The following is a 138,547-nucleotide window of genomic DNA, read 5'->3' on the forward strand; positions in this document are numbered from 1 at the left end:
CTAAGACCGGGACTGGAGACCTGGGAGGAACTAGCGTGCAATTCAGAGACACTATTGTTTAAAAAAATAAAACAAAGAACAATAATTTTTTTTAGGTAAGCAGTTGTGCTTGAAGTGTTCAAACTTGGCAATGATGGAGTGGGGACGGGTCCCCATGCGGTGTCCCAGTCGATGAATCCAGTGGAAGGTGATCTGCTTCACAGTGTCCTTGGGAGTTTCAGGGCGGTGCGGAAAAAGTCTTTCACCATATTTTCTGGGGACTCAGTGTTGTTCTCTGGGATCCCAGAAAAGATGAGGTTGTCCCGCATGCTTCTGGATTGTATATGCAGGATAGTCTCTGTCATTATTTAATTTAATTTTTTACAAATTCCATCTCCGCTGTGAGACGCTTCGCAGAGGTTTTTAGATCCGCGTTGTCTGTCTATGGTAATGTCTCGGAGAAGTGGACCAAGCATGTCCAGCTTCTTGTTAATCTCATCCAAGACACTCACCTCTACAGCACCTGGTATGAGATCCTCTGTGTCCGCTGTTGAGTCGTTCTTCTTCCTTTTCACAGGATTATTGCGGTCCTGGTTGCTTCCATCACGTATTTGTTATTAAAAAAATTGGTATAATCCTCGAGGCCACGTATTTGTTATTAAAAAAATTGGTATAATCCTCGAGGTCCTCCACTTTGGTTTTGCGTAGTCTTCCCTATTTTATATTTATATACAGTATATAAATATTATTTGCAATATGCTTTGTTACTTTGTCTGAGGTGGAGCTGCCGGTGTGTTAGTTAGTGTAGCAGGGCTCCGCCATGTTGGGTCTCCACTCACTACTCACTTCCACTTCCGTCTTCTCGCAAGATCACAGCATGCTCCCCCGCCCGTATTTTGATCATTATTTATGTATTCTTGTCATTCTGGTTATTATATACTGCAAGATGTAGGAATAGGCATGTTATCTATGTCAGGATTAGGAGGAGCAGGCTACCACATTAGATCAACCACTTACTCTTGAAGAACTCAGGAAAGCTCTCTCTCTTCATCAGAATGGTTACAGAGGTCAAGTCAAGCTCCACCATGCCTCCGCACATGAATACTGCTCTCATTTGGTTTTGCTCAAACCCAATAAGGACCCAACCCTCTCCTCCAGTTACAGACCAATAAGCCTTATTAATTGCGACCTTAAGAATATAAGTGAAACACTAACCAACAGAATTTAAAAACTTATTCCATTTATAATTCACCCAGACCAAACAGGCTTGGTCAAAGGCAGACACTCATCCAGCAATATGCGTTGTTTATTCAGTCTGATCAGCATATCTCAAAGAAACAACTTAAATACTATTATTGCCTCTTTAGCTGCCGAAAAAGCATTTGACAGAGTTAACTGGACATATCTATTTTCAATCCCCAACAAATTTGGCTTTGGAGAGTCATTCATTCAATGGTTCAAAATACTCCACTACTCTCCATCTGCTTCTGTCATCACCAATGGTTACACTTTACAGCGTTTCACTCTACAACGTGGCACAAGACAAGGATGTCCACTCTCCCCTTTACTATTCGCCATCTTTATTGAACCCCTCGAGGTGGCCATCCATTGAAACAGTAATATCGTAGGCATACAAACAGGAAATAAAAACGTCTGCTATCATCTGCACACAAACTTTTTGTGTGCAGACGATATCTTGTTGTACATACGGAACCCAATATCATCAGGTGTTCAATCTTATATCTAAATTCTCAGCTATCTCAGACTATTCAATGAATTGGACTAAAACCACAGACTAACCACTCAGTTGGGGTACTGCAATGCTGTTACCCAGAAACTTGAAAATGAAGCAGTGAAAATGAATATACTTCCAAAAATAAACTATGTATTTTCAATGACCCCAGTGCAACCAACAGTACATTGGTTTAATACTCTAGACTCAATAGTCAATACATTTTATTGGAAATACAAGAAACTAAGAATTTAACTAGCAACACAACGGAAAAACAAGAATGTGGAGGCCTAGCAGCCCCAAACTTTAGATACTACTATCTAGCAAACCATCTTCAATTTATAATTAAATGGTTACAACCAGAGCAATTGGCCCATGGATGGCGAGACACTGAACAAACAGAATGTCAGGAGTAATCATTATCTGATCTCATTCCTTGCTGAATCAATAAGGAAACATAATTGCTTTTGTAGTATAATAAATATAATATAATATGAATAAATTTAAGGTTATCTTTAAGGGAATCAATGAATAAGTAAACATGTCTTTGTGTTGAGCATGCCACAATTAGAAGCAGATGTGGAAGGCAGAAAGGCTGCTCATTCCATCAATCACCTATAGACAAGCGATGTAGAGGTTTGGGGAATCAAATCAACCTCATGAAATATATGTTTATATGAAAACAAGATACAGCATGTTTAGATATAATATGAGTAAGATATGAGTTATTTAGACATAATATGAACAATGTATTCAGACAATTTAAATAAGAGCAAATGCATGTCTTGACAGAGAGGCCTCTGTAAAGCCAGAGAATGGGGGCTTTCTTTGAGTGACCTGTTATCTCTCTCCAAGGGAGAGATGGGTACTGAGTAATTATCTCCATATGGTGTTTAAGCTCAGAAAAATAGGAAGGCAGGGAGGAGTCAGTGCTTTGAGAAGAATATATAACGTTGTAAACCAAAGACCTTTTCAGTGTACTCTGCAGACCTCACTCAGACTGGTTATTTCCTAATAAAGAGTCTTAATCTATATCCAACTTATCTCAAGTGCTGCCTATTTGTTTAAAGAACCTAAGAGTGGGGTTTTCTCTATGACATATTTGGCGCTGCGAGTAGGGTTGAGAAATAGCGTTTGAAGCGCTGCTGAACCCGGGGCAGAGGTCCGCATTGGGGCCACACAAACTGAAGGCCGCCGCCTCAACTTAAAAGGTAAGCGATGTTCTTACTGATTAGATAGGATCTTTGTGTGGTTCATGTAGATCGGCTTTGAGGCTAGTAAGGTAGTAAGTAGCACTCTCCAAACAAATAAGACAAAAAGTATAAATTTAGCAGCAGAGGCTGTTGGGTTACAGAAAAAAAGAAAAGCATGTGCATGTATAGTTAATTGTTTTCTTTTGAGATACTGCCTCTAATAGAGAGGTTCTGCTTGGTCAAAGGAGAGTCTATGTTTTATGTTCTTTTGACATACCGCCTCTAATAGAGAGGGTCTGCTTGGTCAAAGGAAAGTCTATGTTTTATGTTCTTTTGAGATACCGCCTCTTATATAGAGGGTCTGCTTGGTCAAAGGAAAAGTCTAAGAAAAAGCTTGGTAACGCCTGAACGGGTAGAGTATAAATTTAGTTTGGCTGGTAAAAAAGAGAGTAAAAGGAGGAAAAAAGGAGGGGGTTTCTCTCTCTTTGTCTGTGTGTGTGAGAGTCTCTGCGTGTGTGAGAGTCTCTGCGTGTGTGAGAATCTCTGTGAGTGTGTAAGTGTGTGTGTGACAGCTGCATCAGTTAGTAAGCAAGGCAATGTGCTGATGTTTTTCAAAGCTGTGTGTGAAATTGTGTTTGACAAAGCTAGTTGTGGAATTAAAGAGTGTAAAATTGCTGTTTATGATAACTGTGAAGTAAAGTTCATGTTTAGTAGAAAGAAATATTGTGATTAAAATTGATAACAATTTGGGTCAATAACAGAGATCCATTTTTTAAGGGACAAGAGAGACTGATAAGTCTGATCCCTTAGCTCCCGTTAAAAAAGTATGAACTCTTGCCGGCAGGAATATGTGCATTGAAAGGACTTGGATTTGAGTCTCGATGCTTATGATTCTGCCTCCAAGGGACATTATGTGTGGAAACAGTCCCCAATAGAATATCTCCAAATAAGACCCTTAAAAGTAACTGTTCATGATATATTGTCTAAATACTAGGGATCCTGATAGAATATTGTTGTTTGTGTACACAATTTGTTTGAATGCTGGAAATTGAATTGTGTCAGTGTTTGTGTTGGTGAGTGCAATCCCCTAGGGAATACTGCTGCAGAGGTCTGTAAGAAACTCGGGAGTTGAGTACATAGTGGGCCTGTAGGGTAATTCCCTGAGGAGCCTGGTGGGGAAGCAGAGGTCAGAAGCAGAGAAGGAGAAAGGGAGACTAAAGAGAAAAACAGAACACTAGAATGATTAAAAGGTATAAGGAATAAAGAGTTAACTTTACGGAAGAGTAAAAATACATAAGGGTATATTAGGAGGAATATTTGTGGAGTGGTAAGGATAACATTTGTGTATGACATTGTGTTGATCAAGAATTACTAGTTAAAGGTTCCTGAATAACTCTCAAAGTGTGGGTTGATCTGATAAATTCCTGTGAAGAAACTCAAGTGCTCGCTGTTTTGGACACAATCAAATGTAAAATTCAATAAACTAAACGTAAATCAATTCATGTAAAACTACATTTAATATACAGGGAATTAAAAACAAACAACAAAAATAAACAAATAAATAAATAAAAGATAAATAAATAGGCAAAAAAAAATAATAATTAGAATTTTTAAGGATTATTAAATAGATAAAACTAGGTGCGATAAAAGAAAATAGGTTGTGTGCAAATTTTAAAACAGCAAGGATGACAATGGCACCAGTACAAATTCTAGGGAAATGGCTCCCACAAAGTAAGGAGAAATAAAACAAACGTCTCAAAAATGGGCAAAATGTACTAAAAAGCAAATGACTATATGGGCGAAGGAGGGAACATCTGACACAGCATTGTGTGAGGAAATGGAAACTTTAATAAAAAACTATAAAACAGGAGACAGAAGACAGTTAGCCGTGGGTGATCTAAAAGATCTTTTGGCCAGAGTTCTGGGGACGACAAAGATGGAAACTGTACTGGCAAATGGTCATCTAGACTGGATGAACAGGACAGTGGAGAATGACTGTGTTGGTTTTTATCTCGACAGACACGCCACATGGGGTGCACTGAGGAAGGAATTCCCAACTCGGATAGACCCAGGGGCGCTACAGGGGCAGGCACTGGGGGAGACAGAGAACACTGCCTCCTACATCCAAGGGGAAGTGAAAAGGTGGCAGCTGGAAACCAAGAGAGATCCGGAGACCGACACATTAATATCTGCCATTTTCAGGAGATCTATGGACGAGGTGTTACCAGGACCAGTCAGGAACAAACTAGATGACGTGGTAGCATTAAACTCATCCAAGAACCATAATGAGTTTTGCGACCATGTCATCCACGTTGTGGATAAATATCACCTGAATGAACAAAAACTGGCAGAGCAAAGCAAGGAAATACAGAGAAAACTGTCTCAGGAACTGGAGGAACTGACAAAGAAAGAGGATCAGCAGGCCGAGGTTCCAAATCCCCACACACTGTTGACTAATGTCCCCCCAGACGCTAAGTACTTCACAGTAATTGATTTGTGTGGAGCTTTTTTCAGTGTTTCACTGGTGCAGGAGAGCCAGCATATATTTGCACTCACATACAAAGGAAAACAGTACACGTATACACACATGCCTCAAGGTTTTAAACATTCACCACATATTTTTAATCAGGTTTTGAAAGCTGACTTAGAGGAACTGATGTTGGAGGGGACGCTGATTCAAGTAGTACTCGTCGGAGACCCTGTCCATCTCCACGTCCTCCGCTAAATGGGCCCATTTAGGATGGAGATGGAGATGGAGGTCGTGATCCTCATCGGAGTAGTTGGAGACCCCATCCATCTCCTCGTCCTCCGCTAAATGGGCTAAAGGGACCCCCAGGGTCGACATCCTCCCCCTCTGAAACATCGCTGGAGGACGCAGACAAGAGAGGTGGTGGGGTCTGCGGTCGGGAGGGTTGACCCGGTCTGGAGGGCTGGTCAGGATGGCGGTGATGGAACCTCCTGATGAGGGTGTGGTCCAGAATGTGCCTCGCAGGGACCCAGGACCTCTCCTCCGGGCCGTAACCATCCCAATCCACCAGGTACTGCAGGCCTCTCCCACGCCGGAGGGAACGTAGGAGACGGCGGACAGAGAAGGCAGGACCCCGTCAATGAAGCGTGGAGGAGGCGGGGGAGGCACCAAGGGGACCAGAGCACTCTCCCGGACTGGCTTGACCTTGGACATGTGGAAGGTGGGATGAACGCGCATGGACCTGGGGAGCTTGAGCCGCACTGCCACCGGTTTCACGACCTTCTCGATCTTGAATGGGCCGATGAACCGAGGAGCCAGCTTCTTAGAGTCCACCTTCAGGGGGAGGTCCCGGGTGTAGAGCCAGACCTTCTGGCCCGGCTGGTACTCCGGGGCCTGGGAGCGGCGACGGTTGGCGGCAGAGGCGTTGCGGCCAGCGGCTCGGAGGAGGGCGGCCCAGGCCCGGGTCCAGGTCCTGCGGCAGCGGCGAATGAAGGCCTGGACGGACGGGCAGGAAGCCTCCTTCTCAAGGGCCGGGAACAGAGGCAGTTGGAAGCCGTAGGCGCACTGGAAGGGGGAGAGGAACCCTCGGACGTCCTGACCCAGGGAGGGCGACCAGAAGCGACGCTGGACGACCTCCTTTGTCTGCTTGATCCCCGGGTGGCAGGTGAGTCGGGAGTTGTGGGCCCACTGGAGAACCTCGGACCGGAGGTCAGGCAGGATGAACAGTTGGTCGGGCGGACATGCGCTGGGTCCAGGTTGGTCCTGGGCGGCGGCTCTGACCCTCTCTTCCACCTCCCAGGTGAGTGTGGCAACTAAACGGGAGGACGGTAGAATGGTGTCAGGGTCAGCAGCGTCTTCCTCCTCCCCCTGGAACTGCCGGGACAGGGCGTCAGGTTTGATATTGCGTGACCCCGGTGTCGCCACTCCTCCAGGGCCAATTTGACGGCCAGAAGCTCCCTATTCCCGATGTCGTAGTTCCTCTCGGCCGGGGTTAAACGCCTGGAGAAGAAGGCGCAGGGATGAAGCTTCTGGTCGGAGGCGGTTCTCTGGGACAGAACAGCTCGGACTCCCACGTCGGAGGCGTCCACTTCAACCACGAACTGCTGTTCGGGGTCAGGCAGTACCAGAATGGGGGCTGAAGTGAACCGTGCCTTCAGGGCCAGGAAGGCATCGTTGGCGGCGGTGGACCACCGAAACGGCACCTTGGAGGAAGTTAGGGCTTTGAGGGGAGCAGCCACCGTGCTGTAGCCTCGGATGAACCTCCGATAGAAGTTGGCAAAACCGAGGAAGCGCTGGAGTTGTTTGCGGGTGTCCGGGGCGGGCCAGGTGGTGACGGCGGAGACCTTAGTGGAGTCCATCTGGATGGTCCCCCTCCCTACGACGTACCCCAGGAAGGAGACGGACAGGACGTGAAACTCACACTTCTCCGCCTTCACAAAGAGTGAGTTCTCCAGGAGGTGCTGCAGGACCGTCTGGACGTGGTGGACGTGCTCAGCTTGGGATCGGGAGAAGATCAGGATGTCGTCGAGGTACACGAAGACGAATTTGTTGAGCATGTCCCTGAGCACATCATTGACCAGGGCCTGGAAGACGGCGTTGGTGAGACCAAAGGGCATCACCAGATATTCGTAGTGACTGTAGGGAGTGTTGAAAGCGGTCTTCCATTCGTCCCCCTCTCGAACCCGGACCAGATGGATGCGTAGGTCGAGATTGGTGAACACCGTGGCCCCCTCCAGGAGTTCGAAGGCTGATGAGATGAGGGGCAGGGGATAGCGGTTCTTGACCGTAATGTCGTTGAGACCGCGATAGTCTCAACGCCGCGATTGAGGGGACGGTAGCTCAGGAGGTAGAGCTGGTCGTCTTGTAATCTAAAGGTTGCTGGTTCGATCCCAGGCTCCTCCTGCTAGCATGCTGTAGTGTCCTTGAGCAAGACACTTAACCCCTCATTGCTCCTGATGGCTGCGTCCGTCGCTGTTTGAATAATTGTAAGTCGCTTTGGATAAAAGCGTCTGCTAAATGACTAAATGTAAATGTAAATGTAAATGTAGTCAATATAGGGGCGAAGCGACTTGTCCTTCTTCTCCACGAAGAAGAAGCCCGCCCCCGCCGGGGATGAGGAGGGACGGATGATGCCTGCCGCCAGGGCATCGTTAATATTTGTGTCCATGGCCTCTCTCTCCGGGGCGGACAAGGAGTACAGGCGGCCTCTGGGGGGGATGGAGCCGGGCTGGAGGTCGATGGCAATATCGTACGGCCTGTGCGGGGGAAGGGATGTCGCCTTGGCCTTGCTGAAGACCTCCCTGAAGTCGAGGTACTCGGCGGGGACCCCCAACATGTCGGGTGCGGAGCTGGAGCTGTTGGGTGGCTGAGGTGCGGCGGCTTGCTTCAGGCAGACCTGATGGCACGCAGGACTCCATCCCAGAATAGCCCCTGTGGTCCAGTCAAGGTGTGGGTTGTGACGCCGGAGCCAGGGGAAGCCCAGGAGGAGAGGGTGACGAGGTGAGTGCAGGATGCAGAACTGTATCGTCTCGTGTTGGTTGGCGGACAGGAGCATGCGGATGGGCACTGTCTGATGGGTGACTGTCCCCAGGAGGCGGCCATTCAGGGCAGTGGCAGGTACCAGAGAAGACAGGAGAACTCGACCAACACCCAGCTGCCGTGCTAGGTTATCGTCGATGATGTTAACATCGGAACCACAGTCAATAAGTATGGCGAGGGAATGTGAGCCTTGGGGCAGGAGCAGCCGAGCCTGGCAGAGGGGGTGTAGGTTGGAGGGGGATTTGGAGGTGTGGCTCACCAGGACCTCCTCCCTCACTGGCGAGCCCGGCCCTTTTACCGGACACCCGGAAATGTAGTGTCCAGCTTGACCGCAGCAGAGGCAAAGGTTCCCCACCCGGCGTCTCTCCTTCTCTACTGGGGTGAGGCTGGACCGGCCAACCCGCATGGGAGGGGCCTCACTCGTGGGTTGACGGGCCGGAAGAGCTGGCGGCCCGGAGGAACCTGGAAGACGGGTTGCTGGGCGGCGCTCCACTTGCCTCTGACGCCTCTCCTGTGGCGGGCCTGGATGCGTCGGTCGATACGGGAAGCAAGCTCAATGATGCCATCGAGAGAGGTGGGCAGGTCTTGGGAAACTAGCTTATCCTTCACGTACTCTGCTAATCCCATCAGGAACGCGTCAATCTGGGCTGCCAGGTTCCACTCGCTCAGTCGGTGCGAAAGTCGATCGCGTAATCGACCACGGAGCGGGACCCTTGACTGAGACCCAGGAGACCACCAGCAGCATGGGGACCTCGTGATGTCACCCCGAACACCTTGCAGAGCTCGGCAGCGAAGGCGTGGAAGGAGGAGCAGGCTGGTGTGCGTCGTTCCCACTCGGCCGTTCCCCATAGCCGAGCGCGGCCCGTCAGGTAATTTACGGTGAACGCCACCCTGGCTTCCTCGGAGGCGAAGGTGTGGGGCTGCAGAGCGAAGAGGATGGAACAGTTCGTAATGAACGGACTACAGCCATCTGCGTCTCCGGCGTAGCGTTCTGGAACCCCCACCCAGGGCTCCAGTGAGTACCCAGGCTGGGCCGGTGCAGGTGGGTCCGGGGAAGCAGGCGGTGGGATGAACTGACCAAGAGCGATGGCGAGCTGCTGGACCTGGGCAGCTAGCGTGGCGAGCCCTTGCTCCTGGCTAGCCGCTGCTAGCCGAACGTCCGCTGAGGTGGAGGCTTGGACAGCCTCCTGGTGTTGGAGCTGTGACTCCACCCTTCCTGCCACAACCACAACACAGAGGCAGCGAGCCTCAATTAAGAAGTTATTTTATTACAATTCATCCATTAAAATAACTCCACCAATTGCACTTGATAAGGAGGCCTAGAGCCAATGACAACCACACAGCAGTCTGGGTCTAAATTGCAGGGAATTAATGCACACGGTTTACGACACAGCACAGTCATACAGTTGCTGCAAGTCGGGATCTGCACGCTGCACGTCCCTCCATTGACTAGCGGGTGCAGCAGGGGGCACAGGCTCTTCAGCGTGGGGCGGCTGTGATGCAGATTCACCTCCCTGGGGTTGTGGGTCCGGACCAGTCTCGACTGCAGACACCATGGCTTCCCCCGGCAGGCGGGACGGAGCGTCTGCATTCCCGTTCTTGTTGCCCGGGCGGTATCTTACAACATAGCGGTAGTTGGAGAGCCACCCACCTCTGCTCGGTAGCCCCGAGGGTCGCCGTTGCCAGGTGCACCAAGGGGTTGTTGTCGGTGACCACCTCAATCTCTGCCCCCCAGAAATAGTCTTTGAACTTCTCGGTGACTGCCCACTTGAGCCCCAGCAGATCCAGCTTAAATGAGCTGTAGTTCTGGTCATTCCGTTCAGCTGGGTGCAAATGGCGGCTTGCGTAGGCAATCACTCTTTCTTTTCCGTCCTGGGTTTGAGATAGCACAGCTCCCAGACCCTCTAGACTGGCGTCGACATACACCCGGAAGGGCAGGTTGAAGTCAGCGTATGCCAGGATCGGGGCATCCAGTAAGGCAATTTTCAGCCTTTCAAATGCCGTCTGGCAGCCCACCGTCCACTCGACCGTGGCAGACTTGACTCCAGCCCTCTAGGAGGCGATGGAGGGGGCTGGCTATTTTAGAAAATCCTGATATAAATCTCCGGTAATAGCCTGCGAAGCCCAGGAAGGAGCGCACTTGCTTCACAGTGCGGGGGACAGGCCACTCTGCTACTGCCGGCGTCTTCACGTTGACTGACTACATGGCCCAGGTAGCGGACCTCCCGCCGGAAGAGGTGACACTTCTGGGGTTGAAGCTTGAGTCCGTGGGCTTGCAGGCGCTTGAAGACCTGCTCCAGATGGTCCAGGTGGCTGTCAAAATCAGATGAAACCACTATGACATCATACAGGTAAACTAATAGAAAGCGTTGCATCAGGCACTGGAATGTGGCTGGGGCATTGCACAGGCCGAAGGGCATCCTCTCAAACTGGTACAAGCCGAGGGGCATGGTGAACACGGTTTTCTCTTGGTCCCGAGGATCCACTTCGACCTGCCAATACCCACCCGCTAGATCCAAGGTGGAATACCAGGCCACTTTTTTCAGGGTGGTGTGGGACTCCTAGATTCGTGGCAGGGGGTAGGCGTCCTTATGCGTCAGGGTGTTAAATTTCCGATAATCGACGCAAAAGCGCCAGGAGCCATCCTTCTTACGCACAAGCAAGATCGGGGCGGCCCAGGGGCTCGAAGTCTCCTTCACCACCCCATTCTCCAGCATGCCTTGCAAGAGTGCACGCAGCTCGGGGTACATTAGTGGTGGAACGGGCTGGTATCGCTCACGCACTGGTGGTGCAGTGCCCGTGGGGATCTGGTGCAGGACTGCACTGGTCTGCCCGAAGTCATCTTCATGGGCTGCGAAGACAGGGGCCCATTTCTGTAACAAGGCAGTTAGCTGCTTTTGCTGGGAGGAAGACAAGTCTTCCCCTTGCAACGCCAAGGCTGGATGACCGCCCGTCTCCTCAGCCTTAACCAGCTGTACAGCCACTTCCACCACCGCTGGCTCCGGGCTGGTTAGCATCATCTCATGCTGGCCTTGCACCTCTTCGGCTGCTACCTGGACCACAGCTGCCAAGGGTCGGCCCTGTGGGAGCTGGACTGGATAGGGGTCTGGGTTGCACAGTCGGAAGTTGACTCTTCCTTGTCCCATCCAGCCAAGGGTTCTGGCCCCTCGCCACTCGTGATCTGCTTCGTTCAGATCCTCCACCATCACTAAGCAGTCGGGGTGACCATTGCCTTATGCGACCTTGGTCCACAGCAGCAGATCCATCTCGGGGGGGAGGATGACTGGTGGCTGCGGTTCCTTGGTGACTCCTTGGAAATGGAATCCTGGTCCCGGCACCAAGGTCCATCTTCAGGCGGCGAATGCCTGGGCCCATGCTGCCCCTGCGGTTGGGCTGTTGGTCGACCGGAATGCCGTCTCCCCGGGGTGGTTTCCCTGGAACACCTGCTGCCAACAGTCAGAAATGATGTTCATTCCCAGTATCCCACAGTCAGCCCCCATAATGGAGTCCTTCACAATCACTACCCCCTTATCCACTAGCTGAACCGCACCGACACTTGGCCCTTGGCTCACCCTGAGGCTGCCCTCAGGGTGAGCCAAGGGTGAGCCTCCGCATTGTGGATTTTTCCTGCCCCAAAGTACTTTTGGAAAAAGGAGTAGCTAAACAGTGTGACTTGAGACCCAGTATCTAAAATACAGGGGATCTTCTTACTTTGTACCCTTGGGCTCTCCAGACTGGTCAAGGTCTGGAGGTGGTGGGGGCGGTGTCCTGGACCCGACGCTCTCTTACGGGCAGGTCTACCTGGCGATCTTGAAGCTGTAGATTCCGGAGGTCTTGTGCCAGGGTCTTGCCAAGAGCGGACAGCTGCTTTTTTAGATCTTGCTGTAATTCCAACTTAAAGGTCTCCTTCCACTACTGCCAGGAGGAGTCGACTGCAGGGGCCGCGGCAGCCGGTCTTGGTGCATCCACCCGGCATGCTTGTAGCTCCATTTGGTTCCTCTCCTGCTCGAGTACCTTGACTTCGGTGTACGTGGCTGTAAACAACATATCTGTTCTGCGTCGCAGCTGACGCTGGAGCTCCTGTTGAATGGGGCTGGGCCACAGGCCCATTGCAAACTGTGCACGAAGCATCTCGCCATCTCCATCCGCTGGACCTGGGTCAGCTGCCTGCCACTGATGGTGTAATCCTCGGAGCCGGAGTGTGAAAGCTCCCACCCCCTCATCAGTCCCTTGTCGGCACTGGAAAAATTGCGCCCGGAGCTGTGCCACCGATGTGGCTCCCCCATATAGGCCTTTCAGCAGGGTGAAGATTCTCTCGTCGGTGACTTTGTTGGCGGGTGCAGCCAGTTGTACTTCCTGCTTTGCTTCACCCTCTAAAGCACTCAGGACAAAATCCACCCTCTGTTGGCCATGTAGCCCCTGTGCCCGGAGAAAGGCCTCCATCTGTGTCTTCCATCTTTCAAAGGCAGTGGCTCCTCCTTATCCGCTGAACTTGGGGATCCAGGGCCCCCCCATGAACCATGGCATCATCACTGCGTGGCCTCCTGGTCTAGGCTCTGGCTCGAGTCCATCACCTGGCCTAGCGCCCTGCATGTTGTGGGTGTTACCGGGATCCTGCCGACAACGCCAAAAAGTGGGTGTCGCGAGTGGGTGTGTTTTGTCTTTGTTCAGTTGTAAAATGTTCTGTGACATCCATGTATTAGTATAATTAATACACTAAGTGAGGAGAGCCCAAGCATAGATCCAAAGGTGTTAGGAGCGACTGACCCATGTTCAACTGCTGTTCACATCGAACCCTTCTCCAGTTCGGCCTTCAAAGTTCTCATTTGAATATTTGCTATTACCACCAAGATCTGCGCCCGCAGCGCGGCTGGAGCTATTATAAATCCCTTTCAGAGAGAGAGATATAATATTCTGTTATGTATGGGAAGTAGGTCATCAGGAGATAGGGATAGGTACAGTTGTGAATCATCTGCATAATTATGGTAATTTATTTAATGTTTCTTTACAATATGTGCAAGTGGGAGCATACAGAGGTTAAACAATAATGGGCCCAGAATCCAACCTTGGGGAATTCCACATATAATGTCCACTTTGTTCGACACAAAATCTCCAATGGTCACAAAGAACTGCCTGTCCTGTAGGTAGATTTTGAACCAGTTTAGAAACAGGCCATCGGCTATCGTCCAGTCTTCTTATGTCTAAGGAGACGAAGTGAGACATGGTAGCAGTCATATTACTGGAGAACTGGAGGGTAGGTTCATTTCTGGAAGTTGAAGCACAAATATTCTGTCTGATAGCTATAATTTTGTTACTAAAGAATGTAGCGAACTCCTCACATTTTTCAGTGGAGAGCATCTTTGATGGGGTTGTAGATGGTGGATTAATAAGGCAATTACCAGTGGAGAAGAGCATTTTACTATTGTTGATACATTCATTAATGATTTTATAGAAGAAAGAATGTCTGGCCTGTTTAATTTCTATGTTGTATTGATTGAGTCTATCCTTGAAAATTTCATGGTGAATCTGAAGTTTTGTCTTTCTCCACTTTTGTTCTGCCTGGCGACACTCAGAGAGAGTAAGCTGCTCCAGGGGGCTTTTAGTTTTTCTGTGTTTTAGTTTTAACAGATGCAATGTTATCAATTATATTTTGTATTTTGGAGTTGAAGTTGTTCACAGGATCCTCAGTTGATGATGTCATGAACAGCAGTAACTCATTTACAATTCTCTTGAAGGTTTCAGTGGTATTATTGTTAATGATAAGTTTTTTAATTGTTCGGGTACCCCTCTGTTGTAAAGGAAAAGCAGACACATCAAAAAATATGCAACAGTGATCTGAAATAGAAACATCCATGACACAGGGTACAGTGATATTAAGTAATTTTGATATAACCAAGTCCAGAGTATGCCCCTTATTGTGGGTGGGTCCAGAAAAACACTGAATGAGGTCAATGCTTCCAATAGGCTAATGAAGTGTAGAGGATCTGGGATCTGTTCGATTGTAAAACATGAATATTAAAATCACCTGAGATAATTATACAATCATAATCGGTTGAGACCTTGTACAGTAGCTCAGAGAATTCATCAAGAAAGCCACAATAAGATTTTGGTGGCCAATAGAAAGTAATTATTAAAATCGGAGCACTGCAGTAGATAGATATAGCAAGGTGTTCAGAAGACGTAAATTCCCAGAGGCGGATTTACTTGCAGCTATAACTTTCAGAGAAGACAGCAACTATTCCACCGCCTCTCTCATCAGCTCTAGTGGTTTGTATGAATTTGAAATTAGGAGGTGTTGCCTCAATGAGTGTGACTGTGCCATTTCTATCCAGCCAGGTCTCAGTCAGTAAAGTGAGATCCAGGTTCTGTGTACTTATAAGGTCATTCACTAGAAATGTCTTATTCCTTAGTGACCTGACATTTAATAAAGCCATTTTATTGTTCTAGGTGCATGTCTTTGTGGGGGACTGATAGTTGAAGTCAGTTATAAATTCTCTAGATTCCAGTATGTTACAGGGAAGTTACATGATTTGGGTTTATGGTTTATAAATACAGGAATTTGTAAAGCAGAGTGTCAGTCATTAATGTTAGTAGAGTGGATCCGACTCACCAAACATCAGTAGTGATGAGAGATTTCAACGTAAGTTCCATGTTCATGGCGAGGAGACGACAAATATGAAACTAATTTTTAAAACACAACTAAGGGACTGTCGTGTTCCGTATTGGATCACTGCGAAATGGAGAGTGAGCGATCTCTGGTCCACTGCGTGTCCCGGTTCCCGTGTCTCCAAACAAAACAAATAAAGACAGTGTGTTTTAATTTAAGATGAATTGGTTTTCTTCCGTTTACTTGTAAATAATAAATCCAGCACTTCTGTAATGGGGACACTTTTTCAGACACTCTCTCAGGCTCTGCAGATCCATTGATACCCGGCCCTTTGCTCTGCGTGTGTCTCTGGTGATGGAAGCTGATGGCCCATCAGTCTGAAAAATAGGATATGACACATAGCTCTGATTCAGTGATTACTGAAAGAAAAATAAACGCCGCTGTCATATTAGTGCTATATTACTGATCATGATTTATGGCTGCAGGCCATATTTAATTGTCTCGGGGGCTGTAGTTTTCCCATGACTGCTTTAGTGTAACCATCTGCCCACATTGGGCTCATGACTACTAGTTAGCATGGTGGCACTAGTTAGCATAGTGCTAATTAATCGCTCATAGCCAGACCTCTGTGTCAAACTTACTGAGGTGTGGAGAAATTAAAGCAGAATAGTTGGTTAGAAAAGGGCGGAGACACGCTGTTGTCATGCTTCAAACCAATCAAATGGAGCTAGGGGTGGAGTCTGTCGCCAGGGGGTGGCGCCTTGCGCCAGGGGCGGAGCATGTTGCTAGGGGTCGGGGCCTGTCGCTTGCGTTTACCTCCAATTTGCGCCATGCTACTTATCGTGGAACAAAGTGACGAGATGACAATGACAAGAGCTGTGAAGGCTTCATAGACTCCATTTGATGTGGAGAGCTTGTACTTCTGGCAAAACAGAAGCAAGTCTTACATCCCTAACCCTAACCCTTTTTTTGGTTAGTGTAGCTAATCTTTAAATAGGAGAATAGTTTCTACCCGGACAGAAAAACAAACCAGAGGTGCCATTTCAAACTCCAGGGCTAATCTAATGGCTGCCGCAAGCTCTTCTTATCCTGCATTTTTCAACAAATTTCTCCACACCTCTGTCAGTTTGACACAGAGGTCTGACTACCTGAGGTTAAGTGCAAGGAGTTAGCATTGTGCTAGGAGTTAGCAGAGTGCTACTAGTTAGCATTGTGATACATAATGCAGCGTTAACTTTGTTGATAGATGTGTAGGTATGTCATTTTTAATAATATTTTCATTGCATAATACTTCATGTATTTACCTTCTCATATATTATAATGGTGTAAAAGCAACACATTCACAGCTCCAGTGCTACTGCTCTCAAACCATGAGACATCTAACATGTTAATTTACTTCCTGTTTGGCAGTGTTGCGGCATCCAGGGGAAAGCCGACCTCTGGAGCACACACTAATCCTTTAAGTAGTGCACATTCTACATGCCCCTCACAGCTGCTCCGCTCGATTTAATTCCAACACCGCCTCCCTCTGCAGCGCACATTGCTAATAAACACACACACTCGCCATGATGTCAGGTTCTAAAAATGACTTGTACGGATGACTCGTGTGATTCATTCCCGAAACAATATATAAATATATCCCCGAGACGGTAAATTACGCTTATAAATCCCTTTCAGAGAGAGAGATATAATATTCTGTTATCTGTGGAAACACATTCTGATCTGTTCAACATGACAACCTGCTTAGCAATAGCGTCATTTAGCGAGATATTAGAGCAGCATTTATCTTTAGTAATGCGCTCATAATATAATAATACAATAATATGATGAATACATTTGTAGTTTGGAGATACGAATCGTGGTGACACATTTATATACACATTTTGCATTTATATTCTGTATTCTATTTATTTTACTTTAATTATTTTATTTATTTGTATTACTATTTTATTAGCTCTTCACCAATCCTCCACATGACAAATTGCTCGTATAAATAAATGTACGTGCAATAACACTGTACAAACTGCAATAACTTAGTAAATACATAGCACTAAAATATATTTAAAATTGTTAGTGTTAGTTATTTTAAAAGTTAGTGATGCAAGACTCGCAAACTATTCGTTTGTGGGGAACAAATCTTTGAAATGACTCAGGAGTCTGAAGTCACTCCGACAAAATAGTAACTCTTCGACTCACAAACTGCAAATAATAACTGAGGATTGAAGTCCAAGGCAAAAAGGTTTTTATCAAATTTGATTGTTTTACACCCACAAATATAAATCATTTTGAGAGAATAAAATGATTCTTGTGAGAATTCCATTCACAACTCAGAACCTCTGAACCGACTCTTTTTTACTGAGTGACTTATCAGGAAGCGAATCTCATGAAACAGTTGAATCAAGAGTTAGAGTATCTTTGTAACTATAGTTCTATGAAGGAGGCATAGCCCCTTAGGGGCTCCTATTGGTATTTCTCCAATCGCATATGTGGAAAAACTGAAATTTATTTATACACTCCACTTCAGCCAATAAGGATGGAGCAGCATAGTCAATGTAAACCATGGCAGTCCCCCCCCCCCCCCCGCGTCCTCTGAATTCAATCCAGCAAGACTGATGGGGGTCCAGTGGGGTATAAAACCCTAAGGGACTACGCCTCCTTCATAGAACTGTAGTTAAAAAGCTACAGCGATACCCCTTGCACCCCTTGATCCCACTGCACCAAAAACCCGGCAGCACCCGCAAACATGTCATTAGCCGGAAAGGTAACACCCGGCTTTCAGTCCAGGATCAAATGACCCTGCAATAGACACAGGTTTTTATCAGCTGCACCTCAAATTGGCTCTGATGTAAACAGGACACCTGGGTCGACCCGCTAATTTTGGCCCCTTTACCAACACGATGCGACGTTGGCGTGTAAATAGACAGGAATATCCGTTGTGGCGGACAAATGGGCGTGGTCAAGCACCGGCTGCAGACAACAGCACAGTTCCCTTTCCCACGGCTGCCAAGCTGCCTTGAATTGGCACTGATTGGTTCGACTCGAGTCAGCGAGATTTCTTAATGTTTTGTCTGTCTTGCAGAGGGGATCAGCACATGGGCTCGTCAGCAGTCCAGCAGCGGAACACCATTCCTCTGGCACCTGAGATTATCATTAGCAACCTCGTTATTATAACAATCATCATTCTGTAATTTATACTTGTGGCCAGCGTACCTTATTGTTGTTGTTGTCAGACACCTGGGAGCGGCATATGAAGGATGTGGGCGCTGTGCTTGAGTCCCTGAGGCAGGCTGGGCTCACCGCCAAACCCAAAGAAGTGTGCTTTGGAACGGCGGGAGGTACGGTATCTGGGGTACCACTTGGGTGAAAGCTTCGTCCAACCCCAACTTGATAAAACTGCCATGGTCGCAAACACGCCGAGACCCATGACCAAGAAGGAGGTGAGGCAGTTCTTGGGGCTGGCTGGCTACTATAGAAGCTTGTCCACAACTTTTCGGAGCTAACCAGCTCCTTGACTGACTTAACTCGAAGGGGTGCTCCAGATCCGGTCCAGTGGTCAGAGAAGTGCCAGCTGGCATTTGCGAGTCTAAGGTCAGCTCTCTGCAGGAAGCCAGTGCTGTTTAACCCTAACTTCTCTCTCCCTTTCTGTCTGCAGACCGATGCGTCGAACAGAGGGCTGGGTGCAGTTTTGTCCCAGGAGGTGGAGGGGACCGAGTGTCCGGTGCTGTACCTCAGCCGCAAGCTCCCAGAGCAGGAGTCGAGGTACAGCACAGTGGAGAAGGAGTGTTTAGCCTTCTTCTTCTTTCGTATATCATCAGATGGCCAGTGTTTAGCCATCAAGTGGGCAGTCGGTTCCCTCCACTACTACCTCCTGGGACAAGCTTTCACCTTCTGTTCGGACCACGCCCCGCTGCAGTGGCTCCACTGCATGAATGACACAAACACCTGGATCACCCGGTGGTACCGGGCTCTCCAGCCCTTTAACTTCTGGGTGGCCCGCTCTGGGGGGGGCGGGGCGTGGCTGTCGGCCGGACGGCTTTCCGGCCTCAGTCGGGCGGTGGGGGTATGTGGTGGACAAAGGGGCGTGGTCAAGCACCGGCTGCGGACGACAGCACAGTTCTCTTTCCCGCGGCCGCCAAGCTGCCTCAAATCCCTGCTGATTGGTCTGACTGTCTCAGAGCCACTCCAGCATCGCCCCAAGCCAGTCTCCCAACCGGAGAAGCATGTCCGCTCCCCATCGCCAAAGGATAGGTGCACAGAGAAGCAACGCCGAAGATAATGACTTTTTTCACGCATGCAGGACCATGAAATGTTTTGAGTGTGGGGACTGCGCTGTGGGGACTGCGCTGTGGGGACGCATCGATCGTACTGAGCTCACAGAACAGAGAGAACCCCCACGCTGGATGTAGGGAGCTACACTAACACCTTGTTTCCCAGTGCAAATTGCCTGAGCTGAGCCCCTCTGTCATATAATTTGCTCCTGAGCCTGGAGCCAATTCTCCCATGACAAACACCCCAGGACATGTAGCTTTGCTTGCGGTCTGGGGGTGGTACATGGTGGTCCGAATTGACGCCCAACAGTTTGTAAAGTTCCCGAAGTGTACGTGACATAAAAGAAGTGCCCTGGTCGGTCAGGATTTCCTTTGTAACCCCGACTTGGGAGATGACCTGAAACAGCACTGGCGCCACACTTTTTCCCATAATACTGCGCAGGGGCACCGCCTCGGGGTACTGGGTTGCCGCCCATTGCATATCCATTTGAGTTCTAAAGTTTTCGGTAACGCTTTATAAGTAGGTCTGTCTTAAGTTCCCATCACATAGCATGTAATTTCCCAGAACTCGCGGTGTAGTTTCCTCATATGAATCATATATGTACAGTAGGAGCCACTTGAAGAGGGCTGTCACAGCCAGAAGTCTCTCGGCTGACAGCCAAATGGCAACCGGCTCCCAGTAATTTCCAGCCAGTTCTCAGTCAATTACCAGGCAGCTCCCAACCAGCTGGGCTTTCCCCCCCTTCTCGTGTGTTTAATTTCAACTGTAAACACGCCCATTCATTCAATTGCAGTGTGCCACAATGAGATGGCGCTAACTTCACAAAAACACATTTACATTTCAGAGAGATTTCGGTGGACCTGAGATATTTGAACCCTGACCAGAGGTCATCTTTCAAAGTTTATTTTTTTCATTTTTCATTCTTTTTTTTGAGATATGAATGTGAACAGGTCTTTATGCTTTATTCTAATCTACATGTTGCACAGCTTTTTAATTTCAAAATAGAAGCTGTTCTTTTATTTAAATGTTTTTAATTACAAAGATTTTTTTTGTTTTTGTTTTTTTTAACCTGTGCTGTCAGCATGCTGGGCATACAACACAGAGTATTTGTATGCCATTGCATCCAGGGCAAAGTTAGTCTGCAAGTGGAGTTCAAGTTCTCAACCTGCAATGCAACTCTTTATTAGCTCTTAAATCATCAAGAACTGCTGCAATAACTCTGGCTTGTGGAAGACCTGTAGAATGACAAGAGCACAGTTTTTAGTTATGGAGAACCACCACCAACTCCCCTCTTTGGAGAACAATTTATCTTGTTTGGGTCTATGAACAACTGATCACTACTCCAAGAGGGGGAGAATCACCACGGGTGAAACAAATAAACATAGAAGCAAACAACATTTACACAAAAACATAAACATTGGATGACAACATGTATCGAAAAACAATGAATTAGATCCAGGAAAACTGGAACTACAACTGGTCACGTGGCCTCTTCCTGTCATAATTATGGCAGTAAATGAGGGAGGAAAGGAGAGGAATGCAACCAGGAAGGTGCTGGGGTGCACTCGAAGCAGGTGTGGTGGTGTGTGCGTGTGTGATTGGACTGCCTGTATGTGTCTGTGTGTGTGTGTGTGTGTGTAAGATGTCCACTGGTCTATTGTGTGGTGTATGTGTTGAGTATGAGTTTTGGCACTGGGAGAGATAGGCAAGTCGCGACAGGATCAATCCAGGGGCGCAGCAGACCGGGGAGCAACCACGCAGACCCCCTCCCCCCGGACCTAACCCTGCCCCAGTGTGCCTACCTCCCCGTACATGGTGGCAGCCAACCTACAGCGATCAGCCAAGGGCGCAGAGCGATCCCCCATGCGCCTCCACCATGTTGGGCAGCTCTGCGCCCCCATCAGGCCCCTGGTCAGCCCCCAGCCACCGAGCATGCGGACTACAGAATAGAGGGCGGAAGATGGCACCCCCACCCACAGCTCAACCCCCCAGCAATGAACGCCCTGTGCACCAAGAGCACCAGAGGACAGGTACCCCGGCGTGTCGGTCCAGGTGTGATGACAGGAGACCGCCCCCCACAAAGGAGGCCACATGGTGAGCCCTGCGCCTAGCACAGCCAGCCAGGTTCAGGACCCAGGTTGACAGGACCAGACAGGAACGCATAACCAGCCCCAGCATGACGGGCCACCCCCCCCAAGGGACGCAGAAGGACTCACAAGCTAATCCACCCTGCCCGCAGGGCGGGCAACGGCCACGGGGCGGGGCGGCGCGCTGGCCCGCCAACCACGGGGTGGAGACCCAAACCAGCAACCCACACCCCCCCGCCCCCAACCTGAGCCCCAGAACCCACAACCACTCCCTGAACCAACACACGGACACCAGCTGCAGGTACTCAGGAGCACGTCCCCCAGCACTACCGGAGACAGGCCAGCTCAACTCAGGTAAAGGAGCGGGTGCCACCACCCAGACCACCCAACTCCCCCGTGGACCCCCCTGGCGTTCACCCAACCGCAGAGCCCCGGCAGACCAGGAGGACCCCCACTTACCCCAAAACACCACGACATTGCACCGACTTAGGAAGACTCAAGTATTAAATCATGGAGTTATGTCAGTGATAAAAGTAGCCGATATTTCATGAAATGAATCAACATTGTTTTGGGATATTGCTAATTAATAACTGCAACCATTGGGATGTGGTGAGATTATCTCTCTTTTTCCAATTGAGTAATATTGTTTTCTTGGCAATTGTTAAGGGGATCAAAATGGGTTGGTGGTGCTTCAGTGGTGGGTCGACTGAGGAGAGGTCACCAAGAAGACATATAGACGGGGAGACTGGAATGCTGTGACCCAGAAGGGTTGATAGCCTCTTGGTGATGTTGGTCCAGAATGCTAGGAGAGGTGGGCAGAGCCAGAAGCTGGTATCAAGGAAACAGTGAGAGCAAAATGTATTTTTATCCACAAAACCCATTTTGAACATTTTGTGTTACGTGATATGGGCTCTGTGCAAGATCTTATATTGGATGAGTTGCATTTTGGAGTTGTGGGTCATAGAAAAGGTGTTGTTCCAAATAAGCTTCCACAGGTTGATATCGGTGGGGACAGCAAGGTCTCTTTCCCATTTCATTGTAGGTAAAGATAAAGTGTCATCTGCTTTTAATAAAAGTTTGTATATTCTGGAGAAGCGATTTTTCAAGTGACCGATATGAGTGAGATGTTTAATCATTTGAGATGGTTGTAGGATGTTGTTCATCATTTGATTTTAACTTTTAGATACTGCTGTAAATGAAGGATTATTGAAGGATATTATACCTTTGGGATAAGATTGGGAAGGATATAAGCTTGTATTCAAGCTCACCATTGTTTTCAAAAGTGTGTTCCAGATGAGTAATTCCTTGTCTTTTCCAAGACCTAAACATTATTGGTCTGTTTTAAACCAGGAAATCTGGGTTGTACCAGATTGGTGTGAATTTGTTTGGAAATAGAGTGTGACCACTGAATTTGAGGAATTTCCACCGGGCTGACAGAGTTGTTGCGATAAATGGGTTTTTAAAGCAATTATGTTTCCTTATCGATTCAGTAAGGAATGGGAGATCGGATAATGATAACTCCTGACATTCAATTTGTTCAATGTCTCGCCATCCATGGGCCAGTCGTTGCTCTGGTTGTAACCATTTAATTATAAATTGAAGATGGTTTGCTAGTAAGTAGTATCTAAAGTTTGGGGCTCCTAGGCCTCCACAGTCTTTGTTTTTCTGTAGTGTTGCGAGTTTAATTCTCGGTTTGTTGTATTTCCAATAAAATTTGTTGACTATTGAGTCGAGAGTATTAAACCAATGTACTGTTGGTTGCACTGGGGTCATTGAAAATACATCAATTATTTTTGGAAGTATATTCATTTTCACTGCTGCTATCCTGCCAATTAATGAGATGATTAGGGTGTTCCATCAAATGAAGTCTTCTACAATGGATTTGAGCAATGGAGTGAAATAAAGGGTAAACAAATCTGACAGAATGGTGGAGATATCAATACCAAGGTATCTAATATTGCCCGTTGTGATGGTTAAGGGAAGTTTTTGGGTTACAGCATTGCATTTCCCCCCACTGAGTGGTAAGTCTGTGGTTTTAGTCCAATTCATTGAATAGTCTGAGATAGTTGAGAATTTAGATATTAGATTGAACACCTCTGGTAGGGATGATATTGGGTTCCGTACGTACAACAAGATATCGTCAGCACACAAAAAGTTTGTGTAGCAGACAAACAAACATAGAGAAGAGCGCTTTCCTGAGTTGTTCAAGAGTAGCGGTTGATCTAAGGTGGTAGCCTGCTCCGTCGAAAGTTTAGGAAGGTCAATATCATTAAGGAATGAGTGAATGTTTGATATATTCAATTCATTATCCGAGGTACTGTATATAGGTTATTATAAAAGTCTCTAAATATGTTATTGATGTCTTGTATGTTATTCTACCCTGTGAATCTTTGATGGCTGTAATAAGTGATTTTTCTCTATCATGTTTCAATTGATTGGCAAAAAATTTACCTGATTTGTCATTAAATTCAAAATAATTTGCTCTTGTTTGTTTCATAGGGAATTGTCTCTTTTGGAATTGTGTCTTTTGATGGATGATAGTTTCAAGTTGAGATGTAATTGTCCTGATCTAATTTCGGATTTGCTCAGAAGATGAGTGGGCTTGTTGGGAATGCAACTCCTTCAGTCGCTGTTTGAGTTTATTTTGGCATTCTTGTCCTTTCCTTTTCTTGTGAGTGGAGAATGAAATAATACTACCTCTTGGAACTGCCTTAGCTGTTTCCTAAAGTATGGATGGTGATATTTCTGGGGAGACATTCAGTTCGATGAAGGAAGTCCATTTACTTGAAAAGAGATGATTAAATTTTTTTCTGTCAAAAGTGAGGTGCTAAACCGCCACCTCCCGGGAACGTTCCGGTTCATTTCATTTATCAGGTTGAAACCAATCGGCCCGTGATGGGATATTACAATAGGGTGGATTTCTGGATTAGTGATTTTGGACAGTGCAGAGTTACTTGTTAAGAAAAGGTCGACTCTAGATAAACTTTGGTGGGGTGGTGAGAAATATGTGTATTATCTAGAATGTGGGTTATTTGATCGCCAACAATCCCCAAGAGCAAGATCACTTATGTATTGTTTTATAGTGTCCTACAAACGCCAGGATTTGGAAATATTTCTAGTTTGAGAATGGTCTAAATTTGGATCCAGTACTGTGTTTAAGTCTCCTCCCAATATGATTATTGATTCAAAAAATTCTAAAAGTTTTGAAAATATATTGTGAAAGAAATTTGGGTCATTAGCATTGGGGCCATAAATATTAGCTATGGTTATTTTGATGTTACCTAAAATCCCATTAATCATTATGAAACGCCCTTCTGGGTCTGATATTGTGGTTTTATTTTGATATAGGATACTTTTATTGATCAATATAGATACACCTCTTTTTTTTGAGTTGTATGATGCGGGAAACATCTGATTAACCCATTTAGCTTTTTAGCTAATTGGGTTATTTAGCCATTTAGGGTGTGATGGCACAGTGCATGCAGAGCAATAGCTATACCACCGTTCCCATGCTTTCCCATAGATAAGTCTGGGGTGTCCTCCTTTATATTCCTTTTCACTGCCATAGTATTATAGGAAGTTTGTAGGGATACATAACTAAACAAACAACTGACGAGTAGACAAAGAAAAACACAGAGCATTGCCGGATTACACATACATAAAGTGACAGTATAGAGTGAGAGTGATAGGAGAAGTTAGGAGAGAGGGTTTAGGGAGGTGAGATGATGAGAAAAGTATGGAGGGGGAATTAGGAAGGGGAGATGAGAGTAAGCGATATTTTAAATCCTGACATAGATAGCATGCCTATTCCTACATCTTGCAGTATATAATAACTGGAATTACAAGAATACATACATTATGATCAGAATAACCAGGGTGTGGTGGAGGAGTCTCGGTATAACTGACTGTCTATATATAATTTGTCAGCAATCATCGATACATGTTTACCCTTCTGCCGGTTCTCCTTCAGGACAGGATACAGCACCTTTCTTCGGTTGTTGATCTCCCGAGGGAATTGATCGTTCATATCCAGCGTGGTTCCTTTCAGCTCCCATCCTTTGCTTTTAACCAGCTCCTTGTGCTTGAAGCGTTCCAAATTAGCAATGATGGAGTGGGGGTGGTTCCCCAAGCGGTGTCCCAGTCGATGAACACAGTGAAAGGTGATCTGCTTCATGGTGTCCATCGGGAGTTTAGGGGTGGTGAGGGGGAAGTCTTTCACCATATTTTCTGGGGACTCGGTTGTTCTCTGGGATCCCAGAAAAGATGAGGTTGTCCCTTCTGGATTGTATATCCAGGATGGTCTCTTTCATTATTTTATTTTATTTTTTTACAACTTCGATTTCCGTTGTGAGACACTTCACAGAGGTTTTTAGATCCACGTTGTCTTTTTGCATCTCGTCGACCGTGCGGTGCAGGAAATCAAGACTGGCTTTGATGTCGGTAATATCTTGGAGAAGTGGACCGAGCATGTCCAGCTTTTTGTTAATCTCATCCAAGACACTCACCTCTACAGCAGAGATCGTCTGTGTCCGTTGCTGAGTCGGTCTTCTTCCTTTTCGTGGGATTATTGTGGTCCTGGGTGTCTTCCATCATGTATGCGTTATAAAAAAAACAATATAATCCTCGAGATCCTCCACTTTGCTTTCATGCAGTGTTCCCTTTTAATACATATATATATATATATATATATATATATATATATATATATATATATATATATATATATATATAATATTATTTGCAATTCGCTTTGTTATTTTGTCTGGAGGTGGAGCTGCCGGTGTGTTAGTTAGTGTAGCAGGGTGCCGCCATGTTGGGTCTTCCACTCACTACTCACTTCCGTCTTCTCGTGAGATCACAGTATGCTCCTGTCCCCTCCAAATTCTCAGTTTTTTTATTATTGAATTGAATTACAAAGTTTAATAGCTTTGTCATGAGAGCACTCAAACTAAGCCTATATAATTATAGTTTCAAGTATATTGACAAATACTTGATAACAATTCAAGCATCATTACCAATCATGAGATTCTTAGTCTCAGAGCCAACTCAACTTTACAAAATAAGTAAAATAGGGGCATAGTAGTGATTAAAATAAAACAGTATTTAAAAACAGAATTTAAAGAGTATTTGAACAGTATTTAAAAACTGTATTAAAAAAATCTAGAAAGCAAAGGAGGAGTGTAGTATAAATACGATTAAATTAGATTAAACTAATTGTCATTGCACAGAGTACAAGTACTAAGGCAACAGAATGTATTTCTCTACATTTTACCCATCTGAGTAACTGACGTATCTAGGGTTGGGTAGGGTTGATGTAACAGTAAAAACAATTTACCTAAAAGAAAGACAAGATAAAATACAGAGAATAATGACAGTGAGTCAACATGATAGTCGACATCTTAAATTGTCGTGGGCCACAACAATACAGTGTAACACTGAATGGTAAGATAGACACATTGTTGTAAGGCAAACACGGCAATGTACTACTAAGAGGTAAGACAAAACTGGTATGCAATGCATGTCATGATACATCAAAATGGCTAGTATGTAAATGGCAGTTTTCCTTCTTTTTAAAGTGGCCAAGTGTGTGGATTAATAGGTTCCAGTCTTTGGCCTTTTGATTTCAAAATAAAGGTCTTTGAACCATCAAATTTTATTTTACTTGAAATAATTGTGAAATATTGCAAAACAATTCTACATTTGTGCCTCTCTCTTGGATAAGCAGTCCCCATCAGCCGCCCCAACCTACATTGAATAGATTGATTTTCCAAATTCCAAAAAACAATAGCACAATAAAAAATTAAAAAACAATAAATGAATGTCAGTAGAATAAAATCAACACCAGGGTCATAGTAATTTGTACAAACTTTAAAGAGACTAAACAGTGTATGGATCCTTTGGAAGACTCAAGATTGCTTTACTGATGAGACAGTTAAAACTCCATGGTTTACTTCACAGATTAGTTGCCAACAATTAAATAAATCGCCAACTATTAATTAAGAATTGTTAAGAAGTCCTATATGACGGTAAACTGAATATTTGATTCCCCCTACAGAGAGGGAGAATACAGAGAGGGGGCCATTGGTCGGGTGGGATTTTTCACCTCTCAGTGCAATAGGGTTGATTGCTCCATTGGAATGTGGAAGTTTTCGTCAACGGGTCAGCGTTTGCATATGTATGGGTTAGGTGTGAGGGCTTCCAGACCTTTTGGGTGACACAGTGATCGGCCATTGGTTGTATGGTTGTATATATATATATATATATATATATATATATATATATACACAACCATACAACCCAATATCATCCCTACCAGAGGTGTTCAATCTTATGTCTAAATTCTCAGCTATCTCAGACTATTTAATAATTTGGACTAAAACCACAGACTTACCACTTCATTGGGGAGGACTGTAATGTTGCAACCCAGAAACTTCACTTAACCATCACAACGAGCAATATTAGATACCTGGGTTTTGATATCTCCCCCAATCTATCAGATTCGTTTACCCTTAACTTCACTCCATTGCTCAAATCCATTGAAGAAGACCTCATTCGATGGAACAACCTACCCATCTCATTGATTGGCAGGATAGCAGCAGTGAAAATGAATATACTTCCAAAAATAAACGATATATTTTCAATGACCCCGGTGCAACCAACGGTATATTGGTTTAATACTCTCGACTCAATAGTCAACAAATTTTATTGGAAATACAAGAAACCGAGAATTAAACTCGCAACACTACCGAAAACTTTAGATACTACTATCTAGCAAACCATCTTCAATTTATAATTAAATGGTTACAACCAGAGCAACAATTGGCCCATGGATGGCTAGACATTGAACAATCTGAACGTCAGGAGTTATCATAATCTGATCTCCCATTCCTTACTGAATCTATAAGGAAACATAATTGCTTTAAAAACTGTCAGCCTGGTGGAAATTCCGCAAACTCAGTGCAGAGGCCTCATTTCACCGGTCACCATCCAAAGCATGTGTGTGTGGTGTGTTGTGTGATAATTAGATTACCCTTCTTCTGGTTAAAAACAGACCAATAATCTTTAGGTCTTGGAAAAGACAAGGAATTACTCATCTGGAACACATTTTTGAAAACAATCGCTTATATCCTTCCCAACTTTAGCTTAAAGGTATACTATCGGTGGCCACGGCTTCCTTCAATTCCTTCAATTACAGCAGTCTCAAATCAAATTGACGAACAACATCCTACAACCACCTGAAATGATTGAACATCCCACTCATATCGGTCACTTGAAAAATCCCTTTTCCAGAATATACAAACTTTTATTTAAAAAAGACGACAACTTATCTTTACCTACAATGAAATGGGAAAGAGACCTTGCTGTTCCCACCGATATCAACCTGTGGAAGCTTATTTGCAACAACACGCTGGGTGCTCGCTGCTGTGTGTGTGGGCGCTTGGCACTCACGCCTGGCAGGGCGGGGCGTCTGGTCGGCTGCAGTGGGGCGGGACTCCCCCCTTGTGTGGGGCGTGGGTGGGCCTGGGGGTCCTGCTGGCCCGCCCTCTGGGCGGGCGGCCTGGGCGGGGTGTCAGTCTGTCACCGTGGGGCCATGATCCGGGCCCGCGGTCTATGCCTTGCGCCCATGGCCCGGGTTCTGTGCCGGCGGCTGCGTCTTGTGCCTACGCCCGGGGGTTGGTTGTATGTGTGCGCCCCTGGGGTGCGGGGTCTCCTCGTACTCCTCGGGGCTGGGCGTGGGAGTTGCTCCACGGCCCTCTTGCTTCTATGGGAACCCGGGGGTCTTCCGCTGCCGCAGGGCAGGGAACCCAGGGATCTCCTGCAGCCAAGAGTTGTCTGCGGGGCTGTAGAGTTCGGGGGGGCTTCGGGGCCCCTTGCGCTGCTTGGAGGCGCCGCGACATAATACTGACCTTCTACACCAGTACCAATGGGGATTAGTCATGTACACTCACCGGTGGACATCTTACACACACACGCACGCATGCATGTACGCACGCACACCTGCTTGGAGTGCACCCCAGCAACCTCCTGGTTGCATTCCTCTCCTTTCCTCCCTCATTTACTGCCATAACTATGACAGGAAGAGGCCACGTGACCAGTTGTAGTTCCAGTTTTCCTGGACCTAATTCAGTTTTTCAATACATGTTGTCGTCCAATGTTCATGTTTTTGTGTAAATTGTTTTTATGTTTATTTGTTACACCGTGGTGATTCTCCCCCTCTTGGAGTAGTGATCAGTTGTTTATAGACCCGAACATGATAAATAATTCTCCAAAGAGCGGGGTTGGTGGTGGCAAACCAAAAACTGTGCTCTTGTCATTCTACAGGTCATCCACAGGACATAGTTATTGCAGCAGTTCTTGATGATTTAAGAATTAATAAAGAGTTGCATTGCAGGTTGAGAACCTAAACTCCACTTGCAGACTAACTAAATCCTGAATGCAAGGGCATACAAATACTCTGTGTTGTATGCCCAGCATGCTGACAGCACAGGTTAGAAAAAAAGGTGCTGGTTCCACTGGGCAGTCCTAGGCAGGGTGGCCTTGATGTCCCTGCAAACCTTGCAACAGCGCCGGATATGGAGCTGCACCGACAGCACTGCCACTTCCTCCTCCTGGGCCAGGAACAACAGGGGCTGGTTGCCTCGGGAGGACTTGAAGGGAGAAAGACCAGTAGCAGAGGATGAGTGGGAGTTGTACACGTACTCTACCCAAGCTAACTGGGAACTCCTATCTGAGGTGTTGGAGGAGACAACACAACGGAGAGCCGCCTCGAGTTCCTGGTTATCACGTTCAGACTGCCCGTTGGTTTGCAGGTAGAAGCAGGAGGAGAGGCTGTCCATGGCTCCCAAGGCCTGACAGAACAGCTTCCAGACCTGGGAAATGAACTGGGGGCCACGGTCAGAGACCATATCCATGGGAGACATCCCCCACAACACAAGTGGAGGGCAGAATGGTGTCGGGACTGGGTGGAGCCTCTCCGGAGTCAAACTGGCGGGAGAGGGTGTCAGGCTTGATGTTCTTGGACCCCAGGCGATACGTGATGGTAAAATTAATTGTCCAAAGAGCAGGCCCCAATCGGGTCGTTTGGCAGACTCAATATAGGCAAGGTTTTTATGGTCCGTCCAAACTATGAATGGCTGTTCAGCTCCCTCAGGCCAGTGCCTCCACTCCTCCAGCGCGAGCTTAATAGAAAGTAGCTCCCTGTTACCTACATCATAGTTGTTGCCCGCCGGGGAGAGACGATGTGATAAGGCACAGGGATGAAGTTTGTAGTCAGGATCAGAGTGCTGGGAGAAGACAGTCCCCACTCCTATGTCGGAAGCACCAACCTCAGGAGGTAGAGCTGGTAGTCTAGTAATCTAAAGGTTGCTAGTTCGATCCCAGGCTCCTCCTGCTAGGATGCTGTAGTGTCCTTGAGCAAGACACTTAACCCCTAATTGCTCCTGATGGCTGCGTCCTTCGGTGTTTGAATAATTGTAAGTCGCTTTGGATAAAAGCGTCTGCTAAATGTAATGTTATATAATGTAACCAGGACGGAAGCTGAAAGGAAGTGTTCCTTGAGCCGGCAGAAGGCTTCTTCAGCAACAGGGGTCCAGGCGAAGGGAACCGTGTGGGAGGTGAGCCTGGTGAGAGAGGCTAGACCTCGGCTGTATTCCCTAATCAAACGGCGGTAGAAATTGGCAAAGCCCAGGAATTGCTGCGGCTTCTTCCAGGTGGAGGGAGCCGGCCATTCAGCGACCACGTGGATCTTCTCTGGGTCCATCCTCGCCTGCCCACACTCAATGAGGGAGCCCAAGTAGCACGGAGTTCACAAGGAACTCGTACTTCTCCGCTTTCACAAAATGTCTATTTTCCAGGAGCCCCTGGAGCAACCAGCGGACATGGAGCTTGTGTTTTGCCAAATCATGGGAGAAGATCAGAATGTCGTCTAAGTAGACGAAAACAAGGTGGTTCATGAAGTCCCTCAGTATGTCATTGACGAGGGCCTGGAAGGATCAGCTGTGCCACAACGGTGTCCTTGGAGAGGCCGAAAGGCATCACTAGAGACTCAAAGTGGCCTAGTGCGGTGTTGAATGGTGTCTGCCACTTGTCCCCCTCCCGGATGTGGACCAGGTGGTAGGCGTTTCGCAGGTCCAGCTTGCTGAAGTCTGTGGCACCATGCAGGGGTTCAAAAGCAGAACTCGTAAGAGGCAGAGGATATTTGTTTTTAACTGTAATGTTATTAAGTCCGCAATAATAAATACACGGTCGTAGGGACTGTCCTTCTTCTGAACAAAGAAGAATCCTGCTCCCACAGGGGAAGAAGAAGGTCGGATGATACCTGTAGAGAGTAACTCAGTGATGTACCTCTCCTTGGTTTCACGCTAAGGACGGGAACAGGTTGTAGAGATGGCTGGAGGGCAGGGAGGCACCAGGCAGTAGATCAATCGCACAGTCCTACGGGCGAATGTATTCTTGGTGGTTCCCAGACAATATGAGCAGCAGGGGTTCTGTTTGGTGTGTTACCTGCACCAGAGTGCTACCATCCAGAGCATCAACATTCATGGGAGACTAAATGTGAGTCGAGAAAACTTTGTTCGGCATCGGAATACACCAAAGCTAACGATGGAAGGGCTATTAGATTGTGGCACAGGGTGGCTTGGACTTGCAACCTAGGGGGTGTGGTCTTAGGTTTGTTAGTGTCGTTCACCAGTCTCCCCACAGCTACCGCTGAGCGTTGTCTTTTGGCCGAATAGGACAGGAAGCCAGGAAATTACCTGACTTTCCACAATATAGGCATTTCCCTGCACCCCTCACACCTTTGCAGGCGTGAGGAGGGCTCTACCTACTTGCATCGGCTCCTCCTGTGGAGCCATGAGGGTGTGAGGAGAGCTGGAGACAGTCTGGGTACCAGAAGTGACTCTCGTGAGAGTTGGGGACTGAGCAGGAGTGCTGGAGGTGGAGGTGGAGCAGGAGTTGTTGTTCTTTTTGCGGTTTCTCTCCCGTATGTGGTGGTCCAGCTGGAAAGAAAGAGAGATCAGATCGTCCAGAGAGGTTAATGCATCCCGCAGTGATAATTCATACTTCAGGTTTTCGTTCAAACCGTGCAAAAATACGCCACAAAGGGCCTGCTCATTCCATCTGGTCTCCGTCGCCAGAACCCGGAAATCTACCGAGTGGTCAGCGACGCTTTGTGGACCCTGTTGGAGGTTGAGCAGTCTCTTTGCAGCGTCCCCTGCATGGACCGGATGATCAAACACCTTCTGGAATGCATCAAGGAACTCAGAAAAAGGTACAGAATGTTTGTTATTCCTGCTTAGGGTTGCTTGTGCCCAATCTAAAGCTCTCCCCCGTAACAGTCCCGCAACATAGGATAACTTGGAATAGTCTGAAGCATAGGTGGTTGGTTGTTGGTCCAAAACCAGCGTACACTGGAGGAGAAAACCCTGGTATCGTCCCAGATCCCCTGCCTAGGGTTCAGGTGTGGGCACATGGAGCTCTCGGATGGAGGAAGGCGGCTGATGAGAGGGATCTTGGGGGGGGGGCATAGAAGAAGGGGTTATCTTAGTTGACAGTCTTTAGCATTTCCCCAAGTTGTACTACCTGAGCACCCAAGGCATGTTGCGTGTCGATGAGTCCTCAAATGAGCTTGCGGTGCCGGTGGAGGACATTGTCGTGGGTGGAGATAGTCTGATAAATGGGGGTAGTGGCTGCTGGGTCCATGTTGGGGTCTGATTTTTCTGTCATGAATGACACGGATAGGACCCAAACGCAGCACACACCACGGGCAGAGTATAAAAGGTGTATTTATAAAGGGAGGAATAATAATGATCTGGGAATGGGATAAAGGTAACGTGGGTTGTTCGAGGGTCCGGGCAGGCAGGCTGAGGGCACAGGGCTCGGACTATGGACAGGCTATTAGTGAACCATAGGCAGGTAGGCAGGCACGAGGGAGATTTTCTGGAGATGAGGAGAGGACAGGGTCAGACAAGACAAGGAGCAACAATATACTAGCATTCGTGGCGAGCGGTCTCGAGAATATCATGCTATGTGTCGGAACGATCAGACGAGGTCTGGATGAGGAGCCAGGGTTCTTATGGAGAGTGGTGATGAGTGTGACGAGGATCAGCTGTGCCAGCCAGACCTCAGGTATAGACATGGATATACCAGATACAAAAGGGAAAGGGAGGAAAGGCACATAGGGAGACCAGGGGATTGAAGGGCACAGCTGGGGCTGTGACAACAATACGACAAATTTGAGGCGAGAAATAGTAAATCCAGTTGCTGAATCTTCACTCATATTAGATCTACAAGATATAATTTAAAAGTTTGTTACAAATTTCGTAAGGCACAGGCTCGGATCCGGACACCGCACAGGGACTTTTTGTTTCATTCAATTAACGTTGTAAAATGAAATAATTGTTTTGTACATTTTTATTTGTCATTTAAAAAAAAAAAATTCCACTGAGTGTACATGGAGCGATGCGACTCGACCGGGCGGGCTCCCAGGGACCGTGGACTTAGGTCTGGATCAATCACCAGCACTTACATCACTGAAGGTTCCATTTGTGCCATATAGTCCCTGCCCTGGGGTAGGAGAACAACCAAGAACAACGATTGTTTCTACAGTAGTTCCTGCAGTGTGGACACTTTAGTGTGGACACAATAAAAGGGACGGTTCCTGCAAAATGTTCTTAGATCTATGAAAAAGTTCTTGCCGTGCGAAAACGCATGATATGGGGAGTTTTACAGTAGATTAAGTATTGTGATTAAATTTGTTGCAATAATTCATAATTATTATATGTAAAATACTTTTTTATTTTTTTTATATCTAATTTAAGGTGTGAAGTGCGGTTTCCTGGTCCGTCTGAACGGCTTTTAGAAATAAATGTTAATTGTCTGAGCTGCGCAGTGCCAGCTGAATAGATCCACAGTGAAGTGCTCTTCGTCTAGAAGGTATTGGAGGCAGATGATCCGCTGTGGCGACGCCTAACAGGAGCAGCCGAAAGAAAAAGAAGAAGAAGAAGAAGTGCTCTTCGTCCACATGGAGGAGCGGGGTTCAGGCACGGAATTGCGCAAAGCACATACCAGTCAACATTTGGATTTACTGACAGGTAACTGAAGTAACTGACAAGGTGTCCATGTTACACACGGTTACACACAGTGTTTTCATTAGTTTCATACAATTAAATACATCTACAATTAAAAAAAAACACTGATTTATTCATTCTTTAAAATCATTCGTTCTTTAAAGTCAGAGATTTAGATGTACTATGTACCTCTTAGATCACGTGTCAAACTCAAGGCCCATGGGCCGAATCAGGCCCCCCACGTCATTTTATGTGGCCCACAAGAGCATAAAAGGCATATGATTGTCTTAAAATAAAAGGCTATGCTGCTTAACAGCATACAGTGACCAACAACTACTTCTCCCACAATGCATGTCAATTTTTTGACCCACAAAATGACAGCATCCTGCTACTAGATTGCAGTATTTCCATATTGGCGTTTCACTAAAGCAGTTTTCTAACATGTGATGGAGTTGAAAAAGATGTATAAATAATCCCTAAATGTCCAACAAGAGAAAATTTGATGCAGAGGGAAGGCAATTTAATGAAAGATGGGAAAGCGAATACATGTTTGCGCTTCAAGGAGAAAAAACGATATGTCTTCTGTATTACAAGGCAGTGTCGGTGATGAACGAATACAATTTACGTCTGCATTTTGACACCAAACACTGAGCCAAGTAGGCTAAATTTACCTTCCAAGAAAAACATCAAGTTGTCCAAGAATTAAAAGGCAGACTGCAATCGCAACAGAATATGTTTACAAAAGCTACAGCCAAAAATGATGCAGCAGTGAAAGCTAGCTTTATTGTGGCTGAAGAAATCGCCCGAGCTTCCAACTGTTTTGCAGACGGTGCATTTTTGAAGCAGTGCATGCTAAAGGCCCCGACCAGATACAGACTTTTCAAATGTAAAAGTTTGTCAAGAAACACCATCGCAGACCGAGTTAAGGAACTAGCAGGCGATCTGACAACACAGCCGGCCAAAGAGACACGCAGTTACCATGCTTTTTCATTAGCTGTTGATGAAAGCACAGACAACCCGGATACAACTCATCTATCCAATTTTATAAGAGGCGTGAAGGCAGACTTCACTGTCAGTGAGGAGCTCTTGGATGTAGTTGCCATGCATGGGATGACGACGGGGAGGGACATTTTTAATGCGGTGGAGAGGTCCGTAAGTAAAACTAAATGATCCAGGGAAAAGTTGGTGGAGCTAACTACCGATGGCGCACCTGCAATGTGTGCATCACCTCATCAACTTCACCCAGAACTTGACCAATATAGCTGTGAACTGAGACAATCCTATTTTGAGTTAATTACGTCTGTCACACATGTTCTTTGAATGGAGTAATGTGGTTTTTTTTTACCTGATAAATTAAAGGGATTTATGTTATGATAACACAGAGCAATTTGCTTACATATCATTTTACATTTATGTAAATGCATGTACAATATTTGAATAAATAATAATCAAATGCAGAGACTGACTAAGGAGTAGTTACATTTATACAGTGTGACCAGCCCTTTGAGGGCAACCATAATGCTGATGTGGGCTGGGCTGAAAATGAGTTTGACACCCCTGTAGATGTACAGAAATATGTTCAGTTCCAAAACATGTATATTTTTCATTAAACAAATGCAAGATTATCCCGTATAGGCGAGTTGCTTTACGCTTTGAGCCACTGCTCCTCCCGGTGGATAGATAAAGCATTGCAACTGCTTTTGCGTAGATTACGTCATCGAGGGTGATATCATTACAGGCAAGATCTGAGCAGGGACCCGACAGGGACCCAGCAGGGACACTGTACGGCAATTATTTTGCTATTCTTTTACAATTGTTGAATGTCTATTGTTTTCTTTTCTTCTGTCTTTTATTTGTATTTTATGTGTTTCTACATTATTTGCTTTTACATTATTTGTGTACTTGGTATTTTAGGCCTGTTCAGAACTTTGGTCGACCACTATTGTTTTAAATGTGCTATATAAATAACCTTTGACTTAATTGTTTTATAACAATGATCGTTTTAAGAAAGTGGCACTTTTCAGACAAAATTTGTGTTTTCTGGGCACACCCCGCTGCCTGGAGATGATGTTTTCACGGGAAGTGAAATTTTCTGCTTTGGTGTTTATTTGTGCTTGTTTCTTAAAAAAAATAAATTATGGAGGTGATGTCAGTTTTTATTCTTCGCATGCTTTTGAGCCTGCGTCTTCGCCACAACATTTTTTTTTACTATGCGATGAATACCCGGAATAGTCCAGGTTCATTTATAACCTTATTTTATCAAAACGGTTTCTCATTCTCACATGGGATCACACAATATCAAAGGATTATCTTGCTGTGCATGTGCGCATCAAAAGAACTGTAAGATAGCCGTTTGTGCTCTTGTTTTGAGTTTAACAATGGGTGAGTAATTCCAAAACTCTGTTTCGAAAATAGTTGAGAGATTTAAAAAAAACTTGAGGAACATACGCAGGATTGGGGGAAAATATCATGCATTTTGAATGTTAGCCCACCACTAACTTTTTAGTCCCGTCTCCTCTCGTCCACAAAAACAAAAAATACACTAAGATCTATTTCCAGAGCTACAAAGCAGAAGGTGCTGTGGCAGACGATAGTACTTTGAATCGTGTATGTTGTTCCGTGAAACTTTTGTTCATCATAGATGAACAGAAACAAGCATGGGTTTTGTTTATGGGAAGGGTTTCAAATGAAACTCTGGAACGACAGCCAGTGAAACCAAAGATGCAAATTGATCACCACACCCAGACAATGCGCCGCAGATGAGACTAAAACAATCTTACTTTGATGACAAACAATTTTAGGATCACTAAATACTTGTATATTTAGTGATCCTAAAATTGTTGTTTGTTATATTGAGTGGATTCTTCAACATTTAAACTTTTGTAATATGAATAGAAAACAAAAAACACACATAAAAAAAAAACTTTCTTGTTGATTTGCGGGACTTCGAGTTTATTGACTTGGTCCCCTTTTCACCAGACGCTGTCACATATTCTCTCTCAAAGTCCAGGCGGCCCTCACGACAATGGTGCTAGTTTGTGACATGAAAGGTAAATGAACCAAACAGCTCTGTCTTGGGTCCCTTATTGAAACATCAGATGGGCATAGGTCCTGCAATGTTTGACCGTGTTTACTGTGATCATTTGTTTTTACTGTGTATTTATACAGTCAGAACGGTAGAACAGCACATACATTGTTCTTTCTGAGGACTTACAGAGTAGTACTCTGTACTTACAGAGTAACAACAGGATAACAATGGACACTTCATAATCCGGCACGCCCCCTGTTGTTACTCTGTACAACAGGCGAACAGTGGTAATGTCAAAATCCGGCCCGCCCCCTGTGGTTACTCTAACATATGTATATTATTACATTACTGTAGTGTTAGTTTTTCATCCTCGGATGACAATTCAATTAAGCCTTTCAGAGAGGTAAGTTATGCTTTCTACTTTAGCCTGCCCATTATGATTTGTTGCAGTGCTGGACGAACATGCCTGCTAGGAGCTTATTTTTCAAAGTATAGACCCATTTTCTCGACTTGTTCTTATTCAAAATCATACAATGAAGTAGGAGACATAAGCAAAATAAACCCCTGGAGTGTGGGTGAAGCTTGCCTGCCAAATTCACGTGTATAAAAAATGATTGTCACAACTAATGTCAGAACTTCATTACGGCAATATTTTATGACACGGTACTTTTCGTTACCTGCATGCACATGGGGTGCAAATGTAAAGAAAGATAGCAGAACACAGCACTTGGGGAAATACAACATTTGGCCGTCTGCTACAAAGAAGGGGCAACATAAGGTGAGGATGAATTAAAGTTTAGTCCTTAAATTTTGCACCATCAATTTATACTGTGGGCAGGGTAATACAGGGAAAGGCTTAGGGTTCGGAACTGTGGTTGCTTGATACCACCTTATACCACCACCATAAAATGGTATACCTTTACATCTCTAGTCACAACTGCCATGAGCAAAGGGCAAAGCATTTGTTTTTATTGCACTTCATCCATATACATTTATGATTCATACGAGGAAGTTGCACCATCAGTTTTGGGACATTACACAGTACATGTCTGGAACTTACACTCTAAATCCCTAAGGAAGTTACACCGTAACTTCGGGGAAATCATACGGTAAGTGATGCAAGCAACAGTGATGCAACAGCCACACCATTATCTCCAAACGACACCCCCACGTTCACAACGTGCAAATGGAGAATCAGAATCCAGCCTTTGAAATGGGCTAAAGGCCAAGAACTACTTTCCCCAAGATGGATTAATAAAGTATCTAAGATAAAAAGTCTGTCAAATGTAGTTGCACCAATTTAGATACATAAACTGTCCATGATGCATTGGCATCCAACCAACCTCTTATCAGACTTATTTTCTTTACTTTTTACTTTCACTGCCAGGGTTCATCACAATTAACGGTATGAGATCAAATTCAAAACCCATTCCAGAGTCATTGAGAGGTGAAACTCAACAATTACTAAATTAAACAGAGCAATGGGTTTGAATCTCCAAGAGGGAATGGACACACGGCCTTTTAACGCAGCAGCAGCAGTAGCTTCCAGGAGAAGTAATGAACAAATTCAGCACTTTACTGCAGCAGCTTAAACAAAAGCTGGCACATGTATTCATCCCACTGTGTCCTCCTCCTGCACAGAGCTGGTTAATAGTCTAGTGGATGAGCTTCTGTCACTCACACATCTTTAAAGCAGCGAAAGAAATGAAAAGTGGACCAATTCCTAGTGAATAAAACAGAAAATACTGTAGCGAGCGGCGGGGTGAGATACAAAATGACAAAAAAAGAAAACTCACTTGTCAACCAAAACTGAATGTTTTATTGAACACGCAAACAACTCTACTTCGTGAACTTTGTGAACTCTAGCCAAAACACGAACACCAAGCACGAGCTTCCGCGTCCGTCACCCCAACTCCTCCCTCTCTCACCCTGGGCATGCTGGGAAATGTAATACCCCCTGCTCGGGATGCTACACTGCCCTCCCAAGAGATAAGCTGTCCTCAGCAACCCATCAGTGCAATACAAAGTCCTGGAGATAATGAGGAAGTCGGCGCTGCTGCCGGGCCTCTCCTACCAAAACAGTGGTAGGAGTGGTCGGTTGGAGCTGGTCCTCAGCTCCCGATACCTCGTCGGTTGGAGCCAGGGGCTGGTAGGCAGCGAGCTGGTCACGGTGGAGGGCAAACACCTGGTTCTGCTTGACCAGCCCACCCCTTCTAAAAGGTCTTCCAGCAAGGTGCAAGGCCCAGCCCACTGGCTCGACAGCTTGGGGGAGAGGCCCTTCTTTCTCTCCAGACAGTAGACCCACACCTGGGTCCCGGGTGCAAAGTCTGTTCCCTGCCAGCGGGAGTCGTAGTCCCGCTTCTGTCGAGACCCGGCATCCATTTAGTCTTGCCTGGTCAACCCGTGCACCTCTCGTAGCCTTTCCTGGAGGTTGTGGAATTAGCCCAGGCCAGGCTCCTCCCACACCTCTGGCTCCAGGGGCAGCCCGAACACCAAGTCGACCCGGGATACAGAGTCGGTGTAAGCACTGCGGAAGTGCACTTTGTGGACTCTTGAACTGCAGTGCAGTACGCCCACAAGACAAGGGGCAGGTGGAGGTCCCAGTCTCGCTGCTGGCGGTTGGTCACAATTTCAAGCTGGGTGGCCAGCTTGTGGCTGAAATACTCCACCAGCCCATCGCTTTGGGGGTGCAGAGGTGTGGTCCTGGTTTTCTTGACCCCCAGCCATCAGCAGACCTTACTGAACACAGAGGCCTAGTAGTTCCGCCACTAGTCGATGTGCAATTCCTCTGGCGTACCGAAGCGGCAGAACTTCTCATTGACCAGGTGTTCAGTGGTGGTGGCGGTGGTCTGGTCAGGGACCAATTACGCCTCTGGCCATTTGTTGAAGTAGTCCACGGCCACAAGTATGTAGGGGTTCCTCCGGTCGGTACTGCTGCAGTGGGGCATGATGTGAGCACCGTGTTGGTCCATTCTTGGAAGTACAGGAGTCGCATCGGCGACTCCATTGACAAGCTGGAGGACGCGGGGCTGCAGCTTGCGAGGAACCAGGAGCTGGAGGACCTCGCACGGGCCCGCTGTGGCCTGCTAGCGCTGATGGAGGAGACTGGCTCTGATGGCAAGGCAGGAACTCTGCGTAGAGGGTCTTGGTCTTGGGGTCAAGACCAAGACCCTGGTCGTTGGCCAGACCCCACCCAGGACTGGACATGGGAGAGAACTGGGTCTTGCTCCTGGAAATCGAGGGTCTCCAAGCTGTCAGAGCCGCTTCCATCTGCTAAGGCGGTCCAGTGGGGTGCCTGTCACCCCGTCCTAAATGCGCTGGCGGTATCGGCACGTTTCCTCCTCACAGGGGCGTCGGGACAGGGCGTCTGCGTTGACATGGATGCGACCAGCCCAGTAGCGGATCTCAAAGCCATATTCCTGCAGCGCCAGCGAGCCAGCTGGCTCTCTGGGTCCTTAAATTTGAGGAGCCAGGTGAGGGAGATGTGGTCTGTGCGCAGGAGGAACTTTCCCCCGTAGAAGTAGGGCTGGAAGTGGTGAAGCCCCCATATCACGGCCAAAAGCTCCTGTGCAGCACCAGGTCCTCATCATTGGCAGCAAAGATGTCAGAAAACGCCTCAAGTAACTCCCGCAGCTGGTCCCTCTAGTCAGCCTTCAGAGCCTTGCAGCTCCTCTCAAACAGGTCACCGACAGCCTTCCTGGTCTCGGCCAATGGCGGCGACACCCAGTCTGATGGCAGCGATGTGGAGAACCTCTCTGCTGCTGGCGGCGTTGTGCAGGACTCCCCAGCTGCTGGCAGCGCCATGGAGGACCCCGTGAATGCTGGCAGCGATGTGGAGGACCCCTCTACTGCTTGCATTGATGTGTAGGACCCCCTAGCTGCTGGCAGTGATGCAGAGCTCTGACGTGCCCCTTCTTCACTGCTGGAGTGGAGCGTCACAGCCTCTGTGCTCAGGTAAAGCTTGGACCTGGGGACATCCGCTGCAGCCTCCACTTGGTCAACAGGTACAGGCCGCGTGCCTGGCTTAGCCGGCTGAGCCGCAGTTGGGTGTCGGTGAGAGGGATGTAGGTTGGCAGCTGTCCCCTTGTCGTGCTGCCCTGCTTGAGTTTGACAACGGCGGGGCTCAAGGCATTGTGGAGCTGGGGCTGGACAATAGCGTGCGATGTGGACTGGCTCCCCACATCGGTAGCAGCCCCCTGTGGACTGCTGGGTTGGCCTCCCCGTCCATCGTCCAGGTCTCAGCGAGGTGGCGGGGTTGGCCTGACTGGTCATCTCCTCCCCGTCATTGTTATGGTGGTCCACAGCAGTTTCTTCTGCCGTCCAGGCATTAATTTAAGCAGCAAGCCAGACCTGAATGAGGTAGTTTTCTATGGGTTCCTCTCCACAACATCACGACAATTTAGTGGCTCTCTGTCAGGCCCCATCTGTCTGTGCTGGTCGTGTGAGCGGGGGGGGCATGATCCTCCGTTACTCTCGCCGACGGCAGTCTAGCAGTGGGTCACCAGCTCCACTTCACCGCGGCCTTGCAGAGGTAGAGATACCTGATGGACTCACCGTTGGTCGCAGGGCGCTGGACCAATCTGGTTGGTCGCTGTCATCTTCCTCTCAGGGGCTCCTTGGCGTCGGTACAAACTACTACTAGCCTTGTTGAGGCCGGGGTAAACAGGGTAAGCAGGCTTAGCCCCGCGCTCGCCAACTTGTAGGCGCTTGAGAATTTTTCTCCCTGACTGTAGACATTTTTAGTATCCCACTTCTGACACCAAAGTAGGGAGCGGCAGGTGAGATACAAAATGACAGAAAACACTTTTGTCAACCAAAACGGAATGTTTTATTGAATGTGCAAACAACTTCACTTTGTGAACTCCAGCCAAAACAGGAGCACCTACAAACTGTTTCCCTCTTCTGCATCCATCACCCCAACTCCTTCCTCTCTCACCCTGGACATGCTGGGAAATGTAGTACTCCCTTCTCGGACACTATAATACAAACAGCTGTATTATTCAAAATCTGACCCGGTGCCAAAACCAGATGAACACAATGCAATTTCTCCATTTCTCTCTCCATTCTTTGATTTTTTAATATACAATGTAATATACTGTGTTCGCCGCATTAGCTTTTCTTCCATTTCTATAAATGATTCCTGAGGGTCGAAGAATGGACAAATGTTTGCAAATGCTCTGGATGAGTCTTACCCTTGAGGCCCCAGAATTAAACTCAGAACACTCAACATTTCTCATATGTCAGTAGAAGCAGCAAGGCGGTTGAAGCGGCTTCGAGCAGAGGGAGCTGGGGTTATTTCTGAAAGACAACTCTTGGATGCACTTCAAAATTATCTTTATTTATTTCGCATCTTTCGAATTTTGGCGTCTGAGCTCTACTGCTCAACACTCCCAGCCAAGTGAACAGCAAACAGGCCACCTGAGTGAGCTGGAAGTACAGGAGTAATAAGCTTGAATTCCCCCCATTGGATAAAAGAGTAGAGCCCAACAGCAAGTAGCAAGTGGAACTTCACAAAATAAATCCTCCTATAATAATAATAATAATAATAATAATAATTATATTTAAATGGCGATAGTGGACAGAGCTCTGGGTCAGGGCGGGTAGAAACATTCAGCCTGGATGTGGTCGTCCAGCAGATCAGAGCCCAGCGGCGGACCACTATCACCACCACCACCACCTCCACCACCCCCACCCCACCCTGCTCCAAGGCCCAGCGGCCACAGATCCATGTCCTCGTCCGAGGTGGAGGGATGGGTGAGGATAATCCGCGGAATCTACCGGATGATTGGCAAAGGATTGGAGAGAGTGAGAGAGAGAGAGAGAGAGAGAGAGAGAGAGAGAGAAGTGTGAATCTGAAAAGGTTCTTTCTCCGTGATTTGACCTCACGGGATGCAAAGATGAGATGAAATGTGATGTAAACAAGGCCGAAGTGAACCTACACATTAAAAGCTACGTACCACCATCATGCTTTTCCTCACTTGGAGTGTATTTGTTTCCCTCAAAGCCCCCAATAAGCTGCAATTAGGTACGATTGCTAAATCCACCTGGAAAATCACAAGGAAGCAAGTGAATATAGTGAATGTTTTGAATGCATAAGAAAGCTCCTGCTCATAATTAATTTTTTGTTCGTTTTTTTGACTGGGTGTATATAAGAACACATTTGTATATTCTATATATTTTTATATATTTCTGTCTGGATTTTTCAGCTATTTGTGTATATTTGGAAAATTTTATTTAGATTTCATTTTTACAATGCACCGTATTCTATTTTATTATAATTTCAATTGTATTTTATTTTTTCTTTACTTTTTATTTTGTGTTTTTACATAACTTTCATTCTATTTTATTTTATTCAATTTGTTTTATTTTACATTACTTTTTATTCTAGTTCATTTTATTTCATTTTTTTCCATACTAATCGTCTGTAGAGAACTGCACCAATTCTGAACATGACAAATTCCTCCTAAACGCAATATAGATAAACTAAAAATAAACTCATTAAATAAAACAAATACATTTATTCTGATTCTGCTTATATATTTGGGGAGTGGAGCCACTCACAGGTCCATTCCCGTTGCAGACCACCGCCTGGATCTTTTTGGGCAGGTGGTCCACGGAGCTCTCCAGTGCCGACCCCTCAGAGGCCATCTCTGTTGCCAGGGCAACGGGGTGGTCATAGAGATCAAGGCTGACCCCTCCGGCTTTTGGTGGTGCTGGCAGCATCCTCCTCTCCCGGAGCACCCGCATCCTAATCACACTGCCGGCCTTCCTCAGGGCTCCCACTGCCTGCTGGTGGCACGCCCCCTGCAGGTCGACACCGTTCACCTGAAAAGATGGAGGAACCACGGTCACTGGACACCCACATCAGGACCATAATTTAGGACACACACACACACGCACGCACGCACGCACGCACGCACGCACACACTCATTGAAGTACCATGTCTATTCACAGACATTAGAATCCGTTATTTATTCTCCATGTCTTGGATTATTAACATGGACGTTTACAATGCCACCTTAACCCGGATTATACTTTCTCTGGACATTGTTATCATCTACACAGGATTATTTGTTGCCAATGAGCTTTTATAACACAATAACACTGCTTTATACTATATTATTACCAAATCATCATATTATATTAATTCATACTATACTTCATGTATGATATTACCCTTTGGTCATTAAAAATAGTAAATACCTTATTCTCTAGTTACTTCTATAATCATTGCTGCTCTTGCCTGTACTTACTTACTCTAGTGTAACTGCCCCTTTCCCACAGTGAGCTACTACAAGTAGTTAACACAGTGCTGCTCCATGTTAACTCTGTACAGGCCTGTGATCTGCGCTTCGCTGTGTGCACATCGGAGGGGTTTCCAAGGACATGTCCCTCATGAATGCGCATATCTTTCCCAACCAATCCACCACCCATTCATGCTTAAAAAAAACAAAACAGGCCTGATAAAAAGGACGCCATGGGGCATCTAGGGGCATGTGCCTGCTCTATGGACAGATGTGTAAATATGTTTATTTTTATTTCACATCTTCTTTTCCCTTTCTTGACCTGCACTGCCGTGACACCTGAATCCCCCACAGGGATTAATAAAGTTGTTTTTTTTATCTTATATTGTCTTATCTTATCGCTCTAGTATAATAAATACAATTGTCCACCTGCTCTTAATTTCCAATGACTCCATTTCTATTTCTTCTTATTGAATAGGGAATGCATTCTGCAGTCTTTAGTTTGTCTCACACCGTCCTCTGTAGGCCACAAGAGGAACAGCGATAACGCACACAATGCTACAGTTGTTGCTGTTGACTGTCTCCCCGTGGGTCTTTTTACAGTTTGATACCGCTGCTGCGTCGATTGCAGACGCACTAAGTCTGTGTAGAAAATACTACAGCGGAGATTATGATAATGAAAAAAATATATAAAATAATAATAATAATCCCTTCCCAAACCTCCAGCAATCTGTCTCCGACGTGGATCCCGGCCCTGTCGGATGAGCCTCCGCTGGAGACTCTGGAAATGAAGATTCCCTGAGAGGATGTACAAGAAAGGGTTTGATTTTGATGTGCAGACGTTCAAGACTGAAGCGAATTAACCCAAATAATAATAATAATAATAATAACTTTACTTGTACAGCACCTTTCATACACAACATGCAAGTCGATTGATAGAAGTCGATCTAAAAGCAATAATAAAAGACAAACTACTCAAGTGGTCTTAACTTAAAACAACTTTCCTATACTAATTGTAAATACATTGACCAGTGCTGCTCCGAGATACTAAAATACTCGGATGGGTCGGATGCAGAGAAGTAGTTTCCTCCAGAGGAAATAATAATGGTCTACATGTGCAATCAGTCAACTACATACTGTATATGTTAGTTCTAATACAGTGGTATTCAAACTGTGGGACACGGAGAAATTGCAAGGGAGGAGCGAGAGAAAAAATACAATCATAAAATTAAAGTAATAAATAAATACATTAAAAATAAAATGTATACAAATAAATAGAAAATAATACAATTTATTCATATTTAAATTTATTTTCAATATTTGTTTTGTTGTGGGGCGTCAAGTACTTGGAACAGCCACTGATCCAATATCATGGCCAAGCCTCCCATGGATACTCCTTCAGGACCCACCTCGTCATGTTCCCTGTACGGTAGAGATCCTCTTCCCCCGGCGATGCTGATTCCCAAACTGCTGTTCTGCCCCGAAACTCTGACCTGTAACTGCAGAGCAAGAGGGGGGAGGTCACCAGCAACACAGAATGGAACGCCATTTTAGTCAACATTAAATAAAATAAAAAAATAAATAAATGTGTTTATGAAATAAATAAGAGGCAATAAATATATACATAAATGTAAATATGAATATATAAATGGTTAAATATAGTTCAATAATAAATATAAATAAATATATTTCTATTTTAAAATGTCCCGAAAGAAGAGGTCCTACGATTCCCGAGGCCAGGGAACAGACTTTCCACCCGGGACCCAGGTGTGGGTCTACTGTCTGGAGAGAAAGAAGGGCCTCTCCCCCAAGCTGTGGAGTGAGCGAGCTGACACCTGCACTGTGCTGGAACAGCTGTCGGACGTGGTGTACAGGGTGCGGCTGGTCAAGTGGAACCAGGTGGTGCCCCTTCACCGTGACCGGCTCACTCCCTACCCGCCCCTGGCTCCAACCGAGAAGGTATCAGTAGCTGAGGACCAGCTCTGAGCAACCACCCTTATTCCTACCACTGTTGCGTAGGAGAGCACCAAGGGAGGCCCCAGTGTGTGTGTTCCCTGTCTCTCCGCCAGCTCTGAATCTGTGACATAACCACATCCCATTCATTTGCATTTAAGGATTGGAAATATTGCATCATGAAATAAATATGCCATGTGGAATTATGAAAAACAAGTCCCCACCGTTTTAAAAATAAAAAGATATTTATTTATTGAACTATATTTACTCTTTTATATATTTACATTTAATTCTATATTTATTGCCTCATTCATTTAATTTAGGATTTATTTCATGGACATGTTTCATTATTTATGTATTTATGTATAATTATTTCAAATGGTGTTCCATAACACAGAGCCTCTACAGTGGTACATTTCAGTGTTTCTGATAGACCTGAATACCTTTTTTTTTTGAGAGAGAGATTTAACTCTTCAGTTATTGACCCAATTCAAAGTTTGAAAAACTTTAGCTTGAAACCGTTCCTGCTGATATGTTTGGACCATGAGGAAAAACAGCTCTTTGAACTGTTTGAACATGTTTTTCTGTTTTTATGAAAAACTGACTGACTGAATTGTAGGTTAAGACAACGGGGTGGTTTGGTGGACACAGATTAGGTCTAGTTTTAAAACTAAATCACACTTTCTAACCGGACTAACTGAAATGGCCTTTCTCTGTCATGGTTTTGAAAAACCTGATTTTCAGAAGGAACATTACAGCTAATCTCAGTCTAAGTGAATCTTAAATTAAACCTATGGATTAAAGGACGTGGACCTGGACTAGATGGACTAGAAGACCAGCACCAAGACCAGACGAGTCCATCACCTTAGTCTAGGATTTTCTGGTCTTGAACCAATTCATCTTAAATTAAGCAACGTCTCAGAAAGGTATTTTTAAATTCATCTAAGTAGGATTATCTTTGTCCTGATTTAGATTCAACCCTGTCTGCAAAACCCTGTCTCACCCTGTCCTACCTCACAATGAAAAAATAATGTTATTTTTTTCGTTTGTTACGCGTTTTGGGCGGTTCAACATACACTCCGAAATGTCCGCGGTCATTTTGACCCGTGGACATTTTGGTCGTCCTTAACAGTGGAACATAACAGGAGGGTTTTTAATAAAGGTGTAGCACTCAGTTTACTCTTAAAGGCACTTGGGAGAGAGACATCTGCTCAGCCAAATCTCCCCGAAATCTCATATTCTCGGCAGGAGTAGGAGGATCTTCTCGGTGGAGGTCCCCCGTGCTCAAAGCTCTCTGCCGAGGTAATTTCCTGTCAGCGCGACTCGACTCGTCTTCTCTGCGGTGACAAAGACGTGCAGCATTGCTCTCCAAAAACGGGTTTACCCCGTCCTGGAGGGAAGTGGGTGAGGACAGGGGGAAGGACATGGGGAAGGAGTGGATTATCTTTGGAATGTGAGGAACCCTGCATCTAGGGAAAAGGCCGGACCTCCTGGAAATGTTAGGTCGAGACCCAGACCAACCTCCTTCTCCGCTGGGGCCAGTCCCAGTCCTTCAACGTCGTTTTCCTCCTCCTCCTCTGGACTGGAGCAGTGTTCGGCTGCCATGTTGTTTCCAACCAACCAGGATGCCGGGGGTCCCTCAGGCCAATGCTTCCAGTGGCCAGACCCCCTCCAGGAGCCTGAGGGGCCCAACAGGGACCGGTCTGGGCGACTGGCCCCAAAGGATGGTTTTTTAGCCAAATAAGTTCTACTTTCCTGGAGACAAGTTGGAAGGTGGAAGAGACCGGTCACTGCTGAAAATAACCTGTCTCACCTCTGTCAAGATGTCCCCCCCCCCCCCCCCAATTTGAACTAAAGGATTTTTCAAAGAAGAATTGTTTTCACCTTTTCTGTCTGATTACCATGTCCTGTAGAGTATCAGCAGAGGAGACACACAAGGTTCTCACTGCAGAAGGTTAACAGGATTGTTGTTCCCCCAACAGCAACAAAAAGTTTTCCCTAAATAAAATTATATCTGATCTTAACCTTAATGTAGAAATTTTACAATTCGACACAAGTCCAACAGGAGAAGACTGTCATTGTCGGGAACTTCAAAATGTAAATTATGTATACAGTCTAAGTAATGTATACTGGGTGTGCAATGGATTTCCAAAAGCATATTTTAGTCGTCTTAACTTTCCATCACACACACACACACACAATGAATAAAATATGATCATGTAAATATCAATATTATAATATAAAATCGTACACAATTTCCATCAAAGTGAAAAGCTGATGTCACAGTCTTCTTTAATGTTTCCACGTTGCCTGGACATGATGACACCTACAGACAGCACAGACAGCTGCTGGACACAACACACTTGAATCCACAGATGGAGCAACAGACGGAGCAACAGGCAGGGCAACAGAAGGCACAAAAGATGGAACAACAGACAGAGAAACAGAGGAAATAACAAAGTGAAAAACAGACACAACAGGTATGACAGACAGAAATGTGCGCCTCAACAACACCATACTGGTCCCGTCTAACCATTCAAAATCCAGTTTAAATCCCGTCGTTTTATAGTTGTTTTTATTGTGAATAGATTAGGATTGGAATGAGAGACTTTGGAAAAACAAAGTTTGAGCAAATGTGTTTGGATATTGAAATGTTGTGATTCACATTGACAAACACTGATACTGTTATAAAGCTTAAACTACAAAGAATAACAAAACAGGGGGTTTTTTCATAAAATTTTAACACCCATTTTATTGGATCAGTGGTTTTAAAAAGTTGAGCAGATCTCTCGGCTCATGAGTTCACGCCTTTTTGTGCAGTTTGATCATGACAATAAATACTTTAAAAGATATATTTTTAAATCAATCAACATTTGGACTGTTAGTTCATCTGAGCCCTTCTCTTAGAATCAAAAGAAAATAAAAATAAAACCAATTGAATAATGTACCATAGAAAAAGCACGCTAGAAACGTGAAGTGCATTTTATACTTTGACGTCTAACAATCAACTTATTAAAAACAAAAAGTGATCATTCTGCATAGTACTGCTGGTTAGAATGACAAAACATCTCCTTTCGGCATCTATATTTTATAAACATTGCAAAAAAGACTCAGATTGTAGTGAGATTGTAGTTTGACGGCCTTGAAACTGCCAAAATAAATGATATGCATTAAGTTACACCAGTCAAATGAACTGTAGTGTTTAAATATTGTAGTTTTTATATTAAAGGGAGCAGGGGGAGAGGAGTCAAGCTGCCTACATTTCAATAAGACAACAGTACATGCATTTTGTTCATCGCTTTGCTTTTAAAGAGTAAAATTTAAAAAAAAAAGGTACCAAGTTTCAAGAATAATTTTTTAGAAAATCTAAAAACCGATGAAGACATTCTTCTATACATTTTATTTACATCCGAGCTGCCGAAAAGTAAAAAAAAAAAGAAAAAAGTATTATTCTTATTATTATTATTATTATTATTCACAAATGACTACACAATGATCCTTAATCAGTAGGTAAAAAAACAAACAAACAAAGAAAAACTCCTGGCTTTATATATACCCAAAATAGTAAAAAGAGTCACCCAGTGTTTAAAAAAAATAAAGAATATATAATACATTTAAGAAGTTTTTGACAATATTATCATAATAGTGCAACTACCCAATGTATATTTTTCTTATTTACAAAAAAACAAGCCGTTAAAAAAAAATAAAATAAAAATATTAAAATCTTTAAAATATCACTTAAAAAATATCACTGTGCAGGTTATATCCGTGGAAATGTTTGTTTTTTTTGAAAGACGAAGAAGGCACATTGGCCCTGGACTACAGGCATGGTGGTAAGGTGTTGGTGTTCCAGAGTTTGGGGTGCAGGTCAGTACAACAGGAGGATGTGGTGACAAGACACAGGAGGTAAGAACATTTCGGAGGTAAAAATTTAAAAAATGAAAAAGAAAAAAAATAAAGAAAAATCAGACAGACGTAGACGTGGTGACTCTGTCTGCAGTAGCGTTATTGACCTCGTTCTTGTTGGAGTCCAGGCCTTTGGCAGCATTCAGGTCATTGCGGAGGTTCTCCGCCGCTTTTTTCATGGTTTTCAACTCACCGGGGTGCGGCGTCGCTCGTCTCATCAGCGTTCCCTGCGTACGGACGAAGAGGAAATCTTATTAAGAAGGAAGTGCGAAGGAAACTACAAGGGAGGGACATTTGGCCATTTTGGTCTTCAGGGCATCAGTGGTCATGGAGACCAGTGGCCATCCTGGCTCCACATGAAGAGCATCATGGCAGAGTTCTACTTCTGATTACCAATCTGACACAGGATATATAATAGACAGAGACGTCATCAGGGGAAGAATGATTTGAAGTGAGCTGGAATTAAGTTGGTGAATTGGTAAATCTATAAAGCGCTTTTCTAGCCACTCAGGACCCTGAAAGCAGTTTACATGTTACATGTAGTGCTGGGCGATGAAACGATAATGAAAATTATCGTAATCAGTTTTTCCTTGATGTCTAAATAAAACAACCTATGATTTAAAGTTCATGTTAAAGAGATTATTTGTCACATACATGACCGTATGTACTGTATATTTATGTGACAAATAATCTCTTGAACTTTAAATCATTCTTGTTGGGCGGATATGTTCGTATATTTAGGCAAGTGGTCACAAAAAGCCAATCAATTTGGATCTAAAGCTGATCTTTGACCTTTCACCTCTAGCCAAATACGCTTGTCGATACAGGAAAGAAGCCTCTCCCCCTCCCTCATGGGTAGATTGCTCTTGTAAACACTCTTGTGGTCTAGTGATCTAAAGGCTGCTGGTTCGATCCCAGGCTCCTCCTGCTAGCACGCTGTAGTGTACCTGAGCAAGACACTTAACCCCTAATTGCTCCTGATGGTTGCGTCCGTCGGTGATTGAACAATTGTAAGTCGCTTTGGATAAAAGCGTCTGCTAAATGCAATGTAATGTAATGTAAAGAAGGAGAAAGACGATTTATCGTTGACAAATGAGAGCCACATGCATTGATAGTTTGGCTCTTTTTTTGGGATATTTAAGTTCCGATCCAAAGCAGACGCTAAATATCCATTGTGCAAAATATGTCGACGAGACGTGCCAACAGAGACGGAGCAACACCACAAGCTTTATTATTTATTTAGATTTAAACTGACAATATTTATATTGATTTTGATTTTATCTACATTTTACTTAAGTGAAATTTTATTTCAAGCAGCTGCACTTGTTACGTCTTGTTCACTTCTTACTTATGTTACGAGTGCTGTGCAATAATCATTATATTAAAATAATGCATAGCAATTTATCTTCTGATTTTTTTCCCTCTATTATTCTTTGATATTTATTATTTTTAAAAAAGAGGATGCTAAACGCTGCAAAGTTTTGTTGTAACTTTTTTCTTTTTTACAATGAAGATTTTTGTTTTAAGACTCGTGTTTATTTTGGGAAATTTCATTCCACAAATAAATGTGTTTTTAAAATGCATCATGGCATACAACTGTCTTCTTTTTTTAAAAGAAATCTAACATTTAAAATTAAAATGCGATTTATATGTAGATGTGTGTATATGCAGATGTGTGTATATTAGGGGTGTCATGATTCAGATTTGAAAATCGAAAATCAATAAAAAATGTGTGTTTGATTTAGAACGTCGAAATCACAAGCAGGTTCGCGATTCTCCCCGTATTTTTGTGGGTAATATTGTCTGACATGGCTCTTGACCGCCAAGACAAAATAAATGTGATCTCTAATGTAACGGTATCTGAAAATAAACTACGTTCTGTAACGATAAAGGGGAGCTTTGGAGGGGAACGTTCCTAGTTCCTGCAGTGCGGACACTAAAAATAAGACCAGTTCCACCAAAAGTTCTTAGAACTATAAAAAAGTTCCTGCGGTGGGAAAATGCCTGCGGTGTCTTCATGCAGCAGAACCTCTATTGACTTGTGATGGACTGTGAAGAAATGCTTATTGATCGTCTGCCCCTGTATTGTTGTTTCTGTGTGATGAACGGGGTCATTTGTTGTATTTGTTATTATTTTGTTTTAAATGCCGTCAGCATCTCAAATTTAGCTTGTGGGACATCATAGTTTGAGAATTGAAGTTAAATATATTTGCGTAGAAAGTTATAAATGTTTTATTATTATGTTACTCATTTTTATTACTTCTTATTGTAGTATATTATTTTAACCTTGTTGTCTTTTTGATTGCAATATATGTTGAGATGCTCGTATGTGATGTGAACTCAACTTAAATAAGCCCAAATTCTTCACTTTGGGGTGGTGTGGGGATGTGCAGATTGGGCAACAAATCCAAACTGCTTGAACAATCAACTGATTCTTAACTGAGGGAACAATGGCAAAGTGGGAGGAGGTTCAGATTTACCATTTGGCTGTCCAGCAATTCTTCCATGTGGGAGGGGAAAAAGGAAAATTTGGTTTCCTGCAAGGGTGGACACCACCTCACCTTTTCGTCGTCGTCCTCGTCCTCGTCGTCGTCCTCCAGGAAGTGGATGGCACTGATCCTGTTCACGGCTCTGTCGGTCCAGTCGTCATCCATCATGTCGTTCACCAGGCTCTGCAGTGCGCCGCAGCGGGCCAGGTTATCTGACCCTGGGGAGGCGTGAACACAAACACACGTGAAAATAAACCAAACTAGACTTGTCTGATGATGGAGGCTGCCGCACGGAAAGACAGATGTTTCAGTCTGGAGTCGGTTTGTTTCGTCCGTGCAATCTGCCACATGTAGAGCCCCATTAGAGAGAAGTTCCAAACTGCCTGATCACAGTTACAAATCTGAGCTTAGTCAGAAGCTTAGCGCAACGCAATGCCCCAACCCCCCTACACAGCCTCAGCGTCCCATCCCTCATATATTCTCGTCTTTTAGAGTTGAGATATATGGGCACAGCGGCATCACATCGAGCCTTAGGTCCTTTAATGATTCAGTTGAAATTAAATTATTCCACAACACTAAACCACTATCCTGTTAACCACTATAAACGACAGAAACGTGTATAACTGTGCTTATTATTATGGACTACTGATAGTGAACAATTCGGTCGCAGTGAACAAAGCTTTTAAATGACAGGAGTCAAAGAGTGAATCTTCGACTCAATCTGAAGATAAAGGACTAAAGGACAGTGATATCAACATTTTGTGACTGAAATTTTAATTATTTGTATCGACACTCTGTGTTAGAAAGCACATTAGAGGGAGACCTCGGTACTAGTAGTGAAAAGAAAATGGTGCATCTCTACTGATTCCACAGGTGGATTTGTCCTGTCGCCACATGGCGATGGATTAATGAATAGATCAATAGATCCATAGATGGATAGATACTTAACTATTCCCTGGAGGGAAATAGCAGTGTCAAATCCACTCACATCAAAACAGGCAATAACAATAAAGTGATAAGAATAAAAATAGAAAAAAGAAAACGGCAATATTCAATGAACCTAAGAATTATCTGAAGATTTGGTATACAGTAACCTAGAAATGAATTAATTACAATAAAAATCGAACCTAATCTAATCCTAACAATAAAACAGAAAAATAAACCCCCCAAAAAAAACAGAAAAATTAATATGTTGCAAGCCTAATAATAAAAAAAATAAACAGAAAATTAACAAAAAGAAAATGAAATAACCAAAAAAAAATAATAATTGGGGATACAGACTAAAACCTAAAAACAAACTAGATATCCCACAGTGATTGTAAAATGGGCAGTACAGGGAAGGCACCTTTGTGGTCTGCCTCGCAGGGCTGCTGGGGCAGCAGGACGCACGTCAGGACCTTCTCCCCTGACTCGGCCTCGTCTGTCTGGAAGGTGAGCAGCGGCTGAGACTGGTTCTCCGACAGCCACAAGGCCTTGAGCCGTAGCGTGGTGAGGGACATGGGGAGGTGGGCCAGCCTGCAGGGAGGCAGAGAGGACTCATTCATCTGGACATCCACATCTACATATATCATCCACAGATATATGTATTCCATATTTTATTTAAACCTGTAACAATACAAGCAGCCATACTGCCACTTACTCCCAGCTGCTGCCTTTTAATCGGACTAATCCTGGAGACAGTATCGCTTCTTGATTTTATATATTCTGTATATATTTTTGTATATTTGGATTTTTGTGCTTTGTTCTTTTTGATAATCTTAGAATCATTGTCCATTATTTATATTAGTATATCTATTAAATATATCTATAATCTTATATAAGGAAGTTGGACAATTACGAATTTGACTCGATACAATAGTATAGTATGCTAGTGTGCAACAACACGGTTTTTTCTATTTAATTGTTGTTTTTTATTGTACCTGTTTCCTGAGAGGTCGAGCACGTGCAGCTCTGTGGCTTGGGACAGTTCTGAAGGGATCCATGTGAGGCTGTTGTCCCGGAGGCAGAAGACATTCAGGCTGCTGCAGCCTCCGATCTGAGGATCACGAAAACCAGGGAAACGGAGGGGGAAAAGAATGAAAAATCATTATATTTTACAGCCTTTACATAATCCAGACTAAAGCTACATGTCCAAACAGTATATAACAAGGTGAATATTGGTAATTCGTTTCATTTATTGTGACAGACAGATTAAAAAAAATAAAAATATGAAAAAGAAAAGTGGCAATATATGAGGAAAATAATTACATACAATATTACATAAAATAATTACATACAATAAAACTCAGTTTTAGAAAAAGTTCAGAATATAATGCGATTTTTTGCACAGGATTGGCTATTGGTAGGGGCATGCATCTCTCCCTTATAAGAAAAACCGATAAGTATCTAGATACATGGGTTATGATACGGAACAATTCGGTGTGATTCGATACAATGCAATCTGGAACATTTCTTAAAATGTGTTTAACGTAGACATTAATTTCCCATTCTAAATTAAAATAAGCCAATTCTATAAAAGTATATCTTAAATATCTGATAATTTGGCAATTTTTCTCCATACAAATTATATATATTATATAGATATTATTACAGATCTGACATTTCAATTATTCATTTTTTATCCTATTAAAATATATATTTTTTTTTTTCTCCTTTTTTTCTGGACTGTTAAGCTTTTTAATTTTTAATGTTTATGGTCTTAATGTTCACCGAACCTCACAGAAGAAATTCCTAGTACATGTAAATGTACCTGACGAAAATCAATTCTGATTCTAAAAGTGGCATTGCCTTACCTTTATGAGCATGAGGGAGAAGTGTTCGGTTGTCGGTTCAACGGTGTGAAATTAACCTCTTGAATCTTGAATCTTAACTTGTAACATTAGATCAGTGAGTCTTCCGCAGCAGCGTAGTTTTTACTCAAGTAGAATGAGCAGCAAAGCTTCAGGCAAACAATTTAGAATTGGGCCATCGACCGTATCGTGGCACATTTAGATCGATCCAGGGGTATTTAGACTGTAAATTATAATTATAAATTATTCTATGTAGTGTAGGTAGGCATGTATTCTATGGGGGCTGTATTCTATCTACAGGGAACTAAAATTAGATGCAATTAGTCCCATTGGTGAGTTAACAGACTGAAGGCTCTTCATCTGCTTGGAAACTGGCATCCGTCACATTATCATGTTAAAAAGGGAAAGATGAGACTAGAACCTGACGTCAGTCCATCTGATTTGACACATGAGAATGTAAGGATGATTTCATAGCATCCATGTTCAACACATGACGTGATTTAATGATATTTTTCTTCATGTTAGCGATCACGTGGCGTTACATGATTGACATGTCACACACACAAAAAAAACATGCAGACACATATATCCCAGGGTGGTAATCAGCCATCAAATTAATAATAAATAAATCACATTAACAAAACTGAGTCTTTGGTCAAGTTGTGGCTCAATACCTAGCCCTGGAGTTCACTAAGATCTGTTGGGAACGTGGTGCTGCGCTCATGCTTTGGAGAGACAGTGAGAGACTAATATCTGGGCCAAGTGTGTCAGACGGTTAGTCTCTTCCCACTGTATTGCATCGCGGAGACACAGGAGCCATTGTGTAAGCCGTTTGAAAAGGCCTTTCAGATTCACACCAACCCAGAGACGGCTGCACTTTAACCGACAAGAGCTTTTCTAACACAATATCATGTCCCATTACAAAGCAAATAATGAGAATAATGGTATAAATCAAAATGAAACCCAATAGCATATATTTAATGCATACACTATATGCCCAAGTAAATTAAAACATGCACAAGAAACAAGAAATCCCACCTCTTTAGGTAGTGATGTTAACTGGTTTCGGTCACAGTTGAAGTTGGAGAGTCTCTTCAATTTGCCAATACTTCTGGGCAAAGTCTGGGACAAATAAATATCAAAAAGATAATTTAATCACTTTAAAACAGCTTGTTATTTCTGAATCAAATAAGAATCCTGAAGGATCGTATCGGCATTAAAACAGAAACTTAAACATTAAATATTTTGATTTTCTTACATTCAAATGTAAAATACATTCAAGTTGTTGTTTTTACTGCTGATCTACAAATCATTGCCAAAAGTATACTCCAATTTTGAACAAAGTGTTGGTAATCATACCCTTTGTAGTAATACAGTCAACTTTGCAACATATTACCTTTTACCTGATCTTGACCTGTGTAGGAAACCCAACCTAACCTGAAGATGAGCTCCAGTAATATGGGAAGATATGTATTTTATATAAAGCTATTTTATATCTAGGTTTTTATTACGTTAAATAAAATAAAGACAAAAGAGCCTTCAAAACCAGTCTGGAATATGATGACAGAAGCACAACAAGGCATTCTCAAAAGCCCTGAAGGTACCTCGGCATCTCCATCGTACAGAAGAGGAAACAGCTCGAAACTACAGTCACTCGGCCTCGGTCAGACCAGCCCTCGAAAACTTAGTTACCCAAGAGGAACGGCACTTGTTGGGAGAAGCTACAGAAACACAAACTGTCTGAGCATGAGACTGAAAATGAGGTATAAATCTAGCTTAACAGCTAGATATGTAGCACCACAAGGTAGCACCACCACACTGAACAGTTTGGTGGTGGAAGCATGGAACTGGAGACCTTGATGAAAGTGGTTGATGGAAAGATGAATGGTGGATTTTTTTTCAAATTGTGTACTTTATGTAGGAGGAAATATGGTCTATGCATTTGACCCATCTTAGTATCTAAGAGCAGAGGGCTGCAACAGAATGATCAAAACCCAGAGCTGTGATGATAATTTATGTGGAAAACAAAAGGGTTAGGGGCTGATTACTTGAATACTGATTGGAAAACGCACTTTGATTAATCATGTTAGTATTTTATAAACATCTGTGTGAGAACATGTATATACAGTGGGGCAAAAAAGTATTTAGTCAGCCACCAATTGTGCAAGTTCTCCCACTTAAAAAGATGAGAGAGGCCTGTTATTTTCATCATACCTCAACTATGAGAGACAAAATGAGAAAAGAAAATCCAGAAAATCACATTGTCTGATTTTTAAAGAATTTATCTGCAAATTATGGTGGAAAATAAGTATTTGGTCAATAACAAAAGTTCATCTCAATACTTTGTTATATACCCTTTGTTTGCAATGACAGAGGTCGAACGTTTTCTGTAAGTCTTCACAAGGTTTTCACACACTGTTGCTGGTATTTTGGCCCATTCCTCCATGCAGATCTCCTCTAGAGCAGTGATGTTTTGGGGCTGTCGCTGGGCAACACAGACTTTCAACTCCCTCCAAAGGTTTTCTATGGGGTTGAGATCTGGAGACTGGCTAGGCCACTCCAGGACCGTGAAATGCTTCTTGCGAAGCCACTTCTTCATTGCCCAGGCGGTGTGTTTGGGATCATTGTCATGCTGAAAGACCCAGCCACGTTTCATCTTCAATGCCCTTGCTGATGGAAGGAGGTTTTCACTCAAAATCTAACGATACATGGCCCCATTCATTCTTTCCTTTACACGGATCAGTCGTCCTGGTCCCTTTGCAGAAAAACAGACCCAAAGCATGATGTTTCCACCCCCATGGTTCACAGTAGGTATGGTGTTCTTTGGATGCAACTCAGCTTTCTTTCTCCTCCAAACACGACAAGTTGAGTTTTTACCAAAAAGTTATATTTTGGTTTTATCTGACCATATGACATTCTCCCAATCCTCTTCTGGATCATCCAAATGCTCTCTAGCAAACTTCAGACAGGCCTGGACATGTACTGGCTTAAGCAGGGGGACACGTCTGGCACTGCAGGATTTGAGTCCCTGGCGGCGTAGTGTGTTACTGATGGTAGCCTTTGTTACTTTGGTCCCAGCTCTCTGCAGGTCATTCACTAGGTCCCCCCGTGTGGTTCTGGGATGTTTGCTCACTGTTCTTGTGATCATTTGGACCCCACGGGGTGAGATCTTGCGTGGAGCCCCAGATCGAGGGAGATTATCAGTGGTCTGGTATGTCTTCCATTTCCTAATAATTGCTCCCACAGTTGATTTCTTCACAACAAGCTGCTTACCTATTGCAGATTCAGTCTTCCCAGCCTGGTGCAGGTCTACAATTTTGTTTCTGGTGTCCTTTGACAGCTCTTTGGTCTTGGCCATAGTGGAGTTTGGAGTGTGACTGTTTGAGGTTGTGGACAGGTGTCTTTTATACTGATAACGAGTTCAAACAGGTGCCATTAATACAGGTAAGGAGTGGAGGACAGAGGAGCCTCTTAAAGAAAAAGTTACAGGTCTGTGAAAGCCAGAAATCTTGCTTGTTTGTAGGTGACCAAATACTTATTTTACCGAGGAATTTACCAATTAATTCATTAAAAATCCTACAATGTGATTTCCTGGATTCTTTCCCCCCATTCTGTCTCTCATAGTCGAAGTGTAGCTATGATGAAAATTACAGGCCTCTCTCATCTTTTTAAGTGGGAGAACTTGCACAATTGGTGGCCGACTAAATACTTTTTTGCCCCACTGTATACATATATACATTTACACATAAATTAACCACCACAACAATTTATGTGGAAACAGGACGACAACAATTTCCACTGCAACACATTTGTTTGGTAGCACCATTATTATTTACCAATATGAGATGTAAAAACAAAAAAATTTAAATTTAAATAAAGTCAACATCAATAACCATCCAAGTTATTAACATATAAGAAACAATTGCAATAGTTAATACAGTTAATACAACCCCATCCATTATTTAGTCAGAGCAGCAAAAAAAAGTCGCCAGATAGAAGAAGAATCTCTTAGTTCCTGTTCTTGGACTGATTAATTTAGACTTGTCTTTGTTGTCTTTATCTATTTAGACTAACTATTTAGACTACTATGTTTTAGAATCACCTATTTAGAAGTTTCTGCTCAAGAGTCGTTTGTGATTCCAGCCATTTGCAGTCCTTGACATTTATATAGTTTATATATTAACAGAGGAACTTAAAAAGACCAAATCCTTGTGTCGTTATATTATTATGGATTAAATATTAAAAGATGTCTCCCTTCTGCCGCTTGTGCAGATTGTTAAAATGCCGTACCTGCAGCTGGTTCTCTGTCAGCACTAGCTCGGTCAGGTTCTCACAGCTGCCAATGCTATCTGGAAGCTGGATGAGCCGGTTCTGATCTGCCTTGAGGATCGAGAGCCGTCCCAGTCTTCCTGTAAGGAGAGAAAACACTATATCAGGTACATTCTGTGCAGCAACTGGAGAAATTATGGAATTCATCTCCTTAATCCCTTTTAATTCAAGTTGAAAAGGGTCAAATAAATATCCCAATACACCAGCCATGGAACACCACTGTGTTTTCAGTAGTGTTCATGAATGTTAATGTAGGTCTCTGTTGTGCAAACATCTCAGTTCTAACTCCGGGGACAAAAAGCACAAATTTGATAAAGAAGAGCTTTTCTTCCCCATTTCCCAGCAGCTATGTCAGTCAGATAGAGAGATACACAGAGAGATACACACACAGAGACAGAGAGAGAGATAGCGAGAGAGAGAGAGAGAGAGAGAGAGAGAGAGAGAGAGAGAGAGAGAGAGAGAGAGAGAGAGACAGAGAGACAGAGAGACAGAGAGATAGAGAGATAGAGAGATAGAGAGAGAGAGAGAGAGCGCGAGAGAGAGATTCACCCCCAGGGAAATGCAGCGTCAGCAACAGCTTAAATTGTAATTTAAAAAAATTGAAAATACTACCAAAACTTTACCTGGAAACATATGGTCATATCTAATTACTTATGAAATCAACCAAACAGTGAACCAGAAAGATTTGTGGCAGGACTTTTATGTACGCATATTTTTGGGAAGTTCATATTTTTCTTTCCTAGGTTGATGTATGAGGTGAGGTGTGAGTTGAGTTAATAACTTGGGACATTAATAATAATCTTGCTTGTGGCAGAGTTTAAACAGTTTTAATATTCAGTCACAGTTCAGTCAACTCAACATTCCACCCCTCCCCCCTCCAATGCCGCTCCTTCCCATGGCATTTGGATGAATGAACTTCCACAGAATAACAGAATAAAATAATAACATTCAACTGAATTCATACATGACAAATTTACAGCGATTTAATTCACTGTTGCAACAAATCGATTCCACAGTCAACGCCTAAAATTTTGGACAAAGAACTGAATTTAACACCAAAAGTTTGCCATGCTTGGTCTTTAGCAAAATGGTACTTGGCAAAAGAAGGTGATGTATGTTAATCCAATATGCCACGTTCAATTCACTAAATTAAGACCCTTGGCTGACACATCCATAGAGCAAGACAGCCAAAAATCCTTGAGCACAAACTTTCATTAGATGAGTTCCTGCTGCACCTTGACCACTGTTACTGATGCTGGCTAGACGTGACAGCATACTTCATTTAATTGAATCTGTGAGGTTTCATCGCTTACATTACATCATTAAATTACTTATATTAATGTTCATCGGGTTTATTGTACAATTACCAAATTTTCTCTCATCTTCAGGTTCATCTTTCTGGTATACTGTACGGTTTACTTCATTGGTTATTTTTTATGACCAAATATTTCCAGTTTATTTTATTTTTACTTACATTGTTATTTGTTTTGGTTATATTTAGTTGTTTATCATTACCCTTAGTGTATCTTATCATATTTTATTGTGTACAGTTAATTGCTTTCATTGCTTGAGAATTATTTTTGCCCATGTTTTTATGTGAGCTGTTGCTGACACTGCAATTTCCCTCCAGAGATGAATAAAGTATCTATCCATTTATCTATCATTGATTCAACACTTTTGTCTTACATTAAGTACTTTTTGTTGGTAGTATAAATCAAATGTATATCGCAGTCACAGCTAAACCTTCTCTAGGAGTAAACAGCACTAGTTGAGTTAGAGATTGTTGATATAATTAATTTTTCTAATAGGAAAGTAAGTTAGAACTAACTACTACTAACCACGGCAACAGCCCTACTTTCCCTTTGGAGGAAAACTGAGGATGAACGCAGGGCGTGGCATGAGCTGGTAACGGCCTTTGAAGGGAGAAGAATCTCCTCCATGAAGTCACTATTGTCCCACAAGGCCAAATCACCAAAACATGGTGTACATGGTGCGTACCCATGCTGTCGGGCAGTGCGTCAATGAGGTTCTGGGACACAAGGAGGTCGGTGAGCAGCAGCAGAGTTCCCAGCTCCTCAGGGAGGCGCTCCAACTTGTTCTCCGACACATCCAGACACAGCAGGCTCTTCATGTTTCCCATCTCCTGCAGGAAAAAGAAACAACACAGTGATAAGTTAGGTAATACAGGAGACAACCTGAGGGAGGAATTCACAAATAATGGATTGCGGCCACTAATAGCAGCATAGATTGCGCATCAATTGCACCCGCTATTTGCGCCATCTCAACGTACGATTCACAAAATATATTGTGCTAACAGCATTACAGCGCAAACATGCCCATGAAGTTTTGTTTGTTGGGTGCAATTTGCACTTGTAAATGGATTGTAATTGTAGATCATATGCCTGATTTTTTTGTCTGTCCAGTGCTTTTGTTTGTGAATTGGACGATTTTTGCAATGAGGCTCATTTGCACAGAAAGAGGACAATTTTGCACAATATGTATAAATAATAACAAATTTAAATATGTGCAAATAGCTCCAATGCACAGAGACACAACTTGCGTGGCAGCATAGTTCAGAGTACATTTCACTGTTTGCAGGTGCTTTGAGAATAAGACACTTTTTGTTTTATTTGCGCAGGTTAAATGGCGCAAAAGCTGCGCAATCCTTTTGAGAACTCGGCACTCAGTCTTTATTTCACTCAGGTCTCATGCAGATGCAATAGGTGTGTGCATATGCTTTAGTATACATTGCCAAATTGTCTCTTGGTTACTACTTAAACTTTTATTTATTCATTTTATTTATAGGTTTATCTATAAATTCAAGGACCTTCAAGTACTAGACATGAATCACATTGACAATTTTTCTCATTTATCTTTTAGGTCACTCTTATTGTTTTACTTTATTGTGTTAGTTTATGTATTGTTTATTAACAGGTTTATTGTATATTTCCTTTTTTTTTATTTTACTTTATTGTCGATTGTTAGGTTTATAGTGTATTTTCACACTTTTTTTTCCCCATCCTCTAGTTTACGTTTAGGTTAATTGAGCAATATTGAGCATTTTTTTATTTTCTCTATAATTGCTTTATTATTTTTTACTATTTTTCTTAGTGAGCTGGTATGACACTGAAAAGTATCCATCTATGATCTATGCGAAATATTGGTGTTTTATCGCATCAATACAAATGGCAGATTTAAAAGGATATTATGGTGTTGATAAAATATGTTACCAATGAGTCACTAAAGAGGTAAAATATAAGCTGATAAGTGTTTCTCGGGTACCATTTCTCTGAGCTGTGAACATTTTCAGTCACACTTTCGGTGTGGTTTCTATGAGTAATTCTGAGAGGCTTGTCAACAATGAGCCTTTGTGTTTGAAGATAAAATAATTTAAAACAATTTAATAAATAAATAGAAACCAATATAAGGCAATTCAAAGATAGGAAAAATACATAATATGCTTACTGCAGGTATTTCGGCCAATTGGTTTCCGTCCAGCCACAGGTCCCTCAGGCTAACAAGGCAGCCTATTGTCTGCGGCTACATAGGAGGAAGAAATGCAGAAACGGAGAAAGTGAGAGAGCGAAAGATAAGAGACAGATATAGATGTGGAGTAAAGAAAAAAAAAAGAATGTCTGTTTGAGTCATCTATTTGGTAGACTCTCTGAGGTACAGAATGATTCAATTAAATTTAAGTGTAACTCAATGGACATTTGTGGGGGAGGATTGTTTCTAAGAAAGAGTTGCACACTCTTGCAAGGAATCAATTAATTCCTAATGGTACGATTTTAAGTCAGTTATCGGTCTTCATGGGAAACTAATTAACCCCGACGGTACACCAACAAGGAAATGGGAGAACAAAAATCTTCTGTAAACATCACACTTACCAAACTGTACAGTTCATTGTTTCCCAGATCGAGCTCTTCAAGTCTTTCCAGTTGTGACAGTGAACTGTTAATTACGAAAAGAGACAAATTCATTTAAACCGGAAAAATCTGCAAAATCTTTTAGGGGGCTTTAAACTGAATCCGACAAACGACAACACAACAACAAACAGGAAGCCTAATTCATTTCTCCGGAGAAGTCGGATTCTGCACGAGAAACACTCCGATACTCTGCGGCTCCAAATTTCCACGTCCAATCGAGGCTTTGGGACAAGTTCAGATTTTTTAATTCTTGCGACAAATTTTGGATCCGACACTACGATCGGAAGTCACTTTTTTTCATTGGAACTGGATTTAAATTTAAATAAGTCTGTTCATACAATAATGACATTCAAGTTGGATGTCACCATATTCAGCATTAATAAATCTACTTTTATATTAATAATTTGTACATTGGTTTTTTGCACTTCACTCACATTCAGTGAAAACGTTAAATGTCCAGACGAGCAAACCACTAATCTGTATAAGAACCAGCTCCGCCGACTTCTAAAACATATTTTGTGATTTTGCAAAATCCTGACACATGAGCTACCAACGGCGGCCTTAGAGGATGTGGGGGGTTCTGACAGTCAGATCAGTTTTGGGATTCTTTGTGAAGCCAGCTTTTGGAGGAGGATGGTTAAATATTGTTTAAAAAATTGTAGGCCGTGTTTCAATACTCACTCTGGTAAGAAGGTCAGCATGTTTTCTCTGAGCTCCAGCGAAACCAGATTAGACAGGCTGTAACGACAAACAGAGCAAAAGGGATCATGGGTAATGTGTAAAACTGGGATACTTAAAAATTAAAAAATTAAATAAAATAGCATTTGTCCAGAGCCCAACGGGAAATCTTTCCCCCGCTGGGAGTAGATTTCTGAATCCAGGAAGTCATTTTGAGGCGTAGTGTCACTCTTATCAAAGCGGTAAACTCCAAGGCAGCATCAACAAAGCCTTCACTTTAAATCAAGTTGCCATGACAGCATTTGGCTTGGATGACCACAGAGTAGGATTTTTGTTCTAAAAATTGGATGTGTCAAAAGCAAAATGTGTAATACACCATATGCTTAGGGTGCACATAACATCCATATATTTTCTTCTCCGACGGCCAGAAAGCTTTTACAGTTGGAAAGTTCTCATTCAGACATAGATTTTAAAACCTGTGAAAACCTGGCCTGAAGGAGTGTCTCTACAACTGCAGGACTGTTTCCAATGTACCAACTGGGACCTGTTGTCTGATCAACATGTAGAGGAATACACCTCAACAGTACTCTTCTACATCAGGACCTGTGTTGAAAATGTCACCATCAAACGCATGTGTTTTCGCAAACAGGAAACCAAACAAAGGAGGTCCAGATCCTTTTGAAGACCCACAAAGCAGCCTTCAGGTCTGGTGACAGAACAGTACGCCAGACAGTATGCCAGACACAACCCGAAGAAAGGCATCAAATGTGCAAAGGCCGCATACAAGAAAAAGATTGAGGACCACTTCACCAATAGGGATCCAATGCGTGGATCGTTGCAGGCAATCAATCCAGCCAATCATCAATTACAGGAGCAACACCCTCAGGCAACAAAGCCTTGCTGGTAAAATAACTTAATTTTCCTATTCCCACTTTGAGGCAAAAAGGGTAGCTACACCCCGCAGCTACCACCAATCACGTACTTACCATACAGACACAGGAGGTAAGGCAAATTCTCAGCATTGTGAACGCTGGAATCTCATCGGGGGGGGGGCAGTGACGGAGATATTGTTCCCATTACGCACAGTGTTTTTTTGGTTTCATATAACAATAACTCATCTACAATAAAAACACAGACGGTGAACTTGAACTTGAACCTTTAAAGCCGGGTCACGCAGAGCGTGGGCGTTCACGTAACGTGCAAATCAGTGGGTATTACAATAACAGGATAAAACAGACAACGCTTACAAAATGCACAGGGATAACATTTCAATTTGGAATTATAAATAAGGGGAATAATAATTATTTGTTCCATACGCATGTTTCGTTCCATAAGCAGATGTAAAATAAAATAACCTACATCTAAAATAAAAACACATTTGTTTTGGCGCAGGGATCGTCGGTGTCGTCGGAGCTGCTACTAATCACCATCTATGCCACACGCACCACCACATCCAAATCATCCATCTGCTTCCATGCTGTTGCACCACTGCACGCATACATCCACATACTGTACATCCTCTCTATGTGCGCAAGTGTATGAGCTCTGTCCGTCACTTCCTGTGGTCCCCCAGACGAGGAATACATATGCAATACCATAAAAATATTGCATATGGTGGCAAATATCGTGGTATGGAATATTATCAAATATCGGCCCAAGCCTACCACAGAGAGTGTACTGACAATATATTACAATATGATATTCCAACTGTTAAGCAGCAGACAGAAGAACTTTTCGGAGAGTCATAAACATAGCCCAGAAAATAATTGGACTTCCCCTGCCCTCAATGGAAGACACTGCCTCTGCAGAGCCAGCAGCAGCTGAAGGATGCTACTCATCCATATCATCATCGCTTCTCTCTGCTGCCATCTGGAAGGCGCAAAGGTCTCAAAGACCCGCTCAGAAACACATAGCCCCAGATTAAAAACATTTGGGGTTGAGCTACAACCTTTGTTTTATGAATGAAGAACAAGAGTTCTTACTATGCCTTGAGCTAGCGTAACTCTGTACGCAGGCTAACACCTGGCACTGTCAAAACAGCCTGTGCCAGTGCTGACGCCGTCATGTCGAGACTGTAGGATCTGGCTGACGTGTGTGGTGTAGACCAAGAAGCAGTAGTAAAAATAAAAAAATAAAAAAATCTTGAAATCTAGTGCATACCCCCTTGACTGAAACTCCTCATTAAAACAGCCACGAGGTAGCCACATTCCTAGTTGAATATACTTTAATACCCTCTGGGGGTCAGCCAAAATCTCAGGCCGCCTCGACACTCATGCATAATGGTTAGTAGCCAGGAGAGGTCCCTGGATGGACGCACCCACTGTTTTATAAACCAGCGTTGCAGGGCTCTCATCCTGAACAGACACAGTGGGACTGTAGCTGAGGCAGCTGCCATCAAGGCCAGCAGGACCATAACCTGACGTGCCCTGGCGACCTTGCACAGGGACAGCATGCAAGCAGCAATGGCAACAACCAACCTCCTTGTCGGAATCAGCTGTACACGCATCGACCGCGAGTCTAGATCGAGGCCCAGAGAGACTGAACAGGAGAACGCAATACTCATATGCCCCGTCCTGAAGGGCAAACCTCATATTTCCTGTGCCTTTCCACGATTGGTATGTGAAAGTAAGCATCTTTCAAATCCCCTGATGTAAACCAGTCTCCCCGTCAGATAGATTTGAACAGGTGACTGTGTGTTAAAATTTGAAGCGGGAGCTTTCTCAATGTTTTGTTTAAAATTCTCATATCGGATTGGTCTCTGAGCGGTCTTTTTTTGTAATAAGGAAATATCTGCTGTAGAAGCCGCAGTTTCTCTCTCTCTCCAGTACCAGGCGAATGCGCCCTTCTCCAGCAAAGACTGAATCTCCCCTTCCAGGATGGAGGACATTAAGCCCAAGAATTCCATCTGTGAGACTCGAGCGAACACTGGTGGACGCAGGGCGAACTGCAGTGCATAGCCCTTTAAAACTGTCCTCTCTAGCCAGGGAGAAACTTCTCATACACTCAAGCGGAGAGGCATGGTTTCTGTCAGTGATGGTACCAGGGCGGATTCGCCCACAAATTGAGCCTCTGGCCACATAATCTGGGCAAGAGGCTCACACCCCTGTTTATGTGTTTGGTGATATTTTCCTTTTGGGCCATGACACTCATATCTCTGCGTGGACAGGGGGCCTCGATCAACACACCGGGAAAACACACTTAAGGGAGGGAGGGGAAATAAAGACTATTTTGTGTACATTAACTGCACAGCATTCACTGGCACGGGAATTGGTACAGCAGAATGTCTTTTTCATGCTAGAGGTAGAGGCGATAGTCCAGCAGCACCCAGAATCCCCTCTCTGTAGTGCCTCAGGTCCTCTGCACCTTCCTGCCGCTCACCCCCGAAGCCTGCGGCTGCTTGGGATGGCGGAAAGGATTGCTGTTCCAGCCCTCCATCCCATCAGCCAAGGCTGGGATGTCTTCTTGGTCGGAGCCGGACAGGAACTGGATCGAACAGGCCCGACACCTTCCCTGGAGCTTCCAGGAGCCTGGTCTTCTCCTCAGATATCTTAGATAGGTTCAGCCACAGGTGGCACAGTGTCACCACCAAAAACCCCATCACATTGGCCTGTGAGCGAAGACGGTGGCTTTGCACAGTTCCACACAGGTCTTGGGGGTTGGCCTTCTACTCCAGGTCCCATAGGAGCCTGGTCTGGTAGGCCTGTAGCAGGCAGATGTTTTGCAGCGCCGCAGCCTGCCCTGCGACCTTGTATGACATTTCAGCCGAATTTGCCGTCTGCCTGCATGCCCTGGACGGCAATCAAGTTTTTTCAGCGGTGAGAGGGGGGCACAGGTGGACAGCTACCAGTTCCTGTGGGGGGGTGGGGGGGGTCGTCAGGTATCCCAACTCTGGGCTCAGTTTCCAGTGTCAACCATTGGTTGAACGCCTGGAGAGGGGAGCGCATCTTGTGGGGAGCGCCCTAAGACGACCTTACCTCCTTGGTGAAATCCTCCAGCACTGGGAGGGGACCTGGGCGGAGAGTCCGATCTCCAGCCTACGTAAAATATGACCCAGACAGCATGGAGGGAGCCGTGGGTTCGGGGTCTGCCCAAGGGATCCCCAGCTCCAGGAGGCGCAGCAACTTCAGGTGAAACGGCCCCTGGGAGGCTTTGTGAGCAGCACCATGTGTCCCCTCACCTGGCTCTTCTCCTTCCCCCACCTCCTCCACCTCTGAGCCCCACTGGGCTGTATTGTATGGAAGTCCTGCAACTCCTGGTGCGTGGCCAACTCCTCCTGATCCACCTGGCACCGATACTAAGGGAGATAGATAGAGGCAGGGGAGCGTGGCCTTGAAACAAGGCCGAAGGACGGGAGAGCCGATTCCTCCTCTTCGCCCTCCACCATGACGCTCCTAGGCCCTTGGCAGAAGATGTCAGCCCAATGGCAGCAGCAGCACCACCTCCATGGGCCTGTGCATGGCATAGGCAGCGGACGCACGGCACAGGCAGCAGACGCACAACGGATGAGTATCCCTGCAGGTCATGTGTGCGCTGCAGCCCGCACATGCCTTTAAGACTGCAGCAGATATGATTATTTTCCTAATTTTCTCTGGTCTTTCTTTTCCTAATTTTCACTTCTCAATTTGGTGTGGCACGGTGGCGCAGTGCATTGCACTGCTGCCTCACAGCAAGAAGGTCCTGGGTTAGATTCTTTCCCAAATAGGAGCCTTTCTGTGTGGAGTTTGCATGTTCTCCCCGTGCTCACATGGGGTTTCCTCCACCTCACGTCAGTAAGGACCCCCACCAAAAAAAGTGTGTGTGTTTGTGCAAGCATGTGTTGTGTTGCGTGACGAATAAAGACTCTTTCTCTTTCAGTAATAGAGGGCTTGCTTCCAACAGTAAGGAGCTGAATAACCAAAGAGGAAGTATGACAGGTGGTGGCCCAGTATATACAGTATACAGGGGGCGGGCCTCATGTGGCCCAATCATAGCCTGTCAGGGCCGAGTATAGACTTGATTGGTTTAAAAGGGCTTTCAGCATTATTCAGTGGAGCTGTCTGGAGACAGCTTTAGACATAGTAAGAACTGAAGTTTGAAGTGAAGTAAGACAGCTTTTACCCCAGAGCCATCATTGAACTGAACTCCACAAAACATTGTCCGCTTAACAAAATCCCCCAACATCATCTCAACACTCCACAGGGCTAAAAACTTGAATAGTATTTCCATACAATGAGGAAATGTGCAATAACATCTGTAAATATTCGTATATAAAGTGAAATAATATTTATAAAGTGCAATAGCATTTGGTACAACGTACAATATTAGCTTCTGATATGCCACATACCTTGTTTTATCTTTTTATCTTTCTATTACAATAATTTATCTGTATGAGCAGGTGTGCATGTGTGGAATGTTAAATGAACTGTTTTAGGAGCTGCAGAGGAATATTTTATTGTACAATGTGCAATGACAATGAAAACATTCTATGCTATTACCACTTATATCAGCAAAAAACCCCAGATTAAGAGAATCCAGTCGGTGCGTTGTGCTTAATCTAGTGGAGAGGGATTTCTACAGCGACCGAACAGGGTCACTGTGTCGAGGATTTAAAAAGGCAGAACATCCATTTTTAATATTTTCTTGCTCAATTTGAACGATATGGTGAGAAACCTTCCTTAAAATTATTTCCAGGTCGCACTGACAACTGACAACCACAGTAACATGTACAGTATTTTTCGCAAAGTTACTTTATCATTTTGCTGTATTTGTGTATGTTAATCCCATTTGAATAAGGTGGAAGCACCTTAGAAAATAGAGAAAATATTATTAGATAGAAAGAATATATACATACTCTGTGTGAGCATATGCGTGTATATATATATATATATATATATATATATATATATATATATATATATATATATATATATATTAAACATTTAGAAACAAACAAAACAATCCAAATAAAAAAGTTCAAATGTTATAATTGATCAGCTTATCTAAAGTGTGCCGACTAGTAAACGGCCTAAAACTCAATTTGACACAGCTAAACTAAATCTCCTTGAAACTAACTGTTTTCCCCCAAACTGTTGCCATCATGGTTTCCATTTCCTGTGTTCCTCAGCAGATAGCAGATTTTAACTCCCTGCGTTACGTAACAGCTACGGGAAACACATGCCGGGCACATGCCGTACCGAGGGAGGAAGACAGATCCATGACTGACAACGCCACATGAGCACGAGGCTTCATTCTTCCACTAAAGTGTAGAATAATTTAAATCCCACAATAGGACCGATGTGATGATAAATCAAAACAAAACAACGTGCAGCGCTTTCTACGTAGAATTATGCCTTCCCCAGCCTTCTTATGAGAGAGAGATATAGTATGTTAACAATTAACGGACTATCGATTAATTGCTAATAACAGTTTTATCAACGTTGCATAAGTCCCCACGTGCGATGGCCCCACCCTGTGGTGACGTCATGCCTGCGTTTATGTTATCAATTAATTGACAGTTAACAACTGTCGATAAAGAAAATTCATTTAGATATGCATCCCTTAGACAGACAGACAGACAGACAACTATAAAAAAAAGAAAGTGACAATATATGTGGAAAAATGTGGGAATATACAATAATTCCTAATTATCTGTACCTAATAAAATATGACAATATACACTAAACCTAATGACAAACAACAACAAAATTACAGAAAAACAATTTAAAAAAAAAAATCGAAAAATATTTAAAAAAAAAACTGAAACATATACAATAACTAATGAAATTAAGCTAGACGTGAACCAGGAAAATTAACCTAAAAATAAGAAAGAAAATCACATCATGAATCACTGAAGCAGGCATCTGGTTGAGCGCTGCATCATCACTCAGGGGTGAAGCAATAATCCCTAAATCATGTCAGTGTGGCAAGTCCCAACACCACAGCCTCCGTTATTTAACAGTGTAAACAGGCTCACCAGATATAGGGAACGGATGGAGCGGCAGAGATCCATCTCAGCTGTTCTGAGTCAGAGGAGGGTCTAAAGAACACCTCATTTTGCAATACGCCCATTCCACATCCCAACGCTATATAAATGGACTTTAACACCAATAACTGACTTTAGCAGCAAAGGTTTAAACATGTCCAGCTGCATTTTAACCCCGTGCTTGGGAAACAGCAACGTATGATTACCCAAGATGGCACCACACCCACACATCAGGAAACTAGAAGCATTTCCTCCCACTAGTTCTGCCTCTCAATGCATCCGAGTGTCCAGCTGAAGTCTATTGAGCCAGACATCAGTATCTTTATCTACATATCTATATTTAAAAATCCCCCACCTCAAGTGCTTATGCTTGGGTGCTCCGTTATCTGGCTGCCGTGGCCATGCTACGAAGATAAGTTCATTATAAACAACTCTTTTTCTGTTTGGAGGATTTTGAAGGGGGCGGGGCTAAACGTGAACCTGGCTGGACATCACCTTCAACACGAGTCTTACTAATGTTACAGGTATAACAAAATTGCAGGTATTTTGCGAATACTTTGGGGTTTTCAGTGAAATTAGCTTTTCCATCTTTGACACCTAATTGTCAAGAAGCCACCTGCATTTATACGGAAGAGATAAAATCGGAACCTGCGTCTGAAATGGCACATTAGCATATACTGATCAGTGCACCACATGAGTAGGTTAACGTGTTGAGTATTTGGCTGTAAAGCGTATCCCATAATGCGCTGTGAGCTTCTATACAGTGTTGTCAACTCATTATTTTTCCTCACACGCTTAAATATGCTGGACAATGGTAGTCACATGTAGTATGTCACCTAGGGTTTAGTTATGAAAGGCTGTGTGCCAGATGTTAACCCTATGGGGCAACAGAATTTACCGATTAATGTATTGTAACCAATATATGTGCCTCGTTGGATTCTGTGTAAATCCAACTTTGCAACAAGAACAATTGTGTGGAAAAAGTGTGATCAATGCATACCAAATTTAAATCCAGTTGTTGATGATTCCAATGTCTTATTTGATACATAGATGCAGAAAGGAAGGAAACCTCCAAAGAAATGTTCGAAGCTGAACTCTTTGATTTTTGACTTAATGACAAAGGTGAAAAGGCTGATTTAATCGTGAAGAGGATGTTTTAGTGCTAGGGTGAGAAACCTTCATCCTCTGTTTAGTATAGTATCGCAGTTTAACGCAATAAAAGAAAAAAGTTTTGTATTATACTATTATTATATTAACATAACACCATCCGCTCTGTGGATATCTTTAAACAGCAACTGAAAACATACACATTTACTCTGGCATTTAACTAGTATGACTGTTCTTGTAACTGTTGTTTTTTTTTCTCCTCAAATGAACTATTCATTCACTTTAAATAATTCATTACTGTAAATGATTAATTGCTAAATGTCAGTTAAAGCACTTTGAACTGCAAATTTAGCATGAAAGGTGCTATAAAATAAAGATTATCATCATTATATATCTAAAAAAAAAATTTACTTATATTGACAAACCACTTGTTGAGGCAGAAATGCAGGAATGAAAGGCTGGTGCATATTAGAGCTTAGAACTGCGGAAGCCTTTTTTAAAAGCAAACATAATCCGACTTTGAATTGTTCTTGCACTGATGGTCAGTAAAAGTGGATTATTTTATTGCTGGTAAATGGACGGGTGGCGAGCAACGATTCTTGGAAAGTTGTTTATCTCTAGCCCCGAAAATCAGCTTCAGCCAGGTGTGTTTAGATATATATGAGGAATTTGTCATGGTGGTTTATTGGTGCATTTCTACAGAAGATGAGATTTTTAAAAAGCATGACAGTAAAAAAAGTAAATAAATAATAGAAAAATACAAAACATAAGTAGTCAAATATATAAAATAATACAGACAATCTAGCAGAATACACATCTCCCAAGAATAAAAGATATAAAAACACATAAAATGGCTAGTAGTACCTGGATAATACTGGCTCAGTATAATAGCTCAAAAGTGAGTTTTAGGAAGTGAAAATCCCATTCATTGTCATAACCATCCAAGGTAGGCTTACAAGTTATGAGATTGGGAAACAATTGTATATGCACCTGTAAAAGCCACAAGTCTGTATGATATGAACCATGTTTTCATTTATCACCTGGTCCCCGGGCGCGTCCACGTATGCTGCCCACTGCTCCTGGCTGTGCCCCCGGAGGAAGGACAAGCCAGGATGGGTCAAAAGCAGAGGATCCATTTCACCGGCCACCATCAAGCATGTGCATGTGTGTGCAAGCATGTGTTGTAGTGTGGTGTGTTGTGTGACGAATAAAGACTGTTTCTTCTTCTCTCTGTTTCTAATCCTACAGTGTAGTCTCTTTTTCATCATTGAATCCGGGTAGGTAGTTCCTCCACTCTTTAAATAATGATGTACAGAGTCTTGTACCTTATGCTTTTTTTCCCATTTTTCAATTTTAAGATCCTCCGAATCTTATGTTTTATGGTCACAATTCATCTGGTAGTTGGTTGGCTTGGGTCCAGGCTTAAAAGTCTTTCTATAAGATTTTCTGAAACGTCAATGGAGTGAATAAATGAGAAATTCACTTCCAGAAACTGAGACGTTCAAAAAGTGGGCGGTCACTGCTGAGCGCTAGATAACCTCTCTCCATCTCAAAAATATATATTTAACAAAAAATGAAGGCTGTGTATTAATAAAAGGTATTCAACAGATATTATAAAAAAATATATATATTGGAAATATTGGACACTTACTTTCCAATATTCTCTGGAAGGACCTGCAGCGAAATATCGTTGATGGAAAGGCAAGTTAAATTCCTTAGTTCTGGAAAGCTCTCAGGTAATCTGAAAAAAAAGGGAGGGAAGGCAAATTAGTTATTTTTGTAATTACTATGATTTAGAAAAGGTCATAAAAAGAAAAATATAACTTTCCTTAATAAATTATTACTTAAAAAAAAAAATGCAGAATTGTCATATAAAGAGAGAACACTATTTATTTTCCCTGCAGAAACCTTGTGTAAAAATATATTTAAAAAGATGCCTGTCTAAGTACAATAAAGACAGATTCTTAGTGGCGTGGTGTTTTTTCAGATTTTAAAGCTTTCAATGTGGCTGTAGATCAGGCTCATGCTGACGTAGCTGACCTTCTGCTCAGTGACAGATCTAGTTGCAAATGCAACATCAATCAATAGATTATTTTTTTGATTTGATTAATCTATGAAACTAATCTATACTGTATAATTATTGTAAATTCTGGTAAAATGGTGAAAAATGAATGAGGAGCACTGTATCTGAACCCAAACAGGCATCTTGAAGTTACTTAATGTTTTGCCGGAAGTCTTAAGGCATGATTTCTTAATTTTAGAACGCAGAACAGAGACATGCATTCACATGTTTATCTTTAGAATGGTGCATAAAAGAACCTTTTCCAAAACACATCCCAAACCAGAGCATTACAAAAATCATCCGATTCATTGTAGGGCTACACAACTAATTGTATATTGATCGCAATGTTGATATTGGCCTTCACAATTAAACACACAGGAAACCAGCAACTACTGTTTTATAGAAGTGCATAAGTAGTTAATTAGTTTTATCATCAGAGACATTTCCATACTTTTTATTCAGGTAAGCTAATTTCCTTTTCTTATCAGTGCATCTCTCTACAGTCAGGTTTCTAAACCTGTACATTTTGCTTCAAAGCACCTTCCGTTTTATGACAATAATTTTTCTTTTCATATTCGTTTTTCTAATCAGTGCATTTGGTTCTTGGCATTTCATGTATTTAGAAGTCATCGCCAATATACGCTGCATATCAATGGGAACAGTGGAGCTGTTCTCACTGCTTTGTCGGCATATTCAAGTCTGGTAGAATTTTTGAAGTAGAAATCCTCAGTATGGCAAGCAAAAGTTCATCATTCAACCTGGATCTGTGCTTTGACTTGTTGATGTTCATGACTAAGGTTTGCTCGCAGATGTAGGTGGATCCAAACAGGTTGCCTTGTGTTTGGAAACTTGGCCTCACTCAAAGAGGCGTAGAACTCAGGCAGAGTCTCAAACTTGTGTCTGACCGTAGAATCGCAGAAACGTAGATACTTGATATTTTCTAATGTTTTGACAAAGCAATCACTCCTGGAAACAGCAGGGGGCGTCTGCCTCTCCTCCTGCTGCATAATGGCCTATTACACAGAGACAATGGCAGGAGAATGGCTGAACAAACTGATAACCCCAAATGCTATAATTCTGATCATTAAGTTAATGTAATAATAAGATCAAAAAATATTTTCATTTATTTTGTTCCCCTAGTTTCTTACTTGTATGGAAGTGAAAAATGTAAACATAACTAAGAGAATTGGAGTGGAGTTTTCTCCTCCAGACAGTGGTGCGCCATGTGATAGAAGGATGAAATTGGTAATGACCTCCTCGTCCGTAGCTCAGTAAAACTGATAAAAAGCGAATTACCCCCCAAAAAAACTGTTTCCCTTTAAGATGGAATCTGCCTTGGCTCTACCTACAGATCCATCTGATAAGACTGGAAGAGGGAAAGACAGACACAGCAAACTCAACAAAACATTGCATCCGTTTGCTGTGTCAACACTGTTTAGAAGTGCCAGATCTGAATCTGCGTAATAATACTTTACATTCGGCACTTCCAAACAGAGGCAGAGCACTGCGGTTCTACCCCTGCTAAGGTGCAAATTAACCCAGACCCCAGCCAAACAAAGATAAATCAAGAGGCAGAGGGCAAACATTTACACGACCTGTCGAGAACAGTGCATGTGTATTCACAAGGACCACTGTGTTTATTTAAGGTGATTTAAACGCAGGGCTAAAATGCAAAATCAAAGAGAAGAAACCCCCAAATTGAAACTACTAAATGTAGATGGATAGTAATAGCTTGTTCCATTTGTGAACATTTGTTTTGTATCGATTATTCAGTCAGGCATAATAAGTCTGCAATTACAAGAGTGAAAGTACGAAAGTAGAACGATGACATGAATGACAAATGTAATCTGCAGTAATACCTGGTTATTGGGTTTCCACTGAAGTCTGCTACTTGGAGCGCTTTGCAGTATGAGATGCTCTCTGGGATTTCCATTATATCTACAAAAGACAGATAAAGCAGATAAACCATCTTAAAACCTTATAATGTGAGCACTATTTCAATTACTTTAAATGGCAGAAAAAGCCATCATGGACTTGCAGTAAAAACACTGATATCCAAACCTGACACTAATACCATTTTTGCACCAAAATTAGCAGGTTGACTCAGTTTTGTTTAAAGCCAGTTCAACCCGCTAAAATAAGGCAATTGAAACCTTTCCCATTGCCAGGAGAAATGGCATTTTTTTCTGGTGCATCATGTTCAATGTCACAAACATAAAAGAAAAGGGCCGTGTCATGGCTCCAGTGTGATTGGGAATAAAACAGTAGATGAGACAGCAATCGAAACAAACAATGATATAAAACTGTAAAACTTGAAAAAAAAGTATTTTGAGCTGTTCAAAAGAATCGAATCGTTCATGAACGACCCAACATTCCAGCAGAAGCTGCATGGAGCACCTTGCATGGAGCATCTGCTCACAGATACTCCATGCTGCTGTGCGCGCACCGGTCCTTCTGCGTCGGGGAGATTGGGGCGATTCTGGAGTGACTCGGAGCCCGGCCTGTAGCGTGGGGGTTCTGCACTGTGGTCCCCACAATGCAATCCCCACACTCACATCATTTCACGGCCCATAAGGAAAAAAAAAAAAAATCAATAACTTCTGATTTTGGATTCTAAATTGGATATGAAATAATGGAATGATACAGGGATATATTCCTGTCTGTTTATGCACCAGCGTGCGGAATTTCAACGTGTCGCATCACGCCGGTAAAGTGGCCAAAATTAGCGGTGGAGTCAATTAAAACCTGTGTCTATTGCAGGGTCATTTGCCTCGGTACTGAGACTGGGGTTTTTCGTTTCCCACTGGTGACAAATGCCGGATGTTAGCAGGTGTTACCGGGTTTTTGGTGCAGTGAGAAAGGGGTGTTAGATTCCTTATATGACGTAGTTGAGTTTGCTTTGAGTTTACATTTCCTCAAGTTTGATTTTTGGAAATCTGTGACATGTTATAGTTAATGTTATATCTATATATCCTTTGGATGATTCAATTTTCTTTGCACACACAAACAAAGCAATGAATACATCAACTACTGAAAATAATAAACAGGGTCTTCAAAATCAGTGATGTCACATCTGAAAATGTCTTTATTTGTATCAGTACTGCACCTAGTTAATGCTTTAATTTATACATGTATCAAGTTAAACTTTAATTTTATATTTCCTAGTTTTCACTGGGATAATTTAAGATGCAGTTAACAACAGTTAACAAAATAGAATTTTCATTTACAAAAAAATAAAAATAAATAAAAAGAGGCCTCAGAGCACTTGAAACACCACAATACTTAAGCTAAAACAAACTTTTACTGAAAATGTCTATTTGAACTTACAGTTGACTTAATTTGCACTCTGGGCTGTGTTTGGACTTACGACACCAAACCGCTTTACAAGTTGTTGCAGGAGAAAAACATGAGCGCTGCTTCAGGAATACATTGGGTGTGTACAGAGAAGGGGCAGAAAGGGCTTTTGGAAACTGCAAACGTATCTACAGACACACCGATTTGGGTGAGCACAGTTACACAGAACTCTAGTTTAGATTAGATAGATATTGATTTGACACCAGAGGTCTGCCATTGTTGCCCCATGGGAAAAATCTGGTCCACCCACAAGTTCCTCCAGGCCTCCAAACCTCTTGAATACACAATGGGGCGATTTTGTGGACACAGATTAGGCCTAATCTTAGACTAATTCACTCTTTTAATCCGGACTAACTGAAATGGCATTTCTTTGTCATGGTTTAAAAATTTCTCAGACTTGCCTAGTCTTGGTTTAAAAAAATCTTATTTCAAGAAGGAAGATTAGAGCTAATATAGGTCTAAGTCAAGGCTTAAATTAAACCTTTGGATTAATGGATGTGGGCTTCCAGGTCAACCACGACAACAGAGGAAATGGATTATCTGGATCAAAACCAGCCAGAAGGAGCTGACTAGTCCTTCATCACCTTAGTCTAGGACTTCCTAGTTTGGAACTAATTCATGTGAAGTTAAGTCAAGTCTCTGAAAGGCATTTTTAAATTTTGGATTAATTTACATAGGATTAATTTAGTCCTGATCTTGATTAAACACCATCTGTGAAACCACCCCAAATGTGGGTTTTTTTTCCCCCCCATTCTTTTTCTTTTTCTTTTTGGTGGTATCCACTTTATGTCTTGGACAAAATATAATTATTGTCATATTACCAACACTGAACCACAACCCATTTTAATAGCTGATTTGCTGACAGATGAAGCACAGAAGACAGGATGGTGCACATCGCCTGACCATACAGAAAAAAACACATTCACAAATTAAAACTTATTGTTGGAATTGATTAAGTCCTCAGAGAGCGAAATTCAACCTCATTGACGATCCCTGGTCTACACGTCTGTTGCTAAGGTTAACCACCATCAATACACCATAGCAACAGATGCTCCTCTCTTACCATTTCGAGAGACGTCCAGTTCCACCAGCTGCATGAAGCTGGCGATCTCTGCCGGGAGTCTCTGGATCTCATTGTCACTCAGGCCTAGTTTTCGTAGTTTTACCAACTGGAAGAAAGGCTGGAATAAAAACAAATAAATCTTAACTACACTAAAGAAACATGTCAAAAGGATCACACTGATAATCTCTATTATTACTGTAAGTACATGGGTAATTGTGAAAGAAAAGTGCAGAAACTAGAGATAAGCAAATAATAACAATAGAGTGTCCAGAAATATTATATATATGATAAACGACATGAATGAAAACAAGATCCAAGCTTGGTATTAATGAAGCCAACATGAGGATGCTCAGCTTTGTACACTTCAAGTCACAGTAGTTTACCAGCATACTGTGTACAACTTACACAGTTTACTTCAAAAGAAGAAAGAACTTAACAAAAAAGAACCACCAGTAAACATGTCCCACTAACGCCATTGCCAGTCCATCCTATACATGAAGCATGTTCTCAACCATACAGTTAGGAAAGGAACGGGAAAACAAAGTTGAACTCTGAATCCTGATGCAACAAACCATGAGATAAGATAAGAACACTTGATGGTACATGTACTTCTTACGTATTATTCACAAAACACAAGCAAAAAATCTTTCTTTAGTATGACCAACACAACATTGGACACAGTCAACATATAAACTGCTCTTTCCAATATGCCAGGCTTACGTGTTAGGTTGAAACAAGATGAATTGAGGCATGAATTGAGATGAAAAACATTTTTATTTAACAACTGAATTGTAAAAAGATGACTGTGACTGATATTGTGATGCAGTCCTGGACAAATCTCAGGATACACAATATTATCATCGTTGTTGATGGGGGGGGGGGGGGGGGGCAGTGACGGAGAAAGTGTTCCCATTACGAATGGTTGTACACAGGTTTTTTGGTTTCATTCAATTACAATAAATACTTCTACAATAAAAAAAATAAAAAAACACAATAGACCAGGGGTGCCCACAGTTTTTCGGCTTGTGAGCTACTTTTAGAATGACAAGGTCAAAATAATCTACCTGCATTAAAAAATGCAGCGAGCGATTGACTCGAGTAGAGCAATGTCTTGAAACCATTTGTCAAAGTCTCACAGACAGTTTCCAATCTGCTCTGTGTAGCACCAACTGTCAAGTTGCGTACACGCAGCCTTCCCTTGGTCAGATCAGTTAAAAATGCCAAGTCTAGCAGCCACTGATCATCATTAAGTTGCATGTATTTTGCATTTTTCCTGACAAGGAGAAACTCATCTATCTCTGGACAGAGCTCTTGAAATCTCTGCGGGAATTCCCCCCTACGAAGCCATCTCACGTCAGTGTGTAGCACGAGGTCAGAGTAGTTGCAGTCAGCCTCCCAGTGCACGGAACAGGCGTCTTTGAAGAGATCTCGCTTGAAAAGAACGGGCGATTTTCGTTGCCACATCCATTATCTCTTTCATGTTTAGCATTTTTGCACATAATGCTTGTTGGTGTATTATGCAGTGGTAGTTAAGGAAGTCTGGGAAAGCATCGTCCTCCTTGCACTTAGTAATAAATCCATTCAAGCGGCCCACCATTGCGAGCGCACCATCCGTGATAATTGACATCAATTTACACACTGGGAGATGGTTTTGTCGATAAAGTTTTTGAAAGACTGAAAAATGTCCTCTCCTCGTGTGTGTTGTTTCATGGGCAGTATTGTGAACAGCTCCTCTTTTGCAGTCATATCTCTAAACACCATACGAATAAAAATGCACAATTGTGCTGTATCCCTTATGTCCGTAGACTCGTCTACTTGCAATGAGAAACACTCACAGTCCACGATGTCCTTCCAAAGCTGCTTTGTCAAATCATCGCCCCTTACTTCACAGCGCCGTGTAACAGTACTTCTTGATAGCTGAAGAGCTTTAATTGGAGATAATATTTCTGGTTTAGGCCTCAACGAGGGCCTCTTTTACCATCTCTCCATCTTGAAAGGACTTCTTACGCTTAATGATGGCGTGACTCACCTGGACCGATGCTTCGGTGGCTGCCTTTGCTTTGGGATTCAGCTTTGTGAAAAATGACTTGTGTTCAATTAACTGAGTTCAGTTCAGTCACCTTTCTCTTTCTCAGCTCGCTCTTCGGAGGAAAAACAGTGTCGTATTTTTTATGAACAGTTCGAAAATGCCTTTCCACATTTCCCTTTTTTGGAATAGCAATGGTAGATTGACAGATCAGACAAACGCACTTCAAGTATGACATGGTGGAGAACAAAAAAAGTCCTCCTCTCATTTCCCATGGAAGTAGTAAGCTTTTGGTTTCTTACTTGGTCCAGCTCCCCCACTCATTTTTTATATCCCTTTTTTAGTAGATATAAATTGGAAGGCTAACTAGGTCACTTAGCTCGCTATAGTTTTGCAGTAGCTCACGCGTTTTCTATGTGGTGACCCATGTGTTAGAAGAGAGGAGATCTAAGTAGTTGTGATTGTAACCCAATGAACAAAGTTTTAAGCAACATTAGATTGGCTGCCCTGTATGTCATTCAAGTGTCAAACGCCAAAAGCAGGATAGATGATGGGTTAAGAGAGGAGATCTAAGTAGTTGTGATTGTAACCCAATGAATAAAGTTTTATGCAACATTAGACTGGCTGCCCTGTACGTCAATCAAGTGTCAAATGCCAAATGGAGGATAGATTCATTTCATTTCATTTCATTTAGCAGACGCTTTTATCCAAAGCGACTTACAATTATTCAAACGCCGACGGACGCAGCCATCAGGAGCAATTAGGGGTTAAGTGTCTTGCTCAAGGACACTACAGCATGCTAGCAGAAGGAGACTGAGATTGAACCAGCAACCTTTAGATTACTAGACAACCAGCTCTACCTCCTGAGCTAAGTACGGTAGTTGTGATTGTAACGCTGATCTACCCGCACTACCTTCGCGATCGACCTATTGGGCACCCCTGCAGTAGACACACACATACACGGACGCATGCACACACACAGAACAGAACAGAATCAGAATCAGAAACACTTTAATAATCCCTGGGGGAAATTACTAATTACTACGAACTCTGAGAGAGAAAGACGATGTATCGTTGGGACACAAACATCTGAGGAGAAACAGAAAAAGGATGTATCGTTGGAACACAAACATCCATAGTTTGGCGTTTTTGGGGGATATTTACGTTCCGATCCAAAGCAGACGGTAAATATTCATTGCGTAAAATATGTTGACAGGATGTCCTGACGAAGACAGACAACAGCACAAACTTTATTGTTAATTTAGACCTACTGTACTTTCCATATTGATCTTGTTTTTAATTTGATCAAAATTCTATTTTAGTGAAATGTTAAAGCAGCTGCACTTGTTACTTATTGTTCACAAACTGAAATAATTTGATTTCAAGTAATAATTTTCGTAATTTTTATTTATTTATTTTTTAAATGGCGTTTACTGACAGGACTTATGATTATTTTTGAATATTCAATAAAAATATTATACATCTACATGCCTTGATGATGTCATAGCCTGCTTATTAATTGTTTTTAAGCTCAATAAACACATAATATTTGCTCAGAATCTCTCCCAATTGCCCGGGAAATTGAAATCTTCCAGGATCAGCACCAAATGGAAACTCTGCCTAAAGTATGTGTTTTTTATGTGCCAATCGGCAATTAAGCTGCATGCTGTGTTGACATTTCACTTATTGTTTATATCCCCAGTAAATATTATCTTTCAAAATAAACATTCATGTAAAATCATTTAAGTCACCCATTAACCACCAGGGAAATCGCTATAAGAGCAATGTCTTTATGATGTTGTCACAAGCCTGAACTGGATTTTATTTATTTTTTAGGTTCCTTCTAGGTTCCAAAGGTAAGCTCCCTTTTAGAAAATGCAGAACCATGACAGCCAAGTGCACATAAAGGCCTTCAGAAACCATCTGCATTCAAAGAACTCTAGACCTAAAAAGGGAGACATACACAAAATCCACCTGTAGTTTCATGAAATGAGGGTGTTGAAACATGGTTAGATGTGTTGGATCAAGTTGTATATCTTGATATGCAAAATTCTTGTCTGGGGATTGAACTCCCTGGGGGACACAATCCACGTGTACCTCTGATTCCATTTCCCTGTTTTTATACTGTATTTTATTTATTAGTGCAATGCTGTTGAGCCTGCACCAAAGTTTTTCCACTTCACCGTACTGTATAATGAACTTGAAAATAAAACTCTTTAAACTTGAATCAAATAGACTCCAGCACAGAGTTAAGGTGACCATTTACTGGAAGTGATACGACACCAAGGATGAACTCTGAACGAACCAGGCTAAAAAGAAACTCAATAAATTCAATCTTTTCACCATTTTTCTCCTAACTACAGATTTTGAAATTCCAGACATTTTTATAAAAAGAAAGCAAGACGGTGATCCATCATGCTTTTATTGTTCACTCTTCTCTCAGCATTCTCTCAATATTAGTGAATCTCCCTTTAACACACTGACAGCGAACCAGTTCAGCTGGTTACTGTTTCTCACCCTCTGGGTGTCATGCATGTCTCACAAAAAAAAAAAAAAAAAAAAAACGAAACCGGATGACCTCACCGATAATAACGTTGATATCTTAATTCTCAAGCCAATATATTAATCCCCAATCTTATTGACTTTTGCATTGGTATGCCAGTGCTTTAAGAGACTTACAAAGTGCCAATCTCAACTAATGCAGGGTTAAAGAACAGATACGACTGTGTCTAACACTTTTGTTGGGTGGGGGGGGGGGTCTAATTCAGTTTTCGGGTGAATGTCATTGGCCTTTTGGCAGAGATAAACAGGACTTTGAGGAGAAACTGATCACAGCACAAGTCATGAAAGTCATTGAACTCTCACATAGACTGATGGCACACTGCTTATCAATGGGGAATCTAGATTTTTCCAGTATCAGTGTATAAGGTACTTATGGTTGAGGACTGGTATCAATAGAGAGAGTGATACGATATATACCGATCTTTAACAGACATACTTTAGTCATTTTGTTCAAATTAAAAGGCATTGTCAGACATCCACTACCTAAAATAGCCAAAATTTCTAGGCTTTGCACTTCCATAAGACTTGGCTTCTGTGAGAAATGCCTCATTTTAATCTTAGCAAGCTACATACCAGCATAGGTGGAGATTTTTCAAACCTCAGTTTTCTGCGTATTCGTGTGGACCGGAGAAACAGAGGTTTTGCCAGATGATGACGTCATGACCTTGATTTACAAATGCGCAATTGTTGTTTCACACATTGAGCATGCGCCAGAAACCTACAAACAACGGCGGACTACTGGTCTGTTCACTTACGGGTAGTACTGTAAGGTTTAATGTAGAGTATTTTCCCGTAAATATCCTGTATTATTGGTCACTGCGCATCCCCGCTTCCAGTTACTCCAAACAAAACCAATAATAAGAGTGTATTTTTATTGTAGATGTATTTATTCTGAAACAAAAACATACACTGTGCGAAACAGGGTGCTTGAAATGCCAATGCTGTGCTGTGTTGTTGTTTTCGCCGATCAAGAAGAAGCCCATCAATGTGCATGTTCCCAATGTTCTTGATTGTGGTGTTTGACAAAGTTTTATCACCCCCCTACTGGCCTTGCATGCTTGTCAGCATTTTTAATTGTTTTTGCGATCTTATGTGGACAGAGATGTTTTCAAAAACACCGTTGGTGTGAACAGGAATTTTTTGAAGACAGAGGGGGAAAATAATATGTTTTAAAAAATACCCGTATACGGGCCTTCGTCTTGAGTTCACTCAGCAAGCATAGATGGAATAAGTAACATGCCACAGAGTACAATAAACAGTTTTTTGTCTTCTTGTCTGAACCCCCCTCTTTTAGCTAAACGTACTTACAATATTACTAAAATAAGTCCTGGAAATAACTATTTGTTATGCAACAACATGACTCATCAGTTCAATGGGACACACCTGCGCTCACTTCCTGAGACTGTGAAATGCAGGTTTGGTTTGGTCAGCCCCGTGAATAAGTACTGATCTAACCATCTCTACTTCTCGTGTTCATCTAAAGATAGGGCTGGAGTTTACAGCTTGGGTCAATGTTTCATTACATCTTGGTGGGGGATACAAGAACACAGCCAGCGTTATGATTAAGGCAGAGCTAAAAGTGGAGGAAAAATAGCTCAATGCTTCACTAATATTCAACCCGACACCCTGATCCTCTGGCCATAGTGCGTAACATGAAACACCTCACCAAGGTCACCTTATGTAACCTCAACACCAATGTACTTTGGACATGTGAAGCCTCAAAACATCCCTATAACTGTACAGCTGCAGTTTTGATGATTAATTATGTAGTCAACATTGATTTGGTGCACTTTAAATACAAGAGGTTTTCCTTTGGGTTTATGGTAGAGAGTCTTAAACAGACACGGCCATCTAAAGGATGCCATGCTAAGGCACAAATTCCCTGTCCATCGCCACTTTAATCCAATTGGCCCTGGCATTGGCCCAACATGACTTGAGATATAGGAGGTGAGGAGTGTTGGCCATGCATTCCTAACCTTAATCCACACACTGCCCACTTGTTAAGACATTTTTTTTTCCAAATCATGACCACTCTGGGTTCAAAAGACTAATATGTTTGTAAGACAGTAGTAGGGCTGCCCCCTGAAAGCAGACCAGTTGAATTATCAGTCAGAAACCCGTCAACTGAGATTCTTCAAGTCAAGCGGTCATTTTTTTTGTCAGTCTGTGTGCATTAAAATAACAGGATCAAACAGATTAAAAAAAAACTTACAAAATGCACAGGGATAATATTTCAACAAGGAACTATAAATAAGGGGAATCATAAATATATTTTTCTATGCGTGAATCGTCCGCGTCAAACACGGCTCTCCGTGCGGCCGGATCGCAGAGAGCTGTGCACCATTCCTCCATATAAAACAACAACAAAAAAAGAGTGTGGGGACGGGGTACAGAGGAAGGGGGCATTACTCGTAGGGATGGGTATCGTTAAAATTTTAAAAGTACTACTACTCTTACCGATACAGCTTATCCATCCAGTACTTTAACGGTACTCTTATCGGTTCTTCTTTTATTTTTTTAATACAAAAACCAAAACAAATTATGAATCACTCACTCTGAGTGACAGTCCTCGTGCGTGTGTGAGAGCCAGACAGAGGGAGCTGGTGGCACACCCATGCAAATCTCTATTATTGCATATTGTGGAAAATGTCACGATATATTGGCCCAAGCCTAGCCAGCATTGACAAATTAAACTTTTCCCATAGTCAGTGGTACAGACAGACAAGCTGAAAAATCCCTAAAACACAAACGTTCTTAGACAAAGTTTCTATGAAGGTAGACTGGCCACTGTAGAAATACACTTGTTAAAATCCTCATCTGTAAACTCCATCTTGCCACTCGCGAAGGAGTTTTTCTTCTGTACAATACCCCTGCAACAGTCTGGAAAGGGAGCAGGCTTAAAACTTAAAATCTTGAATCTCAAAGTTTCTGGCTCAAACTCGGAGGGGCTTTCCCCCAGCTCGTCGCTCCACCCCCTGCAGCCGGATGAAGTCGAGCTTTGTTTGAAATGCATTACAGCCAGTGACCGTACCATTACTTCCATTTGTCATTATTATGTTTATTCTTCCTGTTTTTTATAGAATGTTGTACTGGTCGTACAACACGCAGGTACGTTCTACATCCTCCATTTGGATCACCTGCCTAACATGTTGGAAACCCTAATCCAAGAATGACACAGGGGCCAAGGCCATTCCCTTGACAGTACAAAATATCTGACTAAAATCATGGAGGTTCAGGTTAGTTACTATATGTCTAATGATTAAAGCTTAAATACTTTCATGTTTCTCATGAATGTGTAAATCCATAAGATTGTCTGTGTTGGATGGATAACATTGCAAGTCCCAGAGATCCTTGGGTACAGTCTAGTACAGTCTAGTCCTGCTAGACAGCTCTCCGAATGAGCACCCAGAGACAAAGCCTGGACTTATATAACATTGGTTCATGATGTCACAAAGTGCACTGTTCCACAAACCAACTTCCGTTAAATTTGCAAAATTTTTTCACTAATTCCTGCTACAAATCTAGATCGATGTGGACAAAACTTTCACCACAAGATGTCTGAAACACCCTGGTTCCAATGAAACCTCAATCATGTCCGTGGGTTTGGTGATTGTCGTTTTCCAGACACATTTAGCCCTTAAAGTGCCAAGAAGATTAATAATAATAAATATAGCGGCCGGCAGCAATACACTGGGTCCATTATGGACACCAAATACAAATTTTCGAGTTCCAATGGAACGCAGCATCAGTTTGTGCGGTCGCTCATCTTAACATTAGCATTAAGTCTAAAACCAGATACAATTTTCCAAGTTTCCATTGAACGCAGCATCGGCTGACGTAATGACTCGGTGACGCAAGTTTTCAGAGTCCTGGTGACACGCAGAATTACTAATACAAGCTGACACACTTGTTGCGTGTTATGACTTTATCCTAGAAATTGCATGGCACTGCTTAGATGCAAACAGAATGCATTTATATTTACACAAAGGGCAAAGGAATAAAATATCAAACAAAACGCCCTGCCAACGTCAAGCAGGTAAGACAATACACACAGACATGCTCACATACACACACCCGCAGTTTGTGACCACTACAGAACAATGGTGCGAAACCACAACCTGCACATATATAAAAAACTGGATGATGATGTCACAAAGCATCTTACTCTACAAACTCATCTCGCTCCACCATCCGACCAGAAGTTTTGGAACCTTGGCGTGTGGGCGATGCACAAACGTTCGGCTATTTCCGGTCAAATTTAATCGGTTTTTCACTAATTCCTGCTCCGTATGTGGTAATGTCTGTAACGTCCCGGTTCTAAGGAGACATCAACCGTGTTCGAAGCTCCAGTGGTTGTCCTGTTCCAGACACCTTTGCCCGAATAGTGCCAAGGAGAATAATAATAAAAATCCGACCTATAACAATAAGGTGCGGGTGGACCCCTAAAAATCCGAGCAAAAACAACAGAGGTCCAGCCGGGTGGGGGTTGTTTGTTTATTCAAAGTCAAAATAAAGTGGCAATCTTAGGGATTAACACTTTAAGAGCTCCAATAAAGAGCGTGGGGGCAGGTGCGGAACTACACGCTGAGTGAGTGTTGCTGATCTGGCGCAATTGTTACCTGTTCCCAGAAGGGTTCTGACGGGAAACAGATCAGCACTTTAAACAGTTAAGACTGAAGAAATATAGAGTGGAAGAAAATTCCTACAGTATATACATACACACCCACACAAATGTTTTTTTAATACATGATTGACATTTAAACTTAAATTTCCTGTTTGTGAACACACACTCACCTTGGGCAGGTCTCGGAGTTGGTTGGCATCCAGGAGAAGTTCCTCCAAACTCCGGGCATAGCGGTAGATCTCGTCGGGCACAAATAGCAGCGAGCAGTGGCGCTTATCGACCACCTCCACATGACGGCTGCACCGCCACAAGGGGATGCAGTGGAACATCACGGGGCGAGGGCACAGGCAGAGCTACCAAAAATATCGTGCCCGTGTGACGAACAAACAGCGAGGATGCAACAGATTGCACGCAGGTCGTGGCGGCAGCAGCCGACGGGATAGTCCACGAGTTAAATAAAAAAATAATAATAATAATAATAATAATTAAATAAATAAAAGCGATTGCGAAGGTCGAGTGACAAACCAGCGAAGCGCGACGCCCCCGAGCGCAAACGAAGGAGAATATCCGTCGTCCCGTCACTTTGGTTCGGTTAGTTGGTTGTTGTTTTTTAGGCACCTGGTTCGTTCTCTTCTGCGATGATTTTAGGTCGTCGCTGCAATGTTTTGTGTCACTTTTAATCCCCCGCCGTCGAGAAAAAAAAATATTAACTACATCTTCTAATAAACGGGGGAAGCGTTTTAGGGTTTTTGTTTTATCCCTTTATCCCAGAGCTAATTTCCTCTCAGTCCAGTTTCTGACCCGGAACATTCACTCCCTCATTCCGATCTACGTCACCGCTGCACAGGCTCCGCCCCTTCTCCCGGTATCCCGCCCCTTCTCCCGGTGTTCCGCCCCTCCTATGGTTCCGCCCCTCCGTGGTTCCTCCCCTCCTATGGTTCCGCCCCTCCTATGGTTCCGCCCCTCCTATGGTTCCGCCCCTCCTATGGTTCGGCCCTCTATTTTATTATGTAAAAAGATGGCGGTCGGCCCATTATTTAATTAACTTTATTTAATTTAAAAAAACGAGTTATGTTGTTTTTTTTATTTTTCTCAAGATTATTAGTCAGAATCAAGTTTAATTCCGCCTAGTACATTTTGTACAAAGAGAGTCACTGACAACAACAGTCAAGCCTTGGAAGGACACTTGGCCAATGAAGTCTGGTCTGGTTTTGTCTTTTTACTTGGACTGTTCTGTCAACTCCTGCTGACACTAAAGTTCAAAGTGTTTTATTTGACAAGTGTACAGTACAACACAAGGTCATTCGGTACAATTAAATTCTTGGGGCATGACAGGCAACAACTGCGTAATAATATAAAATAACAAGGCAACAATAAGGAGGAAATATATATTTTTTGAAATAAAATAAGTGTTGAATCTTAAAAAAAAATAAAAAATAGTAAGAGTCGATGTTACAAATACGGGCAAGAGGTCACAGTGTATGTACATAAATTGAAAATAAGAAAAATAATCTTAAAACGGAAACTAAAATAATTGGAACATTGTAGCAGTTCCAACAGAAATAGGTCAGTCTATTGCACAAGATATGGATATAAATATAAAGTAAAGGCAATGGATATGGATGGATATGTACATGTAGTTGTGGTGATGTACAGTTAATTTGCATAGGTGACTACAGATGTTGCAGGTTGAGAAGCCTGATGGCCTGAGGGTAAAAACTGTTTGTGAGTCTGGTAGTCCATGACTGGATGCTCCATTAACGTTTACCAGACGGCAGCAGCATGAACAGTCCGTAGCCTGGGTGGCTGTAGTCCTTTATGATTTTCCGTGCTTTCCTCAGGCATCGTGTGTGGTAGATGCCTTGCACGGAGGGGAGGTGGCAGCCAATGATGCGCTCCGCTTTCTTCACCACCCTCTGGAGCGCCTTGCGATCAGCAGCAGAGCAGCTACCGTACCAGGTGGTGATGCAGCCAGTGAGAATGCTCTCAATGGTGCATCGGTAGAAGCTGGTGAGAGTCCTGACAGACATATCAAACTTCTTGAGTCTCCTCAGGCAGAATAGACGCTTTTGGGCTGTTTTTATTGCCGCGTCCTATTGCCTGCACCAGGAGAGGTCATCACTGATGGACACACCGAGGAAATAAGCAGGGGAGACTCTCTCCCCTTCAGCTCCGTCGATGTGGATGGGGGCATGCCCCCGTCCCCCCGCTGTTGTTTCCTGTAGTCCACGGTCATCACTTTAGTCTTGCAGACGTTGAGAGAGAGGTTGTTATCCTGGCACCATGTTGCTGACCTCCTCTCTGTAGGAGGACTCATCGTTGTTGGTGATGAGACCTAGGATGGTGGTGTCGTCCGCAAACTTCAGGATGGTGTTGGTGCCGCGCATGGCCACACAGTCATGTGTGAACAGGGCATACAGGAGGGGACTAAGTACGCCGCCCTGCGGGGCTCCAGTGCAGGGCTGGGTCAGAGGAGGAGAGATTTCCCATTCTCACCACCTGGGGTCTGCCCGTCAGGAAGTCCAGGATCCAGTTACAGAGGGAAGTGTTAAGACCCAGGATCCTGAGCTTGGGAACAAGCTTAGCGGGCACAATTGTGTTGAATGCTGAGCTGTAATCTACAAACAGCAAATTGCAAATTGAAGGGGGTCCAGGGTATCAGGAAGGGAGGAGCAGATGTGGGTTCTGACTAGCCGCTCGAAGCACTTCATGATGGTAGAGGTCGTGCTACGAGGCGATAGTCATTCAGGCAGGTGATGGTGTTGTTTCTTTGGTACCGGGACAATGGTTGTCTGTTTGTAGCAGGCGTGGACTGGAGACTGGATCAGGCAAAGGTTGAATATGGAGGTGAATACCTCCGCCAGCTGGTCGGCGCACGCTCTGAGGACATGGCCTGGAATGCCATCAGGCCCTGGAGACTTCCGTGGGTTTACTCTATAAGAGCTTTCCTCACATCAGCCTTAGACAGGAACAGAGTGCAGTCATCCTGGTCCTCCACTAGCCTTGCAGCCGGGATGGTGTTGCTCGCCTCAAACCGTACGTAGAAGGTGTTGAGCTCATCGGGAAGAGAGGCGGCTGGCTGGGCATCGCTCCTGTTTCTCCCTTTGAAGTCTGTGATGGTGCGTGGTCCACACCATATGCGTCTGGGGTCAGAACTGTGATAGTCCGACTCCAGCTTGTCCCTGCAGGCTCTTTTGGCACATCTGATGGCTTTCCAAAGGTCATATCTGGACTTCCTCAAGGCCTCCATGTCCCCAGAGCTATAGGCGGAGGACCGTTCTCTGAGCTTAGCACAGACATCACCATTAACCCAGGGCTTCTGGTTGAGGTAAGTCCTGACCTTGACTCTCGGGACGACGTCATCAATGCACTTGGAGATGTAGGCTGAGATAGTCTGTGTATGCATCAATGTCCCCATCAGCTGCACCACAGAACATCTGCCAGTCCGTGGTTTCGAAACAGTCCTGGAGAGTGGCAGTGGATTCTTCACTCCAGCGTTGGACTGTTCGACAAACCGGTTTTCCTTGCTTTAATCGTTGTCTGTAGGTTGGTAGGAAAAGAATGGAGGTGAAATCCACCTTACCAAAGGCAGGGCAGGGGAGGGGTTTGTAGCTGTCCCGTAGTTGTGAACACTAAATATCGTCCGAAGGCTTGATAGTTTGAAAGAGTCCCATGTCTAGTGCTTACCACAGCTTGATCACTAATACACATACAGTACATACAGTACATACACTGTATATACAGTACACACATACATATAACTACATATATTCATATACATATATATGTGTGTGTATATATACATATATATATATATATATATATATATATACACACACACACATATACACACATATATACACATATACACACATATATATATACACACACATATATATACACACACATATATATATATACACACACACACACACACACACATACACACCCGGGTTGGGGCCTGTGTGGAGTTTGCATGCATATATATATATAAATATATATATACACACACACACACACACACACACACACACACACACACACACACACACACACACACACACACACACACACACACACACACACACACACACACACACACACACACACACACACACACACACACACACGTACATATACAGGCAGAGCGGGTCGTCTAGTAATCGCAAGATTGCCGGTTCGATCCCCAGCTCCTCCTGAGCAAGACCCCCTAACTGCTCCCACGCCGCTATATGGCAGCCTACTGCTGCTAGATCCGTCAGTTCCTCGGATGGTTAAAATGCAAAGAGATCGGACGAGGTCGGCGCAGGGTCATGGGCGTATGTGTCTGTACATATGTGTGTGTGTGTGTATACATATATATATATATATATATATATATATATATATATATATATACACATACACACACACACACACACACACACACACAGTTTCCATCGAAAACGACAGATGACGCTGTTGTCAACTTCAATTTTGTTGTTTTTAAACTATTTCGCAATTCAAGATTAACCATTCGCTGAGGAATGACCGTGATCCTTCCAGGCCTAAATTGACCCAAATCTGAAAATGATTGTATTAAATGTATTTTGCTTATTTGTTTTTTTTGGATTGCCTTCTATTAATGTAAAACACAAAGGTTATTATTATTTACATATTTATATTTATTTATATTAACCTTGCACCAAGTTCATGTTTAAGCTCAAGACCCACCCATTTTGCCAATCTGCTGAATAGCTATTTCTAACAATAATACTAGTTTGGCATGTGAATCACTCTTGCAGCACGTAAAGGATTTTTAACAAAGTGCACACAAACTCCCACAGACACATTCTGCAGCACAGCAGGGATTAGTAATCAGTAATAACATTTTAAAAGATTTTACTGATCCTTTTTAGAGCACAGGAAGATTTGGACCCGAGTTACATCATGTTTTAAATCCTGATGAGCCTGAGCATGATTTTAGATGAAATTACTCCAAGAGATCCATGAAACTGCAACAAGACATATGTACACACACACACACACACACACACACACACACACACACACACACACACACACACACACACACACACACACACACACACACACACACACACACACACACACACACACACACACACACACACACACACACACGGGTTTCACCTTACATAAACCACTTCATAAAACTTTAGTCTAAAGGATTTTTGTTTTTTTAGTCTTTTCCTTGTTCTAAGAATGATTATCTGAGTTTGCAGTGTTTTATGCAACTGGTTTATTGTTAAAATCTTAATTAATGGTCCCCTACTAGGATTTATATCAGACTGCGAGGGGGGGTAATAAGTAACCCGATAAGCTACTGGCTTAATCTCTGCTTGTGTCGATTGTATATTTTGTAAACCTTTTTTATTTTCGACGAAAGAAAAACAATACAGTGGAGCTATATTTAAATTCTAATTTAATTGGCTCAAAACAAAGTGGACAACCTCTACTTTAAGTGCTTGAGTGGGGATTCAAGATCGATCCGTTACATAACAAGGAAGAGCAGAACGTTAGGTCAATTGAAATGTAAAAAAAAAATGCATTTACATCAAGAGAATTTTTCTGTTGTACAGATAAATATCACAAAATAAATCTGCTTTGAAAAGAAGTCCTCAATGCCTGTGTTTCCTTCCACATGCAATAAGGGGAGCCAAATCTCCCCAAATGACCCGGAAAACACAAAAACATAAACTTCAGACAGCAGCACTTTCCTCTTTCGGTTGCTCATTTAATAGCGATTGTGAGAAACAAAAACATTCCTTACAAAGCAAATAGTCATGCAACAAGGACATTTGTAATATTACATCTGTATGGCTCAAAGTTATGAATAATAGTGCTGAATGAGTAAACGTTGTCCCACTTCAGTCATTCAGGTGTGGAGACTCATCTGCGTCCCAGTTGCTTCTTAAAGGCTTTTAACGACTTCGCCATCATGGGAGCAACTCCTGCACGGACAAAAACACGACATGAAAAAGGAAACATCCTTGACACGAACACCTGTAGATTTATTAAATAAAATGTGTTGGGATTTAACTTCACTGAATTATTACCCTGTATACCCACACCAATAATCTATCCTTTGAGTAGAATCACATTTGTAAATTATTATATATTTGACTATTTCTGTATCGTATTTTTATTGTATGTTTATTACATTTATTTTTGGTATATTTTGTAAAAAAGGACAGAAAAAAGACTTTCTATGAAGCCTTACGGTGGTTGTTTTTGTTCTTTGTCTTGTCTCTTGTATTTTTTTTTCAAAATTCTTTTGTTTGTTTTTCAAAAAAAAATTGTTCATTTTAATGCCCAATCTGTCCAAATTTGTACAGTACATTTAAAAAGGTTTTACTTAATTTCAGAAACACAGAAGCAGGTTTAAAACTCAAATTTAACATTATAACTGTAAATAATATAACACCCAATGTAACAGTAAGGGCGTTGTATAGCGTAGCCGTATAAACAACACGCGGCTCAGCCTGCTTCCAAGCCTGTTTGACCGGCTGGCTTCGTTGTAATCCAATCCAACCTCAGCAGCACAGCACATACTCAAAGTTGTAATTATTTTTTAAAATTAGAATCTGAAGCAAATTGCTGAGCCCGGTTCAGTTTTCACGTACAAGTAAGCCGTCCTGGTAAAGCTGGTTCATCGCATTGCAAAAAAAGATAAGAGATAAAATAAAAAATAAAAAAAGAGACAGTAGCATACAAAAAATAATGCTTAACAGTCTAAAAAAATTGAAACACAATACAGAATATACATAATGCGCTGTATGCACCAGACAGATACTTTAATATAAATTATGAGGTGTTCCAGATTAAAATAAATAAAAAGAAAGTATTATTGCTGAAACATACGTGTCTTTTTGCGAGGGTCTTGTGAACCGCTCGTCCCTGAGCTGCTGCTGCTGCTGCTGCTGCTGCTACTGCTGGACCTGGAGGGCTCGAAGCAGCTTGACCGCACTCTGCTGTCCTGAGTTTTCAAACTGGGGGAATTAGCCAATTTAAAAGAACATCAGAAAACATAAATATTGTATTATATATAATCACATATAGGATCACTTAAAAAAAAGCATTATTGTGGAGGAGTGTGTGTGTTGGGGTGTAGTACTATAGCTCCATGTATTGTGTATTTTTTAATGTGCATGTATGTATGTATGTATGTATGTGTATGCATGCGTGTAATCATTTATCATGTGTATAGATTCACATTTCTATATTCTTCATTAATAAAGTTTTCTATTTCAGTTTTGTAATTTTCAGTTATATTTGGCACTTATTATTAAAGCTCTCTCTGTATAATGTTATAAACTAATTGTACATTAAACACATTCTGGTTCTGAAACTTTTCTGATGGAATATAATGATGGAGATCAAAGGACTTGTAAATGTACCTGTCAGAATAAATGTATTCCGATTCATTCTAAGACTACAATGTGCTGTTTCACTGAAAATGAAAAATAAGGGAGTATAACTGAGTATGTGGTTGTACCCAGTGGAACCCACCTGGCTCGGGCAGTATTTAGGGCCTGGATGGCGGAGGCCGTCCCGTGGATCTCCTGCTGGATTCGGACATCCCTCGGTGGCTTAGCAACTGTGTGAATAAACGCCATCTTCACCTGACGGCCTACAAAAATAAAAAATAAACGAAAGAAAAATAATAATAGAAAAATAAACCCGCATCCACAGTTTGAACACTGCATTACACAAACTGTTCTTTTTGGATGGCTTAATTTCATTCATTGAATTCTCTTAATAATTGAATTATTAATATTTTTTTGCACTATCATTTTGCTCCGTTTTGCCTTTACATACACACACACACCGCAGTATTTCTGTGTATAGCATATACAGAAATTCCTATAAAAAAATAAAGAATATAAATCTCAAAATGAAGTCCAGTGAAGGCTGATGGATTTATCTTGCTAAAACTTAATCCTGTAGCACTGGATTTTTTTTTTTTTAAATTCTGAACACACAAGCAGATACTCAGGTCTATAATTTGCCTGTACTGAGTGGTGTTTACAGGTCTGTTCCTTCAAAGAACCAGAAACCAGCGAAACCAGTGAAACCAGTGAAACCAGTGAAACCCTAGAGGCTAATGTTTTCATCCGCCTCCACTACTCAACTAATACATTAAACTATACAGTTAAAAATGTTAAACTAAACAGTCAAATACATTAAGCCCTACTAAACTACACCAAACCACATAAAAAAGTAAACAACTCTAAACGACAGTAAACAACAATGCAGATCAAGGAAAAAAAGAGAGACAATACTTCCAAACCACAAAACAAAAATGAATAAATTGTTGCCTTGTTATCTCCCAACTAATCAATCTCCCAAATTACAATTCATCCCCAAAATAACAGCAGTAGGGGACTGTCAGAAACAAATTTTTCCTAATGAAGTAATTGCTTGCATAAATAATATAATGTTATATATTACTAAAATAGTGGGATCCTTGATTTATTAGAGTTCAAACCACAAAGGGGTAGAACTCCTATTGTTTTCTTGAGGCTTTATTATTAGGGTTCAAACCCAAAGTGGTAGAATGCTATTGTTTTCTTTTTATTCTTTATTGTCTTATGGCGTGTCTCAAATTGCCGTAAACTGGAACTAGCTAGAACCATGAAACTTGGCCCAATAACTGGAAATTATGTGCAAATGCTTCCCAAGAAACATGAGCCCAATCAGACACATGGTTGTGCTGTAATTAAGGCCCAAAAGCACAATTTTGGAAAGGCCACACCCCTCACACATGACTCAGATTGACTTGAAATTTGGCACACAAGTCCAGCTCAATTTGCTTTATAAAGAAGCCTCTTGAACAAAAGAGTCAGAAAAACAGTATGTGAAAAACAGTAATGCGAACAGACTTTTTGGGATTTTGAATGTATCAACCTCAAATTTGGTATACAGCATTACAAGACTGAGATACACATTTATATAATAAATGAGAAAGATCTATCCAAAAACATGGCCGCCACCCACCAAAAAAACGTTGCAAAAGGTAGGGCTTAGCAGAAAATTGGCCATAACTTATTAACCGTTTAGTCTACTCATCATATATTCTGGTAGATAACTTTAGTCTACGTTTGGGCATATGTCTACAAAAGCATTTTAAGCCCGACCCATAGGGGTTGCCACAAATGCCAAAAATGTGTATCTGAAAAGCAGAAGGACAGAATTTCACTAAATTTGGTGCACATGCTCTGGGGGCAAGTATTAACCACAATCTGAAGTGCCATATTGATGCTTGGTGCATGTGGGCGTGCCCAATGTTTGTTTGGTGGATGGTGGCCATGTTTTTGGACCGATTTTAGTAGTTTCCAAAAGGGTCTATTCATATGACTGTTTTTTACATTATGCAAATTAGCAAAAAATCCATCATAGCAGACTTTTATGGTCCAAGAGGCTTTTTGGATTTTGACTGGAGCAACACTAAATTTGGTATACACCATTGCAGGATTGAGAGACAATTGTATTATAATTGAACAAGTTCAATCAGAAAACATAGCCGCCATCTATCAAAATATCTCCGCACAGGGCGGGGCTTAGCAGGAAATAGGCCGTAACTCAAGCTGTTCTAGATAAATCCTGATTAAACTCAGAAGAGACATCACAAACTATGTCCTGAACGTACATTAGGACTGTCACGATAACTGCTTTTGTTGGACGATATTGTCATTTAAAGAACATTTTTTGCCACTGATATGATATCATATAATAGCATAATAATGCAAGTAAACCCTTTCAAATAGCAACAAACTTTAATTCATAACAATACTCAGACATTTTTGCTCTTGTCATCCTACAGGGCATCCATAGGACAGAGTTACTGCAGCAGTTCTTAATGATTTAAGAATTTATAAATAGCTGCATTGAAGGTTGAGAACTAAAAATCCACTTGCAGACTAACTCGGTCCTGAATGCAATGGCATACAAATACTCTGTGTTGTATACCCAGCATGCTGACAGCACAGGTTGAAAAAAATAAAAATAAAAATTCAGACATTGTAATGTGAAATAAAAAAATAAAATGGATTCTTGGGCTCAAGTAACACCCCCCGTTACATTCCTCTCATTTTCTCCCACATTTATTGCCATAACTATGTCAGGAAGAGGCCATGTGCCCAACTGCTGTTCCAGTTTTCCTGGACTTAATTAACTAACTCTGTTTTTCCATGTACATGTTTGGTTCTATGTTTATTTGTCTCACCGTGGTGATTCTCCTCTCTTGGAGTACTGATTAGTTGTATATAGACCAAAACATGGTAAAATAGTTCACCAAAGAGAGGGATTGGTGACGATTCTGTGTAACAAAAAGCTGTGCTCTTGTCATCCTACAGGTTGTCCACAGGACAGATTAATTGCAGCAGTTCTTGATGATTTAAGAATGAATAAAGAGTTGCATTGCAGGTTGAGGACTTGAACTCCACTTGCAGACTAACTCTGTCCTAGATGCAATAGCATACAAATACTCTGTTGTATGCCCAGCATGCTGACAGCACAAGTAAAAAAAAAAAAAGTAAACACAATGGGCAATTATCAAGGTCAGTCGAAGTCCATATAGTAATTATCGCGACAGGCCTAACATACACAGCAAATTTCACTCAAATCCAATCAATGGCAGAACTTTGAGTGTGCAGTTATTGAAATGATGCATACATTGTGATCATACAAGTGTGTGATTGGTCACACTCTTTCTTTAAACAGAATTAAACCAGCTGAAGTGACTCCGCTCTGAATTGTGAAGCCTGAAACTTAATTTTGGGCAATTGTACCGCCTTCTCTTGGGTGAAAAAAGGTTTGAACCCGTCAATTTTCGCTTGCGGCTAGATTTTTTTGTTTATTATTTAACTAGACGCATGTAATTAAAACTTTCTCAAAGTTTCTGGGTTTGGTACAAAGATGCCAGAGGTACTACTACAGAGGCTAAAAGGTGAAACACACAGGTTGAGACACATTATTTAGATGTGTAGAAATACCTTTATCCTAGCCCCTTTGGGGGGGAATCTGTAACATCTCCACATGCCCTCTGGATAAAGGATTCCATAAATCTCAAGTCATGTCCCGACTTGGCGTGTTTGATCCTAATGGAAGCTATTTCCTCAAAGTTTTTCCACCAAGTTTCTCAGAATTAGAACTAGCTTATAGTTGATACTGCAGAGTACATTTTCACATACAGGGAATTTGTCGTGGTGAGGACTAGTGCCTTACTTTACAGACAATTAGCATAAAAAAAAAAACGTACACATCTGAAAAAATAAATACAATAATAAATACAGTTGCAGGCAGCAATGCAGTGGGTCCAGGTTATGCCGAGTTCAGACTACGTGATTCCATGCATATGTATGTGACAACTAATTTCTTGAACTTAAACTTGAACTTCCTGATTTTCCACACGCCAACGGGTTTTTGCCAAGCAAACCCCCAGATCGGAAATAAATGACAGCGCGCTCCCGTGAGCGACGAGCGTGTGGTATGAAATGCTCACAACATGATTCAAATGCTCTACGATGGCTCACAGACGCCGGCTAAATATCAAGCAGGTTTAATACCTGTTGGGCTCAACTCGAGGGGGGAAGAACAAGCTACAGCTAATGAGAGCAGACATGTGCAAGAAGGAGAGTCAGGAAACACAACATACCTATTTTACATTTATTCTCTAAGTTTATAATATATTTCTTATTTAAATTCTGCTTTTTTTTTTTTTACAGTGAGCAAGAATATAATCAAAAGTGAATAATCCTGTCCCAATTTCTGGTGTAACTTCTTGTATGTGTTTGTGACAAAACGTAGTTTGGAGTCCTGACAGACACATCGGGGATTCCTCCTGGTGAAAGATCTTGTAATGTGTGACCCCCTGTCGCCGATCAGTCATGTAGTGTGCAACCACAAGACTGCAAGATTCCCGAACACAAGACAGATAGTTGTGTAGTGTGAACAGTACAGCGATCTGACGACTTTGAAAGTCGTGTAATGTGCCCATGGCAGAAGTCGCAGCAATTGCACCAATGTGAAAACAGGCCAAAAAAACGAAAATAAATGATAACTAACATACCACTACACAATGTAAACTGGAAACCGCCGTAAAACACAAATAATATGTTCACTTACTCAAACATTTCACAGCATCACCGGGGTTGGGGGGCGAGTTTACCGAGATAACAGACCTTCAAAGACAGCACTTTCGGTGCTGGACAGGGGCAGCATGGGCACTCTGACCGGTCTGCGGCTATGCAGCCCCATACGCAGCAAGCTGCGATGCATTGTGTGTTCTGACACCTTTCTATCATAGCCAGCATGAACTTTTTCAGCAATTTATGCTACAGTAGCTCTTCTGTGAGATCGGACCAGACGGCTAGACTTCGCTCCCCACATGCATCAGTGAACCTTGGGGGCCCATGACCCCCGTCGCTGGTTAACCGGTTGTCCTTTCTTGGCCCACTTTTGGTAGGTATTAGGGGAGTAACAATTAAGATCCGAAAATCGATCGAAATGAGCAAACTTTAAATCACAAACAGGGTCACGATTCTCCCTGTATTTTTGTGGGTAATATTGTCAGACATGGTTGTCATATTGAGGCGGTCAAGATCCGCCGGTAAACAAATGCACTGAGGGGTGCGGGGCCCTCCACGGAGTCGACTGCGTCTCCCGGCTCCAAACTGAATTGGAGTTGGGAGAGGTGTGGTCAGTGCCGCTGCGCCACATCCCTCAAGGTACACAGCACCCGCCCACCTGGTACTACGGCTGGAGGAACAAAATTTGAATAGAATTTGAATATTACAAAAAAAATAACAATAAAGTTCACTATAAGTTAATCCAGTTTGTTGCACAGTGAACGCACCTTAGAGAGAAATATTCCCGGTAACGGTGTGCCAAGTCTTCGTCGACGGTGACACACAACGTTTCCTTCTCTCCCAGCATTTCACTGTGTGTACTAGAAGTGCGCCTTTGACCAGAATGTCTAGTGACTCTAGTCACTAGACATTAGCAACGAAAGACACTAGCAACGAAAGTGGGAAATAAACCCGACAATGGCCACGGGGTAATTGCCACCGGACTGTGAGAACGCTGGCGGGAAATTTTTCAGGAGCGATCTGAAATGTACTCCACAGCAGAGCAGCAGTAGGAAACGGAGTAAATTAAATACATCTAGCGTTTTTCTTTGCTTAGAGAAAAGATTGCTCTGATCAGAGCTGCGGAGCTGCAGGTAGTAATTTTCCTTTTATTACCAGCGTTGCCCTCTGGCAAAAATAGCATCACTTTTTCTACGCTTATTTTGGTGAGTAACAAAAAAGTAGTGTAATGAATAACTTATAGTTTATTATTCTAAAGTCTAGTTTGGCTAAAGCCCTTAACTGTTTAGTTGTTGTTTAAATAATATTTTATTTCCAATTTGTTATTTATAATTTTTAATATTTAAATAAAAGTTACTTATTGAGAAACAAGTGTTGTGTAGGCCCCCACATGCTGCCAAAACGGCTGGTCTAGCCACCACAATTTGGCCCTTGTCAAAGCAGAATAAAATCATATTAACGAGTGTCCGTGGATTCAGCGGTTTCTGAGCGCCAGACACTTTCGGCGGCCTTCGGGCTGGACCCCTAATAATTGAATTATGAAATATATATTTTTTTTAATTAAGATAAAATAAATCAAGTATAAATAAAAAAATATTGAAATAGCCTTAAAGAACATTAATCGCCAAATATAAAAAATTAAGAGCATATATAAATGTGATCCAAATTACCAAATTCTTTAAATTTCCTAAAATTAAATTCATCAAAAATGGAGGGGAATGCATGGAGAGATTATGTATTCAGCATAAGTGCGCCCAAAATTAAAACTTTTGTTTATTGGTTATAATACAGGTAAAAGTGTCCTATAGTGTTCTTTTGGTCAAAAGCAGCGTGACCTTTTACCCGGTATTTCCCAAGTTGCTGACAAATCCCGCCCAGATGGAATGCATGAGGTGCGTTTTGGCTTTGGGTTGGTACATTCCGCACCTTTAGGTCTCCTCGAGTGCGCTGAGACAATGCTCTTGGTGAGGCTGTGCAGCTTCCTCTCCCTCTCCTCGGACCGCCGGGTGTACATCTCCTTCCAGGACTCGTACTCCAGCAGCTTGGAGCCGCGGAAGTCCCTCTGGCAGTGTCTCCCCCACAGGTGGTCTGTCACGCCCACGTACAGCTTTTAGCAAAAAAACAATAAAATTGTCACACTATTTACAGTTAAATAATATCACGGGACTGTTAACCATTGATAAAGTCAAATTCATGTAGAACTGTGCTTATTATTATGGCCTCCTAATAGTTAATAACTGGAACAATTTGTTCTTAGCAATTAACTCCTTCAAAAGGAGTCGGGAGTCACTTGTCATTTTTACATAATTAAAGGATCCTTGTGAGAATTCCATTCTCAACTCAGAGTTGAACCGACTCATCTGACTCTTGTTCATCGTTCATGTAGTCCTCCCTCCCTCACCATGCATTACACCAACTGAAACACACCAACAAGTCGGACAACCCAAACGACTCTTTTTACAGAGTGACTCGTCAAGAACCTAATCTCAAAAAAAGGAGCCAAACCTTTCATCACTATACACTTATAGTCCTCACTTTCAGAGTGAATCTTGTTCTGATGAACACAGGGCTAGTATCCTGACTGGAACTGATGAATCAGTGGCTCCATTGCAATTTTGAGCAACACAAGAGATAGTTTCCATGACAAAAAAACATTTTGTGGAATTAGAAAAATGTGTTTCTTACAGGATTGCACTCTTCGATCCGCAGGAGCTGATCTGCAGTACACCGCTCCAGCACCGGCTCCAGGATATCAAAGGGGACACCTCCAGTTTCATAAAGAACTGACGGGACAAGAAGAGGGGGGTCCTGAGGAGAACATCCCATGGACTAGATATTCTGCAGGGTTTCAACTCACGGTCGATGTTGTTCTGCAGCGTTCGGATGCACTGCTGGTGCAGGGACATCATGGCGGGCAGGAAGGCCGTCTTGCTACCCGAGTAGACCTGCATCTTCCTGTTGAGTCGTTGACCTGTGAAGATGGGCGCCGCCACCTCCTCCGAGGCCTCGCATGGCTCTGAAGCCTTTTCCTCTGAAAAGGGAGGATATACTGTGTGTACACACACACACACACACACACACACACACACACACACACACACACACACACACACACACACACACACACACACACACACACACACACACACACACACACACAAATACACACAAATACCAACCCCTCTTCTCATAGTAGTCCACACTGGAGGGCTTGTCACATTCAGGCAGAGAAGCAGGTAAAGGAATGTCTAGAAGGTCCATCACTGACTCCTTAAACTGAGAAAAACACCAGAAGATAAGTCCGAAGTCTAAGTTCTGGCCACCAGTTATATATAAATAGATGGATAGATAATTTATTCATCTCTGAAAGCAAATTTTACAGTGTCAGTAAAAGCTTACATAGACAATAGGCAATGACAATAAAGCAATGGAATAAAAAATAAAATAATTACAATATATTGAAAATGTGTCAATATACAATAAAACGAGGGGTGTCACAATTCTCCAAATCCACGATTCGACTATCGATTTTAAGGTCACGATTCGATCTTCGATATAAACTTTATTTTTTTCCCAGCACTGACGGCTATGCCATTGTTAGACTACGAGTCTTTATTTGAAAAGCACTTGTTTCTCAATAAGTAACTTTTATTTGAATATTGAAAATTATAAATAACAAGAATATGAGAATATTTAAACAACACACCTAAAAAGTTAAGAGCTTTAGCAAAACTAGACTTTAGAATAATAAACAATAAGTTACTTATTACACTACGCTGGTAGTAAAAGGAAAATTACTACCTGCAGCTCCGCAACTCCGATCAGAGTGATCTTTTCTCCAACCAAAGAAAATAAAACTGTAGCATTAGCTAATTTCTTGCTGCTGGTCTGCTGTGGAGCAGATCTCCGCTTGCGCCTGACAAAATAATAAATTATAATTATTATTATTATTATTATTATTATTATTAATAATAAAAAAAAATAATAATAATAATAATAATAATAATAATAATAATAATAATAATAATAATAATAATCACACCCACGTTCTCACAGTTTGGTGGCAAATGCCACGGACCTCTGCAGGTGGGCCGGAGGTTGGGAATCTCAGCACTAGAGAATATTCCTTCAGTGATGGTCGGGTTATTTCCCACTTTCATCACCGCATCTGTGGAATATCTGGATATTCTGGTCAAAGTTGAACTCTCCCTTGTACACACAGTGAAACGCTGGAGGAGAGGGAAACGTTGAGTCACCACCGAAGTGGACTTGGCACCGTTACCGGGAATACTTCTCTCTAATGTGCGTTCAACAACAACAATTTGTAGCAATCAACTCCTTCAAAGGAGTCGGGAGTCACTTGTCATTTTGACATAATTAAAGGATCCTTGTGAGAATTCCATTCACAACTCAGAGTTGAACCGACTCATCTGACTCTTGTTCATCGTTCATGAAATCCTCCCTCCCTCACCATGCATTACATCAACTGAAACAAACCAACAAGTCGGACAACCCAAACGACTCTTTTTACAGAGTGACTCGTCAAGATTCGTCATCAATTTTCGATTTTTTTAATTGGAATCATGACACCCCTAAATAAAACTGATAAAAACCAACAAAACTGAACGGTTAACTGTACACAACAAAATATGACAAATACTAAACCTAATGATGAACAAGACAATATAAAAAAAAAAAAAAAAAGGTAACCTGGAAAGATGTGATCATATACCATAATAAATGAAATAAAGATAGCAGCGAGCCAGAAACAGTAACCAAATGGCAAAAAGAAACTCAAAACATTGTAAGTAGAATGTCTTTCTAACAACCTTTGAAACTTGTGCTTACTTGTGCTACCTCCTTGCTGGTGAGGACTTTTTCAGACGGCTCAGGCAGCCCGATCGATTTCACCTCCATTTTGTTTCTCGTGGCTTCCCCTGTCTCGAGAGATTTGTTTTTCTTCTTGGGCGGAGGGTTAGTTGGGTTCTTGGCTTCAGCGTGGTGTCGTTCTCCCCCTCCCCTCCTCTTGGCCTGGTTCAGATCGTAGCTCAGGTAGGACTCGAAGGACATGGTGGGCCCTGGCCGCTCCTCCCTGCTGGGCTTGTCCTTCCTCCTCTTGGCCTTCTTGGGTCTGGTTCCGGGAGGTTCCTCCTCATCACTTTCCAGCGGCTTCCTCTTCCTCCCACTGCTGTTGAGCTGAGGGTTAGGGTTACCCTTTGGGGTGTCTGGAGGGGGAGCCTTGGAGGACCCGTCTTCGTCTTTAACCGGCCTTAGACTTGGCCGTCGTTTCTTATTTGAACGTTTGTCTTCCTGTGCTTTCCCAGAATCCTCAGCGTTGCCTTTCGATCGCTTGTCTTTGGTCGGCGGCCTGGTCGACCTCCGCCGGCCGTCCAACTTTTTGTCTTCCACGTCGCAAGGAGTCACGCAGTCATCATCTCGATCCACTTGGTGTCCACGTGTTTTGCTTACATCCTCTTTTTCAATGATTTTCGGTTGCAATTGTTCCACTTTTTTATCTTGATTACTTTCATCTTCTTTAAATTGTTCCTTTTCCGAGTCGGGCCTTTCACGTTCTGCCTCCCTTGAGCCCTTAGTGGGAGTGTCCCAGCTCTTGTCAGCAGATTGTAAACATTGGTCATTTTGTCCGTCTTCTGCCAAACTCTCCTCTTTGGGAAGGTTTTGCTTAGTCAAGTCGTCTGTCCAGTGCAGTTTTTGTAAGCTGTCTTTATTAGCTGCAGGGCTGTGTTAAAAGTGAAATTTAAGATCAAGATGGTGAAAATGTAAAAAGTACAGAATAAACCCAATTAAATATAATATTGAAAATAGAAAACATGTACCAGACCTTGGCAATTCCTTGGGAACCAATTTCTTCCAATATTTTACGAGTGATTTTGCGAATTCTCCGGCTTGCTCATGTTTACGCAAGGAGTTCACTGTTTTGCCGATTCCGGTTTCCTAAATAGGTGTGAACAACATGCCGATATTCATTCCAAAAATCACATTCAATTTTGGATTAAACATTTTTAATTAGCTAGAAATTTGATTCGGATAAGAATTATATGAACAATAAATATTTTAAACAGCCTCACAGCAAGAATATCCAAGGTGACATCCAGATCCTTGAGTTTCTGCAAGGTTTTCAGAACCTAGAAAGAAAGCGGGAAATGCCAGAGTTAATGCCACAGTTAACTCTATGAAGTTTATTATTAAGTGTCTTTAGTTTCACCCAGAAGCCCGTTTGAGAAAACATTTTGGGAAACAATTCAACTGATTACTTGCTTGTTAATGCTCACTTTTATTATTTTTCTTATGTTTAGGTCTATTTTTCGGCTCCACTGTTCAGTTTATTCCAGTCGATAGTGTATGTGAAATCTTTCCAGTTTTTTTATATAATTTCTTTCATATATTGGCATTTTCTTTGTTACATTTTTATTCCTTTGCATTATTATTATTATTATTATTATTATTATTATTATTATTATTATATCTATTTTAATTGACTTTCTGTTATTTTTAAGTCATATTTGTCATTAATCATATATTTTCTTTTAGGTACATTTAACCATTTTTTGTATATTTTCCCACATAAATTGGAATTTTATTTTTCTATATTTTTAATCCATTGTTTTATTATAATTATTGCCTATTTTTTTATGTGAACTGCTGTGACACTGCAATTTGCCTCCAGGGATGAAGTATCCATCTACCTACCTACCTACCTATCTAATGATTATCTTCCTGCTTAGTTGCCACCAGTAAGAAGGAACTACTAAACTGGTCAAAAAATTAAACTAATTATAATAATCACAGAGATGCCAAATATGGCGGTCCTGGATTTGGATCACTACTACAGAGCCACAGTTGCTGACTGTGCATTTAAAACAGGAGCTATGTATGGAAACCCCACACCCCCGGTCCATTTACCATCAACTATAAATGGATGACGCAAAGGGCTGCCATCTTGACTGATCATTGCAGTTAAAGTGGGGAATTATCAGGTTAGGACTTCCAGAGTCCAGATCCATAGACCTGCACCAACTATGAATGCATTGATCTTCCCTAAGTATGATGCAATCTACTTTGCCCTATGAATGCACCCGGGCGGGGCGGGGCTTTGAATTGTGATGGACAGCAGCCACAAACTGAACAACTGGAAGTAAAGTTAATTTTAGCAGCAGCGCAACCAGCCCACGCCCTCTACCCACACTGACACATGTCCCTCCGTGGGGCGGCCCTCAGTCAGCACTCTGCCCAAAAACAAGCACACAAGAAACTGGGCCGCTTTGGCGGACACAGATTAGGCCGAATGTTAGACTAAATCACACGTTTAATCTCAACTAACTGAAAAGGCCTATCTCAGTTTGAAGTTTGTCTCAGATTTGCCCGCGTCTTGGTTTAAAAACACCTGATTTCCAGGAGGACGATTATAGCTGATCTTGGTGGAAGTGAATCTCAAATTTAACCTTGAATGTGAATGGATGTAACTGAGACCAGACAGAGCTGGCTAGTCCTTCATCACTTTAGTCCAGGATTTCCTAGTCTGGAACTGCATTTTTTTTTTTTTTTTTTTTATTATGGATTAATTTAAGTAGGATTATCTCAGTCCTGATTTAGATTAAACGCCCCTTAGTGACACACAGGGAGACTGGATAGAATGAGGCCTAAATTGTTGAAGGATCAACCCAAGTAGTTCGTTCCATTTCTTTGCAGCCAGATTAAGCAATTAAGCAAATTGCTATTGAACGCACTGAGGTCAAAGAAATATGAAATCAATCAAATTTGTTTTGTGTCATTTCATGAAGTGCAGACTGTCTCTACTGCACGTTCAGATAGATTGAAAAACCGTTTCCCAGCCAAACTCCACTTTAAAGACAGATACAAACAGGTGTGTGTGCGTGTCTATGTGTTGTTGTTTTTTTAGTTTCATTACACATGTGGTGGAAGGGTGCGTGGCGCCGTGTACCGTGGAGGATTCGGCGGGGTCCCGGAGCTGCAGTTTGAGCCGCGCCACCTTCTTCGCCACGTCATAGCTCGAGGCCATCGCGATCGCTCACGTGAGGTGCCGCAGCCGTGCGCGCGCCCGGAAGCGCTCTGATTTAGGTTTAACTGTGGGCGGAGGCCGCAGCGCAACGACACGCCTCACCTGAACCGTGCAGGTGATCCTCCACATAAAGATTACATGGCTGGATGGATGGATCACATTGTAATGAGGAAAATATTATTATTTTTATTATTACTATTATTATTATTATTATTATTATTATTATTATTATTGTTGTTGTTGTTGTGTTGTTATTAATATTACTATTACTATTATTATTACCATTATTGTTTTTTTTTTCTTTATTATTACAGTGTAAATGCTTATTTTGTATTTTATTAAAACCGAAGGAAAACGTACAAAACACTATCATGCCCTGGGAGCCATGCACCCTCTCACCCCGACACCAACAATAATTTGAAATTGATTCATTTATCTGGACTAAAAACGATTTAATGCGTTGTGTTTTATTGGTTGTCAGAATATCAAAACCTATAGAAAAAAATCAATCCTCCCCCCAGAAGGATGCAGGTCTAAAATGTATTCACTGGTGCTGAATGTGGCCGCATTCACATGCAGGCAAAATTTATGGAAATACGCCATTGTATATACTCCCAACAACTCCCCTCCAACAATTATTAAAATGTTTGAAATTCTAAAAAACTCAGCATCTGACATGGAAATTAGGTAAAATGGCATAGTCTTCACCTAAGAAGTATGACACCATTGTAACACTATATGCTGTTTGTACTGTTGAACTCGTTGTAAATATTGAAAATACACAACAGCTTAGTGTATTTTTTTCTAAAACCTTTTCTTTTTCTATTTATTTTTATTATTTTTTATTTTATTTTATTTTTTTTAAACTTTTTACTGCATGTTCTGCGTGTTCTGGATGAAACACACAACCAGAAGCAAATCCCTTAAAGTGATTGTGATTCTCCTCATTTCTGGTGTGGTCTGACATCACCAACTGGATCCGAGGCTCCGATGTGTTGTAGGGGGGTGGGTTCGGTTGTCGTCGTCGACAACGCCCCCCGGTGCGTGTGGCGCGGATATTGCGCAATCCCCGCGGCCCTACGCCCGCTCCTGCCTGGAGAGGAGGAGTCACGGAGCCGCACGAGTCTGGGAGTCACGGAGCCCGCAGCCCTCTCTCTCCTACAGCCTGCACCCTGTCCCGAGGCTCCTTCCTCACCGGCCTTCTCTCTCTCTCTCTCTCTCCTCAGGTGAGAAACCTCTCGAACAAGGTGTGTCATCACCGCTGTCACGGTGTTAATTGACAAATCCAAAATGTAGATCTGTGCCATCTTCACTCACGAAGATGAGGTCGTTCGCAGGTTGCGACATTAATCAGAATAATTATTCTATCCAAGCCTATCCTCTCAAACTTTTTTTTTGTATTTTTTTTTGTATTATGGTTGTGTCGGGTTGATTTAATCCATTAATTGGGACTGTATTTCTACCTTTAATGTAATAATGAGCACGAGGCCCTGCTCTCGGTGTCCCAAAATCTATAAAAGGATGGTGATGGCTGAGCCTCGCATCGCTGCTATTCCTGGAATAGCGGCTGATAAACTGTGACAGATGGACACGCAGGAATGCGGACGCGCACACTCCTGCCGTCACCACGCATTGGGAAACTTGTTTTGGTGCAGGACTTACACGTCCATTAGGGCTTAATGGCGTGCCTATCAAAAAATCTGGTTTAATCCCCCCAAATCTTCTGCTAGTGAAATGTGTCTGTTGAGTAATTTACTTAATACTTAATGAAAGTATTATTCGTGACAGTTTTGTATTACAGTGCAACACAGTTCAAGTTCTATGACCTTCAGATTGTGAATTTGCTCATTTTAAGTTAATGTAACGTAGCACATACAGTACATTAGAGACCTCAACGAGAGGACCTTGACTGTAGTTTTAGTAATGTCAAATACAGAATTGAGAGTTTTAACAAAATTGATTTTGCAATTCCCCTGCACAATCACAATAACATTTACAATTTGTCGATCACCGTCAACATAATCCCCCCTCGCAGATCTGGGCCACGTTCCTCTGTTACTGCCATGGCTCCCAAAAAGAACAAGGCAACCAAAAGAAACAAGGGAGATATAAATGAAATGACCATCATGGTGGAGGACAGCCCCATCAACAAGATCAACGGGCTGAACACCCTGCTAGAAGGGGGCAACGGCTTCAGCTGCATCTCCACCGAGGTCACGGACGCTGTGTACGCCCCAAATCTCCTGGAAGGCTTGAGCTCCATGCGGCAGGACAGCTTCCTCTGTGACCTCACCGTCTCCACCAAGTCCAAGTCCTTCGACGTCCACAAGGTGGTGATGGCCTCCTGTAGCGAATACATTCGAAATGTATTGAAGAAGGATACGAGCCTCCGGAAGATCGACCTGAACGACCTGTCACCTGTCGGGCTGGCCACAGCGATCACCTACGCCTACTCTGGGAAGCTGACGCTGTCGCTGTACAGCATCGGTAGCACTATTGCCGCCGCCATGTTGCTGCAGATCAACACGCTAGTGAAGATGTGCAGTGACTTCCTCATGCAGGAACTCACCGTGGAGAACTGCATGTACGTGGCCAACATCGCCGACACCTATGACCTCAGGGAAACCAAAGTGGCGGCTCAGAAGTTCATGCGTGAGAACTTCATTGAGTTTTCTGAGATGGATCAGTTCCTGAAGCTCACCTTTGAGCAGATCAGCGATTTCCTATCAGACGACTCCCTGCAGCTGCCCTCCGAGATCACGGCCTTTCAGATCGCCATGAAGTGGCTGGACTTCGATGAGAAGAGGTTGAAGTACGCAGCGGACCTCCTCACTTACATCCGCTTCGGTACAATTTCCGCCCAAGACCTGGTCACTCACGTCCAGAACACTCCACGCATGATGCAAGACCACGACTGCCATCGTCTCCTAGTCGACGCCATGAATTACCATCTGCTGCCATACCAACAGAACATCCTCCAGTCACGCAGAACAAAGGTGCGCGGCGGCCTCCGGGTGATGCTCACAGTTGGCGGGCGCCCGGCACTCACAGAGAAGTCTCTCAGCAAAGACGTCCTGTACAGGGACGGTGATAACTTGTGGAACAAGCTGACAGAGATGCCGGCCAAGAGCTTCAACCAGTGTGTGGCCGTCTTGGACGGCTTCCTGTACGTTGCCGGCGGTGAGGATCAGAACGACGCAAGGAACCAGGCTAAACACGGCGTCAGCAACTTCTGCAGGTGAGAACAAATTATTGACTTTTTTCTAGATATCTAATTTGGGTTTCAGTGTTTGATTGGTTAAACACACAACACGACTATGTTTGTTGGTGTAGGTATGACCCCCGCTTCAACACATGGATCCACCTGAGCAGCATGATCCAGAAGCGTACTCACTTCAGCCTCAACACCTTCAACGGGCTCCTGTTCGCTGTGGGTGGGCGTAACTCTGACGGGTGCCAGGCCTCCGTGGAGTGCTACGTCCCCTCGTCCAACCAGTGGCAGATGAAAGCTCCCATGGAGGTGGCGCGCTGCTGCCATGGTAGCTCCGTCATCGAAGGAAAGATCCTGGTCTCCGGCGGATACATCAACAATGCCTACTCGCGGGCGGTGTGCAGCTATGACCCTTCCACCGATAGCTGGCAGGATAAGAATGGTCTGAGCACGCCCAGAGGCTGGCACTGCGCCGCCACCATGGGAGACCGCGCCTATGTCATAGGGGGAAGCCAGCTGGGAGGTCGTGGGGAGCGGGTGGATGTCCTGGCCGTCGAATGTTTCAACCCTCACAACGGCCAGTGGAGCTACTCAGCGCCACTCCGCACGGGGGTAAGCACGGCGGGCATTTTGATTCTGAACAACAGGGTTTATCTCCTCGGTGGCTGGAACGAGGGAGAGAAGAAATACAAGAAGTGCATTCAGGTTTACAACCCAGATCTCAATGAATGGACCGAAGACGATGAGCTGCCGGAAGCCACGGTGGGGATCTCTTGCTGCGTCATCACCATCCCCACGCGGAAGACACGAGAGTCCAGAGCTAGTTCAGTGTCTTCAGCACCAGTCAGCATATAAGTCTGTAGGAGAGTTATCTAAATACCTGGGAGAGTCATCTAAATACCTGGGAGAGGATCTAAATACCTGGGAGAGGATCTAAATACCTGGGAGAGTCATCTAAATACCTGGGAGTCGGGAGGAGCATGTTTGGGTTCCGAGCTTTAGCAAGAGTCCCAGTCTAAGGGTGAAGGGTTTTTGATTTTTTTTACTTTCAAAGGTTATTATTATTATTAACTTTTTTGTGGAAAGGAAAATCTAAAATTGTTCACCATATTAAAGGTATTGGGAAAATGATAGTCATGCAATTTGGTCAAGTAATTATTTTATGCTCCTTTGAGCAGCCACTTACAGTGTTTTTCATAAAGACATAAAATCAGAGAAGTTGATGCTAGGCTTCGTTAAATGTAACGAAGGGAACCCTGATGCTTAAAGAAATCTTCTGAGTGTGACTGATTTTGCTGTTGAGTTGTGATGTTTCTGCTGCAGATCCAGACACGAACCAAGCGTGAAAAAACAAAGGAAATCTTTATTTATTGTCATCATTGGACAGAAATATATTTTGGGGGCCAGTTCAGATGAGATCATCTCATAAACTGTAGTTATTTCAAGTTAAAATGGATTAAGTGAATGGATGAAGGATAAATAATGATTGACCCCCAGTTATATTAAACTTAAGTGTTAAATTAACTTTATTACTCTTTATTACTCTTTACTACTTTAGTGCTTAAAACGTAGTCTGTTTTATGAAGAATGAAAGGTCATTTTGGAAAATCTATCCTAGAGTTCATATAGAAACTGTGATTTTATTGAAACACTTAAATAGAATAAGTATTATTATACATTTTATTTTCAAATCCCAGACATTACAAACCCATTTTTGCTGGCAGGAAGCCCATTTAGGTCATATTTAGGGAACATAAACACCTGCCAGGAGTTGGTGTTAGTTTAATTTAGTTAAATTAATCTCATCACATTTCATGTACAGTTCTGGATTTCAACGCTGCGGGGAGAGTTCTGCTGTGAAAATGTTGAAATGCTGGCGTGCTGACGACTGAATGGGTCCAGAAGTGTCTTAACAACTTTGTTTTGTAATTAAATAACTTAAAAAAAATAGTTTCCCTGATAATAAAGCGATCTGCCTGAGCTTTCATGGGGAAAAAGGTCTTTATGAAACGTATTGACTGCTCACGTTTCTAATATATACTGTACATGTACAGTATATTTATAAGTAATATTGTCGTTACATTAATGAATTGAGATTGACTGACACTGATCTGCAATTATTTAATTAAATCCCAAATAAATAAATAAAACAAAGCACATTTTTGTGCAAGGTTGTTTTCATTCAATCTTATAGTGGTGGGTCCTCGGTGTACAAACACACACACACACAGACACACGCACTTTTTTAAATTTTAAATAAAAACCATCAAATCAAATAATTTCAAGGTTGATGTAAATTTTATGTTAAAGCAGAATACTTTTTTCATGTAAATATAAAGATCAAGATATACTTTTACCAGTGTAACAGACCAACATTTTGAATGCATGTGGCCCTATGGGGAAGCATAAGTAAGTATAAATATAAGTATCAGGTAACAAGTGAATTTTAAATATCTAGACACAAAATTTGACTATTTGGTCCATGGGTACACTGTTTGAAATAGACTATATGTAATGTGAGTCACCAGCAAAGTATGACTACTGCCCTGAAGGTATCAGCTAAGTATAAACTGATAACACTGGTCACTTTACATGAGAAAATAACATTAATACGCAAAATACTTGACAATAGCATGATTAAGTACACTGTAATGCCATTAACTGGGTTTTTTTTAGTTTTTCTTTTGATATGAATGATTTCAGAGTCAGCGCCGGTGCAATTAAAGCCATAATGGGGTAGAAATGAGGAGTGTGCTGCAGTGTCTGTGTCTCCAGCACGGCACCTGGGAGGTAATGTATGGAAAAAACATGCAAAAAAAACTCCCAACCTGCAATTTTGTTTCCTTCTAATGATGCACTGGCTCATTTCCATGTCACCATGTACCAAGGCCAGTGGCTCTGTCATGTTTTTAATTCATTAATTAGTCCAATTGAAAATTTTACGACATTTCATCATCGATCAGACACTTTTGTCTAAAGCAACTTACAGCTCATTCAGACACCGATGGCGGTGGCCACACAAGGCTCATCCGGAGAAGTTGGGGGGCTAAATGTCTTGCTCAAGGACACTCCAGCATGCTGCCAGGTGGAGCTGGGGATTGAACCAGCGACCTTCTGATTACTAGACGACCCAACCGCTCTACCTCCTGAGCCACTGCCCTGTTTAAAGTTATAAACTGTTTATTAATTAATTCATATTATATCATCATATTCATTAACTTCTTCAGACTGAATGAGTGTGATGTGCACAACAAGACGTATAGAGATGTCCCCAAACATACGTGTGTAAAGTGTGTAAAGCAATAAGCCGAATAAAAGCATGATTACGCTACGGGACAGGTGTTGACAGGCGTGATGGATGATGGCCTGCCCAGTGGCTGGCCCACCCGTTGAACAAAGAAAAGGTGTCATGTGGAGGAGTGTCACTTCTGAACAATGTTCCTGGGTTTAATTTGGCTGTTTTCCTGGTCTTGGCTGGGATGGTCGTTAAATGACAAATGCATTTTCCGAGTTGTTGGTGATTCCATTTTAAAAAACGGGCAGGCAGGTTGAGTCTTCAGATAATTTCTTATGACTGTGTGAAAAGAAGAAGATAACACCACCACCAACAACAACACCAACAACAGCCTGCGCATAAAATGGATGTGGCCCACCATGTTTATTAATGTAACAACGATTTTTTTTTGGGGTGATTATGTGTCTGTTTATGTTATTTAATTTATTATTCTATTTAAAGGAGCAACAGACAACTTTTTTGTTGATTGCACAATGTAATGGCTATAGAACAATGACATCATCAGCGTTGACTAATTTAAATCAGTTGGGAAATGTCAATGTTATAGTGCTTGTTATCCAGAAAAAAACACAGCTCCCCTGTTTACTGGTATTTTTTTACAGGCCAGTGTTGCAAGTTCCGATATGGCGGTGACGTTGACGTATCGCAGCAATGAGCCGAAGTAGTGGAGCGGCGTCTATGTACATATGATTGCGCAACTTGAACTTGAACTTGAACCAAAACAAATTGAATTAAACTGAAATTGTGATAATTTGAATTTACCTCTTCAGTAAACATTGTTCTTTCTTCTCTTATTTCCAAAGAGGTGTTGATTATTTACAAGGAGTGCTCTGAGCGATTGTAAAGTGATCCATTTGTTTTGGCAACAGCAGCACAAAAGTTGTCTATTGCAACATAAATAACCTTTATTTATTTATTTGTTTGTTTGTTTGTTTGTTTGTTTGTTTGTTTATTTATTTAGTCCGTTAGTTAGTTGTCACCCTTCCAGGATGACCAGGCTGCAGTGGAGGCCGAGTGGACAACATTAATAATATAATATGATAAATCATAGGTTAATGTATCTCTATACTATGTAATCTTAAAGCTAGACTGTATGAGAGTCTATCTGCTGGTGCAGAGCACCGCAGGTCCATGCCTCCAGGGAAGTGGTCCTCATCAGGTCCAATCCAGGTTGGTCTGAGCAGTGACCTCCACATCTGGAAAAGGACTACAACCAGTCTCCCCCTGGCTCTATGATCAGAGCAACAGCCTCCTTACACTGTCAGCAGATGGATCCCCCCTCTCAGAGCAAAGGGGAGGGTTAGAACACAGTGGGTTAATATCCATACGTCATGTACCAGTGCTAACGGGTGAAGGCAGGGTGAGAGGCAAGTTAACACGACAGGTTAACTAAAAGCAAGTTTTTTAAAAATTTGTCTTAAGCCTTGATTTAAACATTTCTACAGAAGTAACGGTTTTTGATTTCTGCAGAGTAGAAGAAGAATCTTTAATCGTCACACCACCACATGCATTCATGCAAACACGCATGCTTCGGATGGTGGCCGGTGAAATGGGTCTTCTACATTTAACCCATCCTGGCTTGTGCTTCCTCCAGGGGGGCAGCCAGGAGCAGTGGGCAGCATTCAACGATGCAGCTGGGGACCTGGTTACATACATATGTCCATTGCTGGTCAAACGATGATGTTGTGGGTGGGGGTCCTTACTGATGTTACATGGAGGAAACCCCATGTGAGCACAGGGAGAACATGCAAACTCCACACAGAAAGGCCCCTAATTGGGAGATAACCTGCTGGAGCATGGTGCCAACAGCGCCCCAGGTGGGAATTGAACCCAGGATCTTCTTGCTGTGAGGCACCAGTGCAATGCACTGTGCCACCGTACTGAGGCGCGGAGTGAGATTGCTCTGGAGCCTGCGGACTTCTTTTTAACTCTTGGACTCGCTTAAAGACCAGCATGCTGTGAGCGTAATGCTCGACATGGTACATGAGGTACCAGTAAGTCAGTAAGATAGGAAGGTGCTATGCCATGTAGTATTTTATAAGTAGCAAAACCTTAAAGTCACATCTGAGGTCAACCGGGAGCCAGTGCGAGGTGGCCAGTACACGTGGTATACTGGGACTAGAAAGTTTGACCATATTACCGGTAATATAGTCAAACTTTCTAGCCCTAGTTAAGATTCTTGACGCAGTGATTTGTACAAACTAAAGGCTTTTAATACTAGACATGGGAAGGTCAGAGAGCAACACATTACTGTAATCTAAGAAAAATGTCAAATACAGTGTGCATGGACTGTATGGTCTGAAAATAGATGAAAAAAGGCATTTTCTGATAATGTTCATAATGTGCAGTAGAAAAGAGAGAGTGGGGTCAAATATAAATCCTCTTTTTTTGCAGAGTTATTTTCGATAATAGTACCAGTTATCAAAGTTCGGAGTGGTATCCTTGAATAGGTGCCTGTGTCTGGCAGGACCAATAACCAGCATCTCAGTTTTCTCAGAGTTGAGAAGCAAGAAATTACAAGACGTCCACTGTTTCATATTTCAGCAAGACACGTCTATAGAGTACAACAATTTGCGTGGGTTAGTTAGTTCTAAGGGAATGTATAATTGGGTATCATCAGCATAAAAATGAAAGGCAATATCAAATTTGCATATGATATCTTCAAGTGGCAAGATACTGTATAAGGTGTTTTCTCACCGAACAGTTGTGGGAACTCCCTGAGGGGAACTAGGAACTGGGGAGGTCCCCGAGAACTAGATACCTCTGAGGTGTCTTGGAATGTGTAGCGTCTTAAGACAGCCCCCGTTGTATAAGATAATTACTAACAGACGGTGACCTATGTAGGGGAACCAAATGTTCAGCGTTGTCTCTGGACAAGCATAAAAGCACCCGCCCGAGTTGCATCCGGCAGAGAATCCATCCGGCTCTGTTCTCTCCCAGGCGAACCATGGAAAGTCTGGTCTGATGCTGTTCTTTTGTAATAAACCTATTATTTTACTCAAGCCAGCGTCAGCGGTCACTCCTTCTTCATCAACACATCTAATTCATCAAGAAACTACAAAGTGACATGACGAACCAGGATCTGTTGGGCCACACCTGCCGAAGCAAAATACCACTTTAAAAACCTCAGGGTGAGTGCCCTCTCACAAATTGAGCTGTGTGTGGTTCTTGAAGCGGTAGTGTTTTGTGCAGATAGGCTGCACTGACAAGGGCAGATTGTGTGGAGATTGAGATGATGTGTTGATGTGTGAAGTGAGTTTCCGTCTAAATTGGGATTTATTAAGTTGTAAAAGACGTAAATAATGGGAATAAGAAAATAATAAACGAAGAAACAGAGAATTAAGTTAAAATAGAGAACAGAGACGAGAGAAATCAAAGATGAAGTTAAAAGTAGAAGTTACAGGCTTAAAAGATGTGGAGAAAGTTGAAGTAAAAAGTAATTGTAGCGTGGCAGAACTAGTAGCCAAAAGTTATATAAAAAACCATGCAAGAATAATGAAGACAGGGCCCGTATCTCCTTAAACAGTATGACATGTGTACATTAAATGCTGCGTGAAAGTTATATATAGTATATATAATATAGTCAAATCTGTGTAGGAAAAACAAAGAGGAAATAACCCTGGCCAGGGGAATTGGCTAAATATAAAATGATATGAATGCAGATGAAAAAAATGAAAAGTGAAAAAGAGATAAAAGTTAAAAGCCTAGATTAAGATGGAAAAGATGAAAAGTGAAGAAGAGATAAAAGTTAAAAGCCTAAAGTAAGATGAAAAAGATGAAAAATTAAGTAAAAAGAGTTACAAGTTAAAGGCTTAAAAGATGAAAAATAAAGTTTGAGAAAAATGGGTTAAAGCAGGGCTGAACCAGCCTAGGAGAATGAGTGCACATTGAACATGCATGCTGAAAGAATCTGATTAAAATGATAATTTGTTAAAGTTTGGCCAAAGTGAAAATTTAAAAGTCTGGCCAAAGTGAAAATCCTGATGAAATCAGAAAAGTATAAATGAGTGGACGTTAAAGTATAAAGTTAAGCGCTGTTGAAGTTTTTGGAGAATCAGATGTGCTGCCGGATAGACATGTCTTTTTCCTTTTGGTGTGTGAGTGTGCCGCGGCTAAAGAGGTGTGAAGAGATTTGTGTATTGTTCGTGTATATGTATAAATGATATATAGAATATATGGGTTATTAAATAGGTATACATATGTGGTGAACAGTTAGAGAAACATTTCTTGGCCCTTTAGTGATAAATATATACAAGCCTGTTTACGGACTTTGTGAAGTTAATATATATATATGAGCCTTTTTCTTTAAGGACGTTTGATAAATATATATGAGCCTTTTTCTTTAAGGACGTTTGATAAATATATATGAGCCTTTTTCTTTCAAGGACGTTTTGTACATTTGATAAAGTATATGAACCTTCACAGAAGGGGACGGTAGCTCAGGAGGTAGAGCTGGTCGTCTAGTAATCTAAAGGTTGCTGGTTTGATCCCAGGCTCCTCCTGCTAGCATGCTGTAGTGTCCTTGAGCAAGACACTTAACCCCTCATTGCTCCTGATGGCTGCGTCCGTCGGTGTTTGAATAATTGTAAGTCGCTTTGGATAAAAGCGTCTGCTAATTGACGAAATGTCTCTTCACAGGACTTTATATATTTGATAACAAAATGAGCCTTCTTGAGAGATCGATTAGAATCACCAGAAACAGTCTGCCTACACATGCAAGCTTGAAGTTGTGCCTAAATTTAAGAGGTGGAGCAAGGGGTGGTGCTTCAGAGTGGAACTTCGTCAACTCCCCCTGACAAGAGGGGCGGAGAAGAATCCCCCTCCTCTCTTCTTAGTATGATAGAAATAAGATAAATAAATGATTTAAATAAAATAAAATAAATAAAAATTAAATACAATTAAATAGGAAAATAGAATAAAAATAATTAATAAGAGGTTATATTAGATTGACTAATATACTCTTTAGAATTAAATGCGTTATATGAATAAAAGTAAACATTGCTTTATTTCAAATGCGCGAGAAATAAAAAAGCTGATAATGTCTCATTGAATTGTATTATAGTATGTATAAGAATTTAGAGTGGTCTTAAAACACTGAACTCTTGTGTTGTTCTTTTTGTTTTTTCTTTCTTCCTCTGTTTTACTTTGCTGAGAGAGCTAGGGGAAAGACAGAGAAGATGGAATGTGTCTGAATTGGATCATCCAAGGGGCAGATGACAAGACATCTGGCAGTTCTTCACAGACACTGGCAGCTTGTGGATGACAACTGTTGGGATCAAGGAAACCGATCCCTCCCAGGTTTGTTGATGTCGAGAGATTCCTCAATAAGATGGAGAGGGGTGCAATGCAAAATGGATCCTTTATTGGCGCCATGACAAAGACCAAGAGACGAGCCCAAAGCAAAGCAGCGACCAAGCGAGAGAGAGAGAGAGTGTCTTCTCAGACACACTCCTATATAGTTCCTCCTAGGCAAGTCGTCATAAAGGCTATTTGGAGGAGAGATGTCATCAAGAGACATTTTCTATGTTGGGAGCCATTTTAAGTAAAATGCCCTGTCATTTCTATCAGCCGCCATTTTGTGCGCTATACTACATCCAACAATCCCCCTTTTGACCTCATCAAATATGAGGTCACTCTAAAACAATTATCACAATATATATTAATCAAGGGGAAGGTAAATAAAACATAAAACCAACGATAAACAATTCTTGACAGTGCATTGGACCAGGACTGATTGGGTGGAAAAACCCCATTTATCTTTTAGCGGGAAAACCTTACTGGAAAAACCCCATTTGTCTTTTAGCGGGAAAACCTTACCAACATCCGTATTACTGAATGCGAGGATGGCATTCGCTCACCCCCTGGTTTAATAACAAAATCTTCAACAAACTGCACCGATCTAACTCTCTCTTACCTTATACTAAACTTATTATTAAACTTTTATTAACCTTATACTAAACTTCAAACATTTATTAACCTTATACCAAACTTAAACATTTATTAACCTTATACTAAACTTAAACTTTTTTTTTTAAACCTTATACTAAACTTAACTTTTTTTTTTAAACCTTATACTAAACTTAAACTTTTTTAACACCTTTTACTTAACTAAAACATTTATTAACCTTATACTAAACTTAAACTTTTTTTTTTAAACTTTATACTAAACTTAAAACATTTATTAACCTTATACTAAACTTAAACTTTTTTTTTTTAAACCTTATACTGAACTTAAACATCCTAAATGAGCAAACAAAAAGTACCGGGTGATTTCTTATGGAACAGTGTCTCCCTGGCTGTGATACTGGGTCTCACAGCTTTTCTGCTCTTAACCTCATGCGAGGTGTGCTTACTCCGCTGTTTTGATCTTTCTCTCTTGAACCCTGGTCAACTAAATCCAGCGCAAAAATCATACACACAATAAACCATAAACAAATCAGTAGGGGAAACAGCTGAGGTCCCCTCCAGTTGGACAGTCTGCTTCTGGGCGGGGAATGGTGATCGTCCCGCCTCGATCCTCTATGAACTAGGGGAGAGGTTACTAGCACTATCACCCTCGCAGCTAACAATGGGTGCCTCGAATCGGCGGCTGCCACTCGTTCCTCAGGCGTCGGGCGGTGTCGTGGTGCTGTAAGGATCCGGTTGTTGGCTGCCGGGGTTGGAGGCTGCGGCGCACTGACTCCAGTGATACCACGTGTCCCCTTCTCCCTCGAGCCGGACGGTGCGGGAGGTGCGGGAGGTTACCCGATGTGGTCCCGTCCACCGGGGGTCCGCCCACTTTCGCTTGATGACCCTCAGCAGGACCCACTCGGCCATGGGTTGTTCGGAGTTACCCGGGCCTCCCCTTGGTAGACCAGGAACGTAAATGACCAGCTCCAGGGACTGCATCAGGTGGTCCACCGCTTCGAAGGAGCAGTTTGTCACCATGGCGCTTTATCACACTGTTGGCCTCGTACCAGCTCAGCCCTGTCTAGGCAAATGCGTAGCCCCAGGAGGGACACCACCTGTGTAGGAGGTACAAAGCAAACAAAACAATTGCAATATATACACACTCCCCGGGGATTATTTCCCCGCGGAGTCATTGTCCATATCATTCATACTTGCTGCGTTGCCCAGGGCCACTTTTTCACCGCTTTCTGCCAGACCCAGTCGGAGACTCTTACAGCCTTACCCGACAGGGGGTGAATTCGCTCTCCAACGTGGTCCTGTATTTTTGAGGAGAGCGAGAGAGAGAGAGAGAGGCTCTTCCAGAGCAGTTAGGATACCATCGTACACTGCGTGATCCACGCAGGTGAGATCCAGCAGGTGTGGTTCAGGGGCGTCCCCCTTAGATCCACCGTGGCCGGACGCTTGAACCTCCTTCCTGTGCATAATTCAAATGGGAGAAACTTGTGCCGTTGTTAGTGGATGCCCTTATTGACATGAGAGCTATCGGAAAGGCTTCTACCCAAGTTAGCTTTGAGGCCGCGCAAATCCTAGCCAATTTGGCCTTAATTGTTCTAATTGCCCTTTCTACCTGCTCATCTAGGGGTTGGTTTATCGAGAAAAAAACCTTCATTTTGGATTGAATCATTTACCTAAAATTTAATGGCTAACATTTAATGCCATGCGTTTTTTTGTTTTTTTTTTAATTTTGTCCTTTTTTTAAAACATCTGTTCCTGATCCAGACATCGATAATTTGATATAGTCAATATGCACAGTTCTGTTAAAAAGGTTTGTGCCCACCTTGTTTTCATGAGGCGCCTCTCGGTGTCTGGACAGGTCCGGATGTTGTCTAGGGGTTTAGTTATGTTAATGTCGTTGTTTTCGAACAAATTTCTGGAGGTCTTTATTCTTAAAATGGGTCCCGTTGTCACTTCGGACTTCGCGCCGGAACCCATTCCGGGGGATTTACTGATTTATGAGAAACTTGACCACCATTGCGCTGTCCTCCCTCTTGGTGGAGCAAGCTTCTGGCCAGCCGGTCAGAGCATCCACACACACGAGGAGGTACCGCTGTCCCCTCACCGGGACCATCACATCGGTGTAAACCGGTGTCTTGATAAAGTTGTCCAAATAGGGGTGCCACCAGTGGCAAAGGTTCCGTTTCACCTGAGCCACTCCCACATGTCCCAACCCGTGGGCTTCTCCCACCACACTCTGTTGGAGTCCCGGTGGTAACACTACCCGACCATCCGGGCTTCTCCACAATTCTCCCCCACATGTCCCTCCCCTTTGGGCCCACAATGTCTTCTCCTGGTCTGTCGCCCTCTTTTGGGCCTCACTAGTTAGTAACTCTTCTCCCATGAGGCCATCCTCACACACCATCTGAAACGCCACATGGTAGCCGGCCGCAGCCTTTGCCGCAGCGTCTGCCTGTCTGTTCCCCTGTGCCACCTCACTGTTTCCTACCTCATGCCCTCGGCATTTCACCACTGCCACCTTTCTCGGGAGGAGGAGCGACTTTTCTAAGTCCTGCATCTCGCAAGCATGTCTGATGGGTTTTCCTCCTGCTGTGCAGCAGTCTCCCCGTTTCCATAATGTCAACTCCACCTGGGCTGCCCCTACTGCGTAGGCCAAATCGGTATAAATGGTCACAGCTTTCCCCTCTGCCCACTCCAGGGCCACAATGAGTCCCATGACTTCCGCCCTCTGGGCCGATTGCTGCCCTTCCATTTTAACTGATCGTATAGTCTCGTGTCCTGTCGGGGTCAGTTGGACTACCGCGTATCCCGCCTGTAGTCCGTAGGTGTCGTGTTTGTAACAGCAGCCGTCTGTGAACAGTTGTTCGGAGTCAGGGATCGAGACGGTCTCGAGGTCGGGGCGTATTTTAAGCTCTGTCTGTACCAGCGCCTCACAATGGTGGGGCTTTCCTCCTTCTACATCCATGTGGTCTGCCATATTGATGCCCTCGTGTATGAACAGTAAGTTTGGTTCGGTCAAAAAATGGCTCAAACGGTGCTGTCTTAGCGAAGTGAGGGTGAATTTTACCGAATTCACGTAGGCCACGACGCTGTGCGTGGTGAACACTGTTAGCGGGTGGCCCATTACCAGGTGCGCGGTTTTCTGTAGTATCTTCGCGACACCTGCGGCATGTCTTGTGCACGGTGGATGGCGTTTCTCAGTTTCGTCGAGCATGCTGCTGGCATACATTAGCACTTTCCTCCCTCCCCCTTTTTTCTGAAACAACACCCCGTTTGAGACGCCTGGTGTTTCAGAAACATCGAGGAAAAACGGCTGGGTGTAGTCTGGAACGGCCAGGTCGGTTGCACACGCGAGTGCCTGTTTTAGTGCGATAAACGATTCTTCGGCCTGTTCGGTCCAGACCAACGGAGCCCGCAAATTGCGCATGCCTTGTGCATTGACGAGCGCACGGAGCGGGCGTGTGCGGCCCGCGTAGTCTGGGACATAGGCGTGACTATATTCTGTCTATCTTAATGCGCATGATGTAATATGGAGTCTTGATGACTCGTGGTGAGGCCCGCGCCTGTTTTGGAAACTACACGGCCCGGAAAGGTGACTGTTTGGCGGACACCTTGTAATTTGGTTTTGCTCACTTTGAACCCCGTGTCTGCCAATCGGTGCAGAACTGTCAACGTGGCGGTTAAGCAGGAGTCGGCGTTGGGGGCAGCCAGTAGGAGGTATTCAACATACTGGATCAACGTGCAGCCCTCCGGGAGGGGGCACTCATCCAGGGCCTCATGCAGGGCCTGGTTGAAAAGGCCTGGGGACGCCGCGAACCCGAGGCATCCTGGTGTAGCGTAATTGCTCCCCTTTGTAGGTGAACGAGAAAAAATCCCGACATTCCTGCGCTAGGGGTAGACGGAAAAACGCGTTGGCCAAGTCGATGCAGGTGAAATACTTATGCGTGGGACTGAAACTATTTAGCGGGGTGTAAGGGTTCGGAACCGGTATGATCGGGGTTTTCAGAATGCTATTGATTGCGCGGAGATCATGTGCCATGTGGTATTTCCCGGTTCCTGCTTTCTCCACCGGGAGAATAGGTGTGTTCCATGGAGAGGTGGAGGGTTCTAAAACCCGGAGGCTCTCAGGCCTTCTATCGTTTCGGCTATCCCTGCTTCAGCCTCCGGTTTCCTGGAGTACTGAGGAAGCCAAATGGGGCCCCCCGGGGTCACCTCAAAGGTCACTGGGGGGCAAGGAGCCAGGCCAACATCCGTCGGTCCGGCTGACCACAGGTGGGGAGGCAAAGTTTCCAGAGCCTGCGCCAATCTCGGGTGATCGGTTCTCTCACAGCTGTGGTCGCGAGCTACTTTGTCATGTTCTAAATGGACGGCATCGCGACCTGTTAGTGAGATTCGGTATATCTTGGTCGAGGGGGAGTAACACACCTGAGGGATCTGTGTTTGAGTCCAATCGGTCAGTGACACGGCGGTCTTTGTCATGGGCCCTAGGTCCTTAGCGTCATGGTCGAGGTGTATGACTAAGGAGACATGGGGAACCGCGGTGGGAGCCATTAGATACCAGACAGCCTGCTCGGGCGTGAGGTCCACCGTGGTTGCAACACCTAGGGGACCAGCGTAAATATTGTGAGTGACAGTTTCCCACTCAGAAGCCTCAATTTCTCGGAACAAATCCGCGTATACTTCGGTTTGGTCTCGATCGTAAAATAATGTGACATGGGGCGGGTCGGGGGGAACAAGGTAGGGTGCCAGCAGAGAAATCCAGGGTTTCCACCGGGCGAACTGGGTGAGGATCCCTTCAGGATGTGGTCTGCCGGGGGTAACAATTAAACCCCAGTAGATATCTGCCATCGGGGGTTCGGGGGAGGCCAATAGCCACTGGCCCCCTTCTGTCAGGACATGGCCGCCGGCCAGTTCAGTTCCATCGGGGAGAGTCACAATTAATCCATCTGGGAGCACAACACGCTGGCCCCCAATCGTAGTAGTCGATGTAGACATGACATACGGATGGAGTAGTTTCTGATTCCCCAGTCTGGTTGGTAATGGCTTGGTAACTGGCAGTTGTTGTCCTACCCCAGAGAAACCCTGGCAGTTGTTGTCCTACCCCAGAGAAACCCACTCACAGTGTTGCGAGACATATGGTGTGGCGGCAGAAGCCTGTTGAGAGTCGAATGGGTGGCCACTGTGTCTACCAAGAAAGGCAGCGATTCGCCTAGCACTTCCATCGGGAGCATGGGGTCTGCCTGGCCCCCTGCTGCCGGCTTTCTCTGTGGGGTGTGTCACTGCTGGTTCTCAGGGTCTTCCCATCCGTAATCCCGGAGCGGGAAGGCTCCTGCCGCAGGGCCAGGTGCCCGATGTGGATTAGGGGCCACTCGACCCCCTCAGTAAGGTCCTCTGGACCCACGCATTCCCCGCGGGTGTTGGGGCTCCTGCCCTTGGTAGGGACATCTCCTTTCCAGATGGCCTCCCTCTCCACACGAGTAGCATCTGCTTTGCTGGGGACATCTCCTTGCCCGATGGCCTTCCTCTCCACACGCATAGCATCCTCCTTGCCTTGGACGCCCCGGAGGTCCCCCTCTCATACCTCGCTGTCCCCATGGTCGAGCCCCATAGCCCCGCCCCTGGCCCCACCCACGCCCTTGAGGCCCTGGAGGGTAGGGGCCCTGTTCCTTCCATAGTGGGATCGGGTACAAATCCGGAGTGGCTGGACCCGCTTAACACCAGGCCACCCTCATATATGGGCGGAAATTGATGCCAATGATGCGCTCCGCTGTCTTCATCACCCTCTGGAGCGCCTTGCGATCAGCAGCAGAGCAGATACCTTACCAGGCGGACTGCGCCCCCTCGCAGTCCCCAACTTCCCGTTGTTGTTCCCGTGTCTCATTCCTAATTCTGTGCAACGCCGTCACACTGCATGGCAGGGGCCCCTGGGGAAAAACTTCCCCGGTCGGCGCCTCCATTTCAGGGCCCAGCCGGTTTGCCGGCCTTGGCCCGCACGGTGGACAGTCCTCGGCCCTCATCGGCGGAGTCCCTGTCCCACACCCGCCAGACCCCCTTTCGGGCCCATTCTCTACCTCAATTTGAAATCTGCCCGAATCTATTTCCAATATCGGATACATCGTACTGGGCAACGGAGGTGTGGTCGGCGCTGCTTCGGCCTCATGCGGCAAAGAGGCCTCTTCCTCCATTTTACTCTGTTTCTTATTCTTCATCTGATGATCCATCCCCTGCCAAAACATGGCCCACGAAAACCACTTGCATTTGTGTCCCTCTTCCTCGTATCTGACCTTCTGCAACCTCCTTTGTGACAAACACAACTTGCACTTGGCTGCCTCCTCCGCCGCTTCTGTCGCTTTCTTATACTCTTTTTCCCTCTTCCACAACACTGGCCCCAACGGCAATTTGTCCGTTTGGTTTACTCCCTGCCGCGTCAATTCAAGATCTAACTCGCCTTTCATGTCCTTCCTAGGACCCCATTCCGTCTCTTTGGCCCCTTCCAGAGCCGTCAACAACAACTCCACTTGTACACTAATCGGTTTATATCCTGCCGTCGACATATTGTCAAATTTTACCTCTCTGTCCACGGCGCCAAAAACCAGGGATCCTCCACCCACACACGCACACTAACCCCACACGGACACACAGCCAAAACCAACCTCCCGATCAATGTCACAGAAAACCAGGGATCCCTTTTATTTAATCTAAAATGTTTTAATCCAAATTTTTAACAGCCACCTTCGTTTCCTGTCAATCCAAATCGTCACCTTCGTTACATGTTTTATTTAATATTTTAACAGCCACATTCGTTACCTGTTTTATTTAATATTTTAAATTTTAACAGTCACCTTCGTTACCTGTTTTATTTAATCCTTTTAACAGTCACCTTCGTTACCTGTTTTATTTAATACTTTTAACAGTCACCTTCGTTACCTGTTTTATTTAATCAATTAGTTCCCCGGCCAGGTTTAAGAGACCCCAAATTCTCTGCGATGTCCAACCACACGTCCGTGCTGCGCCCGTGCGCACGCGCAAACGAGAGACACCCAATCTTCCGCAACGCGGACAAAAAGGCCAAGTTCCCTGTTTCCCATGTATGGTACTAATGTCCTGTAAAACGGCTCATATATTTATCAATTAATTTTATAAATGTCCTGGGCAAGGCTCATATTTTTATCAATCAATTATGGGGCAGATTTATAAACGCCCTATACAAGGCTCATATATTTATCGAAGTCCCTAAACAAGCTCATACAAACAGTTATTACCAGAGGGGCACTAGGGAACAGGCAAGCCACCACTTCACCACATACGTATTAACAGCCACAAACTTCAAAATTTTTACACGTGATCAACAGACCATGAATGGACGCAATTCCCTATTCTGGGACCTAATCGGCAAGCTTCTACAGCTTCCTAGAGAAAACTGCAGCCGACTACTGGGGGTTCTATCCCAGTCCCACAAATAGTTTTAATACATGTCTGTGTGTTTCACAACCAGCGCACAGCATTGCATAAAAACGTACATTGCATACATTGCATCCATCTCAATCGTTGCTCAGCTTTAATTTTTCTCTCCCGGACCCCCTTTCACTTCCGACTCAAAATTTGACAAAGTCCAATTTCGGTTCGATGTAACAGGCCAGTGCTTACCTTTAGATGTGGTCGACCAGAGTCATCCGTAGGCAAAGGTCCAGGGCAACTTTCGGTCCGTCAATCTCTAGAATCTCCTCGAAATCCCGGAAAAGCCCGCAAAACTGTTGGGATCCTGAAGACCCATCCCTCCCAGGTTGGTTGATGTCGGGAGCTTCCTCAATAAGACGGACACGGATGGGATGCAGAATGGATCCTTTATTGGCACAATGACAAAGACCAAGAGACTAGCCCAAAGCAAGAGCGACCAAGCAAGAGAGAGAGTGTGTTCTCGGACACGCTCCTATATAGTTCCTCCTAGGCAAGTCGTCATAAAGGCTATTTGGATGAGAGATGTCATAAAGAGACATTTTCTATGTTGGGGGCCATTTAAAGTAAAATGCCCTGTCATTCCTATCAGCCGCCATTTTGTGTGCTATACTACATCCAACACAACGCATAGAAATTCTGAATCCCATGAATCAGGCCAGTGCCGTTTATCCACAAACTCATTTCAATAGACACCTGCATTTACCTATATGTGTGTACATCTAGTATAACCTACATGATTGCTTGTTTTCACATATAGGTTTACAGTAGTTCTTTTTTTTATATTGCGTTTGCAATTAGTTAGTAAGAGACTTGGCAACCGACTGACTAATCAAGGCATTTTCCTAATTAATGGAGTATTATTGATTTGATTGATCACATGAGTTAAGGCTGATTTGATTTGAATACGGTTGAGTGCTGTGAATATTGGTTTCATTATCTAAGAATGGTTTACCTTGATTGAGGCTGTTTTGAGAGTGAACATTGATGTACATTTTGATAATTTAAGATAAATGAGTATGATCAGATGCATCAGATGATGAACAAGTGAGTTGCTTTCATAAGTGGGAAGCTATTGGTCTCCTTTGGGGTTGGTAAATTCAGTTGTTTTTGGTTGAGTGTGATTACACGGTGCTTTATAAATAATTTTTTAATAAATCAATTTGATTTACAATAAAAGAAATGGATACAAAAATTACAAAAGTAATCACTCCTATTGATGTAGTGGGAAAGAATAATCCTCTTATTAAAGACATTGCAAAAATATCAGGAAAATGGAGCAAGCGGTGGCCTGACATTAAACAACCGTGGCCAGCTAAAGGAACTCTTAACCCGGATGTGATTAAAACAATGCAGGTGCTTGTGTCCACATATAAAGTAAATCAAAAGAAAGGCCAGAAAGGAAAGCGACGCATGGAGAAAAGACAAACAGAACTTGGCATTCTACACCTGTTCGTAAAGGAGGGACGGACATGGTTCGAAGCTGCAAAAGAAAAAAGAGAACAAAGTAGACAAGAAATAAAGGAAAATGAAAAGGAAACAGAAAAATCAATTCGAGAAGGTTAAGGCCCCCTTCTCACATATAGCATCTGTAAAGAAGCCCCCGCCTTATGAGAAGGAGGTGAAGTTCACTGATGTTTATCCCCAGCACCCAGTGATGACAACGGAGGGCAACTATCTCTTCAAAGATGAGGATGAGAAAATAATAGAGATGGGCTACAACAACCATAAAGATGTATCCGAGCTCCAACAGTACCAAGAGAAGAAACCGTTTGGGAAGCAGACAACAAGTCAGAAGCCTGGAAATAGGAGAGTGTGAGTGACTCGGACGAAGCTATTGTAGGATTCAACTCAGACGGATGTTGGCTAAAGCGGAGGAAAAAGGAGCATGACCTGATGGAACAGGACCAGGAGACTCTCAGAAAACTCAACCAAATACAGTTGGTGGATAAGAAGAATGAGGATAAGAAGGCCAAAGAGAAGGTTTTTAGAGGCGCAGAACAGAAGGTATTCTAGGTAGATAAGCACTGCGGTGCCCCCTAACGAGAGCAGCCGAAAGAAGAGGATTCTTGGTGGTGGAATGAGGATGTAAAGGAGCAGCTATGAAGATAAACACTGATGAATATCTTGAGAAAGAGCGTGACATTTAGGAAAGTGTGCCACATATGACTTTAATGGTGGCTGAAGGATTTGAGCAGAAACATATAGGAGAAATGATGGAAGAAGCTGCAGTATTATCAAGAAAAAGTAGCTTATTGGGGTCAAACAATAACCCATGGACACAGAAGCGTCATGCTCAGATAAGGAAATTGCTGCATGCAATGATGATGAAAGGAAATAGCTGTAGCTAAGTGTGCAGCACACAGAATGGACACGTCAAGGGTTACTCAAGGTAACAAAGCAGGCAAAGTTCTTCTTGTCACCCATGAAGTGGACTTCGAAGATAAAATCACGTTCAGAGATGGGATTTGATGCAAGAAGCGGCGTCAGCCATAGATAAACAATTATGGTTGGACCGAGGGGCCACACAAGAGTCTACTGGTCTGTGGAGAAATCATGAAGGACTGATGGTAGCACCCCCCAACCTGCTAGGTCTGATGATTCAGGAAGCACATGGGTTAGCCCATGTTGCAAGGGGGGAGGTAAGGAGAAAAATCACGAAAGAGTATGGTTTTTGGGCACCATACTTGCTTGAGCAAATTGATTATCTCATCGGCAGATGTACAATCTGTCTTAAAAACAATGTTCGGAGGGGTGTGAAGAGTCCGCCATTCCAACTCTGACAGGTCCCATGCGTGAGTTGGTTGTGGATTTTGTTGACATGATAAGACCAGTAGGAGGTAAAAGATACATGTTAGTCGTCGTGGATGGATTTTCACGGGGGACTGAAGCATGTCCAACCAAGCGTAAAGATGCTCAGTCAGTTGCCAAGCCAAGTTTTTGTGTCGTGAGGTCATAAGCAGGTGGGGACTTCCAGATCGCATATCTTCAGATAATGGGAAAGAGTTTGTGGATAAAACAGTCAAATTAATTCTGCAAAAATTGGGAATTAAACAACGTCTAGTAACTGTTTATCATCCGCAAAGCCAAGGTGTTTGTGAAAAAAATGAATGGTGTGCTGAAAAATCTGCCAGCACACAGGACTTAATTGGGTAGAGGCGCTTCCGTTGGCATTAATGGTGTGTAGTTAGGAGCTAACACTAGTAGAGAAATATCCATTCTGAATATCTGATTCCATCATAGACTCAAAACTATTTTTAACTAAGAAAATGCATGGACAAAGGGGTGAAAAGGAAAATGTTAATCATATAGTGGAATAATGTTAAAGTGTAATGCAAAAGTGAAATTGTTATACTGTGTGTGCAAGATACTGGCTGGTGAATTTTTCTTTCAGGACCAGAGGATGACTGTGTCCAGAGATCCTAACAGCCTAATGGACTGGAACATTCAAACATGCACATTCAAGAATGGAGGATGAAAATGGACGACGGACACTGAATGAGGACATCATGATCAGGGGTGTCGAGTGAAATATCATTAAAAGTTGATGGTGTTAAAAAGTGTTATGCAGGTTTTTATAATATTGGAGTTTGTTTATTACAATGTAACCTGTATTATGGATGAAAAGTCTGTACTCTACAGTAGATATTTTTGGCAAGACATTACTTTGATTTTGTATTGTTTTCTTTGAAGTTTTCTGTAACAGGGTGAAATGAATATATTGGGACCTCAGGGGTTTTCTTTTTTTGCGGGTTTTGAGGGACATTGATGATAGGCAGGGAAAGGTTCATTGGACGGTCCGATGGGTCGACTAGCCTGACTTTGGACAACCAATTAACCAGGGTCCCGAAGATGAGGGAGGTGAATTATGACCTGTGACCCATGTAGGGGAACCAAATGGTCAGCATTGTCTCTGGACAAGCATTAAAGCCCCCGCCTGAGTTGCATCCGGCAGAGAATCCATCCGGCTCTGTTCTCTCTCAGGCGAACCAAGGAAAGTCTGGTCTGATGCTGTTCTTTTGTAATAAACCTATTATTTTACTAAAGTCAGCGTCAGCGGTCACTCCTTCTTCATCAACACTTCAAATTCATCAAGAAACTACACCTCCAAGGGATTTTTTTCTGTGTGACGCTGAAGTGATGTCAGCCAGTGAGGTTTCAGCGTGAGTTCTGAATTGTATGTACTCCTTAACTTTCACTGATTTCGCCTTTCTAACCACTAAAATGTGTTTCTGAACAAATTTGAGGCAAGAAATAAGCAATCCAGTTTCCCAATCTACACTCATTAGATCTACAAGACGTAATTTAAGAGTTTGTTCTGACTTTCCCTCGCATCGGGACACTGCGTGGGGATTACGGGTGCGCATTAATTTATTTAATTTAACGTCATAAAATAAAATAAATTTAATAAATACATCTATAATAAAGATTATATTTTTATTGGTTTATAATTGTATTGGTTATTTATTATCATCATTATTATTATTATTATTATTATTATTATTTTAACCAAGGTGTCAAGGTGTTCTAGCAGTAGGTTATGATCAACAGTATCAAAAGCATCGCTGAGGTGGAGTCAGGTGTCGATGTCCATTGCTAATAAAAGATCATTAACCACTTTTGTGAGGGCCGTCTCAGTGGAGTGGAAAGCTCTGAATCCAGACTGAAATAATTCAAACAGATCACTCGAGGACATGTGATCAGTAATCTGTTGTGCTACAATATTTTCAAGGACTTTGGAGATGAAGGGGAGATTTGAGACCGGCCTATAGTTGCTAAGACTCGGGGTCAAGGTTGGGTTTTTAAGTAAAGGTCTAATCATGGCTGTCTTAAAAGCTGTAGGTACAGTGCCAGAAGAGAGAGATGATGCGTCATGCTGACACAAAACAACATTTATTGTTTATTTAGTTTCTCTCAAACTGACTATCCTCTCTGGCTATAATAGGCTACTACAATAGGCTGTGTAGTATTCATGGGATAGTAAACAGTACATACTGTACACAGCTTGACCTCAGCACAGCAGGGTTGTATGATAAGAAACCATTCTTCTACTGATTAGTGGCACTTTGCACAGGAACGTTAGTTGTCGGTTATCTTCACCAAAAGAACAATAAAATCAACAGCCAAAATAACAACATTAACTTTGCAGACTGAACTTTATTATTATTACTTTCCTCATTAAGGTGTTTTAATACATTTATTACATATGCAGAATTTCACAGATTTAAAAGGTAAAATACCAATTAATTTATAACAACACAGGAAGGAGGAAGTGCACGTACCACACGGGAGATGTGTGTGTTGGTGTAAAAGCTTGGTGGGTCTCATTTGGGCACAGTTCTCTGTGGAAAGGCTGACACTTCTGGTCAGATCAGTCTGCAGAAGCACCTAGTGCCTGGGGGAGAAGGGTGGGACAAAGAAAAGTTCAAAAGTTCAAAGTGTTTTATTTGTCAACTGTACAGTACAACACAAGCTCATTCAGTACAATGAAATTCTTGGGGCATGACAAGCAACAACTGCGTAGTTGGCATAAAAAGATAAAATAACAAGGCAAGTATAAAGAGGAAATAATTTTTATTTAGTTTTTTAATAAAATAAGAGTCGAATATAAAAAAAGCAATAGTCAATGTTACAAATAGGGGCAAGAGGTCGCAGTGTATGTACATAAAATTAAAATAAGAAAAATAATCCTAAAACTGAAACTAAAAAATTGGAACATTGTAGCAGTAACAACAGAAATAGGTCAGTCTATTGCACAAGATATGGATATGAATTGGAGTGAAGGCGTGCCAGTGGATATGAACATGTAGTTGTGGTGATGTAAATTTAATGTACATAGGTGACTACAGATGTTGCAGGTTGAGAAGCCTGATGGCCTGGGGTAAAAACTGTTTGTGAGTCTGGTAGTCCGTGCCCGGATGCTCCAGTAACGTTTACCAGATGGTAGCAGTGTGAACAGTCCGTAGCCTGGGTGGCTGTAGTCCTTTATGATTTTCTGTACTTTCCTATGGCATCATGTGCCGTAGATGCCTTGCACACAGGGGAGGTGGCAGCCAATGATGCGCTCCGCTGTCTTCACCACCCTCTGGAGCGCCTTGCGATCAGCAGCAGAGCAGATACCTTACCAGGCGGTGATGCAGCCAGTGAGAATGCTCTCAATGGTGCATCGGTAGAAGCTGGTGAGAGTCCTGACAGACATGCCAAACTTCTTGAGTCTCCTCAGGAAGAATAGGTGCTTTTGGGCAATTTTTATTGCCGCGTCCTATTGCCTGGACCAGGAGAGTTCATCACTGATGAACACACCGAGGAACTTGAAACAGGAGACTCTCTCCACTTCAACTCTGTCGATGTGGATGGGGGCGTGCGTCCCTCGCTGTCGTTTCCTGTAGTCCACGATCATCTCTTTAGTATTGCAGAAGTTGAGAGAGAGGTTGTTATCCTGGCACCATTTTGCCAAGACGCTGACCTCCTCTCTGTAGGAGGACTCATCGTTGTTGGAGATGAAACCTAGGATGGTAGTGTCGTCCGCAAACTTAAGGATAGTGTTGGTTCTTACACGGGCCACACAGTCATGTGTGAACAGGGTGTACAGGAGGGGAATGAGTACACAGCCCTGCGGTCTTCGATGCTCAGTAATAAGTAAACTGTAATCTACTAACAGCATCCTCACGTATGTGTTGCTCTTGTCCAGGTGGGAAAGGGTGGTGTGCACTGCAGGGGCGATGGCGTCGTCCATAGATCTGTTCGGGCGATATGCAAATTGAAGGGGGTCCAGGGTGTCAGGAAGGGAGGAGCAGATGTGGGTTCTGACTAGCCGCTCGAAGCACTTCATGATGGTGGAGGTCAGTGCTACTGGGCGATACAGGCAGGCAGGTGATGGGTTGTTTCTTTGGTACCGGGACAATGGTTGTCTGTTTGAAGCAGGTGGGGACTGTAGACTGGATCAGGGAGAGGTTGAATATGGAGGTGAATTCGTCCGCCAGCTGCGCGGCGCACGCTCTGAGGACATGGCCTGGAATGCCATCAGGCCCTGGAGACTTCCGAGGGTTTACTCTTTTAAGAGCTCTCCTCACGTCAGCCGTGGACAGGACTACAGAGTGTAGTCATCCTGGTCCCCCGCTAGCCTTGCAGCCGGGATGGTGTTGCTCGCCTCAAACCGTGCATAGAAGGTGTTGAGCTCATTGGGAAGAGAGGCGGCTGGCTGGGCATCGCTCCTGTTTCTCCCTTTGTAGTCTGTGATGGTGCGCAGTCCACACCACATGCGTCTGGGGTCGGAACTGTGATAGTCCGACTCCAGTTTGTCCCTGTAGGCTCTTTTGACATATCTGGTGTTCCTCAAGGCCTCCAGGTCCCCAGAGCTATTGGCGCAGGACCATGCTCTGAGCTTAGCACGGACAGAGACGCGGATACAGGTGTCAAAACAAAAAATGAGGTGTCGTGGGAGACAGTACTTGCGTCTCACTTATATTCGTATACTGTCCATAGACACTCAGGTCTGCAGTCCATGCTTATTTGCACACACACACACACACACGCACACACACACAAGTAGCAGGGTTGTGCTATTTGTTGGATTGTCTTTATTTCATTTTAAAATGTTGGTAATTTAAGAAAATAACATACACGAATTAGTAATGATCCAGTTGTTAAAAAAAACAATAAGTCATTGTAAATAATGTAAAAAATTGTAAATAATGCTGTAAAACTCTGGTGATATGTTCAATATGTTAAAGTTAGAATAAAATATCCCCCTTAGATGGAAAGTGTATTCAAGTTAGCTACTCCAACTAATTTTGGGCAGATTTTAGAATCAAAGTATTTAAAATGTTTGAATGTTGAAAGAATTAAAAGTAAAGTAAAATATATAAAAGCATTATTTACATTTAACCACTTATTTAGAAAAAATTGCTGGTAGTAGTATTATAGTACTACATCTAATATAATAAGATTTATTATCTCCATTGTTTACAAATCATCCCCCAGAAAACTGAAATTAAAATGTTAATGTGTTTGATTGACAGGTGAGATGATCAGGGCTGCACAGATTTTACCACCATCATTTAGATATGGACTTAAGAATGGGTAGAGCGGACACCCAAGCCTTATATTAATTTCCATTACTCAACCAAACAGCCCAGCAGCCAAATTCTGGACCCACTGTGAATGAACCCTTCCTGTGGATGGACTCACTGGCCACTCCTCAAAGCGACTCATTCTTCTCTTCAATCTGAATCTTTAAGTAAAATCTCCCAGAGGAGAAGTCATTGTTGAAGACATTGTCTCCAACACCACATGACACCCACCCATAGAGACGTCTCCAATGTACACGTCTCCAACACAGGCAAACACAAACACACACACACACACACACACACACACACGCGTTGAGTTTGAGAGCCCAAATGTACAGCATGCTTATTTCTATGAATTTGAAACTATTTTTCCCCTAAATCAGTGGTCACGGGCATGCTTTATCTTCGATCAGCTATTACTGAAAAACAACACTTTTCTCAAGGCCTACTTCATAAACAACCATTGTCTGCTCAAGTTTCTCAATATTTCAACACATTCAAGAGGTTTATGTATGTGACGAATAAACCTCTTGAATGTATCTCAATATTTCTCAACACATTCAAGAGGTTTATGTATGTGACGAATAAACCTCTTGAATGTATCTCAATATTTCTCAACACATTCAAGAGGTTTATGTATGTGACGAATAAACCTCTTGAATGTATTGAGAAATATTGAGAAACTTGAGCAGACAATGGTTGTTGATGAAGTAGGCCTCGAGAAAAGTGTTGTTTTTCAGTAATAGCTGATCGAAGATAAAGACTTGAAAAGCAAGCCGCTGTTTGTGCTTGGTCACCTTTTGCACAGTCTGTGAGAGTGTTCAGGTGTTGAGGTGTTCAATTACATCCTTCCCTCATTATTACGCAGAGGTCGGGCCTTGCATTTTTTTAAAAGCCTAGAAATAATGAAATAGGAGAACGTTGTTTCCTTCGGTGAGGAAACATCAGCTCACTTGAGTCATGACGACTTGAATTTAAAGGTGAATGAGGGCCGCATTCCTTAGCTTAAGTATTATTTCCGTGGTTAAACTGAACTATCATTACTGGAAAGGATGTGGGGTTGATTCATCTGCCAGCTCTATTCAGTAATGCCACTGTCATGATGACGGATTGTAACAGATCAAGATTTATAAAACAAATCAAACATGATCTGTCATTTTACCCATGCAAATGTGTACATGTATTCGTTCTGGGATGGAACTCATGGACATTTAGTTTAAAGTGGTAATCCATCAAATTGCTGTCGGGTGGATTACACTACAAGTCCCATAAATCCTTTGAAAACATTCTCAAAACCTTCTTCTGATGATTTTTTTTGGTCACTTGAGGTGTTAGGGATATTTTCCGTTGTTTTTTGTGAATTTTCATCTGTATCAACAGTTAACTGACCACGACTAGCTCCGCTGCTTTAGCTTATTCACCATGGCTGCCTTTCAATTCTTGCGTGTGGCAGACCCGGTCACCAACAATGGAAACCGCATATATAGGAGCACATGCTGAACACAAATATTTTGAATGGCTGTTTCTTCTAAAGAACCAGACATTATAAAATATGAGATTTTCAACAAAACAATCATTTGAAAAAAATCGTATGGATTACCACTTTAAAACTATTGAAAATATGGCCTGAATGAGCAACACTAGGGTGTTGGAGGCGAAATTCGTTTTAAATAGGTTTTTTTTTTAAGGTTTAACATTAAAATTAAATTAAATTCAGATTAAAACAGCCTCAAACTGCGGCGGGGAAACTGCTGAGTCATAAAGTGACGCGGCTCCGCCTGACGGAGTCACATGGATCCAGGTAGTGTGTAATGCTGCGTTCAAGTCACACCGGGAGAGCGGGTTAAACTCGGGCCTTCATAAGGGCGAAGCGTCCACGAAGCGTCCAGCTCCCAAGTCATATAGTTTCAAGCGAAG

At 43.0% G+C, this 138,547-nt stretch overlaps 3 protein-coding genes across 4 annotated transcripts; 1 reads left to right on the forward strand and 2 right to left on the reverse strand.

Annotated features, from left to right (window-relative positions):
* Positions 1-48,982: 48,982 nt before the first annotated feature.
* lrrc1 (leucine rich repeat containing 1) lies at positions 48,983-89,312 on the reverse strand. Its single transcript, XM_080017146.1, has 14 exons — positions 88,713-89,312; positions 79,331-79,448; positions 76,773-76,851; positions 74,503-74,592; positions 64,787-64,843; positions 64,067-64,130; positions 63,645-63,719; positions 62,178-62,322; positions 60,141-60,259; positions 56,889-56,972; positions 54,981-55,096; positions 54,407-54,576; positions 53,134-53,279; positions 48,983-50,799 (listed from the first exon to the last, which is right to left on the reverse strand). The coding sequence occupies exons 1-14, from the start codon at positions 88,869-88,871 to the stop codon at positions 50,632-50,634; spliced, it is 1,590 nt and encodes a 529-aa protein (XP_079873272.1). The 5' UTR covers positions 88,872-89,312; the 3' UTR covers positions 48,983-50,631.
* A 5,140-nt stretch (positions 89,313-94,452) lies between these two features.
* Positions 94,453-108,693, reverse strand: eloal (elongin A, like; the record flags this gene model as incomplete). The annotated part of the gene is made up of 11 exons (XM_080016960.1): positions 94,453-94,514; positions 95,425-95,552; positions 96,073-96,193; positions 102,579-102,759; positions 103,338-103,435; positions 103,510-103,683; positions 103,832-103,928; positions 105,501-106,392; positions 106,495-106,607; positions 106,742-106,798; positions 108,616-108,693. The coding sequence occupies 11 exons, from the start codon at positions 108,691-108,693 to the stop codon at positions 94,453-94,455; spliced, it is 2,001 nt and encodes a 666-aa protein (XP_079873086.1).
* Positions 108,694-109,796: 1,103 nt separating this feature from the next.
* On the forward strand, positions 109,797-114,058 carry klhl31 (kelch-like family member 31). 2 transcript variants are annotated; one of them, XM_080016862.1, is made up of 3 exons: positions 109,797-109,919; positions 110,729-111,931; positions 112,027-114,058. In XM_080016862.1, the coding sequence occupies exons 2-3, from the start codon at positions 110,757-110,759 to the stop codon at positions 112,757-112,759; spliced, it is 1,908 nt and encodes a 635-aa protein (XP_079872988.1). In that variant the 5' UTR covers positions 109,797-109,919; positions 110,729-110,756; the 3' UTR covers positions 112,760-114,058. The 2 variants fall into 2 exon arrangements, with proteins under 2 accessions (XP_079872988.1, XP_079872989.1); XM_080016863.1 differs by having other exon boundaries at positions 109,804-109,940.
* Positions 114,059-138,547: the final 24,489 nt, after the last annotated feature.

Source organism: Zeus faber, assembly GCF_960531495.2.
Source record: "Zeus faber genome assembly, chromosome: 16".
NCBI classification, from domain to species: domain Eukaryota; kingdom Metazoa; phylum Chordata; class Actinopteri; order Zeiformes; family Zeidae; genus Zeus; species Zeus faber.

Coding starts and splice junctions, on each gene's coding strand:
- lrrc1 (XM_080017146.1), bottom strand. CDS start 88,871: ATGTTCCACTGCATCCCCTTGTGGCGGTGCAGCCGTCATGTGGAGGTG. Junction 63,720..64,066: donor ACAATGAACTGTACAGTTTG/GTAAGTGTGATG, acceptor CCTCCTATGTAG/CCGCAGACAATAGGCTGCCT. Junction 55,097..56,888: donor TAACATCACTACCTAAAGAG/GTGGGATTTCTT, acceptor CGTGATCCTCAG/ATCGGAGGCTGCAGCAGCCT.
- klhl31 (XM_080016862.1), top strand. CDS start 110,757: ATGGCTCCCAAAAAGAACAAGGCAACCAAAAGAAACAAGGGAGATATA. Junction 111,932..112,026: donor GGCGTCAGCAACTTCTGCAG/GTGAGAACAAAT, acceptor TTGTTGGTGTAG/GTATGACCCCCGCTTCAACA.